Below are 144,179 nucleotides of genomic sequence, written 5' to 3' on the forward strand. Positions count from 1 at the left end.
TTAAAGCCTGTTCAGAGCAATTATTTCTGCTCTCTGGGCAGATGTGCCCCTCGACAAGGCTTGTGCCCAAATGACCTCCTTCAGGGCCTATGACCACTGGCTCCCATCCCAGAGCACACCTGGTTTCTTCTTGAATGAAGCTGCTGCCATCCATATAGAAATCTGCATCTCTGGTAGTGAGAGGAACATCTGTCAGGTCAAGTCACACACCTTGGATAATGTCCAGCATCTCCAGGCAGTCATGGATGGGCTCCTCGGGGTTGTCATCCAGCAGCAGGGTGGTGAGATTAATGGCCAAGGATTTATCCAAAGCCAGTCTGTTCTTATTGTGGAAGACACTTAAATCCTGGGTGAGTACTTCATCGAAGATGGTAGGCCACTTCATCATTTTTTACTACAACAATAGTTTATAGATGGGAAATGTTTCCAAATAATCTTTGAAAGTCATTAAGAGTCTGTAATCGATCTCTCCTAATTAGCACCTTTTGGGGTCTAGTTTTTTGTAGACCTACTTTATATCCTAAACAATCAATGGGATCTCCTCTTTGTATCTTTTCAGGAGCAAATTGTAATTCCCAACAAGACAAAATTTTCTTTACTTCTTCAAACATTCTTTCTAAGGTATATGCATTTGAATAAGCTAATAAAATATTGTCCATGTAATGATAAATTATAGATTTAGGAGATTGTTTTTGTATTGCTTCTAATGACTGCCGTGCAAAATGTTAACATTCCCTGTGGGAGAATCATCTGTTGACATCTCTTAGCCAGCTGAGAATTATTATAAGTAGGCACTGGAAAGGCAAATCTTTATCTGTCTTTTTCTTGTAAGAGTATTGAGAAGAAACAGCCTTTTAAATTGATAACAATAAGAGGCCATCCTTTAGGTAACAGTGTAGGCAAAGAAATTCCAGATTGTAGAGAGTCCATTGGCTGAATTACCTTGTTAATTGCTCTTAGGTCTGTTACCATTCTCCATTTACCAAATTTAGTTTTAGTACAAATATAGAATTCCAAGGGCTGATTGATTCTTCAATATGTTGAGCATTTAACTGCTCTTGCACCAATTCTTTTAAGACTGTAGTTTATCTATTGCTAAAGGCCATTGCTGAACCCATACAGGCCTTGTCTGTTAACCATTTTAAAGGTAGAGATGTTGGTGTCTTTGAAAGATCAGCAGCTATTGTGCCCTGTTCTTGTACAATCTGGATGGCTGGTGACTGTTCTTTATAATACCTTCTAATATTTCACTCAGAAACATGTGTTAGTTTATGGCTTGTTTCTGAGGTTGGAGGAATGTTAATCTGTGTATTCCATTGTTGTAATAAATCATGACCACATAAATTAATAGCTACATTAGCCACATATGGTTTTAATTTTTCTCTATGTCTTTCTAGCCCTATAGACTTGACCAATCGTGTGCTGTTTCACTTGGTATAATGTTCCAATCACTAACAGCTATATATTTACCTCCTGAAGAGACCAATTTGGATGCCTAGATTCTGGTACAATTATTGTAATGTCTACACATGTGTCTACAAGACACTCCAAGATAATGTCATTTATTTGTATTTTTAATTTTGGACTTTGTTCATTCATAGCAATTTGCCAAAAAAATTTGCTTTATGGTTTCTCCTGAATTTTCTGTTCTGTCTGCTATCGTTCTTCTGTCACCCAGAGCAGTATGTTTTTTTTATAGTAGGCATTTGGTTATTTAATTGCTCTGAGAATGGCTTTCTTCTTTAATGGCAGGAAAGGACTGATCTGGATTTGCCATGGGGGCCTGTGAGAGGCCCCTCAGTGACTTTCCTGACAGCAAAGGTAAAAGATTACCTTGTCTGTCCCTTGTTGATCTATGTTTGATAGTCCAGTGTTTACTTTTACCACACCTTCTGCATAATCCAGAAGGTAGAGGTGTTCTGTTGCCATTGTTCCTTGAAGAAACATTTTTTCCCTAGGAATCCCCTGTTTATAGTCCCTTTTATTAAGATTACCTTGTTTACCACAATTAAAGCATCTGACATTATTTTTTCTTCAAACTTCTTGAAATCACCTCACCTATCCACGTATCATCATGGTCATAATAATCAACCTTAGTTGTTTCCCTGATCCAATCCTCTAAGGGTGCTGATCTCTCCTTTAATGGCCTGATCCCCCTTTTTCATGCTGCATTGACATTCTTAAAAGCCAAGGATTCAGTTATTATCTGTCTAGCTTCTGAATTTGTTATCATTCTATTTACTGCTGAAAACAGCCTTTGTAAGAAATCTGTAAAGGTTTCTTTTGGGCCCTGTTCAATTTTTGTAAATGATTCTATTTTCTTCCTGGCTTCCTCAGTTCTGTCTCACACATTCACGGCTGCCATGCAGCATAGAATTAGGGTTTGGTTACCATATAAACATTGTCTTTATATATCAGTATAATCGCCTTCTCCAAGAACTTGAACTTGGGAAATTTCTATACCTCTAGTTCTACAATGTTGTTCCATAGTTTTAGTCTTCTTTTCTACCATGTGCTGCACTGTAACTGTGGACCAGCCTCTAGTACAGCTGTAACCAGTTCTTTCTAGTCCTGAGGGATAATTCTATTATAAGTTGACCACAAGTTTAAGATCTGCTTTACAAATGGAGGATGCATACCATACGATAATATAGCTTCTTTAAATCTCCTCAAATCTAACATTTCCACGGTGTCCAGTTAGCTTGTACACAGACTTGAACATTGGGCATTTCCAGTAAGGTTACCAGGTAGATTAATGTTTACTGTCTGGTAACCTCAGCCTTTTTTCCTGTTACTGTATATTTCGATGCTGAGATAGATTTACCTTTAAATTCTTCTCTCTGGGTCTGAATTTCTCTATACTTCATTTTAAATAGGTTTTTCTAAAGTTTTTGTCTTGACATTCAAGTTGACTGACTAGCTTTTTTAATGCTAAAATAAAAATGATCAAACAAATAATACACTTAATTGATGTTACATACATCTCACAACATTAATTGTCCTCTCATTTAATTTTTCCATTTTCAGACTGCCAACAGAGACCAAATTCCTTACATTGAAAAAATGTTTCCCATTTTTAATGTGAGGGGGAAAAACTCTTTTAACTAATTCCTCCCTTTAAGATTTTTTTCTTCCTTCCTTCCTTCCTTCCTTCCTTCCTTCCTTCCTTCCTTCCTTCCTTCCTTTCTTTCTTTCTTTCTTTCTTTCTTTTTTGTTTTTTTTTGAGGGCAGGGTTTCTCTGTGTGGTTTTGATGCCTACCCTCTCCTGGATGTGACTGTGTAGACCAGACTGGCCTCGAACTCACAGAGATCTGCCTGGCTCTGCCTCTTGAGTGCTGGGATTAAAGGCATGCACCACACAGTACAGCTCAAGATACCTTAATTGACTCACCAAATCTGTCAACTGTGTAGAATAGTAGAAGTCCAAGGGAATTTCAAAGCAGCTACCTAGTGTGGTAGCAGTCTGAGATGGGAATCCAGAGAGAGCCTACCACCCACCGGGAAAATAAAAAAGCCAAAGACATTCCTCTGGCCCACATGGGTGGAGATCCAGCCATATGCAGCTCTGGCCTGAGCAGGGGGCCTTTAAAGCCACAAGTGGCTTTTTTGTGAATTCATACCCCACAAGTTGGATGCCAAATGTTACATGAATCATTTTTTGTTTGTTTGTTTGTTTTTTGAGACAGGGTTTTTCTATGTAGCTATGTACCTTTCCTGGAACTCACTCTGTAGCCCAGGCTGGCCTCAAACTCACAGAAATCTACCTGGCTCTGCCTCCAGAGTGCTAGGATTAAAGGTGTGCGCCACCAACCCCCAGCTTACATGAATCTTAAAAGGTCTTATTAAACAAAAATCTCAGAGCCATATATTGGGGTTAAAACCTGAGAGAGATCAGAGGAATAGGAAAAGCCATGGCTAATCTCACCTCACCAAATCCGAAGCTTCCAAAGAGATCAACTTCCTGTATGCCCATACTTAAATACCTTTCCGCTCTGTCAACTCATTTCCTCTCTACCCAGCTACACCACTTCCTCTTCCAGCCCAGCTCTGTCACTTCCTATCTGTCCATACAGACCTACAAACCTTTATGGTTAACTAGTGTTGGAATTTAAGGCATGTGACATCATGCCTGACTCTGTGTTCAGTGTGGCCTTGAACTCACAGAGATCCACAGGGATCCCTGCCCCCTGGGTGATAGGATTAAAGGCATGTGCTAACATCGCCTGACTACTGTGTTTAATATAGTAGCTGGCTTTTTCCTCTGATACTCTGATAAACTTTATTGGGGGACACAAATAAAATATCACTACAAGGTGTGACAGCCTGAGTTTGATCTCGAATACTCACATGGTAAAAGAAGATAACTTGTTTTTGAAAGTGGTCCTCTGATCTCTATATATACATTGTGGTGCACATACACACACACACACACACACACACACACACACACACACGTAAAAAATTTAATTAAGATAGAACAAGTTATTTTTATAAAGTTGTTTTATTTCTTCAAAGAATAATATTTTAGAATGCTTATGAATGGTTAAGTCAGTCTTTAGGTTGAGTCTCAATTCAATCATTTTTTAAACTGTGGCTTTCAGTCATTTAGCTTGAAAGAGAAAGATTTTTATTGAAACTATTCTTTATTATTAGTCTTCAATAAATTTATTTAAACCAATTTACACCAAGTATAACCTATTATGAGTCCTTCAGTAGTGGGGAAGGGCTGTCTATTACACAAACATGAGTAGATGTAATAAAAACTAAGAATCATAATGGTGGGCTTTTTCATTCACCATGTGGGTTCCAGAGATTGAACTCACATCATCACACTTGGTGGTAAATGCTTTTCCCCCAGATTCATATAACAGGCCCACCAACAAATTTTTTGATAGGGATAACCTGTAGATATTCATTAGGAATAAAACATTTTGAATTATATTAATATTTATAGCTTTCACGTTTTTACACTTTAAATGTGAAACAACTTTAGATTCATTCCTGGTTAATTTATTTCACTTATTTTATATCATTTTCTACTGAGAGTAAATGAGATATACCATCTCTGTATATCATAATAAATTTATTAACACTTTTTTTTTTACCAGAGGCTTACTATCATAGGCAGATGGTAAATTATCTATATAGATCATAACTGTTTTAAGGTGATCTTAATATTTTTATCATTTCAGAAAAGAAGTACCTTTACATTGTACAGCCTAACTTACAAAATGTGGTCTTAGGTGAAACAGCAATTAGGCTAGAAGTCTAGAAAAGCATGAACTACAGAAACTAGAGGCTACATATAACTGGCATAGGTTAATATATTAGCTCTGTCAACAGAGGATTTATACTTATTCCCAAATGGTAATTTTGTATAGTAATTCATAATAAAATGTGAGATTTCTTGCAAAGAACATTTTAAATTTTGTCCTTACATATTTTCAGCATTGTGATTTTCTGAGTATTATATTCTTCAGTTTTAAAATTCCAAATATAATAAGAAATGATTTATCAGTTTTTTAATTATTTTCTCTTAACAGAATTATGTATAAAAACCAAGAGGTATTTAAATTCTAAAATTTTCTCAGAAAAAAAAACTAAAAATTCCTTGGTTTGCTTAAAATTATGTAAACATGAACTTTGAGATATTTGCAATGATTAGAAATTTTCAGTATAATATTTTTTTCACATAGCAATTACTTTAAAAATATTGGCACTAAATATGCTTATAATGCAAAATCTAAAATGTGGTAGACACTGGGTTTATTGTTAGAAGTTTATGAAATAAGATAAAAGAAATATAAGGTTACATCTACTTGTTTGGCCTTGGAAAATCTCCCTTAAAGAACTTCTAAGAAATTTTTGCCAAGAGTTTTTACAACACATATATGGATTGATAATCATGAACTGCATAGTAAATATTTGACTGGATGGTATTATTCTGTTAAAAATTAAACAGAAATTTTCTTTCATTCTATGAATTATATGCAAATTATGTGATACTATAGAATACTCTTTACATGTACCAGACTATAATTACTTAAGTTGTTTTTCAAAAATTACTTCTGCAGTATTTCATAAACAAAGTACATTTAAGAAGTGCGATAAGGCATATGAACCCATGCCACATATTACTGACATTATTACAAAACACTAGTGTACTATATACTATAATTTGCTATAATTTTGTTTTGTTTTGTTTTTAGAGACAGGGTTTCTCTGTGTAGCTTTGCGCCTTTCAAAAAAAAAAAAAGCCTTTTGGGTTGGAGAGATGGCTCAGCTGTTAAAGGCTAGGCTCACAACCAAAAATATAATTTGCTATAATTTTATAACAGTTGTTTACTCAATAAATCTAGTGTTATAATTTTTGTGAGCTGTACATTTGAGTGTCATAAGCAGACTAGCAAATATTTGAATATTTGAATGAGACTAAAACCTAATTGATAAGCACATTGAAGAGTTAACTCAGCATCCTTCATCTAAGAGTTTGATGTGTCTCATCACTAGAAAAAAAAAATGTTCCTATTAAGACAAATTTGTGTGATCATATTGAAGAATAAGCATTCTTTTAGTGGCTAAATTGTCACTCTTATAGTAATAGATGATTTCTGGAGTATTTTACTATTAAAATATCCTAGTACAATGTTTCAACACTTTTCAAACTTTTCCACTTTGACCTATTGCATGGAGATTTTTAATTCCAAAATATGAACCAAGTATAAATCAATCTCCATAGTTCATTATAACATTGAAATTCAGAAGTGTTCTATGAAAACTAACTGGTTGAGCCCTCAAACCTTAACTTTTTATGGTGCATATAAATTTTGTTCATTCACTGAAATTAATTAACATAATTTACTTATAATTTCTTTGACAGGTGATTAACACCACAGAATATTTTATAATATATGTTAATTTGCTTTTCATTGTTCATATATGTAGCAGGAATCTTAAAGAGTCTTATTAATAAAATCAAAGCTGAGGCCAGTTATTGGTGTGAATGCTGGAAGATCAGAGAAACAGAACAAGCCACAGCTTCCTCACCTTGCCAGTTCCTCAGCTGATCCTGTTTCCTCAGACTAGAAGCCTCTATGTCCTTATTCGAATGGGTATCAGCTGAATTGTGCTGCTCAAAGCCTAAAAGCTTAACCAGCCAAATGCTTCACTAGCTCTGGTTCCTCGTTTTCATGCCTTATATATCTTTCTATTTTCTGCCATCACTCCCTGGGATTAAAGGTGTGAGTCACCATGCCTGGCTGTTTCCAATGTGGCCTTGAACTCACAGAAATCCACCTGGCTCTGCCTCCTGAGTGCTGGGATTAGAGGTGTGTGCTACCACTGCCTATCCTCATGTTTAATATGTGGCTGTTCTGTCTCTGACCCCAGATAAGTTTATTAGGGTGCACAATATTTTGGGGAATACAATACTACCACACATGTACTTTTATTCTTGGAAACTTTCATACATTCAATCATTATCTTTGATCGTATCTACCACATTCCCTCCTGTGGTGGTTTGAAAGAAAATAGCCCCAAAGAAAGTGGTACTATTAGGAGGTGTGGCCTTGTAGGGGAATAGATGGCTTTGTTAGAAGATGTGTGTCACTTTGGGGGTGGGCACTGAGTTCTCCTATGCTCTAGCTACTCCCAGTGTCACATCCATTTCCTGTTGTCTTCTGATCAAGATGTAGCTGACACCATGTCTGCCTGAATGCTGCCATACTCTCTGCCATGAAGATAATGGACTGTGAAGCTGTAAGCAAGACACCCCAATTAATTGTTTTCCTTTTAAAAGTTGTTGTGGTCATAGTGTCTTTTCACAACAACAGAAACTCTAAGACATTCTTCATGAGGTCGACCCCTACTCCCGGTACCAACTTCTGTCTTAATCCATTTCTCTCCTTAAACACAGGATTTAGCTCTATTCTACTTCCTGGTGCCCCTTTACTTAATTTGTATGTTTTGTATTTTTATTTGCTCAGCTTTATCCTTTTCATTTATACATCTTCTTTAGAGTTACCACTAATAACCACAAAACAGAGCCTATATTAACACTCTTTTGAGATTTCCTCTGCCAATGGAATTAATCCAAAACTCTTCACTATAACATGAGGCAGACTCTTCAGATAAGGGAAAATGCAGCCACATTCTTATTCTTCACCAAAATATCACAAGAATGATCTCTAGGCAACATACTAGAGAATTCCTCTCATCTGAAACCTCTTGAGCCAGCCCTTAACAGTTCAAATAACTCTTAGCACCACTATTTTCCATCCTCCTTCTAGTATGTCCATTAGTGAATGCTTAAATCATTCCACTGCTTTCCTTATCCAAAGTACTAAATTCCTCCCCCCCCCAAAACATGGTAGAACCCAACACACCACCAATACCCCAGTCTCTAATACCAACTCCTATCTTAGTTTTTGTAGAATGACCCTTTTCATCAGTGTGTATGGTATGTCTTTTTTTCTTCTAGTGTTTTAATTTATTCAGTATCTTAAAATTTTTGTTGTTGAAGTCTTTCACTTCTTTATGTATGTTTATTCCCAAGTTTGTTAATTTTGTGTGTGTGCATATGTGTGTGTGTGTGTGTGTGTGTATTTAAAATCATTGATTGTGAGTGGAACTGTTCCCTGGTGTCTGGTCTATATGTTTGTCTTCTTATAGAAGGCTACTGGATTTTGTGTATGTTATTTTTCTATCTTGTGACTTTGGTAAATATATTTGTCAGCTCTAGTAGTTTTCAGGGGTTGTATTTCAGATTGAATCATGTACTAAAGGACATTCTTTTATTTCTTTCCTTATTCGTATCCCTTTATTTATGTCTTTTTTCTCTAGGACTTAAGTACTACATTGAATAGAAGTGGAAAAAGTGAATACCCTTGTCTTATTCCTCATCTTATTTGGAATGCTTTGTGTTTTTCTTTATTTAGTATTATTTAAGCTGTAGGTTTGTTGGATATAGCATTAATTATATTGTTGTATTCTCCTTCCATTTCCTCCCTCTCTATGACTTTTATCAAGAGGGGCTGTTGGATTTTATAAAGGCTCTTTCCATATTTGTTTAGGCAGTCATGTTGGAGCAATTAAATTCATAGTCTTACAAAAGTTGAACCATCTCTACATCATTAGAATATAGCAAATGTGGTCATGATAAAAAGTCCTTTTGATGTGAATTTAGTTTAGGAAAATTCTATTGATAATTTTTGCATGTGTCTTACTTAGGGTAATAATTGATATGATGAAACACTATGACACAAAGCAACCTGGGATGGGAAGAGTTTATTTCATTAACAGTTCCATTAACAGTTCATCATCAAAAGCAGTGAGGGCAGGAACTCAAGCAGGGAAGGAAAGTGGAGGCAGGAGCTGATTATGCAGAGGCATTGAGGGTTACTGCTTAGAAGCTTTCTCCTTCTGGCTTTCTCAGCCTGATTTCTTATGGAACCTAGCACCATGGATGGCCCCATCCACAATGGTCTGGAACATCTGAATTAGTTACTAATGAAGAAAATGCCTGTAGTTGATCTTATGGGGACATTTTCTCAATTGAGGTTCCGTCCTTTCAGATGATTCTAGATTGTTGTATCTAGATGTATCTAGTTGGCATAAAAACAGCCAGCACAAATGACCCCTTGTCAACTTGACACTAAAACATATCACTGGTAAGCCATAACCTGTCATTTCTTGTTCATCCCCAAGACCATTCACAAATCTCAGCATTATAATATAAACATATCAAATTCTAAAAGTCCCCCAGTTTTTAAAAAATCAAACACTGAAAATTCAGACATTTTAAAATACTGAGTCTCTTAAAATCCAGTGCCTCTAAAATTCCAAGATATCTTTAAAAGTTTAAAGTCTCTCAACTGTGGGCTCCTATAAAATAAAAAAATAAATACCTTCTCACTTCAAGAGGGAGGATCCAGAGCACAGTCACAACCCAAAGAAAGCAAAAGCAAAACAAAACTCCAACAGTATAAGTAACTCAATGTCCAGTATCTGGGTTTCACTCACAATCTTCCAGGCTCCTCCAAAGGGCTAGGGTCATTTCTCTATGTCTGTCCTCTACAGCACACAGCTTGTTTTCTTGGCTTTGGCTTTTGCTCAATTCCATTGCTGTTGTTGTTCTTGGTGATCATCCCATGCTATTAGCATCCTCAAAAATGCTGGTATCTTCTCCAACTGGGATGCACTTTCACCAATACCCTTTCTGACTCTCTTCAGAAACTCCAGCCCTGCTACACAGTGCCAAAGCTCAGCTGTTCTCTATGACCCTTTCATGTCTTCAAAACCAGTACTACCTGGGTGACTTTAACACTACCAATTTTGACTGCCAGCACAAGGTACAACCTTGGTTGCCTGTGAAACACATCTTCTGTGTACTGACCCTGAGGAAACACTTGCCAGATTTCACTTCATTGATGCTGATGCTCCTCTTTTTTACCCAGCATCCATTGTCCCAGTAACACAAAGCTTTTTCTTCAGTGGTTCTGGTCTCTTGTCTAATTGCTGCTGATTTTTCAGTTCCAAGTAACCAGATACCACAGATTCTTCACACAAAAGGTGCAGTAGAGTCTTTGTTCCCTTTGAAATTTCACAAGCCGGACTTCCATTGTCTGTACTACTCTCAACATTCTTATCTTCCAAGCCCCCACAACAACCCACCAAGCCTAACAACACCCTTGGCTTTTCTTGCCTAACATTCCAGAGTCCTTCCACAATACAAAGTAACGTGATAGGTCTGTGGCATCAATACCCTACTTCCAGTTCCAGCTTGTCTTAGTTAGGATTACTATTGCTGTGATGAAACACTGTGACCAAAAACAACCTGTCTAAAAATGGTACTCTCCAGAGTTCTGCATTAACAGAGAAATTAAGACAATGCCTGACAGACATGACCACAAGTCAGGCTGGTAGAGGCAATCTTAAATTGAGGTTCCCTTTTTCCAGGTATGTCACATTGATGACAAAGATTAGCCATTATAGTATGTCACAGCATGTAAAAATTCAACCTAGATGTTAAGACATGTCCTTGTGGTTCTCTGAATTTCATTGGTATCTGTTGTAATGACTCTCTTTTCATCTCTAATTTTATTAGTTTGGTCTTCTTCATCGTTTTAATTTGGCTAAGGGTTTGCCTTTTTTTTTCAAATAACTGGCTGTTCTTTAATTCTTTGTATTGTTATTTTTTCCTTTCATTATTTCATTAATTTTGATTAGGTCACCCTGTTTGCCCTTTGAGGGCTTGCTTGGTTCTAGTTTTCCCAGGGCCTTAATTTATATCATTTATTTATTTGAAACCATTCACATTTTTATGTTTCCGCTCAACACTATAAACTTTCATTTTAGAACTGCCTTACTGCCTTCACAGTATTACATAGATTTTGATATGTTGTGTCTTCACTTTCTTTCAGTTCAAGGAAATTGTTAATTTCCTACTTAGTTTATTCAATGTTCCATACACCATTCAGTAGTATGATGTTTTATTTCCATGTGTTTGTAAAATTTTTATAGCAATTGCTATTGATATCTAGCTTTATTCCATTATGGTCAGAATACTTGATGTTATTTCAATTTTTTAGGTATTTTTTTGAGACTTTCTTTTTATCTCAACATGTGATCAGTTATGGAGAAAGTCCCATGTTCTGCCAATAAGAATGTATGTTCTTAGAGAATCAAATGAGGTAATAGAAATGAAAATACTATGCATACTGTGCAATTTGCTATGTAGGGCACTACTACCTTGAAATATAAAATCAAACTTTCTAAACAAAAATTGTCCTATAAATATCAAAATTTTTAAAGGAGAAAATGAAAATATTCTCAAATTGGAATTGTTTGTTTTACTCATTACTCTTTGTTCTTTTCCTTTTTATTTATTTATTGTCTTAATTAAAGAATTTACATACAATATAAAAAAAGAATTCATGTTCTTCTGGTACTATAAAAGCTAGACAGCAGAGATGAATCTTCCAAGTCAGTACCAACTTGATTGATCTGTGTCCTTTGACCAAAGTGTGTGATATCTTAAGAAACAGGGCCTTAACATCAAGTTCTTGTGGCCAGTCAAGAGTATTGGCAATAGCCTTTATTCTTTTGAGGGTTTCCTGGACATCCATGACCAACAACTCAAGGGAAAATATTTCTTATCTAGAACTGGGCTTTTTGGATGGCAACCTATGGTTGGGAGGAACATTTTTTCCAGTGTAGGGCAGTGTCTTCTGAACAGGACAATATTACTGCACTCATGAACTCACCAAAGCTGAGGTTGCCCACACAAGATCAAGTCAGTCAACATTATAGCATGGAATGGAGAAGAACTTGTGAGTCCCCACCTCAAACCTAAGAGCTACTGACAGTTAATGACTTCTGAGTCATTCTATTAAAAGTCCTAAGGTTTAAACAGGGATTGAAGTAGAGACATAGTGAAAATGTGATGATGGCGAAGGGTTAATTAAAATTCAGGATATATGAAAATTACATAGAGAAACCTACTACTTTATAAGCTAACTAAAAAATATAATTTTAAAAAAGAGAGTTTGAATACAAGTAACCTGCATGGGTGGAAAATGCTATAGTCAGTCATTGGTTTTTCTATTTTATTACTTTTTGTTTTTGAGATTATAAAATAATTATATCTCCTACTTTCCTTTCCTCAAACTGTCTCACTTACACCACTCACTTTCTCTTTCAAATTCATGGCTTATTTTCAATTAATTGTTACATTATATGTAAATAGTATACATTACTATATACATTAATACAACCTGCTTAGTCTATATAATTTAAAAGCCCATGACACCTCAACTCTACACACACACACACACACACACACACACACAAAAAAAAAAAAAAAAAAAAAAAAAAAAAAAAAAAAACTCTACAGGCAACTAAGAAATGCTGAGTGGGAGAAACAGTCTTCCACAGGGAAGAACATAGTAATTGGTTTTCCAGTATCAAATGGTCACAGGTCATAGTTTTTCTCATGATATTTTTTTTAGTTCTTAGAGAATTTTATATATCCATACATTGTATTTTGTTTATATTCACTACCTTACTACCTTACTTCCTAACTCCTCTCAGATCTGTCCAATAACCCAACCCCTCCTAAGTATGAATCTTCTTTTTTTAAAAATCTAGCCATCATGTTCAATGTGTACTGATGATATACTTGTGGGTGTGGGGCCATACCTTGGAACCTGATCAATCTACCAGGGGCCATACACTGACTGAAAGCTGACTTTTTCAACTTTTTTTCATACTTTTTCCAATCCCACAACCCCTCTCAGGTCCTTCTCACCTCCTTACCTCACCTCCTTACCTTCCCAAATTCATGTTCTTTCTTCCTCAGAAAAAAAGAAGGAAGAAAAAAAGAAACAAAATAAGACAAAAAATTCACCAATTTAAAGCCCATAAAAATAGATATGGAGCCTATCTTCTGTTGGCCAACTACTTGTGGACAAGGGTCCTGCCCTGGAGTGTGGTTGATATATCCAGTGCACACTCCATTGGCTAAAACTGATTTTCCTTTCCCAGCAGATATCAGTTGCAAATAATTTTTTGGTTAGGTGAGGGACTTTGTGTCTAATTCTTCTCAGTGCTTAGAATTTGTCCTGTTTGAACCTATGCAAGTCTTTGTATGCTGTCGAAGTGTCTGATTGTATGTGTACCTAACCTGTTGTATCTGTAAGGTGCCACCACTTCTGGCCCACAATCTATTTGCCTCTTCTTATACATTGATCCTTCTTGAGCCTTGATGGGAAGGGTTTGATGAAGAAATCCCTAAGAATATATGGAGAGTTTTGACTATTGGGCTGTGAGTCCCTTGGCAATTAGGATGTCCACGAGATCTGTCTTTCAGATAAGCTGAGTTTATTCTCACAAACATTTCTTATAATACTGTGCTAATTTAAAAGTTAAAAAGGCATCTTACCAAAAAGGGAACAGTTGTTCAGGTAGAAAACACTACAGTGTTCCATTGGGGAATCTTATCTAGTGATGATGCTTCAGAAGCTTGCAGGCTTAACCCATGTCCACTGTAAAGTCCTTCAGCTGGAGTAGGCCAGAGAGATGTATGGCACTTATGGAGGTCCAGAAGGTCCTTGAGTACTTCAGTCAACAGCACTGACAGGTGGGCATATGTGAGCTTAGCAATGGTGCCAAAAGTTCAGTGGTACCCAAAGCTAAAACTACAAACAGAAGCTGGTTTTAAATTCCTCTTGCCAATGGTTATTGGTGCAGAAGCTTGGGAAGTGTAATTCTAGAGGCCACTTCCAAAGTTTAAGGTTTTTTTTGGTATCATTTCATTGGGTGAGAGCTTTGCATTATCAACCTCACAGTTTAGGGATGACTCATTAAGGTATCAGTGCCACCCTGGGGTTGCTTCATTAGCATATGAAGTCCTGTCTTGGGCTTGGCTTGTATCTGAGCTGCCTATTTCCTATCTGAGTTGTCTAGTTGCAGACTTCTATCTTATAGGTATTATATTATTGTAAGTCACACAAAATGGTTTTTAGGTTTCACAAAATGGTTTCATCTATATTCCTAACAGATTGAGTGTTTCAAAGACTCACTATCTTCAAATTGTCCAGTTATTAATTCATATCTAATGGAAAAATAAGCTTCTTTGATGAGGGCTGATCTATGGAAATAGTATTATGTCATTAGGAGTCATTTTACTGCTATATTCCTTTAGCAGAATAATAATAGTAGGTAGCCTGGGTACATGACCTATCCAATCTCAGGTATTTGAGCACATTAGCAATGTCAAGTAGGGAATCCATCTCATGCAATAAGCCTTAAGTCCAATAAAAAAAAAATGTGGCCAGTTACTCCCATAACATTTGTGCCAGTATTGTACCAGTGTATCCTGCAAGCAGGTCTCTATTGTACATCATAAGGATTGTAGCTGAGTGATATTGATGGTTACTTTTCTCCTCTGGCAATGGGCTTTGTGCCTTCAGGCATCATAAATGCTAGTCAGCAGGGGTGAAGCTTCTAGTTGGGTACTAGCTCAATTTCTCTGTATTTAATTATATATGTAAAAGTGTTATCAGCAATAGAGCCTTACCATCAAGTTGTGAAAAGTAACCAGTAGTCTTGGCAATTGTCTCTGATGCTTGAAAAGTGGGACAGAGTCTGTGGGACCCATTTGACTATCAGCTCAACAAGCTATAATTCATTCCTGGCACTAGAGGTTTTAATTGGTGGAATGAAATTTCTAGTTGGGGCATTGTCTCTCCCATTATATAGGACTCCACTTAAATTATCTTCACTCTTGGGTATAGAATAATAATGAATATAGATGAACAAGTATCTATGGCACATGATGTCTAGACCTTTGAACATATGCCAAAAAGTGGTATATCTAGATAAGACAGATTTTTAGCCTTTTGATAATTCTCTGCACTGATTTTCATAGTGCTGCAACAGTTTGCAACCCCACCTACAGTTAATGAGTGTTACCTTTCCCACATTCCCTCCAGCATTTGTTCTTAGTTCTTCTCTTGATCTTTGCCATTCTAACTGGGGTAAGATGAAATATCAAAGTTGTTTTGATTTACACTTCCCTATTTGTTCTATATGATGAACATGTTTTGAGATGTTTCTTAGCTATTTTTTTTCTTCTTTTGAGAACTCTCTATTCAGGTCCCAGATCACTGGGTCATTTTGGTTTGTTGACTCTTTGTCTTTGTTTCTTTGTTTATTTTAAGTTCTGTGTATAATCTGAATGTTAAATCTCTGTCTTATATATAGCTGGCAGAGATTCTTTCTGATTCTGTGGTCTTCTTTGCTGTGTTGATTGTTTTTATTGTTGTTGCTGTGCAGAAGATTTTTAGTTTCATGTAACCCCATTTGCCAATTGTTTGCCATAATTCTTGGGCAAATGGGGTCCTGTTCAGGACAACTGTACCAGTATCATGTGGTGTACTGCCTATATTATCTTCTGGAAATTTCAGTGTTTCAGATTTCAGAATTGGGTCTTTGATCTATTCCGAGTTAGTTTTGTGCAAGGCGATAGATATAGGTATAATTTTAATCTATATGGACATCTAGTTTTCCCAGAACAATTTGTTGAAGATGCTTTAATTTTCCAGTGTATGATTTTGGTATCTTAGTCAAGTATTAAGTTGTTAAAGTTACATGTGCTCATATTTGGGTCTTCAATTTTTTTTCTATTGGTCTACCTGTCCATTTTTTTAATGTGATAGCACCATATTATTTTTATTACTATGGTTCTGCAATAGATCTCAAGATCTGGAATTGTAAATCCTCCAGCATTGTTTTGGTTTTGTTTTCTTTTGCTCAGGACTGTATTGGCTAATGTGGGTCTTTTGTGGTTCCATATGGATTTTAGGATAGTTTTTTTCTTCTATTTCTGTGAAACATGAAATGGGGATTTTGACTGGGATTTTATTGAATCTGTTTTATAGCTTTTGGTAGATTGGTCATTTTCATAATATTAATATTATCAGTTGATAAGAATGAAATTGTCTTTCAATTTTCTAGTGTCTTTTTCTGTCTCTTTAGATGCTAGGAAAGACACAGAGATCACCCATTGACAACCTGGACGACAGTGGGAGTAATGAAGGGTAAGGTTTGAGGGAAAGAAAGCTTAGGGAAGCAGGAGATCCCAGCTGGATCAAGAACAGAAAGGGAGAACAATGAATAACAGACCATGATAAATGAAGACCACATGAGAACAGGAATAGACAGAGTGCTAGAGAGGTCCCCAGAAATCCACAATGATACATCCTCTGTAGACTGCTGGCAGTGGTCGAGAGAAAGCCTGATCTGACCTAGTCTGGTGATCAGATGTTTCAAGTTTTCATCTTAGAGGTCATTCACTTCCTTGGTTAGGTTTATTCCTACATATTATGTTTTCTTTGAGGCTAAATGGGAGTATGTCTTTGATCTCCTTCTATGTGTAATTGTTGTTGGTGTATAGTAAACCAACTGATTTGTGCAAGCTGATTCTCTATCCTGCCACATTGCTGAATTTATCATTTCTTGAAGTTTTCTGGATACAATTTTGGGATCTCTAATGTATCATATCATATCAACTGATGGTTTAACTTCTTCTTTCACTATTTGTATTCCTTTAATTTCCTTACCTTGCCTTGTGATTGTTCCAGGTAGTATCATCTTCTCCTCCTTCTCCCCCTCTTTTTCTTCATTCCCCTCCTCCCAACTTTTTATTGGTATTTCAGTCATCTCATTTATTATGAGTCTGTTTAGATTGTTGATTTCTTGATTTAAATTTTGTGGTTTGGATGTATCTAGAAAACCATACATTTATATTTATTAGGGTCATAGATTATAGATTTTAAAAATACTTCCTTATAATACTATGAATTTCTTTGATGTCTGTTATAATGTTTCCCTGTTCATTTTGGATTTTGTTAATTTAGGTTCACTTTCATTTCATTCATTAGATCAAAAATCTGTCAATATTATCTTCTCAAAGAACTAATACTTAGATTTGTTGATTTTTTTTGCATTATTTTTTGTTGTTTATTTCTGTTTAGTTGACCTCTGCTCTGGTTTTTATTATTTTTGTCATACACTCGGTTTGATTTGGCTTGTTCTTGTTTTTCCAACTTTTTTCATGTATCATTAAGTCATTTATTTGTGGTTTATGACTTTTTAATGTAGGCTTTTAGAGCTATACATTTTGCTTATAGAATATCTTTCATCATGTCCCAGGGGTTTTGTTTCATTGTGTTTTCATTTTCATTTAGCTCCAGGAATTTTTCTTTTATTTCCTGATTTCTTCTTTGATTAATTAATCAATCAGTAATGAGTTGTGTAATATCCATGGGTTTGTGGGTTTACTAGAGATTTGTGTGCTATCAATTTTTGGTTTTATTGCATTTTGGTCAGATAGGATACAAGGAGTGACTTCAGTCTTTTTTATTTTTTTTTTTTAACAATTTGTTCTGTATCCCAGTATATGGTCTATTTTAGAAAAGTTTACAAGTGCTTCTGAGTGGAATGTGTATACTTTGGTGTTTGGGTAGAATATTCTATGAATATTAACTTCATTCTTTTTGTTTTTGTCTGTCTATTTGAGAAAGTGTGATGTTGAAGTCGCCTACTATTAAGGAAGATGTTAAACTGTGTCTAATGCCAGTAGTAATTTTTTGTGAAATTGTGCACCCCTGAATTTGTTGCATATATGTTTAAGATAATCAAGTCTTCTTAATTATCTGTTTTCTTTATTATAATGAAATGTCTCTATATCTTCTGATAAGTTTTAGATTGAAGTGTTTTGTAAGACATTAATATAGTGGCACCTGCTCATGTCCTAGTCCCATTTAATTCTAGTATTTTCATCCACCCTTTTACTCTTAAGGTGGTAACTATCTATGAAACTATGGTGTGTTGTTTGTAGGCAGCAGATAGATGAATTTTGTGTTGTGATTAATTCAAAATTCAATCAAGTATCTTTTGAGCAGATAATTCAGGCCATTGATATTAAAAGATGCTGAAATGTTTGTGTTTGTTGTGGTCATCATTGTGTTGTTGATTTTTGGTGGTGGTGTTTGTGTTCTCAGTTGTATTTGTGTCTTAATAATTATGGCTTCATATTTCCTTTCACAGTCTCTGCTGTCTATGCTCATGTCTCTCTTCAGCCTGAAATAATGCTTCTTGTGTTTTCGTTAGGTCTGGTTTGTTGGATATAATTTGGGGGGGTTGTGTATGTCATAGACAATTTTTCTTTCTTTTTCAATCATGGCTAATAGTTTTGCTGGTTATATTATTTTAGGTTGACTGATATACTCTTTTAGGGCTTAGAATGCATTGCTCCAGGCGCTTTGAGCTTCAGTGTTTACACTGGGAAATCGGATTTTTTATGGGGTTTCTTTTATATGAGACTTGCATTTTTTTCCTTTTTAGCTTTCAGCACACTTTCATTGTTATGTATATTTAAAGTTTTAAATATGATATGCCATGGAGACTTTCTTTTCTAGTCTTGTTTTTTGGTGTTGTGTACCAAATAAGCGTGGGATTCTTTTCTTTCATATGTCTCTATAATTTATAGGTTTCATTTTTCATGGTGCCCCACATTTTTTGTTTGTTCCTTTCCTGTTTTGTTCTTGTTAATTTTCATATTCCTTGCTCATTTGATCTAGATCTCTATTTTATCTTCAAGACCTGATATTCTGACCTCCAATTAAGTCATACTTGTAATGCTTTCCTTTGAATTTTCTGGTTTGGCTGTTTGGTTTCTTAATTAGGTCAGCACTTCAACTTGAGTCTCCTTCACTGTTTCTATCTCCTGATTTCATTCCGTTCTCAAGTACTGGGTTGTAGAGAAAAGATAGAGAAGATGGTGATCCAAACCTACAGCTCTTCTTCATTGAAAGCAGGGAAGTCCTGACTAGACCGGTGTACAAGTTGTGGGGTCCCGGCTAAATCTTGTAGATTGTAGAAATGTCACAGATGAAGATATCAGGGGTATTCACCTGGGTAGATCCTGGAGGAGGAACTGGGAAGTATGCTTATGGAGTGAGGTGGTAGAGGCTATTCAGAGTCCTGTGTGTGAATGCAGGCAATAGGATGTGTCCTGTAGCTTAGATGTTGGCTGCAGTGCAGAAGGAAGTGGTAGACTGGTTTAGTTCTTTATATATGCTAGATACTAATCCTTTGTGTTAATCTTCTAGAACATATAATTGGTAAAAAAAAAAAATCTCCCAATTTGTAGGCTGTCATATTTTTCAAATGATGGTGTCCTTTACTATACAGAATCTTTCAGCATTATGAGGTCCTATTGATTAATTATTGGCCCTAATGCCTATGCTACCAGTATCATGTTCAGAAAGTCTTTTCATGTGCTAATTCAAGCCTGTTCTCTACTTTCTTCTCCATGAGATGGAGAGATTTGTTTTTACGTTGAGGTCATTGGTCCATTTGGAGTTCAGTTTTGTGCAGGATGGTAGTTACAGATCTACTTTCATTCTTCTACACACAGCTATCTAGTTTGAACAGCACCATTTCTTTTTTATTATTATTATATTTGTGTTTTAGTTTTACACATCAGCCATGGGTTCCCCTGTCCTCCCCCCTCCCACCCCCAACCCCACCTTCCCCCCATCCCCTCCCCTCCATTCCCATGTCCTCCAGGGCTAAGACTCCCCTGGGGATTCATTTAAACCTGGTGGATTCAGTACAGGCAGGTCCAGTCCCCTCCTTCCAGGCTGAGCAAAGTGTCCCTGTGTAAGCCCAAGGTTTCAAACAGCCAGCTCATGCAGTAAGGACAGGTCGTGATCCCACTGCCTGGGTGCCTCCCAAACAGATCAAGCTATTCAATTGTCTCACTTATCCAGAGGGCCTGATCCAGCTGGGGGCTCCACAGCCTTTGGTTCATCATACATGTGCTTCCATTCCTTTGGCTATGTGTCCCTGTGCCTCTCTAATCTTGGTCTCAACAATTCACACTCTTAAAGTCCCTCCTCTTTCTCGACAGTTGGACTCCTAGAGCTCCACTTGGGGCCTGGCTGAGGATCTCTGTATCCACTTCCATCAGTTGTTGTATGAGGGTTCTAGCATGACAGTTAGGGTGTTTGGTCATCCGATCACCAGACTAGGTCAGTTCGGGCTTTCTCTCGACCATTGCTAGTAGTCTACAGTGGAGGTATCTTTGTGGATTTCTGGGAACCTCTCTAGCAGTTTGCTTCTTCCTATTCCCATGGAGTCTTCATTAATCATGGTCTCTTTTTCCTTGTTCTCCCTTTCTGTTGTTGATCCAGCTGGGATCTCCCGCTCCCCTAAGCTCTCTTTCCCTCTAACCTTGCCCTTCATTACCCCTACTCATGTCCAGGTTGTTCATGTAGATCTCATCCATTTCTCTGTCATTGGGCGATCCTGTGTCTTTCCTAGGGTCCCGTTTTCTAGGTAGCCTCCCTGGAGTTGTGTAGCAATACATCTAGTATCCTCCTATGAGTGAGTACATACCATGTTTGTCTTTCTGAGTCTGGGTTACCTCACTCAGAATGATGCTGTGGATATCACTCTGTGTAAATAAAGTTCTGATTGGCCAGTGGCCAGGCAGGAAGTATAGGCGAGACAAGAGAGTAAAGAATTCTGGGAAGTAGAAGACTGGAGAGAGACACTGCCAGCCGCCGCTATGAGAAGCAACATGTAAAGACACTGGTAAGCCATGAGCCATGTGGCAAAGTATAGACTAACAGAAATGGGTTAATTTAAGATAGAAGAAGTAGATAACAAGAAGCCTACCACAGCCATACAGTTTGTAAACAATGTAAGTTTCTGTGTGCTTTCTTGGTTGGGTCTGAGTGACTGTGGGACTGGCGGGTAAGAGAGATTTGTCCTGACTGGGCCAGGCAGGAAAACTCTAGCTACAGAATGATTTTTTTCTAGATCCATCCATTTGCCTGCAAACCTCATGATGTCATTGTTTTTCTCTGCTGAGTAGTACTCCATTGTTTATATGTACCACATTTTCTTTATCCATTCTTCAGTTGAAGGGCATCTAGGTTGTTTCCAGGTTCTGTCTATTACAAATCAACAGCACCATTTCTTAAAGGTTCTGTCTTTTCTCCAGTATAATTTTAGCTATGCAAAAAAAAAATGTGTGTCTGTAGGGTTTTTTTTAATGTGTTTTTTATTTTAAATTTTATTTTATTTTTATACAGATATTTGTATTTCAATTTTACATATCAGCCATGGGTTCCCCTGTCCTCCTCCTCTCTCCCCCGTCCCTACATTCCCCCAGCCCCCCCCCCCCATTCCCATCTCCTCCAGGGAAAAGACTCCCCTGGGGATTCAGCTCATCCTGGTAGATTCAGTACAGGCAAGTCCAGTCCCCTCCTCCCAGGCTGAGCAAAGTGTCCCCACATAAACCCAAGGTTCCAAACAGCCAGCTCATGCACTAAGGACAGGTCCTGGTCCCACTGCCTGGGTGTCTCCCAAACAGATCAAGTTTGTTGATTGGGTTTTCCATTCTTTGGTTGCTATGGCTCACTTTGAATCCTAGACCTATTTATCGGCTGTAAGATTCCTGGTAGTGAGTGTTTCTGTGTGTTGACAGTATCAAAAAGAAATGGAGATGGGCTAGAAGAAAGGAGTAAATGGGGTGGTGGGAAAGATCTAGTGAGACTCTGGTTTTGCACCAAGATGGGGAATCCATAGGGGATTGTGGCAAGTTGGGAGGAGGGTTCCTGTGGGGAGGCAGCAGCAGGAGTAGGAATTAATGTGAAGATACTAGAATGGGGGACAGGAAAGTCAATAAATGTAGCCTACATATATCTTAGCCTAATGTGGCCAATGTGGATACCTTGGAGAGAATGGTTTTGTGGGTTGAGGCAGGGAGAGGAGATCACAAACAAATGTATATGGGATAGAAGGAAAGGCAAAAGATTGCAGCAGGAAAGAACTAGAAGGGTCCTGTGTCCACACCCCTTTACGGGAAGTATCCTCAAGATTGTTCTTATTTGACACAAATATTTTCTCTGCTTTTTCTTGTTTTTTTTCTTCTGCTTCTTAGACTACCTTGATTTGGTGTTTGATATTATTTCATAAGCTTTTGATGTTCTGATTACTTTTAATTTTTTTTCTTTTACTTGGACTTGTGGAGTTCAATTCATTTAGGCTCAAGGCCATTATCTTGTTCCTACCATTTCAACTAGTTTTCATTATCAAATAAAATTTTCCATATAACCAGTGAGTAGTTTTTATTTATTTATTTGTGTGTGTGTGTGTGTGTGTGTGTGTGTGTGTGTGTGTGTATGTTTGTTTGTTTGTTTTGGTTTTTGGAGACAGGGTTTCTCCATGTAGCTTTGGAGCCTATCCTGAAACTTGCTCTGTAGACCAGGCTGGCCTCGAACTTACAGAGATCCACCTAGCTCTGCCTCCTGAGTGCTAGGATTATAGGTGTGTGCCCTTTAAAATACTGCCTGGCAAGTAGTTTATTTTTGTCATTTCATTTTTTTCAATGCTAGAATTTATAGCTGGTGTTTTCTTGAGTTTATAAATTTTTACACTTTTATTTATTTAGTAATTGTCACTATCTTTTCTCTAGTATTTTATTTTAACTGACCAATAACTAACTTATTTAAAAGGTAAAATGTGTTAATGCAATATATACGTACATTAAGTAATGATAAAAGGCAGGCAGTTAGACTATTTACCATCTTTGTAGTGATGACCAAACTTAACTCAAGAGTCTTGATGGCAGAGAACTTTACCCCAAGAGCCATTTACCCAACCCCCTGCACTTCTTTTGAAAAGCATGTATTCATTTCATTTGGTCATTTGTTGGTTAGAGTATTTGTGAGACCTTTTTTAGTTCTTAATATATATTCTAGATATTAATCCCTGATAAACTGTTTAGCTGGCAAAGATTATCTTTTATCATGTCTTCTCTTTTCTAAAGGCTGTCTCTTTATTCTGTAATTTCCTTTGCTATGAATATGTTTTAAGTTCATAAACTAGTATTGGTCACTTGTTGCTACTATTTACTGAAATATTAGTGATATTTTCAGAAATTTCTTACCCATGCCTACCTATGAGTCAAAGTACTTCTACTATATTTTCTTCTAGCAGTTTCAAAGTTTCAAGCAAAACCCTAAACATGGAAGTGGTACATGTTCCAGACACATCATTCCTGCAAGTATATTTAGAGGAAAATAAATAAGCATATTACAAAATACCTGAACAGCCATGCTCAATTTTAGGATCAGCCTAGGTGTTCATCATCAAATAGATAAAGAGAATATATAGATGCACAATGGTGTTCCATTCATCCACAAAATAGAATGAAACTATGTCATTTGTAGTAAAATTGATGGACATGGAGATAATCATATTAAGTGAAATAATACAGACTCACACAAATGTCATGTTTTCTGCATGAAAAAAAATACACACACATATAACATGAAAGTAAAAGGGGATTAAGTGGTAAGAAAATTAATTGAAAATGGGACAGGAGAAGGCATGCAGTGAATATAGTCAAAGTACTTAAAGTGCCATTTAATATTTGTCACTTTGTTCAATTACTACCTATTAATAAAATATTTAAAAACAGAAAATGAACCAATAAAGCAAAACCAACAACACAAAAAGTAGCACCTGTAAAATCAGGGTTTAATGACTATATATATATATATATATATATATCTTGAGAATAGGAGTCAGAGATGTTCTGAGTTTTTGTACTTGTAGATAGATGTTTAGAGGAATATAAATTCCATTTGCTATCCACTTCTCCTGTCATGTGGGAATTTTAGTATTTTTCTTGTTTATTTACCTTGTCAATAAATGTTATTTTTAATTTTTTAATCATGTATATTTTATAATTATTTATTATGTTTCAAAAAATACTTCTAAGTATCTTGTTGAAACCTTCCAGTTATGTTCCAAGAAAGTAGATTTCAAGTCTTTCAGGTATTACCATCAATTTTGAAATATAAGAGATAATATGGAAATTCTCTTATATCATACCTAAATGACAGATTACAGTATATGAATATTATTATATCTTGTTAAAGTTATATTAAAGAAAGAAGTCTCTTCAAATTAATCAAATTAATTTTGATTATCCTTCAACTTTTTTTCTGTTCTTGTATTTTCCATGTGTCTAAAAGTCACATTTGTTACACATTTTTCTACTTTTGGATTTTCAATAAAATAATGGTTGCAATTCTGCTCTCTTTGCAAAAGTCATTGTGATTCGAAGGAACAAAAGTTTACTTATAATTGAGGAATGAAAGCAATGGATAAATGATGGGGGACTTAATTCAGTAATCTATTTTCACCTTAAAAATATTCAAGGACCAGAAATAGAGTTACTACTAAGGAGAAACTTGAATTAGGAACTGAAAAATATCAACAACTTGCTAGAAAATATTTCCATCTCTCTTTTTTGAGAAGCATATGGTCACTTATATGTATTTCATCTACTTATTGCTGTTCTATTCTCTGAAAGTTGTTTGTTTGTTGCGGTAGCGCCCGCTCTACCACCACCCGTTTACCAAATCCCAGCGAGGGGCTGTGGATCAAAAAACAGAGACAAAAGACAGCGGGTCATTCGTGCCAGGGGATGCTGAATGCCATTTATTGAAGAAGGGAGGGAACCTTAAATACAGGCTTACAGCACAATGGAGGAACCTGGGAGGGCAGAAGTTCGCTTACTGAATGTTCTACATTCTTGCATCTAAGCTGTTTACACCAAATGCAGGAAACACAAACAAGGAACTTCCCTTAAGCATTCAGGAGGGTGGAGACCAGCAGGGAATCAGCATAGGGAGGACATCAAGGTCAAGGTCAGCAGGGCGCAGTTATGCAACTTGGGAGTTCCAGGGCACTACATTTGTTATACTCCTCTAAACACATGGCAGAACTAGCTTTTACATGGAGACTAAGATTGCCTACCCTCAGTTTCACACAACAAGCAGGGAGAAAACTTTCTGAATACTAACTCTCAATCTCTAACAAAGAGAACAACAGTGTTATTCTAATTTTAATCAAATGCTAGTTACATGCAATTCAAAGACTAGGTTGCAAAGACTGTTCTGGTATTTAGGAGTAGAGATTAGTTTATAGGAACATAGATAATGAACAAACATCCCATAATGTGTCTACCATGTCTATATTTAGATATTAATTCTGAGGTTTTAAACTCAGGGAGATCATGCAAAGCCTGTCAATCACAAGTTTGTAACTAATCAAGTTGATATTCTCTCCAGTGTAAATGCTTTTGTGTATTGTATTTACCTAAAATGCTTTAACTTCCTGATTAATTTGTTTTTCAGCCAATAACTACAACAGTCTTATCACATGGACCTCCCATACAATATACATCCCTTCTAAATCAAAGAGTGTCTGAGAGTTATTCATCTTCACAAAGAGTTGACACTTCAAGGTAACTCTCACTAAATAATCAGATCCAGCTATACATAATTTTCACCTAGAGATGAATGTAAAAATATTCTATTTTTAATTTACAGTACACATTAAATGTGATACTTGATCCCAAATGTTGCTATATTAACTAGAGAGTGATAAGAAAATCATATATTAACAAGGAAGTGTCCTAACAGGAAATACTTTTAGGTCCATTGGAAAATAGTTAATATGAGGGAAGATGCAAATACTTAATGCCATGGAAGAGTATAAAATAAACACACTAATATTCTTTTATTTTTTGCAAAAAGCTTAATGTTGCTTTTTGCTTTATGCAGTTGACAGATAGGACTATGTGCTCCATAGTATTTTCTTACAGAAGAATTTCAATAGAGATAATATCTTAGTATCAACTTGTAAATATTTAAACATGTATTTATGCTTGTTTTTCTTAAAGTGATGAAGGAGCAGTTACACAGGAACATGATAAAGGAAACAAATATGAAGCAGGAATTCCTGATACAGATACATCTGAAATGTTGGGGGGTTCTTTTTACTATAAAACTCTCCAAGACCTAACAATTATTGAAAGTGATACTCCTCTTATGGACTCTGGTTCTGACTCTGACCGAGGTGTTGTCTCAGATTTTGAGTTAGAAGAACAATCTAGAGACTCTGGATCAGTGATATGGGGAGTAGATTCTGACTCCGAAAAGTCTCCTAGGGATTCAGACTCTATAAAACACCTGTTAAAATCAGAAAATTATCAAATGGCTTCAGTCTCTGTTGAAGACTTGACCAAGACAGGGCAACAGCTGGTGAGAATTGAACAGTGCCAGGGGGAATATGGATCTCTGAAACATTGGGTACCCTCAGGCTCAGAGAAGTCCCTGGAAGATTCTGACTCTGAAAGAGACTCTGACTCTGATAGTGAAACAAACATAGAAGAAAAAGGCCAAATGGCTTCAGATTCTATAAAACGTCTAATGGAATACGAAAAGATAATGATGGAGACCGAAAATTTCTGGATGATCCCTGATACTGAGAGTTATGCAGTATACTCAGACACAGAAAGAAGTAGAGCATCAGCTTCTAAGGTACATCTGATACAGGTGGAAAACACAGAAAAGCAAAAACCTAAGAGATATATGATGGACTCTGACTCTGAATCAAGTGAGATGGACTCAGATTCAGAAAGATGTGAGCTAGCCTCGGCAGCTGTGAAATGTTTCATGGGTATAGAAACATTTCATCTGAGCACTGCTGGTAACAAGTTCCCAAAGGATTTTTGGTCTGAACGAACTGTGGACTCAGACTCTGAAAGCCCTGTGATGTCCTCTGATTCTGGAAAGCACATGAAGAAGGCTGAAGCATGCAAAAGTACCTGTAATTTGGAAAGACTCAAGCTGGCTCACAAGTCTGAGTCTCTGCAGCACCAGTTAGATGCTAAAAGAAAACAGTTAGATTCTGATCATAGTGGACACTGGGATAGCTCTGCAAAATATCAGTTTAGGTCTATAGTACCTCAAGATAGCTTTGGAAAATGTCAGGGTGACCTTCAAACATTTCAAAGTATCGTTGAAAAAGATCAAGGAGACTCCAGTTCTGAAAAACATCAGAAAAAAACTGGAAATGAACGAGATCAAAATGAACCTGAAAGCAACAGACTCCCCATAAAGACAGAGAAGGTAGTTGAAAATGAGGGGTTTCAAATGGATAAGGAAAAAAAAGGACATCTCATGGAATCTGACCGTCACGATTCAGAAAATGAAGCACACCGGCTTGGTGCTCGTAGAAAGGATAATCGTCCTCCAGGTAAGCTAAAATGTATGTGGCCTTTGAAATTAACTTATAAACTGTATTAATAGCATCATAACATTTCCCAAAATGTCAGTAACTTTGATATATTTGGGGCTGAAACAACTTAAGAAAACTTAGAAGAAATTCAGAGACTAAACATTTTATTCCAGATTTTTACTTCACTTTCAAAATTAGGAATATCACCTTGCTTTAGGTAATTTTTGTCTGTTCTATTTTGAAAGGATGAAAGTTAAAAATATTTATAAAAACAATATCTATTATGGCTTAACACAATGCTAAATTTTGCTCTCATCATTCTAGAATAAGTAAAAGATTTTTTTGTTTAGTTATTATAAGAAGGTTTTAAGTATAGAAGCCTATGTATATCAATGTTTAAGTTACCTTTCTTTGCTCATAAAGATTTTCCTCATTTCCATAATTTGCAATGAATAGTTTGCATTTATCTGTTACTCATGTTTATCTTATCATAATGCATCATTATAATCCTCCAGTCCCTAGACCACTAGTTCTCAACTTGCGGGCCATGACCCCTTCACTGGGATCACATATCAGATATCCTGCATATCAAATATTTACATTATAATTCAGAACAATAACAAAATTATAGTTAAGAAGTAGTAACAGAAATAATTTTAAGGTTGGGATCACCACATGAGAAACTGTATTAAAGGATGGCATCATTAAGGTTGAGAACCACTGCCCTAAACAATTTAATTGATTCTTTAGAGCAAATATATTTGCTTTATATACAACTGCTATAAACAACTCTAAACATTTTACATGTACTAACTAGTATTGATTCAGTGGTACTAATTTATTAAAGCTCACAAATTTTACGTAAAGGAATGTATTAAGTCCTCCTAATACTAGAAGGTAGGATACAGTTATCATCTTTATTTTACAAATGGAGAAACTGAGGTCCAAATAAGTAACCAAAGTAGCACAATAAATAATAGGGTATGAACTCATGCTCTAGTGTTTATTTTGCTCACCATGAAGATGCACTGTCAGTCAACTCTAAGAGGTATTTCCCATTAAGAACAATGAAAATAATAAGTTCATGTAATTTGTCTGGTACTTTGAACTTAGTGTTATCTGAATATAGTGCCTTAGTTTACAAGCATAATTGTGGTACATGGATTTTAACTTTTTTATCCTCAAAAGATTTTCCAATTTAGAAATAAAATTGTAAAAAAAATCTGAATGTGGTAGCACATACTTTTAATCCTAGTACTGGGGTGGCAGAGATAGTAACATTACTAGGGCTCAGTGGCCAGCCATCCAGCCTATGCTAATCAGAAAGCTCCAGTTCCCACTGAGAGACTCTGTTTAAAAAAAAAATGAAAAACTCTGAGGCAAGACACTGATTGTTGATCTCTGACCTTCACCCACATGCATACACAAATGTTGTCTACCTGCACATACATGTGCACCTGTAGCTGTGTGCAAGTACACATGAGTGTGCACAAAATAAACAGTAATGACAATATAGAATATATGTACATGATATAGACATTGAGAACTAAGGCTCAATTAACCATCTTCCTTAAATGATCACATAGGTAATTATTGGCCAAGCTAGAGTACAAAAGCTCCTAGTCTAGTGTTTTCTCAAATATATCTGTTAATTTAGGACGTTTATAATTGTGTGCCTTAGTTATGACTACTATTGCTATGACAAAACAACATGACCAAGGCAACTTATAAAAGTAAGCACTTAATTGGGGCTTACTGACACTTTCAGAGGATAATCCATTATCATAGTGAGGAGCATGGCTTCAGGCAGGCAGAGATGGTGCTGGATCAGTAGCTGATAACTCACATCTGATCCAAAGTTTGCAGGTAGAGAGAGAGCATGAGACTGGCCTGGCATGAGCTTTTGAAACCTCAAATCCCACCCCCAGTAACATACATCTTCCAAAAAGGCCAAACCTACTCCAACAAAGACACACCTTATAATCCTTCTCAAACATTTCTTCCAGCTGGAGACCAAGCATTCAAACACATGAGTCTATGGGAGCCATTCTCATTAAAACTACCTCACTGAGAAAATATTATTTGCTCTGAAACTAAACAATTAAGTATAATTTTCTCTTAATATTTGAATTTGGATAGAATTATCAAAATTTTTTTCTTTATTAAGAAATTTTCTACTCACGCTACATACCACCCACAGATCCCACCTCCTCCTTCCTCCCATCTCCCAGCCCTCCCTCCCAAGCCACCCCACATCCCCACATCTCCCAAATCAAGATCTCCTATGGGCAGTCAGCAGAGCCTGGCACACTGAGTCTAGGCAGGTCCAAGCTTTGATTCATACATAAACAACTTAATCTACAAAGTCTTAAGTAAAACTGTCAACCTTTATGGTCTAGAAAACTATATAAATTTTAGAGTTTGAGAAAAGCTTTCTTTGATTTTACAAAAACCATACAGTGTCATTACTTCTTGTTGCCAGTTTAATGCTGAATCACAATTTCTTATCTCTCAGCTTATTCTTACAATAATAGACTTTTCAGTTTACTTGGTTAAGATACCATGCACTTAAAAGATAAAAAATAGCCAAAGATAGATTTGGGGGGAGTATCTTGGATTCCTCATTCGTGTGTACATATTATATATTAAAATATAAATTAATACTATGAATGCAATTTTAAACCTACAATTAAAATTGAAATTTCTAAGTGTAAGGAAAGTGTTCTTACTCAATTATGTCTTCTTTAACAATATGTCTGCTGATAATTTATTCAGTTTTGCTATATTGTATCTGATATTTACTTTTTATTAATAAATAAAATATGTTTATCATAAAGACAAAAAACTGTTCTTTGTGCTATATATCTCCTCTTCATTTCCAAATGAGCAATAATTCTTAAAGGCAGTCTTTACCACAAGTGTCTATTCACTTTATAATGGTAAACAGATGTAAGGAAACAAGTTAGCTGTATCTCCAACACCCAAAGTGAAGTCACTTTCATTCTGTGACTATGTATACTAAATAGATGGGTTTTTTAAGCCAACTAGTCACTCTATTATGAACTTGCTGCACAGTTTTTAAAACTGATTATGTTTTTATTTGTTACATAGAGTTATACATGCCATAACATTTTAAACTTAATTTTTTTTTCCTTTGAGGTAGCATGTGCTTTAATAAAAATAGACAATAAATAAAAGAAATATATATAATATATATAGTATATATATGACATTTAAATACATACTATATATGTGGCAAAAGAAAAGCATATTGAAAAAGTAAATGAAAATAGACCTGAAGGAAACTGGTAACATCTGAGGATGAGGATTCCTGAAAGAGAAACAGCCAATTCAAAAGCCATAGATAAGACAAATCCATAAAACTTATAAAACAGTGTTTTGCAGGTTATTTACAAACTTGTTTAACCATCACTACCATCCAATCACAGAACACCTTCTTTACTCAAGAGGAAACTTTGGAGCAGCATTATTCATTAGAGCTGAAATGTGGAGACTGCTCATATGCTCAACAAATAATGAGTGGATAAGTTAAATGATGCGTATCTACACAGAGGATGTTATTTAGCAATATAAAACAGTGTTTACATTTAGCAATATAAAACAAAAAGTGTTGACTTTTTGGTATGTAATAGGTAAACCTGGAAGACATTATTCTGCATACAAAGTAACTAAAAGAACCACATGTTGTACAATCCATGTATACAAAATGTCCTGAAGTATAAATCTATAGAGGCAGAAGCTATCTTAGTGGTTGCTTAGAACTGTAGTAGAAGAGGCTAGAAGTTTATGATTATAGGGTATTTGTTTAAACTTCGTTTTTAATATGGGTTTAGTAAGCTTCATGAAATTTGAGAATAGGCGCGCCATTACAAATAAGTATATTTAAAAATTATGTTACAACATCAAAAAAGATTTTTAGTGTGGAATTGTATAGTAAACATTCTTTTACATAGTATCATTTAATTAGTAATTGTAAAATAACTGAGTCTTTTTAATATGATTATAGGTTTTTGGAGGCCTGTTTCCATGCCTCCTAATCTTGGCCAGGAAAAGAAAACTGAAGAGCAAAAGTCTGTAAAGCAAAAAGATAGCAGAGGTGAGTATATAGTAGAAATAGTCTAAGAATTTAATCATGTTATGTGTTAATATTTGGGAAAATAAATTTAGAATCTGAAGTTTAATAGTGGTTACAAGGTAATATAATACATACTAATACTTAATTCTGTGATTTACTACAAAGAAAAAGTAGCAAAACAAAAAGGCACATGAAGTAAAGTCCAGCTACACTATAGTGTAATTTTCAACTCAGAACAATTCCTGGCAACATATGTAGTGTTTTTCTGAAATGCTGGTTAGATTCCTAATGCCCATAATGTCTTTTTAATGGTTTAGGATATAATTCAACCAAATAAAGTATGAAGCTCAGTGATTTTTAATATATTCACAGATATATGCAACTATCAACTCCATTAGAGTATTTTTTATCAGTATAATGACAACTCTGCAACTATTACCTATGTGTCTTCCCCTACCCTACCTTTCCCTCAGAAACAACTAATCAACTTTCTGTCAATTTCCCTATTTTACTTATTTTATATGAATTGAATTATATGATGAATGCTACTTTGTGACTACATTCATTTGATTAGTATAATTACTTCAAGCTTAGTCTATTGTAGTATCATACCATATTAGGCATTATCACATTTTATGTATAGACCTATAAATTGATGGGCATTTGCATTCATTCAAGCTCAGATACAATAAATAACACTACTCTAAATGTTTTTAAAAGAGTCTATGAGGGCATGTGTTTCATTTCTTGCCGGTAATATGCCTAGAAGTGAAATTGCATCAAAACCCATTATTTGGTGCTTAATGAACTGTCCCAAAGATATTTAGAAATTAATTTATATAAACAAATAATATTATACAGACTGAGCAGGTTGTATTTATCACACACATGCACCCGCACACACATGCACACACACACACACACACACACACACACACACACACACACACATCTGTATGTAACAACAGTTAAAGAATAAAGAGGCCATGAATTTGAAGGAGAGCAAGGAGGAATACATTGGAGGATTTGGAGGAAATTATGTAAATACAATCTCAAAAATATCTTTATTTTAACTTTCTTTTTTATTTATTCTTTGTCTCTTTCACATCACACATTCATTTCACTGTCCCTTCATATCTGCCGTCTGCTCTTGCAACCTTCCCTACAAAATAAAATAAAACAAAATAATCTAGTCATGGAAACTGTACTCTGATACAGTGAGTCACACAATAAACCCTTCTATCCATATATCTTTTCTTGCAAGTGTTCATTACAAAGAGTAATTGGTCTGGTTCTAAGCCTCACTGGGACTCCTCTTGGATATCCTGTTGCCCTATGTCATGGAGATCCTGCAGCTTTGGGTCTGCAGGACCAACCCATTCACATAATCCAGAAGATCATAGATGGGGTGGTGAGTAAGGAAGAGTTGACCCCCCTTACCTTTCACCCCTCTCTGCCTGCTATAGATGAGGCAGCTGACCTTTCCCCTTACCAGGTACAGCACTCAGGAAAGTAGGCCCTGCTCCTCACCTGGGCAGTATAGTAGAGCTGAGTCTTGTTAGCAGAGGCACAGGTGAGCTGACCCTGAGGATGTAATAGTAGAATAGTTGGCTACATATCCCTCATCTGCCAAAATGTGGTGGTGAGAGCAGGGGAAAGATGTCCTTCCTGCCTTGATCCTACCACCTGTGGTAGGCAAGGGAGCTGACCCTCCCCCTTACCAGCTGCATCACATGGGAAAGTGGGCCCTACATCTTACCTGAGCAGTAGAGCTGACCCTACTGACCAGGGGCGGGGCATGAACCAGCCATGAGAACATGAGTGTGTGGGAGATCTGGCTCCACCCTTCATCTGCCATATGGTGTTGTGGGCAGGGGAGAATTCCCCTGCCCCACCTCATACCTGTGGCAGGTGGAAGAGCTGGCCCTGAGGTCTTAAGAATGGGAGAGCTGTACCTGCCCATCACCAGCTGCAGCACTTGAGAGAGTGGCACCTGTACCTCACCTGGTAAACACAGTAGAGCTGGCTCTGAAGGTGTGGGTGTGGGAGAGCCAACCCTGTGGACATAAACAGGAGAACTGGCCCCACCCCTTGCCCATTGCTGCAAGATATGAACTATCCAGAGCAATGATGGAGAGAGCCTCCCCTCCCCCAGTGGTGAGGACAAGGGAGAGAGTTATGAGTTGGCCCACCCTCAAAAATTGCTTTTTAAAATGTACACGTATACATTAGGTATATGACTTCATAATACTTTTTACTTTTGTGTGGACTGTGTTTTTATGGAGTCAAAATCCAATTTAATTTGATAAAATATTATTATAGATATCTATTTTCATAATATCTATAATTAATATCAGTTATCCTTTTTGTTCCTTATATTTTGGGCCTCATATAATATTTTTCCAGTTTCAAGGTTGTAAAGTTTTCTACCTATTTTTTTCTAAGAGCTTCATAGGTCTGGGTCTTACATTTCACTGATTTATCTATTTTGGGAATTTTTTGTATAGTGTTATGTAAGAGATCCTTTCATTCTTTTTCAAGTGACTGCACCTTATTCCGTTATCATTTGTTAATAAGATTATTCTTTTCTACATGGAATGTTCTTGATACCTTTGTAAAAGAAATCAATTTAAATTGATCCATAATTTTATGTCCAGATTGTAATTTTGCCATTAATTTATCTGCTTATCATCAATACCATACATCATTTAAAAAAAAATTATGCTTTGTGGGCATTTCAGCACCCCAGAAAGACCCTTTGTGAACCACACTCAGAGTAACTGTCATGGTACTATATGATGAAATTTTGTCAGCAAAGTACTGATAAATTGGTAGGGTGTAAATTAGGACTACATATTACTAAGTAATGTGAAAACTTGCTGCGAACTATCATATTGGATCTAAGCAGTGTGCCAGATATTACAAAGAATTGTCTAGGGACAGAGACTGCATTTACAACTGAACTTCTAATGAAACATACAAAGGTATGACCACATTCTGGGATTCTGTCATTGGAGCAGAACCCACAGACTGGCCTAGCATCTGTAAACTAAACTGATCTTTTAAAGGAAGACACAAAAAAGAGAACAGGACTACTTGTGGCAATGGAATTCATAGGAGTGAAGTAAGCTTCTTTCTTTTTTTATTTTAATTTTTTTCTTTCTTTTTACATACCAACCCCTGTTCCCCTCACTCCCCTTCTCCTGCTCTTCCTCCCCTCCCCCCCCCCCCCCGTCCCCTCCTCATAGAGGGTAAGGCCTCCCTTGGGTAGTCAACACAGGCTGGCATACCAAATTGGGGCTGGACCTAGCACCCCGCCCCCACTCTTGTGAGCATCAAGGCTGAGTCAAGCATTGCACCTTAGGGTAAAAATCTCATTGTGTACTCAGGATAAGTCCTGATCCCATTGCCAGAGGACCCACAAACACATCAAGCCAGGCAATTTTCACCCACATTCAGAGGGCCTAGTTTGGTCCCAGGCAGCCTCCCCAACTGTCAGTCCAGTGTCCATGATCTCCCCACTAGCTTGGGTCAGCTGTCTCTGTGGTTTTTCTCATCATGATTCTGAGCCCCCCCCCCCCAAACCCTGCTCTGATAATCCTTCCTCTCTCTCTTCAACTGAACTTGGCCAAGTGCTTGGCTGTGGGTCTCTGCATCTGCAGCTAGGGAACCCCAGGAACTCACAAGATTGTCCCCTGCTGAGACTCATAGCAATGGTGGAGAGGGTGCTTGATCTAGCCTTCCCCTACACTGAGATTGGTGTTTACCCTAATTGTCTTCATAGAACCTACATCTAGTGACTGATGAAAGCAGATACAGAGATAAGCTTCTTGAAGATAAAAAAAGGAACATTGAGAATCTTGAATCAGAAACCAGCAAATATTCATATCCTATATCCTCATCCTGAGTTCTGTCCCTTTTACAACTGTTTCCCCATTCTTAATACATAGTGCCACTTTATCAGGCCTGCTTGGTTCTCCTGTAGCTTTGCACTGTATCATTTCCCTCTTTCCTTTTTTATATTTTTGCCTCCAAAAAAATGGACTTGAGTCATTAGTAGGGTCTCAACCTCCTGAGAAACGAGACCCTTTATGTTGTCAGGTCATATATCTATCTTCACACCAGTTTCTTTTCAAACTGTCCCAACTGTCTCCTCTTTATTTTTTCCATTTCATTCCCACTTATATTTATATTGGCCTTCTCAAAATTCATAGACTTTGTCTATTGATAGTGTTCCTAAGATTGCATAAATTCTGTTCATAGACATTTGTTAATTTGTCTTTGTCTTTTATTGAGTATTCTAAGTCCTATAACTTGTCTTCATGCCCTGATATTATGTCCTCCCCCTGATCCATTCTTTTTGTGAGGTTTTCACTAAGCTTTTTGTTTGATTTATTACAATTTCCATTTCCAGCATTTTACTTTGGTATTCTTCAGTAACTCTTTATTGAACACCATTTTCCTGTCCTGCTTATTTCATTCAGCTGTTTTGCTTGTGTTCTCTTAGAATTTTTTGGTGGATTTGTATCTTCTTTTCTTTGTATACTTTCTATATAAGTTGCTTTTATGATTTGCCTGTCCCACTAACAAGGGCAAAAATCAGTGGCTGGCTAGGTCAAAGGCCCTAATACTATTATTATGCTAAATTGATATATGTTAAACTGTCCCCTATGATCTTACCTTTATACCCATTGATTAGTGAATCTCTTAACCCTTGTCAGAGGAACTTCTTTTTTCAATAAGTGGTAATTAGTACAAAGACCCACCACCAATTACTGTGCAGAGAATAAGAGGCAGTGGAGTGCTCAGCTCTAAATGGCACTTTGTGTCACACTGCCTTTTCCAAAGGTTCAGGGATCATTACAGAAGAAGGGATTGAAAGAAATATAAAAGCCAGAGAGAATGGCTATCTGTAACAAAACCGTATATGCCTGTCATGAGAGCACAGCTGCATATGAACTCAGAGTGGCTAGGGCTACACATGAAAGGCTAGCCATGCTTCAGTAGATGGTCCCACAGACATACACATATAGGCAGTACTAAGTGGACTCAGAGGGTATTAAATTTAAAAAAGAGGTAAAGGACATGAAGTTGGGAGGGAAAGCTGGAGGGTATAGAAGATGGATTGGAAGGGAGGGAGCAAGTAGATTGGATCCAAAATTATATGCACGTATATAGTGATATTTTATTTGTACTGAAATGTGATTTTATTTGTATATTAATAAAGTTGCCTTGGGGTCAGAGCAAGCCAGAGCAGAAGCTGGGTGGTGGTAGTGCACGCCTTTAATCCCAGCACTTGGGAGGCAGAGCTAGGCAGGATCTCTGTGTGTTCAAGGATAAAGCCAGCAGGGTGACACACGCCTTTAATCTCAATATCAACCATAGAAGACCTGGAGGTCTGTAGAGACAGGCAGTGACAAGGAGGTCATGTGGCTGGGTTTACAACCAATGAGAAGGCAGAACAGAATGTCTATATAAAAGACAGGACACAGGAAGTAGGGTTCAGGTGGAGAGGAAAGACAGAGCAGCAGTGAAGGGTAAGGTTTTCAGCTCTCAGCTATTGCTCTGACCCCTTGGCTTTTAACTCTACAATTGGCTCTGTGTTTCTTATTTAACAAGATGGTTATATCTACACACGTATGAATATTAAATATAATACTTATTAATAAGAAGCATATATTAACAAATATCACTTTTTACAATTTAGGCAGAATATGTCAGTAATTCATTCTTGGAACATTGTTAAGTCCTTTCTAAATCCAATCTAGACACCAGTCAAGGGCAAAGGAAACTTTTCTAACATAGAAGTTTAAAGAATGGTTTTACTAAATCTGTGGGCAGTTTCCTCCATTAGACCCTTCTCCAAGATGGCTTTTCATGAAAATTTTTATTCATAGAATCCCCATGTGGCAAGGTATCAACTGCATAAATGATCTCAGTTTATACTTTTTAATCTTCTCTCATCTAGTTAGAACAAAAAGCCCCTTACTAGAAAGGTCTATCTTAAAAATATTTCAGGCACATCAATTCAGGCACAATGTAACTGCAGCTAATAAGTTTGAGCAGACCTTACAGCCTTGAAGGCTCAGATTTTATCATAATACTTAAGAGTACAGTCCCAGAAGGCACATTTGGTGCCCTTGGAAACACATCCTAAATAAAATATATATTAGTCAGACAATATATGTTAACCAGATTCCTGCTGTGGCTTCCCACTAAGGGATATACTTCCTTAGGGCTTTTAGTGTAGTCCAATTAAGTCAGTTCTGTGTTTTCATAACAGTTGCCTAAAGGCTGACAGTTCAAGGTAGTTTTGTTTGACCAACATACCAGTTGATACCTTGAAATGCTTTATTTTCCATGCATGTGTTGGAATTTAAGCTATCCACACCATTTCATATTCAGTGCTGCCTGGTGTGATTTTAGGCTTATCAGTCAAATAAATTCAAAGAAATTACAACACCTTGAACCATCAGCCAAGGAAGTTTTCCTTAAGAAAGGGGAGAAACTAACAGAAACAGTTGTAAAAAGCAATGATTATTAATTCTTGTTTAGAAACCCATGCCCAAATTTGTAAGGCTTAGAAAATATTGTTATAAAATTAATGTCATCAGCAATATCTTTTATTTTCAGTTATCTGATACTTTACCAAGATCTTTTGTCTTGATTAGGTTGTATGCAAAAGTAACAAAAACATTTTTGTAGAATATTTGTATACAACTTAATCAGAAATACAAGTTACAAAAATTTTAAAAGCCTTTACAAATAGCTTTATATGATATTTCACCATTCGTAGTATGATATGATGGTCAGCCTTTGAAAGATCAATTCTGCTCTAGGAATTGCTACATTTAGCAATCAAATTTCTATATTAAAATGTCATGCCAATGGATAAAGTAAATTAAGCTCTTAGTACATTGTTAAAACCACACTAATCTTGAAATTGAATACAAGGCAACAGCAGTGAGCTATGCCCCAGAGATGATCCAAAGTCCAATATATCAGGAGTGATTAAACTCCTTGTGGTATCCTCTCCCTTAATTTACAGTATGGAGAAGAATTTCAAGTTAGGAATGCAATCAGTCTCTGTGTTGCAAATATAAAGGTTATTAGCATCTTGTTTCCAGACTAATTAAAGGACAAATCCTTACCTGCAAGCATTTATGCATGATCCAGAAACAGTGAAGGACTCATCATGTTTTCTGAGTTGGGGGGTACATGTAGGAGTGTCCAAATTCTGACACACAATCTGAATTCTTTTCATTGAGTAGAGTGATTTCTGTTTGACACTGCTTAATATTAGGTCTGAAATAGCAGGTCTTTTAGAGTTTGAGTATAGATTCAGATCTAGGCTATAAGATTATATGAAATCAATAATAAAAAGCCAAAGCAAAATAAACCAGTAACTTTCCTTCTCAGCCTGTTTGTCTATTGTATGTACGAGGGCTGCTGATTTTTTCTTTAGTTGATCTTGTATCCTGCAATGTTGCTGAAGGTGTTTATAAGCTGTATCAGTTCCTTGGTTGAATTTTTGGGTCACTCATGTATACTATCATGTCATCCGCAAATAGGGAAAGCTTGACTTCTTCCTTTCCAATTTGTATCCCCTTAATCTCCTTATGTTGTCTTATAGCTCTGGCTAGAACTTCAAATACTATATTGAATAAGTATAGGGAGAGGGGACAGCCTTGCCTTGTTCCTGATTTTAGTGGTATTGCTTTGAGTTTCTCTCCATTTAATTTGATGTTGGCTGTGGCTTGCTGTAGATTGCCTTTATTATGTTTAGGTATGTTCCCTGTATTCCTGATCACTCCAAGACCTTTATCATGAAGGGGCATTGGATTTTGTCGAATGCCTTTTCTGCGTCTTGTGAGATGATCATGTGATTTTTTTCTGGAGGAAGCTTCTTGGATGACATCTGAGGAAGGCACTGATCTATAAGTATATCAGAATTTCATTAGGAGAAATTTTATTGCTATGTTACTTTAGCAGAATAGTAGCATTTGATTTTTCCCTAGATCACTGGTCTCAGGTTATTGGCCACCCAAGCAGTATTGGGTATGGGTTCCATCTCCTGTAGTGAGCCTTAAATCAGATACTGGTTGGTTGCTTCCACAAGATTTGTGACATTATTGCACCCAGTATATCTTACAGGAAGGTCACCATTGTAGATTAAACATTTCTAGCTGGGTTGGTGTTTACCTTTCTCCTATGGTAGCAAGCAGAGTACCTTCCAGTACCTCGAGCATTATTAAGTCTGTAGGGGTGAATGCACTAGGTAGGTAGCAGCTCAATTTCTCCTTGCACAATTGGGTCACTTAAGTGTTGTCTTCAGCAATAGAGCTTTGCCATCAGTTTGTAGGGAGCAATTTTAAAGCCTTGACAATAGTCTGGATTGTTTGAAGGTTCCCATTGGACTTCTTTGGCTAACAACTCAATTAGATATAACACATTACATTTCTGGTACTGGGAACTTAATTTGGTGATGAAATACCCAATTGTATCTCTGTCTCTTTCATTTTCAGCAATTCATTTAGATTGCCTTCATATATGTATATAGTATAGAAGTGTTACCATATTAGGTTTCCATATGACCCCTTAATTGGCCCTTAGTTTTAGCTGTTCCTCCCTGTATTCTCTCCCTTGCTCCCTTTCCCCTCCACCTCCTTGATTAATCCTCCTGTTCTAGCCAACCCACCACATCCTGCCTTGTCTATCTATAAATATCTATTCTATTTCACTTTCCTGGGGAGATGCATCCCTTCCACCAGTCACTTATGCTATACCTAACCTCTGTAACAGCTAGCACCCACTCCAAGTGAATACATACTATATTTGTCTTTCTGCGTCTGGGTTACCTCACTCAGGATAACTTTTTCTAGTACCATCAATGATAGATAGTATCATGTGCCATACAAAAACAGTTTAATGAGGTCCATTTATTGCTCATTGTTCTTAGTGCCTATGCTAATTGTGTTCTATTTGGAAAGTCTTTTCCTGTACCAATGAGATCAAGACTATTACCCACTTCCTCTTCTATCAGATTCAGTATATCGTATGGATGTACTTATGTTCTATATGCAGCAAATTCAATTTGTGCTGCTCATATATTCTTGGATGTGTGGCCTTCCACTGTAGTGTGGGATACACTCTTAAGAAAACTCATCTTTTCCAGCAGTTATCACCTGTCACTCTCTCCTTGGGTAGAAGTAGTACATTGTGCCAAACTCCCCTCTCCATGCTGGGATTTTATTTGGCTTGAGCTTGCAGGGGACTTGTGCATGCTGTTACTACCCCTGTGAGTTTGTATGTGCAGCTGTCTTGTTGTGTTCAGAGGATACTGTTTCCTTGTATTTATTCAGCACCTCTGATTTTTCCAGTACTTCTTCTCATCTACTGCAGTGATCTCTAAGCCTTCATGGAAGGGGTATAATATGGATGTTACGTTTAGGGTTGTGCACTTCATAGTCTTTTATTTTCATTTTGACCACTGGTGGGTCTCTGTGTTAATCTAATTAGGTTGTCTTATTTGCTGGGAGATGGCAGAGGATTTATTGGGATATTAAAACTACATAGAATGAAAGAACTTGTTAAATCTACTCTTTCTATTATGAATATTCCTGATATATTTTGGTTAGTATTTGAATGCATTTTCTTTTGTCATCCTTCAATTTCACTGTTTGTGAACACTAAAATAGGATTATTGTAAATGCAAGAATGGTGATACTGTCTTTAATTGAGTTTAAGTTTAAACTAATAAATAATAAGGAAGGAGTCGCCGGGCAGCAGTGGCGCACGCCTTTAATCCCAGCACTCAGGAGGCAGAGCCAGGTGGATCTCTGTGAGTTTGAGGCCAGCCTGGCCTACAAAGTGAGTTCCAGGAAAGGCGCAAAGCTACACAGAGAAACCCTGTCTCGAAAAACCAACAACAAAAATAAATAAATAAATAAGGAAGGAGTCAATATTGCTATTTTCTTTTGGGGTGAGAGTGTTATGGTTCATTCATTTCTTCTTTTTCTATGTTACTATCTTCCTTTGTGTCTCCCTGCCCCATTTGTGTGAATGTGTGAATGTACTTTAATACCTTTCTTCTATGTATCACATATATATCACACTTTATTTGAGGCTACCATGAGACTTAAGTAAAACAGCTCTTATAACAGCCATCTAAAGGTGAATGAGAACTTAACTTCAATTGCATATGACACACATACATTTCCTTGTATTTGCACAGTCTGATATCGATATCATAATTTACATATATTAATAATATATAACGATTATCATTTTTATAACACTTATTTAATTCTCTGAGTTTTGTCTTTTATAGTAGAGTTAAATATCATTTACTCAACACAGATACAGTATTAATACAGGCTGTATTAGTTCATATATTTACTCCTACTAGTATGTTTATAATTTTATGTTTTCATACTTAACATCCTTGTATTTCTATTTGAAGAACTTTCTTTAGCATTTCGTATAAAGCAATTCAGAATTAGATGGATTCTGTAAGCTTTTGTTTGCCAGATAAAGTATTTCTCTCTATTTAGTTTTTAAAACAAATTTGTATGGCATAATACCCTTGTTTAGCGGGTTTTATTATTTCCAATACATTGAATATATCAATTGATTCTTTTTTCCTTTGAATCTTTTTGTTTAGAATTCTGCAAACAATGATTCCTCTATGCATCATAAATAATTTTTTTACTGTTTTTAAATTTTTTATTTGCTTTTATGATATGTGTTTTTGTATGGATTTCTTTGGCTTTATATGCCTTCATAAATCACTTTATTTCTTAGATTTGGGGACTTTTGTCCATATTTCTTCAAATAAAATTTTTTTCCTAGTTTTTTCTTTATCCTTGAGTTTGCCATACTGATACATTTGTCACTGTTCTACAACTTCCTTATAATTTCATCACTCTTTTCTTTTTCTTTTTGCCCTCTCACTAATTTCCAATTATCTATCTTGTTATTTCATTCTCCTTTTCCATGATTAACTTGCTTTCGATCTACTTTAGTGGATATTTTTTCATTTAATTATTGTATTTAACTCTTTGTTTTCTATTTGATACATAGTAATTTACATGTTATCTTTGAAATTCTCATTTTGTTGATGGCTTTTTTGTATTATGCCGAGAATACTTATGATTATTATTTTGATTTATGTTTTAAGTAAATCATATATATCAATTTCACTAGAATCAATTTCTGGATATGTATCTGGTTACTTTGTTTTGAAAATTTTCCGTATTTCATTCTTCTCTTTGATTTTTTTATACTTATATCTGCACATTATAAACACAGTCACTACTCCCAGATATTCAAAAGATAACCTACACTAAGAAGCCTGCTATCTAAATCTCAGTGTCCCATAGACACCTAGAATATACTGACTGCCTCTAAGAGTCTACTTCTCATTCTTTAAGACTCATTTTCTTGGGGGCAGTGTATAAAGCACTTGTTACAAAGGCCTGATAACTGAGTTCAGTTCCAAAAACCTAAGAAAAGCTGGAAAGGGGAATGTTTAGCATAATACCACTACTCTCAGAAGAAAATGGGAGACAGAGAGTAAAGTCGGTGGAGACTTGAAGACAAGCTTGAGTGGCATGTGCAGCAGTGAATAATAAGAGAGACACTGTTTCAAATGCCCCATTCATACAAATAAACACACATAGGTAAGTATACACATGCATACTTCATTTACACATAAAATTAGATTTTAAAAAATGTTGAATTTATTTATGGAATGTTTCCTGAAATTCCTCGGTCAGTGATAGATTTATGTGTGAACATAGCATTGCTTATATCCATAGTATATTCTTCAGTTTCTCTGTATCTAAACTCTACTTGATGGCTAACTAGCAAATGGTTTTTGAAATGGTGGTAAATTTAGTTGTTTAGTCACAATTAGTAAATAATAAAAAAAATTGTATAAGTACAAACAATTTATGGGAACTAACTAAACAACAGTAAAAATATCATAATTAAGAGTCCTATCTAAAATAGTATAATACATGTTAATATCACTTATATGCTATGTCTTATTTAGGATTTTATTGCTGTGAAGAGACACCATGACCACAGCAACTCTTATAAAGGAAAACATTTAATTCAGGATGGCTTACAGTTTCAGAGGTTTAGTCTATTATTGACATGGTAGGAAGCATAGCAGTGTTTAGGAAGACATGGTGCTTGAGAAGAAGCTGAGTGTTCAACATCTTGATCCACAGGCAGCAGAAGGAGACTGCCACACTAGGCCTAGCTTGAGTGTATAAGGTCTCAAAGCCTGCCTCCACAGTGACACACTTCCTGCAACAAAACTACCCATATTCAAATAAGACCACACCTCCTATTACTGTCACTTTTTATGGGCCAAGCATTCGAACACATGAGTCTATGAGGACCATTCCTATTCAACCACCACACACTATTAGACTAATATTTAGGTAAAAACATGAATCACATGTAGATCTTTATGATAGTATGATTAGAAACAACTGTTATGAGAGGGAACAGTGAACACTAGTTTCAGTGAGAGACTCTGTCTTAAAATTTTAAGGTGAAAAATAGTGGAAAATGTCTAATAATGACTCTAGTCTCCACAGGGGTATGCAGAACTGAGCACACATACATACAACTATACATCGTAAAAATAAAATTAAAAAATTGATAGGCCTGAGTACAGTATCACATTTTCATGCCCTTTGTAGTTAGGTGTCTCTTTATCTCATGACAAATATTTAAATGCATTTGTCATCATAAGATCATATACTTAATATGCCCTTTTGCAAATATATAACTTTTCATGTCCTTCAATAGTGTAGTACATCTTTAACAACTGTATACTTATTACCTGTTCTTCAGACAGTTTGTCTATTACTACTCTAGACTATTCTCCTGTTACCTTAAATTTGGAATGTTATTAAAAACAGTCATACTGTCTTTTTTTTTTTTAGTGTTTTTGCCAGGCAGTTACTCTTCCTCACTAATTTATAGTAATAGCACTTTATAATTAAAATATACTGATACTTGTACTCAAAGACCATAGCCATTGAGGAAAATAATTACATTTTTAGTACTTTTAACATCTAGCTTGGTATAGAAAATTAGTAATTTTTCTTTTATATTTACTATAAAGCATATGAATTTAGAGTACTGATCCCTGTCCTCACCATTATGCAAATAATATTTAATACCATTATATTATCAGGGGCACCAAAATAACTTTATATACTTATCATAATTTACTCTCATTTTATTAGAAATAAAAGCATGAAGTCTTTCCAGGAAGAAATGTTTCATTATAAGTAAATCATATATGCCTTATTCTAGTGAATATCTTTCAAAGTATACCTACTTGATTGTGCAACTTTTATAAACACCAAAAAAGAGTAAAAAATTATAATGATCTTTTATGATTTGATGACATTTTATATGATCTTATGATGATAAGGGAAATTTTATGAGAAAGTCTATGTCTTTGTAAAATTTATTACCAATTTCTACATGGAAATTACCATTCTGTATTCCTAAACTCTTTCCAAAATATAATTTTATGTTTAAGCATAAAAAATACTTAAAACTTGGAGGGAATTGAAAAACAGATGTTTATATTTGTTTTTAAATTTCAGTCATGCACCTGCCTATGTACCTTGATGACAAGATTATGCATAATGAAAGTCAATAATTTTAGTTTAATTTTAAAGCTAAGATATCAGTAAATATCTACATTTCCTGGATGATATAACATTGAGTTCTTGATAGCTATACAAGATATCATTGCTATTAACTTTCATACCAGAATACATATCAAATAAAAGGGTATCTTTTTCTTCCTAAATATACAGATTTTATACATTATAAATGCTGTAGCCCAGGAACAAATAAAATTCTTAATATTTCTAGAAACATAATGAAACAATATAGATAGATTTTTCATAACAAGTTTGTAAAGCCATAGATTTGTATTGGTCACAGAATGTCTTATATAATGATTTCTTTTCTAAAGAATAAGCTCTGTCTACTTGAAGAAAATGACTATCTGATGTAAATGACCATGTTTCATTTATATCTTAAAAAGCTGAAAATGGCATTTAATTGAGAAGACAATTTAGGGTCATGGCTTCCCCTTAAAAAGACAAATGAAACTCACTATAATACTTTGAAGGAAATTGTATTTTGTTTGCAGAGATTTCTATTGTAATGTGAACTTTAAAGTTATGCTTGTTATATATTTGCCTAGTCTTGCTCATATTTTATTCTTCTTTCTTAGTTTGCAGAATTCAGTTAGCAAGATACAAGACTGAAGACAAAACTGTGCGATTCAAAGAGGCATCTTCAAGTCTCAGTGACATGCATCTCTCACAGGAAAAAATAAAGGAAAAGCACAGCTATATCTTTTCTCCAGACTCTCAGACACTCACAGATGAAAAGTATCACAGAAAAGCCAGCCGGAAAATATCTGTCTATAAGCGCCATTGCAGGGAGTACAGACATGCCCATGGTTATGAGAGTTTTCCATATCAAATTACTCCCATTCCTCTAAGTTCTGAGACTTGTACCTCTAATGTATCATCAGTTGTTGGCAGCCCAAATTCTAAGAGTCCTAAGTCTGTCACAAGACAGAAGACTCGAAGAAGTCTTACATATTCTTTGGATGTGGGAACTCAAAAATGTGCTAGATGTTTTATGGAAATCAGTAACTCTTCTTTTCATAAATGCCCCACAAATTCTGATGATTCAGACTCTGATTCTCCTTTATATGGCCAGATTTCCTCAGATTCTAAATATTCTCTGAGCTCTAAAACTGTTAGACACTTCAAGACTTCTCCAAATAGCCCTTCATCTCGATCCCTGGATCCTAAGCATCATGTAGGCATCTGCTGCTCTCTGCATGGGGAAGATTTTAAATATTCTGTGGATTCTACCTCTTACTTACATTGTGAAATTTGTTCAGCTCCCCAAAATCTTAAGCACTCTGCTGCTGCCCACACCATTCCTGTAAAATCTAAAAAAAACATGGGCAAACATAGTACCTGTGGCCACATATTGTCAACACCAGTAAGATTATCTGAAAGTGAAAGCAAGTTCAACCTTACTGCCCATCCTCCAAATAAGGATAATCGTGATGACAGCATTATTAAATTTATCAGTGCTAGAAATATTAAAGATGAGGCTGATGTTGAAAATAAACTTCTTTCCAAAGATGAGACAGACCATGAAGATGAGACAAATACTGAAGATGAAACAGATGCTGAAGATGAAATAGACACTGAAGATGAAGACAACAGCAAAGATAAAAAAGATCCTAATGACAAATCTGATCCTGATGGCAGTGATCCTAAAGATGGCAACTCTGGAAATAATACTGATAGCAATAGTAGATCTGATCCTAGTGGTGCTTCCGGGCCTACAAGTGGGCCTGATTCCAGCAATGACAGTGACTCTAAAAATGTAACCGATCGCAATAATGGATCTGACCCTGCCATTGATAATGCTTCCAACAGTGACATTAACTTGAAATATAGCACTGATTTAGACAGTGCTTCTGATCTGGTAGAAGATTTCAATCAACACAGTAATGCTACCAAGGGTAGCACAAATCCAAACGCTGCCTCTGGAAACAAAAATAGAACTGTGCTGGACTACATTTCTGGTTCCAACCATGATGCTGTCCCTAGAAATGACACTGGACAAGGAAATAATACTTGCTCTGAGAATATTAGACCAGTTGCCAACAGTTTTGACTTCATCAAAAATGAGACTGATTATAACAACAATCCCAGCTCCCCAAATAGTCATAGACTACCAAAAGATCTTGAGTCTAACTATAATACCAAACCCAGTAATGCTACTAGTTACAATGTTGTTAACCCTAACAATATTTCTGATCCTAACTATGACACAGAGTCTACTAGCACTGCTGTTCACAAACATTCACCTGCCATAAATCATTATTCAGACCTTAATGATGTCACAGTGTTTACATACAAAGTAAGGTCAAATTTTCTAGTCACCCCAAACTATTTTGGCAGAAAGAAATATGTTAGTAGACCCAGCTCTTTACTTAGCACTACCAGTGCCATTGATACTAGCAACATTATGAGCTGTACTAATGCTATTAGCTCTCAGTTTACTGCTGGAAAAAACTATGCCCCAGAAAATAAACATTTCCCTAGATTTAGTCATTTTAATGGTTTCAACATTATCATCAAAAATATTCAGAATACTCATAATTATACTAGTACCAGTAATACTAATATTTTCACTGATACTGAATTAAAAACCAGCTCCATATCATCTATTCTTAAAATTGTTTATGGAAATATCTCTAATTTTATTGCTGGCACCAACCATATTTCTTATACTGATTTTTTGATAACCTCTGAATTTTATGATCCACTTGAACTTGGTAGAGCTTATATAATTTTTGATAACCAAAATATTGGTGCTCAGTTCCAAAACTCTGCTGTGTACATGGACTCTGGTACTTCTAAGTATGCCACTGGGTCAGCAGACGCCCTTGATGCCAAAGAATCTGGCTTTGTAAAAGATTTTCCTAGGGTCCAGAATCCAATTGGCATCAAGGATTCTTCTCCTTTCAATATTCTTTCCAATCAAAATATTCCACTCCCTAGTTTTGATGTTATAGTGGAAGCTGAACTACCAGATGTTGTGAAGTTTGCTATATCATCAGGTGCTGTGAATCAATTATTTAAGGTAAGTTTACATAAATACACATCTCAAATTCATCTCTGTTTCCTGTAATTTTTAGTGTTAGGTTATTGAACATAGTTTAAAATTATTTTACTTAGTTGCATATATAAACTGTGGAATAGAAAAGACAAGTTATCTGGTATTACTTCTTTGACTCATTAAAGTCTGTTGTCTGATATTCAATAAGAAATATCCATCTTGTATACATTTGGTGAATGGAAAGATAGCTGAATAGGCTGTAATAGACTGTTCTACTTCTCTACTTTATTAACAATGTTTGAATAGTTCATAAATGGAAACCTAGTCACAAGCAAGCTAGTAAAATTTTTACAGGTGTATCACCCACATGTACCCTTGTTTGGGCTTTATTCCTCTTCAGTAATAGAGGAAAGGTAAAGGGAGCTATGGAGGGGAACAGACAGAAGGAAGAAGTAAGAAAGAGAAGAGCAATCAAATCAAAATTAATCTTAAGTATTGTGAATGAAACCATTTAACCAAAATCAACTTTGAAAACACTGATTTTTATTTAATATTTTTTCATTTTACATACCAAAACACTGATCTTTTTAAGAAGGGTATTTAAAGTAGCTTTGGCATTCTAAATTCTCATTTATTTTTAAATGAATAGCACTTGAGTTATTTTGGTGACATATCAGAAAGCAAAGCCCCCCAATTGCTTTTCTAACTTTAGTTTAAAATTTGTTTATCGTATTTTTCTTTATAATGAATAAACCTATTCTTTTTCATGCAATAGCCAACTTTATTCAGAGAATCAGACAATTTATACTCTGAGGGTTAAGAACAGTCACATAGTAAAGTGGGCAATCAAAGGGCAAGCCACACATGGCAAAAACATGTTGTTCCATAGAGGCATGTAAACAAATAGCAATAGCCAGTTGTAATGAATAATCGAAACAACTATCTGATACCAGGGAGCAGTATGAAAACACATTCCAAGAACAATGTGTTTTTGAAGAAACTGAGGTCATAAGACCCTTGTCTTGTTTTCTTGGAGTTTTCTCAGAAATACTCAGAATTCTCACAAAACTCCATTTTTGGACAGTGTTCCAACATGTGCCAGATCTGTGCATTGAAAACATTTTTTTTCTGAGAAACTAAAGTAACTAAATAAATTGAGAGATATACTCCCTTGATTTAGAAAAGTCAGTATCAATAAGGTGTCAGTTTTTCCAACTTTGTCTGCAGGTTAAAAATAATCACAATCAAAATCTTTTCAGACTATTATTAAAAGATGTGATATTTGCTGGGCATAGTGGTGAATACCTTTAATCACAGCACTGGGAAAGCAGGCCATTGAGGTGCATTTAGAGCATTTCAGGTGCTCCCAACATTCAGGAAACCATATTTTTACCAAATATTTCCTCTAGTAGTCTGAATTACATGCACAAGATTGCTAACGTATATGGAGGACTATTTTTGACAGTAACTAAGTACTGTCTTTTATGTAACTTTACAAATACATTATCAACAGCATAATTAAGTTGATATACATTAAATTTTATCTCTTTTATACATTAGACAAAATAAATAAATAAATTTTAGTGTCTTATGCAAAGATTCAACTTTATATAATTTTTTCATAAAATAAGTAATGAATATAACTATATATTTAGAGTGCAGCACAAATTAAAATAGCCAAAATAGAAGTACAGAATTATCTCCTTAATGCTTTTATTACTTTAGTAAAGAACAGTTTTATGGTTTTTCCCAAGAGACAGCATCTTCCTAGAAACAGCAAGTATGGTTTTTATGTTTTTCTTATATAAAGTTAATATTGGCTAATTATAAGTAATAAAAGTATTGCTCAGATAAAATCTTTAAAATTTAAAGTTTATTTTTCCACTTATTTCCCTCAAGTGAACGTTTGTTTGCATTAGTATGACAAAAATTGAAGTCTATTTTATTTTATTCTTTTGGTATTTATAACCAATGAAAGCATGGTTTTAAGTTTACAATTTTGAGGACTATAGTTACCATATTGTGGTTAAATTATGGCACTTAAGAACTATGTTTTCTAAAAACTAAGGGTGACAAGATAAAATATACCTACAAAATATATTTCATTTATATTAAAAACAAATTTTCCAAGTACAAGGCATTGATTTCTCTAAAATATAATAACACAATGAGCTTTTTATAGACTATCTGTCAAAATAAATATTGTACCTGGCAATATATTTTCTAATGTTTATATCAGGACTAGACAATTGAAATATTTGTAGCCAACTAAATTGTTTTCATTGGAGATGATCTGTTCACAGTAAATTGTGATAGCTTTGGAAATAATGTATTTGTTGTACCTTCCAAAACAGTATTTTCTGTAAGAGTGATTGCCTTCCCTTGGACATTTGATGTTCCATATTTCCCTGGTTTATTATATCCATGTTCATTGAAAACAAAAGTTGTTAATAGAACATGGATGCTTTTCATTCATACAATTAACAAAATGATAGAATCTCACATTTTAGAAATAACACTTTTCTTCCAATCACAAGTCAACTAAAACAACCAACCCAGGTCCAGCATACATAGTTAAACCACTCGCATCTTTTTTATTGAATTATTTAATAGACATTTAATAATTAAAGCATCCTTTATGCTAAAAATAAAGTCTAAGTGATAAACATAGCTGCTAGCATCTAAAAACTCAGTCTACTAACCTTCATATAAAATAAGTACACATTTGAGATAGCAGGTAAAAGAAAACAAATTTAACAGCTTCTCTCTGAGTTTCCAGAGTGGTTTGAAATGTTTAAGATATTTTTATCACAACACGTTGTCAATGTAATTAAGTTAGTTCAAAGTATGTGTGCAGGATATCATTTTGTGCTACAAGTTTTAGAAATAATGACATCTTAATTCCCAAAGTTATCTCTTTTATGGTAATGGCTAAGTTTGCCTTTAGTAGAATTAGAACTACATTACTAACTGACTAGTGTCACTGAATAAGTTATCTAAAAGATTATAAAAGCAGAAGTAATACAATTCCATATCTGATGACAAATGTCACTGACTTGCAAGAACTGCATTAAAACCATTCAGAGTCAGCCATTTTGTATTTATAGCATAATGTTTGAAGTACAAAATGATGAAATAATAACACTGAATAATAAAATACTTTCATGAACAATACAATACTTTAATATAGTCTATTAAAACTAGAAAGTTATAAGTATGGAGTATGCATTTCCATTAATAAATGTTTGCACATAACAACCAATTCGCTTTTTGTGCTGAAGTTCCCTTAATACATCTAAAAAGTGCTTCAAATATAAATCAATAAATATGTTCTTATTTATAAGTATGTTGAATATTTGAGAGATGCAACAGATAAGGCACTGTTTTGGAAAGACTGAAAGTTACAGTATAACATTGTCAAAAGTAAAATAGTCTTACGAGGACAGAAGTTGTTAGACTTGTACTTTAAAGTGCTATCCTTAGTATAACATGTCCTTTGTGATCTTATAACCATGGTGGATTTTTTTACTCTGCTCATTTGGGTCCCACCACCCAATTCCCAAATAAATACACACATGGAGATTTATTCTTTCTTAGGAATGCTTGGCCTTAGCTTGGCTTGTTTCTAGCCACCATTTTAAAAATTATCCCATCTACATTTTTGCCTCTGGGCTTTTATCCTTCTCCATTCTATATACCTTTCTTTACTTCTTATTCCATGGCTTCCTATGTAGCTGGGAATCTGGCCAACAGAATACCCCTCTCCTTCCCCCTTTTCTCAGTCCTCAATCCTCTTCCTAGATTTTTCCTCATATTTATTTTCTCTGCATTCCAGCCCCACCTATCCTTTCTCCTACCTAGCTATTGGCCACTTAGCTCTTTATTAGACCAGGCAGGTGTGTTAGTCAGGCAATGTAACACAGCTTCACAGAGTTAAACAAAGGCAACATAGAAGAATGCAACACATCTTTGCATCATTAAACAAATGTTTCACAGCATAAACAAAAGTAACACATCTTCAACTAATATACTACAGCAGAGGGACATTTATAAGTTTAATTAGTGTGGTTAACAGACCTTAAAACAAATGTTAAATGCTCACATAGTCCAGAGAATGCAGTGTCCTTCTAAAAAAAATGGCCCTCAATATATTTAATTAGAGATAATCAATTTGTTCACTCCTGGCTTTTTATGAGTATGCTATATTTTCTTACAGTGGAAGATGTGTTTCTTAGAAATTTTCAGTATGAAATGCCACGAAAGATCTCCTGTTCAAAGATAAAGGCAACTTGCTCAAGGTCTGTTAATTGTTCGACTTCTTTACTAAGAGCACCATCAGTATACAAAACATTACCATAAAGTAGCTATTTGATATAACAATTTAATATTTTTCCATGTTACTAAAGTACTTGATGGTCTCTTAGTGTTATATTACTTGTCAGATAAGGATTTTTATCTTTCATTCTTTTGTAGTGTTGAGTTATTGAACCAGGGCCACTTTTATGTTAGACAAGTGATCTACCATTTAACTACACCTGTAACTAAGATGGGGACTTGAAAATGTTCAGTTGAGATATAATAAACTGAATTGTATTTTCCTTTCGGTATAGTTAAAAGTCTCAAATTTAATGTAACCAAGTATTCTCTCCAAGAATTCTGAGAGAAAAAAAATTGTGCAATTAAAAACAGAGAGAGCAACTACTAATGTAAATCTTTCAGTTGTTCTCTGGATAATTTATGAGAGAAATCATTATTAATCTTATAAAAGATGAAGATGTTGCCAGGTAAGATTGTACATGCCTTTAATTCTAGCACTCCAGAGGCAGAAACAAGCATATCTCTGTGAGTTCGGCATATCCTCATGTACATAGCAAGTTCTAGATAGACTAACAAAGCCTAAATAAGACCATGTCTCAGAAAAGAAAAATAGCTTTAAACTTTGTTTTAAACTTTTATTTACATTTATGTGATGTGTTGTTTTCTAAGCCAAATACAAACCTACAGAGACATGGGTGAGGAATCTAAAGTGAACCAATTGTCCCAAGTTCCAAGAAAGAAACACCTTTGTTACTGTTCTGGTGTATAGAAATATAAATGTTCATGACCTTTCTGAAAGGAATTTCAGAATTATAATTTCCCTGATTCTTCAGGGTTTCTCATCCAGTTTTCTATTATAGTATCAGAGCTGCATTTTTCATCTAGTAAATTGTATACTACTAATATAAACTGGTAGCATCTAAATAAAATACATAGGGATAAACAATGAAGAAAGAAAAGTTTGTGATAGGCCCCGAAATGATAATTTATAGATAATTATATATTATTCTCAACCAGAAAAATTACTAAGATTGCTAATTATGAGAATTTTAAGCAGTTTGGAAAATATTTAACTCATTCAAAATATTCTTCAATACAAATTGTAAATAGTATGTGAAGTTACATAACAAAAGATTGAGAAATCGATGAAATTGTAGGATAGATAAAATTTGTGGTTATTCAAGCACTTAGTAATACAAAATACACTTTTAAGTAGTTACATTATCCCTATTTCCCAGATGAATAATTAGAAGTATAGAATATTCAAGTAATATTTCCATTATTGCATAGCTATAAGATAAAATAGCATATAATTAAACAGTTAATTTTTGTATTATAATTGACATTCTTTTGTAGCAATCAAATACGGTAAGCATAGCATTAACCTAATATATCGTGCATGTAGGTTACAAACTAACATCACTGTGGTCCCATCTTAGTATTTTAATGAACAGTATTACCCTGTTATTATAAGATAATCATAGCAGTTTCTTTGGTAAGGCTTTAACTTTTCAAGGGTCACAATATCTAACATTTTCTATTAAATAAACTATTTAAAGTACTCTATAAGAAGAAATATATTTTTCTTTTATTATCACTGATGACTCCCTAGTTTTTTGTTTTTTTTTTTTTTGTCCTGTTGTTGCAGCTCAGCCTCCAAACAGACAAAACCTTGGCCTTTGATTAATGAAAAGAACACCTTGAGATAGAAAAGACAAAAGCACAACCAAGAAGGTTCTGAGGATATGAGCAAATAACTTCAAAAAGAACTACAAAGATCCCTGAGCAATGTTGATGTTTATTCTTAGATATTCTCCCCATTATATGTCCATTCATTTATTGTCTGTTGTGGTCACAAGTATTTCAAAGTACCATGTGATATTTGCCCCATCCATATTACTTACATGTGATAGACTCTGGAATTAGGAAAAGGACACATTATAAACTCCTCTAGACATACAAAAGTAAATTTTATTGTTGAATATTCAAAATGCGGACATGTTTTCCAACTAGAAATTCTTCCCTGTATTTTTATATACAAGAAGGTAGCTTTACCTTTAAAAAATTTAAGACAAATTTTATTTAGTATTGTGGTGACCGATTTAAAAGAACCCATACTTAATCTATATTTTATTGTTAATCTTAATTGTTGTTGTTGTCACTGTCTTGTGAGTATGGAGCTCAAAATTAAAACAGTTAAGACTCATCAGTATGTGTAGTGTTTGTTTAACTTTCTATTTATCTCATTCAAGTGAAGCTATCTATGGTTCCTCCTGAAAGAAACAACAGATCATATAGGACTTAACAATATAGCTGAAAAATAATTGAAATAAAAGAAAACTTATTTCCTTTTCAGTTAGAAGACAGAGCTAGGTTTCTAGACATAATTAAGTAAACACCTTCTTTTGACTCTTGATTTCCAGGTACACTACACACTTAGGACAATCAAGCCATGCAAATTTGAGAAATCTTTATATAAGATACAGACAGAGAAGATACTCTGTGTGCTCTATTACTCATCACTTAAATTTAAGTGTCTTTTCCAGCTAGCCAAGTCTCCTAACTATTCTATGCCTTACTTTATTTATACACACACACACACACACACACACACACACACACACACACACACACACACACACACACTCACACACACACAGTGTTCTCTTTCATACCTTCCCTCAACATAAAAATTACCTCCTTCATAAGCATCATGGAATTAGTTCATGGTATAGATGGGGTGGTGATAGTAACTCACACTGGGAACAGATGAAAGACCCCTGTTTACCATAATAGAAAAGTCAGGCTTCTCTCAAAAAATTGGTAATTCTTAAGAACTTAAAGCAGGATAATATGATTTGATTGAGCTGTAAAGAAACCAGTTCATTGGTTGTATGGAGGGTGGATTTTAGAGGAAGTTGGGAGTTAAGGGCACTAGAAAGCCTGTCTCCTTGTATTATTCTAGACTTTTAACTCAAATGGTCTTGAAATAAGGCAGTAGGCAGTAAAAATGGAGATGAGAAAATATACTTGAGATATTGAAATAAAAACAACTTAAAATTGCTGAATAATTGGATGAATGAGGAAAGAAAGAAATACTTAAGAGAACTCAGTTTTCTGATGTGAATGATATTGGTGGTATGATTAATCTAAAAATAGAAAACAAGGAGTATTATGTATGCCTGAGGAGATAGTTACATTTGACTTAAGATTTAGATTCCTGAGTAACATCCAGAAATGATATCCTTGGCCCTGCAATATTTCTCAGTGGTTAAAGGTGCCTACTCTCACTCCTGATTATCTACATTTGATCCCTGAGACCTACATGGTGGAAGGAACAAACCAACTCCCAGAATTTATCCTTTGACCTCCACACATGTACCACTGCTCATGCACACACACACATACACACTCACAAATTATAAACATAATTTTAAAATGAAAGTAAAAAATTGTAAATGAAAATGATGTTCCAGATTTATCTAGCATGAGACCAGAATCTTAAGTGCCCTCAGTGAAGAAAGAAAGCTAAGCATAACAATGTTAAGAATGCCTTGTTTTTAATGTGTTTAATTTCCAGAACCTTACATCTTCTTTATTTATATCAATTAGGTGAATGAAGAATAACCTAAAATAAACACGAAAATAACAAACTACATGTTTACACTGAACATAAAATAAACATTCATTGATTTCTGAGTCTTTTCTACAAATCCTAACTTACACATGAATAAATTTTCTTTTTAATTCATTTCATTCAATAGAAAATTTCTATGAAAATATTTCCTCTAGATTTTACTGGCAAAGCCCACTCTAAATATACAGATTTTTTTAATTCAGTAAATTGTACAAAACAAGTTGTCATAGTTATTCAACTTGGCCTTCTTGAAGATGCTATTCATTCTGTAAAATAAACCAACAAAGTTGTCAATATATAGGAAGAATATGGCATAAGGCTCTACCATCTTCTCCAGAGCTCCCCTATGGACCTTTATAGTTTACTGGATTCTGAAGTTGTCCCAAGTTATATACTCACATCTGAAGATTTGGAGCTAAATGCACAGAAGAGAGAAAACATTTGGTATTTGTCTGAATCTCAGTTATTTCATTCAATATATTTTCTAATTCCACCCATTAATCTGAAAATTTCATCATTACTCAGTTTTCTGCTGTTAAATACCATTCCATAGTGTATCTGTACCATATTTTCATTATCAGTTTTTTTCCATATGAACAGCATCTAGGTTGATTAGATTCACTGTTGTGAATAGAGCAACAGTGGACATTTGCTAAATAAATATCTGGAATAGGTTGTCAATTCCTTTGGGCATTTTCCAAGAAGCAGTGTAGCTAGTTCATATGATAGAAACATTTTTAGCTTTTGAATAAGTACCACACAGATTTGCAGAGTGGCAGTATCAGGTTGCAATCCTACCAAAAGTAAACGATGGCTTTCCTTTCCTCATGTCTTATGCAGCGTTTATTTTGTTTCCTTTAGCCATTCTGACTGAGATAAGATACAATCTCAAAGCTGTCTGTATTTTCATTTCTCTAATTGCTAAGGATGATGAACATTATTGAGATATTTCTTAACCATTTTGTTTCCTTTGAGTACTCTCTGTTTAGATCCATAGCCTGTTTATTAAATAGGTCATTTGTTTTTATGAGTCTCTTTTTGAGTTCTTTATAAATCTTGTATATTAATCTATCAGATGTATAGCAGACAAAGATTCTGCTCTTCACTTTTTTTCCTTAGCAATTCAGAAACTTTTAGTTTTATGAGGTCCTACTTGTCAATTGTTGGCCTCGATCCCTGGGTAAATGGAGTCCTTTTCAGAAAGCTATTTCTTCACCTGTATCTTGTATGGTACTTGCTGACTTTTTTCTTGCAGTTACAAGTGAACATTGAGGTCTTTGATCCATTTTGAGTTAATTGTTGTTAAGGGTGATCATGGAGACATCCAGTTTTCATAAAATCACTTTTTGACGAAGCTATATTTTCTCCAGTGTATGTTTTTGTTAGCTTTGACAGATATTAGATGGCTGTAGTGATGATTGCTCAATTTTCTTCCATTGGTCTACATACTTGTTTTTGTGTCAGTACTATACTGTTTTTTATTACTATATAACACTGATATAGCTTAAAATATGGAATGATAATCCCTCCAGCATTGTTCATTTTATTCGTGATTGCTTTGGCTATCTGGAGTCTTTTGGTTATTAGAATAGTTTTTTCATCTATTTCTGTGAATCATTAGATAGGGATTTTTTTATTGGATTGCATTGAGTCTGAATAGCTTTTAATATAATCATCATTTTTATAATGATAATTCTACCATTTTGTGAGCATGGGGTGTCTTTCCAGTTACTGTCTTTCTCAATCTTTCTTCAGAGATGTAAAGTGTTCATTATAGATGTTTTTAATTCCTTTGTTAGGTTTGTTCCTAGAACAGTTGTTTTCTTGAGAATATTGTGGATGAGTGAGTGTTTGTTCAAGGTTTTTTCTCAGTGTATTTGTCATTGGTGTATCAAAAGTAGATGTTGGTTTTTTTAAACTTTATTCTCATCTTGACAGTTTGCTGAAAATGTTGCTTATTTCTAGGTGTTTCCTGGTAAGCATTTTAGGATCTCTTAATGTTATTATGTCACCTGAAAATGGAGATAGTTTGACACCTTACCTATTTATATACCTTTAATTTCCTTTTCTTTCCTGATTGTTCCATCTAGTGCGTTGACCTATTGAAAAAAAATAATGTAGATAGTTGACATCCTAGTTTCCTCACTGTTTTCAATGGGATTGCTTTGAGTTTTCTCCATTTAGGATGATGTTGGATGTGAGTTTCTCATATAAAAACTTTATTATGTTAAAGTGTGTTCCCTTTAGTCCTACATTGATCATGATGGAACAGTGGATTTTTGTCAAAAAGCTTTTTCTAAAACTATTGAGAGGACCATGAGATATTCTTTTTATCTTTAAGATGATTTTGTGATTTATTACATTTAATGACTTGTATATGCTGAATCATCCTGGAATGGTGAATATTTTTTTATATATGCCTGTATTTTTGCAAGTATTTTATTGATTTTAAAAATCTGTGTTCTTGTTTTTATCATGCTTCTGTTTGGTTATGGTATTAGAGCAATACTGGATTCATAGAAATTTGGAAATGCTGCTTCTGTTTCTGTAATTATTTTATTCTCATATATTACACCCCAACTGCATTTTTCCCTCCCTCCTCTTCCTGGCCCTCCCTCTCTACCTCCTCTCCCCCCTCCCTGATCATTGCTTTACTTTCCCTTCAGAAAAGGCCAGGCCTCCCAGGAATATCAACCAAACATGGAATATTAATTGCAGTAAGACTAGACACATCTCCTCATCTTAAGGCTGGATGAGGGAACTAACCAGTAGGAAGGAAAGGATCCCAAAGCAGTACAAAGGAGTCAGAGACAGCCCCCACTCCCACTGTTAGGAGTCCCACAGAAACACCAAGCTATACAACCTTAACATATATGCAGAGTACCTAGGTCAGAACCATGCAGGATCCCTGTTTGTCAGTTCAATCCTTTTTCCCATTTGTCCACAGGATTATCCAAGCTCCACCTAATGTTTTGCTGTAGGTCTCTGCATCTGCTCCCGTCAGCTGCTGGATAAAACCTCTCTGGTGATGATTATGCTAGGCTGCAGGCTACAAGTATAGTAGAGCATCATTAGGAATCATTTCATTGACAGTTTTCTTTTTTTGAAGTTGTGTTTGGTACTATCCTAGCTGTCTTGTCTATTCACACTCTGGATCTTGGCCATCTGGGCAGACAGGCATGGTCTCCCTCTTATGGCATGGGACTCAAGTTGGACCAGTCATTGATTGGCCACTTCTACAAGTTCTGTGTCATCTTTACCCAAGCACCTGTTGCAGGAAAGACAAATTGTAGGTTGGTTTGTGGTTAGGTTGGTGTTCCATCCCTCCACTGGAAGCCTTGCCTGGTTAGTGAAGGTGGCCTGTTCAGGCTCCATATACTCTGTTAGTGGGAGTCTTTGCTAGAGAGCCAATATCATTCATTTCTGGGAATTTCCATTGCTCTATGTTTCTACCTCACCCCTGAAGTGCCCCCCAGTTCCAGTTGTCTCTCCCAGTATTCTCTTCCTACAGGAACCCACCTGTTCCCTTCTGTTCCCATCCCCACCCTTTCCCAGGCCATCCATGAAATCTATTCTATTTGCCCTTCCCAGGGAGATTTGCACATCCCACCTTGGGCTCTCCTTATTACCTAGCCTCTCTGGATCTATGAATTGTAGCATAGTTATCATTTAATTCACAACTAATATCCACGTAAAAGTGAGTACATACTCTGTTTCTTTTCTGGTTCTGGGTTACTTCATTCATTATTTTTTTCTAATTCCATCCATTGTCCTGCAAATTTCATGATGTTATTTTTTTATTTATTGAAAGACTTTTTCATTTTACATACCAACCACAGTTCCCACCCCATCCCTCTCCTGCTCCTCCTCCCACCTCCCCCCAACCCACCTCACATCCACTCCTCCAAAATGGTAGGGCCTCCCATGGGGAGTCAACAAAGCCTGGTACATTCAGTTGAGGTACTTACAAAGACCCTCCCCCCTGGATCAAAGGTGAGCAAGGCATACAACCATTTGGGCTCCAAAAAGCCAACTCATGCACCAAGGATAGACACTGATTTCACTGCCAGGGGCCTCTCAATGAGACCAAGCTATATAACTATGTCCCATAGGCAGAGGGCCTAGTTTCATCCCATGCAGGTTCCACAGCTGATGGTCTAGAGTTCATGAGTCCCAGGAGCTTGAATCAGTTGTCTCAGTAGATTTCCCCCATCACAATCTTAACCCCCTTGCTCATATGAAGCCTCTTCCCCCTCTTTGACTGAACTCTCAGAGCTCAGCCTGCTACTTGGTGCCATTCCATGAGACTGCTCTACAGTTTACAAAGGCCATAGGGTCAAATAGCTAAGGACACAAGGCCAAGGACACTGGATTTAAATTCTAGTCTAACTCCAAAGCATAAGATTCTAATTACCATGTTGCACAACAGATGTGTAGCACATGCATAATTTGTAATAAAGACAGTTAATTTAAAAAAAGATATATTTCATTGCTATCCCACTCCATCCCTCCCCCAGCACAACTATCCCATTCCCTCATGTTCTCATTCCCTATCCCCTCCCCTCTATTGTCTCCCTGCCTCCCCTCATCACCAGTTTACTTATGGAGATCTCATCTGTTTCCCTCTTGGGGTCCTCCTTGTTTCTTTGCTTCTCTGGAGCTGTAGGTTGTAGTCTGATTATCTTTTGCTTTACATCTAGTATCCACTTATCAATGAATATATACCATGTTTGTCTTTCTGAGTCTGGGTTACCTCACTCAGGATGATTTTTTCTAGTTCCATCAATTTGCCTGCAAATTGCATGATGTCATTGATTTTTACCACTGGGTAGTACTCCATTATGTATATGTACCATATTTTCTTTATCCATTCTTTGGTTGAGGAGCTTCTAGGTTGTTTCTAGGTTCTGACTATCATGAATAATACTGCTATGAACATAGTTGAACATGTGTCCTTGTGATATGATTGATCATCTCTTGGGTATATGCCTAAGAATAATATCATTGGGTCTTGAGGTAGGTTGATTCCCAATTTTCTGAGAAAACGCCACACTGATTTCCAGAGTGGCAGTATAAATATTCACTCCCACCAACAGTGAAGGAATGTTCCCCTTGCTCCGCATTCTCTCCAACATAAACTGTCATCAGTGTTTTTGATCATAACGATTCTGACAGGTGTAAGATGGTATATCAGAGTCATTTTGATTAGCATTTCTCTGACGATTAAGGATGTTGAATAATTTCTCAAATGTCTTTTGGCCCTTTGAGATTCTGCTGTTGAGAATTCCCTGATTAGATCTGTAGTCCCTTTTTTAATTGGATTATTTGATATTTTGATGTCTAGTTTCTTGAGTTCTTTATGTATTTTGGAGATCAGCCCTCTATCAGATGTGGGGTTGGTGAAGATCTTCTCCCATTCTGTAGGCTGCCATTTTTGTCTTATTGAGTGTGTCCTTTGCCGTACATAAGTTCTTCGGTTTCAGGAGGTCATATTTATTGATTGTTGCTCTCAGTGTCTGTGCTACTGGTTTTATATTTAGGAAGTGGTCTCATGTGCCAGTGCATTCAAGACTATCAGGTCAGTGTAATAGGATTTACATTGAGGTCTTTGATCCACTTGGACTTGAATTTTGTTCATGGCAATAGATATGTATCTATTTGCATTTTTCCTCATGTTGACATCCAATTTTGCCAGCACCATTTGTTGAAGATGCTTTTATTTTTTCCACTGTGCAATTTTGGCTTCTTTGTCAAAAATCAGGTATTCATAAGTGTGTAGATTAATGTCAGGATTTTCAATTCAATTCCATTGTTCCACATATCTGTTTTTATGCCTATCCAAAGCAGTTTTTATTACTATATCTCTGTAGTTGAACTTGAAATCAGGAATGGTGATGCCTCCAGAAGTTGCTTTATTAGACAGGATTGCTTTGGCTATCCTGGGTTTTTTATCTTCTTCAATTTCTTTCTTCAAAGATGCAAACTTCTTGTCATATAGGTCTTTTACTTGTTTGGTTAGAGTTACCCCCAAGATATTTTATATTATTTTTGGCTATTATGAAGGGTGATGTTTCTCTGAATTCTTTCTCATCTCATTATCATTTGTATATAAGAGAGCTGCTGATTTTTTTTTTGGTTAATCTTGTATTAAGCCACATCACTGAAGGTGTTTATCAGCTGTAGGAGTTCCCTGGTGGTATTTTGGGGGCCACATATGTATGCTATCATCCAATGTAAAAATGGCAAAAGTTCAACTTCTTCCTACCCAATTTATATCCCCTTGATCTCCTTTTATTATCTTATTACTTGCTCTAGCTATAACTTTCAGTACTATATTGAATAGATATGGAGATAGTGGGCAGCCTTGTCTTGTTCGTGATTTTAATGGAATCACTTTGAGATTCTCCTCATTTAATTTGATGTTGGCTGTCAGTTTGTTGTATATTGCTTTTTTATGTTTTGGTATGTTCCTTGTATCCCTGATCTCTCCAAGACTTATTATACAGGGGTGCTTGATTTTGTCAAAAGCTTTTTCAGCATCTAATGAGATGACCATGTGTATTTTTTTTCAGTTTATATGGTGGAATAAATTGACAGATTTTCATATGTTGAACCTTCCCTGCATCTCTGGGATGAAGCTTACTTGGTCATGCTGGATGATTTTTTTTTATGTGTTCATGGATTTTGTTCCCAAGTATGTTATTAAGTATTTTTGCATCAGTGTTCATGAGGGAGACTGGTCTGTATGTAATTCTCTCTCTCTCTCTCTCTCTCTCTCTCTCTCTCTCTCTCTCTCTCTCTTTCTCTCTCTTTTTTTTGCATCTTTGTGGGCTTGGGTATCAGGGTGACTGTGGCTTCATAAAAAGAATTTGACAATGTTCTTTCTGTTTCTATTGTGTGTAACAATTTGAGGAGTAATGGTATTAACTCTTCTTTGAAATTTTGGTAGAATTCTTTACTAAAACCACCTCGCCTGAGCTTTTTTGGTTGAGGGGCTTTTAATGACTTCTATTTATATAGGTGTTATAGGTCTACTTAAATTGTTTATCTGATTTTGATTTAACTTAGATGTGTGGTACCTATCTAAAAAATTTTGCATTTCTTTTAGATTTTCTAATTTTGTGGAGAACAGGTTTTTGAAGTATGGCCTGATGATTCTCTAGATTTCCTCATTGTCTCTTGTTACATCTCCCTTTTTGTTTCAGATTTTGTTCATTTTGATAGTCTCTCCCTGCCATTTGGTTAGTTTGGATACAGGTTTCTCTATCTAGTTGGTTTTCTCAAAGAACCAACTCTATGTTTTATTGATTCTTTGTATTGTTCTCTTTATTTCTGTTTCATTGATTTCAGCCCTCAATTTGATTATTTCCTAGTGTCTTAGTGTCTGTTCCTCCTGGGTGAGCTTGCTTCTTTTTAATCTAGAAATTTTATGTGTGCTGTTAAGTCAATAGTGTGAGATTTCTCCAACTTCTTTATTTAGTGAGCCCTTTAGCACTATGGATTTTTCTCTTACTATTGCTTTCATAGTGTTCCATAAGTTTGGCTGATGGACACTCATATTCATTTATTCTAGGAAGTCCTTAATTTCTTTCTTTATTTCTTCCTTGACTCAGTGGTGATTCAGTTGAGCATTATTCAGGTCCATGAGTTCTTAGGCTTTCTGTAATTTGTGTTGTTGAATTCTAACTTTAAGCCATGGTGGTCCAATAAAATACAGAAGGTTAATCTGATATTTTTTTTTTTATCTGTTGAGATTTGCTTTGTGTTCAAGTGTGTGGTCAGTTTTAGAGAAAGTTCTCTAGCATGCTGAGAAGAAAGTATATTCTTTTGTGTTTGGGTGGAATGTTCAACAGATGACTGTTAAGCCCACTTGAGTCAAAATATCTGTTAGTTCCCTTATTGCTCTGTTATTTTTCTGTCTGGCAGACCTATCCATTGATTACAGTGGGGTGTTGAAGTCTCCCACTATTAGTGTGTTGGGTTTGATGTGCAATTTAAGCTTTAGTAATGTTACTTTTACAAATGTAGGTGCTCTTGTATTTGGGACATAAATGTTCAGAATTGAGACTACATCTTGATGTATTTTTCCTGTGATGAATATGTAATATTCTTCTGGATCTCTTTTGATTACTTTTAGTTTGAAGTCTATTTTGTTAGATATTAGGCTAGCTACACCAGCTTGATTTTGATTTTTAAGTCAATTTGCTTGGATGAGAGTTCCAGCACAAATGTTAGGGTGTTTAGTCATCTGGTCACCAGACTAGGTCAGATCAGGCTTTCGACCATTGCCAGCAGTCTACAGAGGATATATCATTATGGATTTCTGGGGACCTCTAGAGCACTCTGCCTATTCCTGTTCTGATGTGCTCTTCATTTATCATGGTCTGTTATTCCTCATTCTCCCTTTCTGCTCTTGATCCAGCTGGGATCTCCTGCTCCCCTAAGCTTTCTTTCCCTCAAATCTTGCCCTTTGCTGCTCTTAATATTCTTTCTCTATTCTGTATGTTTAGTTGTTTAATTATTATGTGGCGAGGGGACTTTTTGGGGGGGTTCTGTTCTGTTTGGTATTCTCTAGGCTTCTTGTATCTTCATAGGCATTTCCTTCTTTAAGTTGAGAAAGTTTTATTCTATGATTTTGTTAAATATATTTTCTGCGCCTATGATTTGGTATTCTTCTCCTTCCTCTATCCCTATTATTCATAGGTTTGGTCTTTTCATGGTGTCCCAAATTTCTTGGACAATTTGGGTCATGTCTTTGTTGGATTTAGTGTTTTCTTTGACTGATGAATCTATTTCTTCTAACGTATCTTCAACACCAAAGATCCTCTCTTCCATCTCTTGCATTCTGTTGGTTATACTTGCATCTGAAGTTCCTGTTCGTTTACTCAGATTTTCCATTTCCAGCATTCCTTCTGCTAGTGTCTTCTTCATTTTTTCTATTTCCCTCTTCAGGTCTTGGACTGTTTCCCTCATCTGTTTCATTGCTTTTTCATGATTTTCTTCCAGGGACTTATTGTTTTCTTCTGCTTTATTTGTCCTTTCCTCTAGATTTTTTTAGCATTCTTCCCATTTTTTGTTTGTCTGTTCCTCCACTTTATTTTTGTTTTCTTGTATGTAAGGCTCTAGCCTCTTCATGATGTTACTTATAAGGTTGTTTTCTTCTGCTTCTTCCATTCTGTGATGTTCAAGTCTAGCTGTTGGAGAAGGGCTAGGTTCTGTTTATGCTGTATCGCTCTTTATTTTGTTGTATGTACTTCTACCTTGACATCTGCCCATCTCCTGGTGGATTCGTTCTTGGTCTTATCAGTGTACTTGGTCCAGACAGAGCTGACAGATTTAGGGAGCCTCTCCCTGGTCCAGATGGAAGCTCTGGGCCGGATGGGAGCTTGGTCCAGATGGGAGTTCTGGCCGGCTGGGAGCTGGGGGCTGGTCTCTGAGTCTCAGGAAGTCGCTGGGTGTGGGGGCAGTGTGTGGAGATTGCAGGGTCTGCCTGCAGTCTTGGAAAAGGGGGACCTTCCCAAGGGTCCAGCCAAATGGCCAGAAACTGGGGCCAAGTTGGGCAGGTCTTTCCAGGATGGCTGGTGCCCAGGGTTGGGTGCCTAGGGCTGGGACCTAGGGCCGGCCTCTCTGGTTGTGACCCCAGGCACTCACCTATGGTCTAGATGTGAGTTCCGGGGCAGATGGGGGTCTGCATTTATCTGTAACTTGGCCTCTTTCATTTGCAATTGTTAATATTCTTTCTTTACTCTGTATGTGAAATGATTTGATTATTATATGTTGAGGGGACCCTTTTTATTTTTTGGTTCAATCTATTTGTCATTCTCTAAGATTCTTGTATCTTTATAGGCATTTCCTCTTTTAGGTTAGGCAGGTTTTCTTCTATTATTTTGTTAAATATGTTTTCTATGCCTTTGAACTGGTATTCTCCTATCTCTATTATTTGTAGGTTTGGTCTTTTCATAGTATCCCAGATTTCCTGGACAATTTGTGTTATGACATTGTTGGCTTTAATGTTTTCTTTGACCAATGAATCTATTTCCTCTATCATATCTTCAATGCCTGAGATTCTCTCTTCCATTTCTTAAATTCTGTTGGTTATGCTTGCATCTACACTTCCTGTTTGCTTACTCAGATTTTCCATTTCTAATATTCCCTCAATTTATGTTTTCTTTATTGCCTCTGCTTTAATTTTCAAGTCTCAACTTACTTCCTTCACCTTTTGATTGCATTTTCTTGATTTTGTTTAAGGGATTTATTGATTTCTTCCTTTTTCTCCCCCTCAATTTCTTTAAGGGAATTTTTCATTTCCTCTTTAAAGGCCTGTATCATCTTCATGAAATCATTTTTAATGTTATTTTCTTATGCTTCTATGTTGGGATGTTCAGATCTTGCTGTTGTAGAACTACTAGGTTCTGGTGGTGCCACATTGCTCTTTGTGCTGTTGAGTGTATTCCTACACTGCTATCTATCCATCTCTTCCTCCAGTTAGTGTAAGTGGTGTCTATCTCAGGGAGCTGCTCTTTATCTAGTCAGCACTGGTGGTGTTTGTGTCTCAGGGAGCACCTGGGGTCTCGGGGTTGAGTGAGTTTGGGGGACAGAGTGGATCTTTTAGATTACAGGGTCCAATAAGGGTGGTTGGAAGGCCTGCTCACAAGAGTCTTGCCTCCTGGCCTGCAACTGTGGCTGCAATGTGTGGGGTTAGGGGTGTATGGGTTGTGACTCTGGGCATAGGGACTAGAGCGTGGGTTGACCAGCTGGGAGAACAATGACTCACTTCTTGGTCCAATCAGAGCTGGCAGAGTCTGTCTTTCTTTTATTTCTTTAAGGGAATTTTTTACTTTTAAGGTCATTTTTTTTCTTCTACATTGGGATGTTCAGGTTTTGCTATTGTAGAACCACTAGGATTTCATGGTGCCATATTGCTCTTTGTATTGTTGAATTTACTCTTGTACTGATGTCTTCCTATCTCTTCCTCCTTTTAGCAGTGCCTGTGCCTCTGGGGGTCACTCTTTTTCCAATTGGTGCAGGTGGTGTCATTGCCTTTGAGGACCCTTTTTGTGCGATTGGTGAAGGTGGTGTCTATGTCTCAGAGATCCAGTCTTGATACAATTGTTTCAGGCAGTGTCTGTGTCTCAGAGAGTCTCTGAGGTCATGGGGAAAGGGTGGGATATGGGGCAGAGTGGAACTTGTAGAATACAAAGTCTGATGGGGGTGGTGGTGGGGAGGCCTGCCCACAGGAGGCTTGCCTCTGGCTGTTTATTGGGGCTGCAATGGGTGGGGTATGGGGCATCTGCTGTGCCCCAGGGCCTAGGGCCTAGAGACTGGGTTGTCCAGCTGGGAGAACAGTCACTCACTTCTTGGTCCAATAGGGACTGGCAGTGTTTGTATTTTTTTAGCGGTTGAGTAACACTCCATTGTATAAATGTACCATAATTTGAGGAACATCTAGGTTGTTTCCAGTTAGTGGCTATTATGAATAAAGCAGCTGTGAAAAAGTTGAAGAAGTGTCCTTGTGGTATGGGAGAACATCCTAATATACACCAAAGATTAGTATAGCTGGGTCTTGAGGTAAATTGAATCCCAATTTTCTGGAAACTGCCATGTAACTTGAATTGCTAAACAGTCTTATTAATAAAAAACCAGAAGCCTGATATTGGGGTAAATACTGAAAGATCAGAGGAATAGGACAAGCCATAGACATCCTTATCTCACTAACACCTCAGTCTCAGAAAGAGACCTACTCCGAGTATACCCTCACCTATATGCCTTTCTGTTGTGCCAACTCACTTCTCTCCACCAAGCTACATCACTTCCTGTCTGTACAGATCTCGAGACCTCTGTGATTAGTGCTGAGATTAAAGGTGTGTGTCACCATCCCTGGCTCTGTTCCTCATTGTGGCCTTGAATTCACAGAGATCTAAATGGATCTATGCCTCCTGAATGCTAAGATTAAAGGTGTGTCCTACCATAGCCTGACATCTATGTTATATATAGAAGCTGGCTTTTTCCTCTGATCCTCAGATAAAGTTTATTAGGGTGCACAATATTTTGGACATAATATATCATCACATTTCCCCTTTGTCTAAAATAAATTATAACAAATGCAGTAAAAACTATATACAATAATTACAATAACTATACACTATATATACAAACAATACATCAAAAATGTCTAGTCCATTTGCATTTGACAAATTCAGAGAAAATATTCCATTATCTATCCTATTTTTGTGAATCCAAAGGATTGTATCTAATTTACCTTCTATCCTAATTTGCATATCCAAAACTGTAATGGGTAGTCATTCCAGCTTTGACCTGGAAGTTCCTCACCAATACAAAACTATCTTTTGATGTCTTTCAAACTTGCACATTTTACACCTCTTTAGTGAATTTATTTCCTTGAAATTGTTAACAAGGAAAACTGGAACTACAAGTATCTAATCTTCAACTCCCTCAGAGACCTGAGAAGGAGATAATATTACGTAGTAAAACAGAAAATGCAAACAAGCGACTTCCAAATAATGTGAGTTATGACAGAAACAGCTCCCTGGACAATCACCCAAGATTTCTCTACAATGTTGGGGCATCATCTTTGGTCTACAGGCTTAGCATGTCTGACAGACTCATCTGTGAAGCAGGATTTTCTAAAGAGCCTTCCTACCTTGCCTTGACAAGGATCAGCAGTCCTGCCTGTCCATTTTGGACAGCATACTGTCAATACTCAATGCTAGGGCTTTTTTTTTTTTTTTGCCCAGTAGCTGACTTTTGCCACAATGAAAGTAAACTCAATGTGGAGTTTCTTCAATGCCCATCATTTTCTTTGGAGTATATTGGTGCTAACAGGAACAGACATGTCTCATAGTCATAAAAAAACTACATTATTAAGACATCTTAAGTGGTGTATTCTGCAGATCTCAGAAGTGTTTGAAGATGACCAGTCTATCTTCAAGTTGACCTTGAAAACATACCTAATATGACTACAAACTTGATTGTTATGACTATTAACTTTCATTTCTTTATATCCTGTTTAGTTGGTAATAATAACTTAAGGATTAGTAAATTGTGTTACATTGTTAAATGAACTGTATAGGTACAAAACCTTGAACAAAATTAGAAATATATGTACAATATTTTCTAACAAAATCAATCCCAATTTTGTAGCAATATGCATAATTTGTATACAAGAAACAAAATTCCAATCCAAGGTAAAACATTAAAAACTAGTAGTTGCCTTCTAAAAGTATATTCAATACTTTTATATCTATATGTCTTTTTTCTTTTTATTATTTAAAACAGTATCTTAAATCTAATCTCCTTTGTTTAGGTTTTTCCTGACCATTAGCAATAACAACTTGTAACCAGCCATCCTCAAGAATGACAATTATCCAAAACCCATCGAAAAAACAAAAGACACCTACCCACCTCTTGGAAATGTGGGCACCATGTTCTTAAAATTACTTCTTGCTGTCTGGGGGCAAAGGCATCTTTAGGGGTTCCTGAAAAGAAAAATTTTGAGTTAATTGTTAAGTTCTGGGAGAGGGAGCTGTATCATTTGTTTCCAATCTCTGCATAATGCAAAAATGCAGGGCTTATCTCAAGTCCTTGCTCCATTACTCTTTGAGGCTGGATCATCTCAGCTAGCCAACTTGAAATTGTTCTAAACAGTTTGTAGTCCAAAGTCAATCTTTGGGTGTTGTTTGCCAGATTAATGGTATTAACATCATCCTTATAGAATCGTCATTGTGGGGCCCCATCATCTTTTCGAGACTTCAAATTTGCTGTTAGGTGTGATCATGATTTTTTTGCATAAAACTGATACTCAAACATGAAAACATGTACAGGCAGCTAAATGAGGCCTTTTTTTCTAGAATTAGTTAGTACTTTATATGACCATTAATGTCATAATGAAAGTTTAATATATATCATAAATTTTGATATAAAATTCATATCTTAAGGAAATTTTTAAAGAGTCAAAGTAGAGCCAAGGAATTGTGAGTTTAGTGACAATAGAATAGTCCCTTAATTTTTTAGTTTTCTTCTGTCCCTGATCAGATGGCTATTCTAACATGATACAGAGATTTTGCATTCTCCTTTTAACAAACAAACTTGGGTTTAGAGAACAAGAGAGCCATTCTCCAACTCTAAAGCCAGCTTTAAGTTTTAATTGAACTGGGACTACATAAAGACCATTTGTGTTAACTGTCTGTAAAGAAGAGAAGAAACAAACATTTAGAAAGACAAAAATTTTTATGTGATATATACTAGACAAATTTACCGTTTTTATTGGGACATTTTTTTTTTTCTGGATGATGTGTCCTTTTTCTTCAGATGTCTCATTTATTCAGTGTTCTTCAAATTTCATAGCCTTTATTCTTCTGAAAGACAAAAACAGAAACCCTTTTCCAACCCTAACTTTGGGGAGGTTATATCTGACCAAATGAAAAGTATTTGTTAGTGGTATAAGTTAGTTTAAATTGCATGGTCATACTGGTTGATGAACTATCACCTCTTCTTCTAATTAAGAGGTCTCTCATTCTTATCGAGCCTTTATCAATTTTGATGGTATCCATAGCTTTTCTTCTGTAGAAGCAAAAATAAAACCTCATCCCCAATGCAATATATATCCTTGTTTTCATTCTGAGATCAGCACATATTTAATGTATATAGGCTGAGTTAATTCAGTAGTTTTTTTCTATTATCCAACATCTCTCTGCAGCTGTTGTTCCTTTCTCATTAGCATTGACAAAATTCAAAGTTAATAGAGAATTATGTAATCTATTTCTGGGAGTTTTTGTTGCCCCTTTCTGTTTATATATACTTTGATATAGTTTGATTTGATCTTTCTATGACTGCTTGGCCTGCAGGATTGTGTGGTATACCTGTAATATGCTTTATATTTTAATAAGCAAAAAACTTTCATTTTACCAGAGACATATGTTGTAGCATTGTCAGTTTTAATTTGTGCAGGTATACCCATGATGGCCATAACTTCTAGCAAATGAGTGATTACAGAATCAGCCTTTTCAGAACTCAGAGCAGTTGCCCACTGAAATCCTGAATAGGTATAAATGGTGTATGGTTTACATATTTTAATTTTCCAAATTCTGCAAAGTGAAACACACTCATCTGCCATATTTCATTCCTCTGAATACACTTTGGGTTACATTCTGCTGGTAGTGGAGTCTGACTATAAAAAGAACAAGTAGAACATTTCCTTATAATTTCCTTGGCTTGTTGCTGGGATATAGAAAAATCCTTCTTTAAATCCTTACAATTAATATTATGTTTTTAATGAAATTCTAAGGCCTCCAGCACGTTTCCTATCAATAGTTTATTGATCTCATCATTACCTTGTGGTATAGGTCCTAGCAGACCCATATGGATCAAATGTGAGTTGTATATAAGGGATGCTTTCTATTTCTCATTATATCTTGTAACTGAATATAACAAAGGTATTTCTGACTCATTGAGTATAAATTTTGCAGTCTCAATACGCAAGACCACTCTCTCAGCATAATGAGAGTCAGTAACTATGTTGAGAAGTTCCGAAAAATCCATTAATACCATCAGAATAGCATATAATTCTGATTTTTGAACCAAATTGTAACTACTTTATTTAAATTTTCTGGTATTTAATCTGCCGTTCCTTGGTGTTTTTTTTTCTCTATAAAAAATGTAGGAGCTCCAGATATTGGTGTTTACCATAAAATTCGAGACAGGATCCGATCAGCTCTCTTTATAAGTTGAATTCTATGGCTTTGGGGATAGTTGTTGTTAATCTCTCCCAAAAAAAACTACTGCAAGCTCTTTGCCAAGGTTCACTTTCTACCCATAATTTGTCAATGTCATCCTTGGTTAAAGGTACAATTTCTGCTGGGTCTATTCCTGGTAATTGATAAAGTACCAATTTTCTTTTTGAAATCAACTCAGGGATATTTTCCATGTAAGTTTTTAACTTGTTTTTTGTTTTTTGGGTTTTTTTTTTCGAGATAGAGTTTCTCTGTGTAGCTTTGTGCCTTTCCTGGAACTCACTTGGTAGACCAGGCTGGCCTTGAACTCACAGAGATCTGCCTGGCTCAGTCTTCTGAGTGCTGGGATTAAAGGTGTGTGCCACCACCGCCCAGCTAAGTTTATTTAGAAGAAAAAACCATTCCAATATAATATCTTCCCTCTGCATTAAAATTCCTATAGGATAATGCTTAGAGAATAAAATAGGCAAAATGCAATCAAGCTTTGGATCCAAATGATCGCGTGTGCATCCTGTATTTACTTTTCCACCAAGGACAGTTCTCTCTCAGCTTCAACTGATAATTCTCCTGGACTATTTAAGTCCTTATCACCCTCTAAAGTTTTGAACAAATTACTCAGTTTATAAACAGTTCATAGATGGGAAATGTCTCCGAAAAATCTTTGGAAGTTATTAAGAGTCTGTAATTGATCTCTCCTAATTTGCACCGTTTGGAGTCTAATTTTTTGTAGACCTATTTTGTATCCTGAATAATTAATAGAATCTCCTCTTTGTATCTTTTCAGGAGTAATTTGTAATCCTAAACAAGGCAAAATTTACTTCTTCAAACATTCTGTCTAAGGTATCTGCATTTGAATCAGCTATTAAATATCATCCATGTAATGATACATTACAGATTCAGGAAATTGTTTATGTATTATTTCCAATGGATATCATACAATATATTGGCACAGGATTGGGCTATTCGACATTCCCTGTGGGACAACTCTCCATTGATATCTCTTAACCAGTTGAGAGTTATTATAAGTAGGAACTGGGAAGGCAACTCTTTCTCTGTCCTTTTCTTGTAAAGGTATTGAGAAGAAACAGTCTTTTAAATTGATAACTATGAGAGGCTTTAGGTAACAGAGTATGCAAAAGAATTTCAGATTGTAGAGAGCCCATGGCTGAATTACCTTGTTAATTGCTCTTAGGTCTATTGCCATTCTCCACTTACCAGATTTCTTTTTAATAACAAATACAGGAGAATTCCAAGGGCTGGTTGATTCATCAATATGCTGAGCATTTGCCTGCTCTTGTATCAGCTCTTCCAGGACCTGCATTTTCGCTGTTGTTAAAGGCCATTGCTGAACCCATACAGGCTTGTCTGTTAACTGTTTTAAAGGTAGAGCTGTTAGTGTCTTTGAAAGATCAGCAGTTGTTGTGCTTTGTTCTCATACAATCTGGATGACTGGTGACAATTCTTTATATCTTCTAATACTTTGCTCATAGTTTATGGATTTTTTCTGAAATTGGGAGTATGTTAATCTGGGTATTCCATTGTTATAATAGATCATGGTCCCATAAATTCATAGCTGTATTAGCCACATATGGCTTTAATTTTCCTCTCTGTCCTTCTGGCCCTATATATTTGAGCCATCTTGTTTTCAGTTTCACATGAGCAGAACATTTATCTTCTAAAGAGGCCAATTTGGTTGCCAAGATTCTGCTGAAATTATTGTTAATATCCACACCTGTGTCTACAAGACCCTCCATGAGAATATCATTTCTTCATATACTTAGTTTTGGTCTTTGTTCATTTATAGAAGTTTGCCAAAAAATTCACTTTGTGGTTTCTCCTGAATTTCCTGTTCTCTCTTCTATAACTGTTCTATCACCCCAAGTAGTATGATTTTTTTACAATAGGCATTTGGTTATTTAATTGTTCTGAGAAGGGGTTTCTTCTTTGATGGCAGGAAAGGTCTGAACTGAATTTACCATGGATCCCTGCAAGAGGCCCCTCAGGGAGTTTCCCGATGGCAAAGGCAAAGGGATTACCTTATCTGTTCCTTGTTGATTTATATTTGTTAGTCCAATGTTTGTCTTTACCATAACTTCCACATAATCCAGAAGGGAGTGGTGTTCTATTGCCATTGTTCCTTGTAGAAACATTGTTTCTAGGAACATCCTGTTTTTAGAGTCCCTTTTCAGGTGGCCTTGTTTACTACAGCTAAAACTTCTGACACTATTACTTTTTTTTCAAGGTTTTTGAAATCACTTTTATCCATGTATCATCATGGTGATGGGATTCAATATTAATTATATCCCATATCCAATCATCCAAGGGTGCTGATTTTTGCCTTTAACAGCCTAGTTACCCTTTTGCATGCTGCATTAGCATTCTCAAAAGCCAGAAATTCAATTATTATCTGTTTAGCTTCTGAATTTGGTATCATTCTATTTGTTGTTGAAGAAAGCCTTTATGAGAAATCCATGGTTTCTTTGGGCCCTATATAACTTTTGTAAATGACTCAATTTTCTTCCCTGCTTCTTCTGTCACACACATTCATAGCTGCCATGTGGCATAGAATTAAGGTATGGTCATCATATAAAGATTGTCTTTGTATATCAGTATAATTGTCTTCTCCAAGAAGTTGATTTGGGGTAATTTCAATACTTCTAGCCCTAGGTCATTGTTCTATAGTCTTTTTTATCTTTCCAATAGGTTATCCATTGTAACTGTGGCCCAGCCTCTAGGACTGCTATAACCAAATCTTTCCAGACCTGAGGGATAATTCTTTTACAAGTTGAATACAAGTTTAACTTCTGCTTTACAAATGGAGAATGCATACCATATGATACTTTAGCTTCTTTAAATCTGCTCAAATCTAACATTTCTAGTTGAATCCAATTAACTTTTACACAGCCTTGAGCATTTGTCTGTTCCTGTGTGGTTACCAGGTAGATTAATGTTTGCTCTCTGGTAACCTTAGTCTGTTTTTCTGTAACCATGTAATTCAATGCTGAGATAGGTTCACCTTTAAATTCTTCTGTCTAGGTCTAAATTTCTCTAGAATTCATTTTAACAAATTTTTCTAATACTTTTATCTTGGCACTCAAATTGACCAACTTTTTTAATGCTAAGATAAAAATGATCCAACATAATATTTATAATTGGCATTATGTAAATCCCATCAACATTACTTATCCTCATTTAATTGTTCCATTTTCAGACTGCCTAATACGTTATCAAAAAGAGACCATATTCCTTTCATTATAAAAATGTTACCCATTTTTTAATATGGGAAAAATTCTCTTTTAACTAATTTCTCCCTTTAAGATATCTTAATTGACTCACCAAATCTGCTGATTGTGTGGAACAGTAGACGTCTTAGGGATTTTGAGGCAGTGGTAGCAGTCTGACATGGGAATCAAGAGAGAGCCCACCATGCAGCAGGAAAGAGAAAGTCAGAGACTCTAGCCTACATGGGGTAGAGACTCTAGCCGACTGTATCTTGGGCCTGAAATGTGTCCTGTAAGGTCACACGCGGCTTTTTAGTGAATTCTTGCCACAAACATTGGGCCACCAGATGCAAGACAAATTACTAAATGGTCTTAATAAAAACCCAGAGCCAGATATTGGAGTAAATGTTGAAAGATCAGAGGAATAGAACAAGTCACAGCCATCCTTATCTCACTGATAACTCAGTATCGAAAAGAGACCTACTTCCTGTATACCCACGCCTATGTGCCTTTCTGTTGTGCCAACTCACTTCCTCTCTTCGCCAGCTACATCACTTCCTGTCTGTCTGTACAGAACTCCAGACCTCTATGGTTAGTACTGAGATTAAAGGCATTTGTCACCATGCCTGATTCTGTTCCCCAGTGTGGCCTTGAACTCACAGAGATCTGGATGAATCTCTGCCTGCTGAATACTAGAATTAAAGGCATGTGCTACTATTGCCTGACTTCTATGTTATATAATAGTGGCCGGCTTTTTCCTCTGATCTTCAGGTAAACTTTATTAGGGTACACAATATTTGGTGGGATACAATGTATCACCACAATGCCATATTAATTTCTAAAGTGGCTGTAAAAGTTTACACTTCTACCATCAATGAAAGTGTTCTTGCTCCACATCCTTGACAGAATAAGCTATTGCTTGTTTTTTATCTTAGCCATCTTGACAGGTGTAAGATAGAATCACAGACTCGTTTTGATTTGCAGTTTCCTGATGGCTAATGATCTTGGACATTTCTTTAAGTGTTTCTAGGTCATTTGGGATTCCTCTGTTGAGACCTATACCCCACATTTTAATTGTATTATTTGCTTTGTTGATGTCTAGTTTCTTTAATTCTTTATATATTTTGGAGATCAGCTCTCTATAATATGTGGAGATATTGAAGATATTTTCCCGTTATGTTGGCTATCATTTTGTCCTATTGACAGTGTCCTTTGCCTTACAGAAGCTTTTCTGTTTCAGGAGATGCCATTTATTAATTGTCAGTCTTAGTGTCTATGTTACTAGTGTTCTCTTTAGGAAGTTGGCTCCTGTGTCAATGCATTCAAGGCTATTTCCCACTTTCTCTTCTATCAGGTTCACTGAATCTGGATTTATGTTGAAGTCTTTGATCCACTAGGACTTGAGTTTTGTGCAGGGTGATAAATATGAATTTATTTGTATTCTTGTATATGCCAACATCCAATTAGACCAGCACCATTTTTTGAAGATGCTTTCTTTTTTCCAGTGTATGTTTGTGGCTTCGTTTTCAAGAATCAGGTGTCCACAGCTGTGTGGATTTCTGTCTGATTGAGTCCATTGATCAACTGGTCTGTTTCAATGTCACTACCATGCAGTTTTTTTTTATTATAGCTCTGTAGTAGAGCTCTACTTTAATTACCCCCAGAAGTTTTTTAATTGTACAAAATGGTTTTGGCTCTCCTGTTTTTTTTTTTTTTCCTTTCTGCATCTGAGGACCTAACCCAGGGCCTTATGTGCTCTACCACTGAGCTAAATCCCCACCCCCTATCCTGGATTTTTTGTTTTTCCATATGAAGTTGAGTATTGATCTTTCAGAATATGTAAATAAATGTGTTGGAAATTTTTTGTTGTTGTTTTTTGAGACAGGGTTTCTCTGTGTAGCTTTGTGCCCTTCCTGGATCTCACTCTGTAGACCAGGCTGGCCTCAAACTCACAAAGATCCACCTGCCTTTACCTCTCAAGTGCTAGGATTAAAGGTGTGTGCCATCATCGCCCAGCTATTTTATGGAGATTGAGTTGAATCTGTAGATTACTTTTGGTAAGATGGCCTTTTTCACTGTTAATTCTGCCTATCCATGAGCATGGAAGATCTTTACATCTTCTGTTATCTTCTTCAATTTCCTTTGTAGACTTGAAGTTCTTGTTGTATAGGTCTTTCACTTGCTTGGTTTGAATTACACCAAGATATTTTATATTATTTGTCGCTATTGTGAAGCGTGTTGTTTCTCTGATTTCTTTCTCAGCCCATTTATCATTTGTATATAGGAGGGCTACTTTTTTTTTTTTAGTTAATTTTGTATCCAGCCTCTTCTCTAAAGGTGTTTATCAGCTATAGGAGTTCCCTGGTTGAATTTTTGGGGTCATTTATGTATACTATCATATTATCTGCAAATAACAATACATTGACTACTTCCTATCCAATTTTTATCCCCTTGATCTCCTTTAATTGTCTTATAACTCTAGCTATAACTTCAAGTCCTGTATTGAAAATATATGGATATGGAGTGAGTGGACAGCCTTGTCTTCCTGATTGTAGTGTAATTGCTTTGAGTTTCTCTCCCTTTAATTTTATGTTGTCTATTGGCTTGCTATATATTGCAGTTGCTTGTTTTCACTCTTTGACACTTTGGGGTCTGCCACTCAGCTCCCAAATAATCACATGGAAACTTATTCCTTCTTATAAGTGCCCAGCCATAGCTTGATTTCTTTCTTTTTTTTTTCCTTTTTTATTTATTATATTTGTGTTTTAATTTTACACATCAGCCATTGGTAACCCTGTCCTCCCCCCTCCTTCCCCCACCCCCACCTTCCCCCCAGCCCCTCCCCTCCATTCCCATCTCTTCCAGGGCCAAGACTCCCCTGGGGTTTCATTTAAACCTGGTGGATTCAGTACAGGCAGGTCTAGTCCCCTCCTTCCAGGCTGAGCATGTGTCCCTGTGTAAGCCTAAGGTTCCAAACAGCCAACTCATGCACTAAGGACAGGTCCTGGTCCCACAGCCTGGGTGCCTCCCAAACAGTTCAAGCTATTCAATTGTCTCACTTTTCCAGAGGGCCTTATCCAGCTGGGGGCTCCACAGCCTTTGGTTCATAATTCATGTGCTTCCATTCGTTTGGCTATTTGTCCCTGTGCTTTTCCAAGCAAGATTGGAAAAGCCTGATTTATTTCTAGCCAGCTTCTCTTAAGTTATCCTATCTACCTTTGTCTCTTTCTGTATATCTTTTTTCTTCTTCTTATCTGTGTGTGATTGTGAGGCTGGCCCCCACCTCTCCTTTTCTCCTTTTTTTTTTTTTTTTGCTCCTTTTTTATCTTATTTATTCTTTCTACCTGGCTGCCCTGCCTATCCCTCTCCTGCCTAGCTATTGGCTGTTTAGCTCCTTATTAGACCAATCAGGAAGTGTGTTGGGCAAGCAAAGTTGTGCCCCTTCACAGAGTTAAACAAATGTAGCATAATAGAATGTAACACATCTTTGCACCATTAAACAAATATTATTCCACAATATCAGTGAATGTAAAACATCTTATATTAATATTCCACAGCAGCATAGTACCTTTATTTTAGTGGTGGTCTGATAAGAGATAGATGTTTATTTCAATTTTCTTGTATCTGTTGAGATTTGCTTTGTGACCAAGTATGTGGTCAATTTCGTAGAAGGTGTTGTGTGGTGGTGAGAAGATGTGTATTCTTTTGTGTTTGGGTGAAAAGTTCTGTAGGTATCTGATAGGTCCATTTGAGTCATAATATCTGTTAGTTCCATTATTTCTCCATTTAGTTTCTATCTGATTGATCTGTCCATTGATGAGAGTGGGGTGTTGAAGTTTCTCGCTACTAATGTATGGGATTCAGTGTGTATTTTAAGCTTTAGTAATGTTTCTTTTACAGATATGAGTCCCTTGCATTTGGGGCATAGATGTTTAGAATTTCACTGTTGTCTTGGCAGAATTTTCCTTTGATGAGTACAAAGTGTTTCTTCCATCTCTTTTAATTTTGATTGGAAGTCTATTTTGTTAAATATTAGAATCATTATACCACTTTGCTTCTTGGGTTCATTTGCTTGCAATATCTTTTTCTAACCCCCTACCATGAGGTAACATCTATTTTTGATGCTTCAGTGTGTTTCTTTTTTAATTATGGAATTTATTTATTTTACATGCCAACCACAGATCCCCCCTCCCTTCCTACCCCTCCAGCCTTACCCCCCACAACCCACTGTTCATTCCCTTCTCCAACAAGGTATAGCCTCCCATGGGGAGTCAGCAGAACCTGATACATTCAGTAGAGGCAGGTCCAAGCACGTTCTTCTGCATCAAGGTTGTGTAACGTGTCCCACCATAGATATCAGGCTCCAAAAAGCCAGCTCATGCACCAGGGGTGGGTCTTACTTCCTGGGGACCCCTTAGTCAGATCAAGCTACACAGCTAACTATATCACTTATGCAGAGGGCCTAGTCCAGTCCCATGGAGGCTCCACACAGCTTTTGGTCTAAAGTTCATGAGTTCCCACTAGCTTGGTTTAGTTGGCTCTGTGATTTTCCCATCATGATCTTGATGCCCCTTACTCATAGAATCCCTCTTATCTTTCTTTGACTGAACTCCTGGGGCTCAGCCTAGTGTTTCACTGTGGATCTCTGCATCTGCTTCATCAGTTACTGGATGATACTTCTATGATAACAGTTAGGCTATTCACCTATATGATTACTGGGATAAGCCAGTTTAGGAACCCTCTTCACTATAGCTAGTAGTCTAAGCTTGGGTCATCCTTGTGGATTCTTGGGAACTTCCCTAGTACCCGGTTTCTCCTTATCCTCATGATGTCTCCCTCTATCATGGTGTCTCTTTCATTGCTCTTCCATTCTGTCCCTGTTCTAGCTTAACCATTCCATTCCCTTGTGTTCTCATCCCCCACCCCCTACCCTCCAATACTCCCTCATCCCCAGTTCACTCATGGAGATCTCATCTATTTCCCCTTCGCAGGACAATCCATGGGTCCCTTTTAGGGTCCTCCTTGTGAGCTAGCTTCTCTGGAGCTGTGGGTTGTAGTCTGGTTATCCTTTGCTTTACATCTAGTATTCACTTATGAGTGAGTACATACCATGTTTGTCCTTCTGACTCTGGGTTACCTTGCTTGGGATGATTTTTTTTCTAGTTATGTCCATTTGCATGCAAATTTCATGATATCATTGCTTTTTACTGCTAAGTAGTACTCCATTGTGTATATGGACCACATTTTCTTTATCCATTCTTCAGTTGAGGGGCATCTAGGTTTTCTCCAGGTTCTGGCTATTAGGAATAATGCTGCTATGAACATAGTTGAGTATATGTCCTTGTGGTATGATTGAACATTCCTTGGGTATATACTAAAGAGTGGTATAGCTGGGTCTTTCTTGAAGATTGATTCCCAATTATCTGAGAAACTGCCATACTGATTTCCAAAATAGCTGTACAAGTTTGCATTCCCACCAACAGTGGAGGAGTATTCTCCTTGCTCTGCATCCTCTCCAACACAAGCTGTTATAAGTGTTTTTGATCTTAGCCATTCTGACAGTTGTAAGATTATATCTCAGAGTCATTTTGATTTGCATTTCCCTGATGACTAAGATGTTGAGCAATTCCTTAGATGCCATTTTAACCATTTGAGATTATTCTTTTGAGAATTCTCTGTAGCCCATTTTTTAATTGGATTGTTCAGTGTTTTGATGTCTAGCTTCTTGAATTCTTTATATATTTTGGAGATCAGCCCTCTGTCAGATGTTGGATTGGTGAAGATCTTTTTCCCATTCTGTAGGCTGTTGTTTTGTCTTATTTACTTGTGTCCTTTGCCTTATAGAAGCTTCTCAGTTTCAGGACGTCCCTTTTATTAATTATTGCTCTCAGTGTCTGTGCTACTGGTGTTATATTTAGGAAGTGATCTCCTGTGCCATTGCCTTCAAGAGGTGCATTTTTTTTGTTTTTGTTTTTCGAGATAGGGTTTCTGTGTGTAGCTTTCTGCCTTTCCTAGAACTTGGTAGCCCAGGCTGGCCTTGAACTCACAGAGATCCGCCTGGCTCTGCCTCCTGAGTGCTGGTATTAAAGGTGTGCTCTACCACCACCTGGCTTGTGCATTTCTTATATACAGCAGAAGGAAGGATTCTGTTTTTCAAGTCCATTTTGTTAACCTGTGTCTTTTTATTGGAATATTGAGTCCATTGATATTGAGAGATATCAATGACTAATGACTGTTGATTCCTGTTACTTTGTTTTTATGTTGGTGGTGGTTGTCTCTCTCTGTCTCTGTCTCTCTGTCTCTCTCTCTCTGTGTTCGTACACGCGCGGGCGTGTGTGTGTGTGTGTGTGTGTGTGTGTGTGTGTGTGTGTGTTTCCTCTTGATTTTGCTGGTATGAAGTTATTTTCTTTTTTTCATGAGTGTAGTTAGCCTCCTTCAGTTGGAGTTTTTTTTTTTTTTTCTAGGACCTTCTTTAGGTTTTCCTTCTAGTACCTTCTTAATGGCTGGGTTTGTGGATAGATATTTAAACTTGACTCTGCCATGGAATATCTTGTTTTCTCCATCTAAGATGACTGAAATTTTTTCTGGGTATAGTAGTCTAGACTGGCATATGTGCTCTCTTAGAGTCTGCAAGACATATTTCCAGACCCTTCTGGTTTTTAGAGTCTCCCTTGAGAAGTCGGGTGTAATTTTAATAGAACTGTATTTATTTGTTAATTGCCTTTTTCTCATTGCAGATTTTGATATTATTTCTTTGTTCTATATATTTAGTGTTTTGATTATTATGTGGATTAGGGACTTTCTTTTTTGGTCCAATCTATTTGGTGTTGTGTAAACTTCTTGTAACTTTGTAGACATCTTCTTCTTAGTTTAGTAAATTTTTCTTCTATGATTTTGTTGATATTTTCTGGGCCTTTAAACTGTGAATTTTTTTTTCTATTTCTATTATTCTTAGGTTAGGTCTTTTCATAGTGTCCCAGATTTCCTAGATGTTTTGTGTCAGGAAGTTTTTTAACATTTCCTTTGATCACTGTATCAAGTTTCTTCTACTATATGTTCTACACCTGAGATTCTTTTTTTTTTTTTTTCTTGCCAGAGCTGAGGACCGAACCCAGGGCCTTACGCTTGCTAGGCAAGTGCACTACCACTGAGCTAAATCCCCACCCCAACACCTGAGATTCTTGCTTCTAGTTCTTGCGTTCTGTTGATGATGCTTGTATATGTGGTTCCTGTTCTGATATCTAGATTTTTAAGTTCTAGAATTCCCTCAGTTTGTGTTGTTTTTATTGCTTCGATTTCCATTTTCATGTCTTGAACAGTTCTTTTCTTAAACTGCTTTTGTTTTTGTTTTTGCTTTTGGCTTTAATAGATTCATTTCCGAGCTGGGTGGTGTTGGAGCATGCCTTTAATCCCAGCACTCAGGAGGCAGAGGCAGGCAGATCTCTGTGAGTTTGAGGCCAGACCGGTCTGCAAAGTGAGTTCCAGGAAAGGCGCAAAGCTACACAGAGAAACCCTGTCTTGAATAGAGAGAGAGAGAGAAGGGGGGGGGGTTCATTTCCTCCAATTGTTTGTTTGTATTTTTCCGGAATTTCCTTAAGGTATGTATTCATTTCTTCCTTCATGACTTTAATCATCTTCATAAAGTCAGGAAGTTGTCTTATGTGCCAGTGTGTTCAAAGCTACTTTCTACTTTCTCTTCTATCAGGTCCAGTGTAACTGGATTTATGTGGAGGTCCTTAATCGACTAGGACTTGAGTTTTATGCAGGGTGATAGATATGGATCTAATTGCATTCTTCTATTTGCCAACATCCAGTCATGCCAGTAACATTTGTTGAAGATGCTTTCTTTTTTCCATTTTATAATTATGGTTTCTTTGTCAAAAATCAGGTATCCATAGGTTTGTAGATTTATGTCAGGGTCTTCTATTCAATTCCACTGATCTACCTCTCTGTTTTTATGCCAATACCATGCTGTTTTTATTACTATGGCTCTGTAGTAAATCTCGAAGGCAGAGATGGTGATACCTCCAGATGTTGCTTTATTGTACAGGAATGTTTTAGCTATCCAGAGATTTTTGTTTTTCCCTATGAAGTAGATTATTATTCTTTAAAGGTCTCTGAAGAATTCTGTTGGAATTTAGATGAGAATTGCATTGAATATGTATATTGCTTTTGGTAAGATTGCCATTTTTACTGTGTTAATCTTACCAATCCATGAGCATGGGAGATCTTTCCATTTTCTGGTTGCTTCTCCAATTTCTTTCTTCAAAGACATAAAGTTCTTGTTATACAGGTCTTTCATTTTTGTTAGATTTACTCCAACATATTTTATCTTATTTGTGGTTATTGTAAAGGGTGTTGTTTCCTTGATTTCTTTTTGACCTGTTTATCATTTCTGTATGGGAAGGCTACTGATTTTTTAAAAAATTAATCTTGTATACAGCCATCTCACTAAAGGTAGGAGTTCCCTGGTAGGATTTTTGGGGTCACTTATGTATACTGTCATATATGTGAAAATAGCAAATGTTTAACTTTTTCCTACCCAATTTGTATCTCCTTGATCTCCTTTTGTTGTCTTATTGCTTTAGCTAGAACTTCCATTTCTAAATTTCATAGGTATGGAGAGAATGGACAGCCTTGTAGCTGTAAGTTTCTCTGGTCCCACCTCTCCCCATGGTCCTGTGTTTATCTGCTCCCAGCTGGCCCTGAGGTTTCACAGTTGTTTATAAAATAATCATTCAGAGGCTTAATAATAATTGCAAATTACATGGCTTATGACTCAGGCTTCTTACTAGATAGCTCTTATAACTTAACTCAACCCATAACCAATAATCTATGTATCACGTGTTCCATAGCTTTACCTACGTCCCATTACATGTTGTTCCTTGGACAGTGATTTGGCATCTCCCCTTACTCTCCTTTCTCCTTTCACTGTCTATCTTAGATTTTCCTGCCTGGCTCCATTCTGCCCTGCCATAGGCCAATGCAACTTTATTTAGTAGCCAGTGGGAACAACCCATATTCATAGCATAGAGAAAGGTATCCCACAGCACAGCTTTGTCTTCTTCCTGATTTTAGTGGAATCGCTTTGAGAGTATCTCCATTTAATTTGATGTTGGCTGTCAGCGTGCTGTATATTGCTTTTATTATGTTTGTATATGATCCTTGTCTCTCCACAACCTTTATCATGAAGGGTTGCTGGATTTTGTAAAAAGCTTTTTCAACATCTAATGAGATAATCATGCTTTTTTTTCATTCAATTTTATTTATATGGTGGATTACATTGACGTATTTTTGTATATTGAACCATCCCTGCATCTCTGGGATGAAGCCTACTTTATCATGGTGGATGATTTTTTATATGTTCTTGTATTTGGTATTGCCAATATTTTATTGAGTATTTTTTGCATCAGTGTTCATGAGGGAGATTGGTCTGTAATTCTCTTTCTTTGTTGAGTCTTTGTGTGGTTTGCATATCATGGTAACTGTAGCCTCATAGAATTTGGCAATGTTCCTTCTGTTTCTATTGTGTGGAACAATTTGAAGAGTATTGGTATTAGCTCTCCTTTGAAATTCTGGCAGAAATCTGCACTGTAACCATCTGGTCCTGAGTTTTTTTTGTTTGTTTGTTTTTTTGTTTTTTTTGTTTTTTTGTTTTTTTTGTTTTTTTTTTTTTTTTTGGTTGTGAGACCTTTAACAGCTGCTTCTCTTTCCTTAGAGGTTATAGGTCGATCGATCTAAATTGTTTATCTGGTCTTGATTTCTTTTGGGTATGTGGTAACTATCAAGAAAATTGTCCATTTCTTTTAGATTTTCCAATTTTTTGAAGTACAGATTTTTGAAGTATGACCTAATGCTTCTCTGGATTTCCTCAGTGTGTATTGTTATATCCTCATTTTTACTTCTGGTTTTGTTAATCTGGATATTTTCTCTCTGTCTTTTTGTTAATTTATATGGTTTGTCTGTCTTGTTGATTTTCTCAAAGAACCAACTCTATTTCATTGATTATTTGCATTGTTCTCCTTTTTTCTATTTCATTGATTTTGGCCCTGAGTTTTATTATTTCTTGCCATCTACTCCTTCTGGGTGAGTTTGCTTATTTTTGCCCTAAAGCTTTTATGTGTATAATTAAGTTGCTAGTGTGAGACTTCATTTGTATTGAATTCTAGGAAGTCTTTAATTTCTTTCTATTTTTTCCTTGACCCAGTAGTAATTCAGTTGAGAGTTGTTCAATTTTCATGCATTTGGAGGTCTTCTGTAATTTGTGTTGTTGTTGAACCCTATCTTTATCACATGGTGATCTGATAAGATACAGGGGGTTATTCCAATTTTTTTGTATCTGTTAAGATTTGCTTTGTGACCAAGCTTGTGGTCAATTTTAGAGAAGGTTCCAGGAATGCTGAGAAGGTATATTCTTTTGTGTTTGGGTGAAATGTTCTGTTGATATCTGTTAAGTCCATTTGAGTCATAACATCTGTTAGCTTCAGCAGTTCTCCAATTACTCCCTGTTTCTATGTCCTGTCTATTGGTAAAAGTTGGGTATTGAAGTCTCCCACTATCATCGTTCAATGGTCAATGTGTTATTTAAATTTTAGTAGTGTTTCTTGTACAAATATGAGTGCCCTTGTATTTGAAACACAGATATTCAGAATTGAGAATTCATCTTCATGGATTTTTCCCTTTATGCATATAAATCCTTCTTCACCTTCTCCATCTCTTTTGTTAACTTTGAAGTCTATTTTGTTAGAGATTGAGATAGTTACACTGGCTTGTATTTTCCCAACCCTTTACTCTGAGGTAGTGTCTGTCTTTGAAGTTAAGGTGTGTTTCTTGTATGCAGCAGAAGGAAAGATCCTGTGTTCATATCCATTCTGTTAGCCTGTGTCTTTTTATTGGCAACATGAGTTTGTTGATTTTAAGAGATATTAGTGACCAGTAATTGTTAATTCCTGTTATTTTTTTTTATTTTGTTGGTAGTAGTGATAGTGTGTGTGTGTGTGTGTGTGTGTGTGTGTGTGTGTGTGTGTTTCCATTCTTTGGATTTTGCTGGTGTGCTTTGAATTTTACTTGTGTTTGTTTTTTTGGGGGGTCAGGGGTGCAGCTAACTTCTTTTGAGTTGGAGTTTTCCTTCTAGAATTTCTGTAGGGCTGAGTTTGTGGATAGGTTTTGTTTAAATCATGTTTTGTCATGAAATACCTGAATCTATGGTGACTGAAAGTTTTGCTGGTTATAGTAGTCTGGACTGGCATATGTGGTTTCTTAGTGTCTACAAATAGTCTATGCAGGACTTTCTGCCTTTTAGTGTCTACAATGAGAAGACAGGGTAAATCTGATTGGTCTGCTTTATATGTTCCTTGGCCTTTTTCCTTTGCAGCTCTTAATATTCTTTATTCTGTATGCTAAATGTTTTGATTATTATGTGGCAAGGGAACTTTTATTTTGGTCCAGTTTATTTGGTGTTCTATAAACTTCTTGTACCTTTATAGGCATTTCCTTCTTTAGATTGGGAAAGTCTTCTTCTATGATTTTGTTGAATATATTTTCTGTGCCATTGAGCTGGGATTCTTTTTGTTCTTCTATCACTATTATTCTTAGGTTTGGCTTTTTCATGGTGTCCCAGATTTCTTGGATGTTTTGTGTTAGTAATGTTTTGGAATTAACATTTTTTGACTGAAGAATTTATTTCCACTATTGTATCTTTGGTGGCAGAGATTCTCTCATCCATCTCTTGTATTCTGTTGGTTCCTGTTCATTTATCCGGATTTTTCAATTCCAGAATTCCCTTAGTTTGTGTTTTATTTATTGCTTCTATTTCAGTTTTCAAGTCTTTCACCAGTTCCTTCACCTGTGTAATTATTTTTTATTTGCTTTCTTGGATTTCTTTAAGGGATTTATTCATTTCTTCTAATTTGTCTTTTCCTCAGTTTCATCAAGGGGATTTTTCATTTCCTCTTAAGGGCCTCTATCATCTTCATAAAGTTGTTTTCAAGGTCATCTTTTTATGCGTCAGCTGCGTTCAAATGGTCAGGTCTTGCTGTTGTAGGGTGACTGGGTTCTGGTTGTACTGTATTGCCCATTATATTGTTGAGTGTATTGTTTGTTTGTTTGTAGACAGGCTCTCTCTGTGTAGTTTTGGTGTCTGTCCTGGATCTTGCTCTGTAGACTAGGCTGGCCTTGAACTCACTGAGATCTGCCTGGCTCTGCCTCCCCGAGTGTGCACCACGACTGCTTGGCATTGAGTGTATTCTTAACTGGCATTTATGAACCTAGGTTTGGGATAATTATAGGTCTGAGTGTTGATTCTTGTGTTGTCTTTGTTGCATGGGTGTTTTATTCCTCTCTTGTCTGCTTCCTTTAGTGTCTTCTGGCCTGAAATGGCCAAGAGTTCTGATGATTGGCAGACCTTCAGGTTCAGTAGGATTGTCTTACCTGAAGTTTGTGGGGATTTGGGTGCCTATATTTAGCATATACTCTTGTTCTTCTGACTAGTATGGGCTGTAACTGTGCCTATTGAGTCTGTTCTTCCACCTGGCTGTGCCTGTGCTTATGAAGTCTGCTGGAGTTGTAGGGGAGGGCTGGCCATGGGGAGGATGATCAGTTAGGTGTAGGTAACAGAGCGGGTCTTAGGAAACAGAATCCAGTGGTTGACAGCAGTGGTGGTGTAGCCTGCAGGCAAGTCTGTCACCTGCTGGCCAAATCCTGGGGACTGCACCAGAGGAGTGGATTCCCACCAGCCTAATTCTGCTATTTTATCTTCAAGTCACCATTGTTTCTTCTGTTTGATCCATTCTACATATAAGGCTTTTTCTGGTTTTATGGGTGGATTATTGAGTATTTTAAATATCATCATTTCAGTAATTCTATTTACTGAATTTAGATTTCAAATCATGTATTGTCTTCATCATTTCATTCAGCCTTAGTTTTTTTTTTATCTTCTTCAACCACAATCATGCATTTATTGTTAACTTCTTAAAGTTCATGAGGTATTTCTCTTCTTTGAACTTCTTGAATTCTTTGATAAAAAAACTGTAGACAAATTTATAAACAGTCTTATTAAATAAGAAACAGAGCCAAATACAGAGGTAATAGCCAAAGAGATCAGAGAACTAGTGAAGAGCCATGACTACCTTATCTTACCACATTGCTGTCCTCGCTTCCCCAGAGAGAGTTTCTTCCTGACTAACTTGTGTTTTTCATTGCCTTCCTGTTCTGCCTTCTCATTGGCTCTAAGCCAAGCCACATGACTTCCTCGTTACTGCCTGTCTATACAGACCTCCAGGTTTCTGTGGTTGGTACTAGGATTAAAGGCTCATGTCACCACACTTGACTGTGTCCTTGACCACACAGAAACTCTGCCTGCCATGTGATCAGATTAAGGGCATGTGCTACCACTGCCTGGATATGTGACCTTGCTTTGTGACCTCTGATCTCCAGGCAAACTTTATTTATTAGCAAACAAATACAATCATATTTCAGCACAATTAAAATATCACCACAAAAAATTTAAATTTTCATGATTTTTTTTTAAATTCTGTGTCCTGGGGTTCATTTAGGTAACTCTTAGAGAACATATCTACAGGACTAGTATGTTTGATTGGAGACATGCTGTCGTGGCCTTTTATAATTTTTTTTTTTTTTAGTTATGCCATGTGACCTAGGAATGTGGACTTCTTCCTTTGATTGTGTATCCAATGAGAGATTATGCCCTGCCTTAGATGGGCAGGGGATATGTAATCAAAGATAGGCCAGGTAAGCCTGGTATATGAGCAACTTCATTGGACATATGCCAGGCAAAGCCAGTTCAAGAGCATTGGTCTGAAGTCAGGCCTATGGGTGTGGAGATGGTAATAGGGGCATATTGAAGATTGGAGGGATGAGTTACCAAGCAAGGATGATTCATGAAAAAGCCATTTCATGAGTCATGATTCTAGGGTTAGGTCTGTGGGTATTGAGATGTTGGCAAGAGTGGGTGGGAAAGGTTAATATGAGTTTCAATGAAATAAAATGGCAGGCAGTGAAAGATTTTGAGCTTGGGCATCTGTCAACTTAGACTCCAGATTATAACCAGAATTAAATACAAAACTTTTGACCAAGTGAATTCACTTCTCTGGGTTGCCTTCTCCTATAGTGAGGGGGCTAGAATAATTAAATTAAAAGGGTATTTGCAGCAGATTTTTGCTTTGGTGCATACAGGAATTGGTTTAATTGTAACTATGCAGGGAGGTTTTCCTTTCCATAGTATGGCCAACAAACTTAGCAAAGGTACAAATAAATAATTATGAGCAACTGTGAGAATGGAATAGTGAGGTGGAAAATCTAACACCAGAAAAGGAACTCATAAGAAAGTAATATCATTACAACAAACTGAAATTGTATTTGAACACCAGGTTCAGAAATTTGGACTTAATCTAATAAATAGCAAAGGATAAATTAAAGTGCAGAGAGCATATAAAGTCATAAAAATAGTTGAGAGGTTATTGTAATTTCAAAATTATTTTTTTCATTCAAACGGATAATGTAGTAGTAATCAACTATTTAGTTTACATTGTCGTATTGAAATTGGAGAGTACAATAATGTTTTGTCATGTGAAAAGTTTAGTTCAGTTTGTAAGGAGCTTTGTTTACATTGCTAAGGAATGCATAGGACTTTGCAGTCATCATGTATATCCATTTAAAAGTTTTAGGCAACTTTAAGATGTGAATAATATTTTCTTCATAATGACTCTCCATAAATACCAACAATGCAGAATAATATTTATTACTTTTAAAAAAAGACCATAAAATATTTTTGAAATTTGCTAGTATAAAGCTAACATTTTATGTCATAAATTCAAATATGGGGAAATATTAAGTTCTTTAAAGCAATATGTTGGAAAAGATATTATTTATTATGAGAACTTTTTTGAAAATCTCAGGTGCAAGGAATTTCATTGCCATTATCAAAATATGCTTGTACTGAAATTCATTTTCTGGATAGTATCAAAAGGCACCCATTCTCGTGCCTAAACTGGCCTACTCTAGTAATCAAAATAGTGAATACACTAACTGTCATCATAGAGCCTTCATCCAGTAACTGATGGAAACCGATGCAGAGCTCCATGGTGGGGCACCAGGCCAAGCTCCAGGATTCCAGTTTATGAGAGAGAGGAGAGATTCTATGAGCAAGGGATATTGAGATCATGATAGGAAAACATACAGAGACGGCTAATCAAACTAGTGGAAACTTGTGAACTGTGGACTAGTAGCTGTGGAGCCCCCATGGGACTGGACTAAGTGCTCTAGATAGGTGACACAGTTGTTTAGCTTGTATTGGTTGGGAAGCCCCCAGGCAGGGGGATAGGGATCCATCCCTGGTGCACGACCAGGCTTTGTGGAGCCCAGTACCTATGGTGGGACAACTTGTGAAGCCTTAGTTTAGGGGGAAAGGCCTTAGACCTGCCTCAACTGAATGTAACAGGCTCTTCTGACTTCCCATGGGAGACCTTGCCTTGGAGGAGGTGGGAATAGGAAGTGGGTTGAGGGGGAAGGCTGAGGGGCAGGAGGAGGGAGTAGAGGGGGATCTGTGGTTGGTATGTAAAATGAACAGAAAATTTATAAATAATAATTTATTTTAAAAGCACCCAGTCTCTCTGTTTAGTAAATAGGTAAATAAGTAATTTCTGAGTTTGAGTAATTGAACTTTTATTATCTTTAGTTTTGATATTTAGAAAACTAAGGTTCTATAAATTCTTGTCCAATTCTTATTGTTCATGGTTTAGAAATTCTTTAACTTAGCAAAATAAGAATCAATCATCAAATTCTAATGTATGCAAAAGTTTTATAATGTATTTCTTCTTGTTTAAATGTCAATTATGCAGTATTTTACTATGTTATAGAATTATGTGGGAACTTAGGCAGATGTATCAAAGAGATAACTGATCTTTCAAAGAAAAAACTCTCATAATGAAATTAAGAACTAAAAACTGTTGAAGAGACTATGATATTAGTGATAGTTGAGAGAAATTCCTTTAATGAAGAATACATAATTTACAAAATGGATCATGCTCAACGAAGAAATCAAACTAAGCATGACTTAGTACCAAAATCTGTACTGACTTAAAGGTAAGGCTGTGTGTGTGTGTGTGTGTGTGTGTGTGTGTGTGTGTGTGTGTGTGTGTTCATGTGTGGGTAAATGTGTTTGCAGGGATGTGTGGATGTGTATAAACATGCATGTTGGGCCAGAAGTTGATATTATTTGTCTTCTTCAGTCTCCACCTTAATTTAGAGACATGGCTTCTTAAATACAAGGTTTTATCACAGCTAAACAATAGTTTATTTGTATTCATTGCTGACCATTTCATAAAACAAACACTACATACTTCAAAAGACAAATGGGTAAGATTTTTTACTCCTTGTAAAGATTACTGGTTCACATGGTCAGAGGTTACATCTTGTTAGAGTTCTAGAAAATCTTTTGTTTACCCATGAGCTTCTTCAAACCAATGTTACCTTACCTTTTCATTTAGATTTAATTAAAGATGAACTGTGATACATACACACACACACAAATACAGGTTCTAGTAGTTAGGGAGAAAATAACTAGGTTCTTTGTGTGGTCAATTTCTAATGTCTTAACTTAATTCAAGGATAAATACACAAAAGAATAACTTCATGTTGCCCTTTCCTTCATTAAAATTTTCAATGTGTATCTTTACTTATTACCAAGAGAGTTGTCAGGGAAATAAAAAAGAAATACAGAAATAATATTCTGGAGCTCTCAGGGAAAAATAGGTGTTATTTCAAAATAATTGTCAATTATTGTCATCTGTATTCTTTACTTATTGATACAGTGTCACTATTATCTTCCAAGAGGGTAGTTTTACATGACAGCTGGGCACACAGGAACCCCTCAAATCATATATACTAATTCCAAAGAAGACTTTCTGTGTAGAGAGCATCAGAAATTCTTAGGAAAGATCTGAAACCTAACAACAATTTTGTGCACACATTTCCTATCCCTTGGAAAAAATGTCAAATAAGTGAAAACATTGGATCAAATCCTAATTAAGCACAACAATATAATACATGTTCATTATTTGGGGGATATGTAACAAGAGACATCTCAGATATAGGTAATATCAGTATAGAAAGCATGGTAGCTGCCATCTATACCAGGCTTTTTCTTTTAGTCCACCAATCAGCTTCAAAATCATGACACAGAGACTTATTATTCATTTTGAATGCTCAGCCTAGCTTAGGCTCATTTCTGGCTAGCTCTTTTAACTTATATTAACCTGTTTCTCTTTATCTAACTTTTGCCCTGGGGCTTTTTTTTTTCTTTTTTCTGTTTATCTTACTTTCACTACTTCTCAAGTCTGCTGCCTGGGGACTGCCTGGCTGGCCCCAGGCATCTCCCTCATTCTCTCCTCTTTTCTTCTTTTCTCCTTCTTCCTTCTCTCAAACCTAGATATCTCGAATTTGTTCTCTCTGCCTGCCACCTCACCTACCTATTCCTCTTCTCCCTAGATATTGGCTGTTCAGATTTTTATTAGCCAATGAGATGCCATAGGCAGTTGAGGTGAAAGAGATGCAATACATATTTACATAATTAAACACAACAACATTCATACATCATTAAATGCAGCATAAACAAATGTAGCACGTGTTTACATAGTTAAAGTAATAGTCTGCAGCATAAACAAATGTAACCTGTAGTGGATAGCCATCCCAGCATTGGCCTGGAAGTTCCAACCCCTATTGAGGCTTCAGTAATGATCACGCCCACAAGGCGGGGCAGAGGAGGAAGCGGAAGACCGACGAGCAAGAGGAGGTGGCTCTCTTGGTTCCGGGACACTGGACACTGGAGGTAGACCGAGCAGAGTTCTCCAGAGAACACCGCCGGACTGCCCTATACATTTGCCAGACCCTGCAACCTACCCCTTCATTTGTAAGTTACCCCACAAAATAAACCTCCCTTTTAACTACGTGGAGTGGCCTTAATAATTTCACCAATAGTAACCCATCTTTGCCTAGATAAAATAGTATTCCACAGCAACCATCCAATCCAAAAAAAAAAAAAACTCTTAAAATATATCTACAGGTGTGAAATCATCATTCACAAACCTCTGTTGCTGTTATCTTCAAAGATATTACTTAATACTATCTCCATGAAATAATAGGAACATTTACCTTATTGAGGGAATTTTTATTGGTATGGGAAGAGATGTTAAGTGCATTTTGCAAGTTATTAAGGTATAGAAGCACTTTTATACCCAAGAATTCTGTCATTCAATCACTCTGTCTTATACTTTGCTGCTATATCCTCGCTAAAAAACTTCTGTGTATTAGCATCAGCTTTGTTTATAAGGGTAGTTCCTTTTTAGTGGATGCCTCCTTTGTGTTTTAGAAATAAATTCTAACAAGTCAAATGAAATACTCAAGTTTCTTCACAAAATGTAACTCAGATCATTAGGTAAGAGTGACCTACCTTGTCCCATTCTTCCCCCAAGTATCTTGTCTTCTACCAACAAGCCCTTGTCTCAGCTAATTATGATTATCACAGGCAAGACTTGTTCTTCAATTCAGAGTGTTTCATCAGTTATGGAATAACAGTGAACATGAGTGAATGAATACACTTCAATTTTAATAATGGTGTTAATAACTTCAAGATAAATATAAAGATGAGAATAGATGCCATCTATAATTTTGTGTTGACTGTGTTATATGTGAATTTAAAGTTAAGTAAATGGAACAATTCTTAATTCAGTTATTTTTATTTTATACTCATGATTACTGGAATCCCACATTAAACATTTTGAAGCATCCTTACACGATTTTAGTTCCTAGTATGTTGAAATGGATCACATTTTTTCTCTTCTACAAAGAAAGAATATAAAGATATTATAATGAGATTCCAGAATGCCCAATACTATATTTATGTGGTTTGTTATAACGACTAATAATATGCATTGATTTTTAAAAATTGTTTACTATTCAGAACAAATTATAAATTTCATTGAAAAATTATTTTGTTTCCACAATTCTGGAAGTTAGCTTATGTTTTTATGTTAACATTTAAGGGAATTGAAACTCAGACAAATTTTACTACTCACACAATTTTCAAGCTGTTTATTATTGAGATAGTATAACATGAATCTTAAAAGGTCTTATAATAAAAAACACAAAGCCAGATATTGGGGTGAAAGCTGAAAGATCAGAGAAACAGAACAGACAACCACTAGGATACCTCTATTAAATATTTAGCTTCAAGAAAGCAAGTTTCTGTTTTTTCACACGTTATATACCTTTCTGTGTCCTACCATATTACTTCCTGGGATTAAAGGCTTGTGTCACCACTCTCTGATTCTGTTTCTCTCGTATAGCCCAGTGTAGCCTTGAACTCACAGAGATCCAGATGGATCATTGCCTCCTGAGTCATAGGATTAAATGTGTGTGCCACCACTGTCTGACCTCTGTGTCTAATTTAGTGGCTAGCTCTGTCCTCTGATTCCCAGGTAAGTTTTATTGGAGTATGCAATATATCACCACATTTCCCCATTTTTTTTGTCTAAAAAAATAAAAGGTTATAATTAATATAAGAAAAATATATACAATAAGTATATACAATATATACAGGCAATAAATGCATCAGCAATGTCTAGTCCATTAGCATTTGACAAATTCAGAAAAAAAATACCCTATTATCTAGTCTATATTTGTGAATCCGAAGGATTATAGCTCATTCGCCTTCTGTCCTAATTTGCATTACCAACCTAAAACTATCTTTTGGTGTCTTTCAAACTTATACACTTTACACCTCTTTAATTTCTTTTAAGAATTTGTTAACAAGGAAAACCATAACTATTACAATCTAATCTTCAACTCCCTCAGAGATGTGAGAAGGAAATGATATTAACTGCATAAGCAGGAACTGCAAACAAGTGAATTCCAAAAAATGTGATAAATGACAGAAACAGCTGGCTACCTGGACAGTCACCCAAGATTCCTCTGCAATGTTGGTCCACCATCTTCAGCCTACAGACCTAGCATACCTGACATACTTTTCTGTGAAACAGGATTTTCTGAAGGGCTATCCTACTTTGTCTTGGCAAAGTGCAGCAATCTTTTCTTTCGAGTCTTGCTTGTCCATTTTGGACAGCATAGTGTCAGCAGTCAATGTAAGGGTACTTTCTTGCCCGGTGGCTAACATTTGCCACAAAGAAAGTAAACTCCATATGGAGTTTCTTCAATGCCCAGCATTTTCTCTGAAGTAGATTGGTGCTGCTAGGAGCAGATATGTCTCATTTCTAAAAGAAAAAGAAAAAATGTGTTATTAAATCATCTTAAATGCCATATTCTATACATCTCTGAAGTGTTTGAACATGATCTGTCTAAAATATATTTCTGTTTAACCTTGAAAACATATCTAATATGATTACAAGTTTGATTATGACTATTAACTTGCATTTCTTATATCCTAATTAGTTGGTAATAATAACTTTCAAGGACTAGTGATGTACATTACATTGTTAAGTGAATTGTATTGGTACACTACCTTGAACAAGATTAGAAATATATACAGTATTTTCTAACAAAATCAATCTCAAATTTCTATCAGTATATATAACTTTTATATAATATACAAAAATTCAATGTAAAATAATTAAAACTAGTAATTGGTTTCTAAATGTATGTTCAATAATCTACCTTTTTTACTTATGTCTATATCCATTTTTTTCCTTTTAGCATAGATTCAATAATCTACCATTTATCCTATCATTTCTATATCTTTTTTTCAGAGTAGATTCAGTAATCTGCCTCTTACCTATATCTCCTTTTTTCTTTGCTTTTCATTCAAGAACCCTGATTCTAATTTCCTTTGTTTAGCTTTTTTCCATATCCATTAACAATTAACTTGTAACAAACCATCCCAAACAATGACAATTATCCATAACCCATTGAATGACCCAAAACCACCCACCCCACCCCTTGGGCTTTGTGTTCTTAAAATTATTTCCTGCTGTCTGGGGGCAAGAGCATTTTTAGGGGGTCTTGAAAAGAAAAAATTTGATGTTAATTGTCAAGTCCTGGGAGGGGTATCTGTACCATATGTTGTCCAGTCTCTGCATAATGGGAAAAAGCAGGGCTTCTCTCAAGTCCTTGCTTGAGTAGTCTGTGCAGCTGGATCATCTCAGCTAGCCATCTCAAAATTGTCCTGAGCAGTTTAGAGTCCAAAAGTTTTTTCAGCTTGGTACTATCATCGTCCTGATGGAATCATCATTATGAGGGCCCCATCATCATTTTGGAGTCTTCAAAGTCACTGCTAGACATGGTCATGGTTCCCTGCAGAAAACTGATAGAGACTCAAACCCAAAATCATCTACAGGAAGCTAAATAAAGCCTTTTTCTAGAATTAGTTAGCTCTACAGGACTGTTAACATAATGACAAAAGCTTAAATATATATAAATCTGATAAATTTTGATATAAAATTAATACCTTAAGAAAAGTTTTAGAGTCAAAATAAAACCAAAGAATTATAAGATTAATAGCAAATATTATAGTCTCTTAATTTTGGTTTTTCTTCTGTCCCATATCAGGTGACTCTTCTGACATGATACAGAGATTTTGAATTTTCTCTTAACAAGCATGCTGAGTTTAGATAAGGAGAGAGCCACATTCCAACTCCAAAGCCAGCTTAAATTGTAATTGAACTTGGACTACATAAAGACCATTTGCTATATATATTAGGAAGGCTTATAAAATTTTATCCTGTTAGGTATTTGATATATCAATAGGGCAATTTACTCTTTTTATTGGGACATTTTTCCTGGATGATGTGTCCTTTTTCTTCAGATGTTTCATTAATCCAACATTCTTCAGATTACTTAGCCTTCATTCTCCTGAAAGACAAAAACAAAAATCTTTCCCCAAGACTAACTTTGGGGAGGTTCCCTGTAGGCAAGTTATATCTGACTAAATGAAAAGCATTTGTTAGTGGTATAAGTTACTTTAAATTGGATGGTGATTATGGTTGATGAACTATCACCTCTTCTAAGAGGTCTCTCTTGTTCAAATAGTACCTTTATCAATTTTGATGGTATCCACAGCTTATCTTCTCCTGTAGAGACAAAATCAAAACCTCTTCCCCAATGTAACACATATCTTGGTTTCCATTCTGAGGTCAGTGCATCTTTAAAGTATACAGGCTCATTTATTTCTGTAGTTTTTTTCTATTATCCAATGTCTCTTTGCAGCTGTTATACCTTTCTCATTAGTATTGACAAATTTCAAAGTTAATAGAGAATTATGTAACCAGTTCTTGGGGTTTTGTTACCTCTTTCTGTTTATTTACATATCCTTTAGAGTTTAATTTGATCTTTCTATGACTGCTTGACCTGCAGGATTGTGTGGTATACCTGTAATATGCTTTATATTGTAATAAGCAAAAAACTTTCATTTTACTAGAGAGATATGTTGGAGCATTGTCAGTTTTAATTTGTGCAGATATACCCAGGATGGCCATAACTTCTAGCAAATGGGTGATTACAGAATCAGCCTTTTCAGAACTCAGAGCAGTTGCCCACTAAAATTCTGAATAGGTATCCAATGATGTGGTGTACATTTCCAAATTCTGCAAAGTGAAACTCATTCATCTGCCAGATTTCATTCTTCCAAGTAGCCTTTGGGTTATATCCTGCTTGTAGTAGAGATTTATTGTATAAAAAACAAGTAGGGCATTTCCTTATAATTTCCTTGACTTGTTGCCAGGTTATGGAAAAATCCTTTTTTAAACCCTTACTATTGACATGATGATATTTTTTTTTACAAAACTCTGAGGCCTCCAGTGTATTTCCTATCAATAGTTGATGCATATCATCATTTCCTTGTGCTAGAGGGCCTGGCAGTCCCATATAGGATTGGATGTGAGTTATATATAAGGGATACTTCCTATTCATGATTATTTCTTGTAACTGAATAAATAACAAAGATAATTCTGAGTCATGAGGAATAAATTCTCTTTCAATGTGTAAGTATTCTCTTAGTATACTGAGAGTCAATAACTATGTTGACAGGTTCAAAAAATCTGTTAATACCACCAGAATGACGTATAATTACAATTTTGGTAAAGAATTATAAGGACTTTAAAACACTTTATTTAAATTTTCTGATTTGTAATCTGCCTTTCCTTGTTTGTTTGCATCTATATAAAATGTAGGGGCTCTAGATATTAGTGTTTCCTTTGCAATGCAATGCAGGTTCCAATTAGCTCTCTTTATAAGTTTAATTCTATCACTTTGGGGATATTTGTTGTTAATCTCTCCCAAAAAATTATGGCGAGCTCTTTGCTAAAGTTCACTTTCTGCCCATAATTTGTTGATTTCATCATTAGTTAAAAGTCCTACATTCCTGCTAATTTTTTATCTTAATTATCCCTTTAAAATCAAGTCAGAGATCTTATCCACATAATTTTTAAATTTCTTATTCTGTTTATTTGGTAGAAATATCCATTCCATTATAATATCTTCCCTCTGTATTAAAATTCCTGTAGGATAATGCTTCCAGGGTAAAATAACCAAAATGAATCAAGCATTGGATCCACATGTTCATCCTGAATTTTATTTCCCATCAAAGGCAATTCTTTCTAAGCTTCAGCTGGTTAATTCTCTTGGACTATTTAAGTCCTTGTCACCCTCTAAGGTTTTGAACAAATCACTCAGTTCATTATTTTTTATCCCAATAATGGTCTATAGATTTGAAATGTCTCCAAGTAATCTTTGAAGTCATTAACAGTCTGTAATTGATCTCTCCTAATTTGCACCTTTTGGTGTCTAATTTTTTTGTAGACCTATTTTATATCCTAAATAACAGAATCTGCTGTTTGTATCTTTTCAGGAGCAATATGTAATCCCCAACAAGGCCAAATTTTCTTTATTTCTTCGAACATTGTTTCTAAAGTATCCACATTTGAATTAGCGAATAAAATATCTCCATTTTATGATAAATTATAGATTTATGAAATAGTTTACATATTATTTCCAACAGGTGTCATAAAAAATATTGGCACATTGTGGGGCTATTCAACATTCCTTGTGGGAGAAGCCTCCATTAATATCTCTTAACTGGCTGAGAATTATAAGTAGGCACCAGGAAGGCAAATTTTTCTCTGTCTTTTTCTCGTAAGGGTATTGAGAAGAAACAGGTTTTTAAATCAGTAACTATAAGAGGCCATCTTTTAGGTAACCAAGTAGGCAAAGAAATTCCAGATTGTATAGAGCCCATTGGCTGAATTACTTACCTTGTAAATAGCTCTCAAATCTGGTTACCATTCTCCACTTACCAGATTTATTTTTAATAACAAATACAGATTTCCAAGGGCTGATTGATTTTTCAATATGCTGAGCATTTAACTGCTCTTCTACCAGCTCTTCTAAAGCCTGGAGTTTCTCTGTTGTTAAAGGCCATTGCTAAACCCATACAAGCTTGTCTGTTAACCATTTTAAAGTTAGGGCTGTTAGTGTCTTTGAAAGATAAGCAGATGTTGTGCCCTGTTCTTGTACAATCTGAATGGTTGGTGACTGTTTTTCATAATACCTTTTAATATTTTTCCTAGAAATACATGTTAATTTATGGTTTGTTTCTGAGATGCAAGGAATGTTAATATGAGTATTACATTATTGTAATAAATTATGTCCTCATGCATTCATGACTATATTAGCCACATATGGTTTTAATTTTCCTCTCTGTCCTTACAGTTGTATACATTTGAGCCATCTTGCACTCTGTCTCACTTAAGATAATGTTCCAATACCTAAAAGTTGATCATTTACCTCCTAAAGAGGCAAATTTGGATGCCAGTATTCTGGTGCGATTATTGTTATGTCCGCACCTGTGTCTGTAAGACCCTCCATGAGAACATAATTCATTCATATTTTTAATTTGGGGCTTTGTTCATTTATATAAGTTTGCCAAAAAAATCACTTTATGGTTTCTCCTGAATTTTTGTTCTATTATAGCTGTTGTATCACCCTGCGCAGTATAGCTTTTTACAATAGGCATTAGGTTCTTAAATTGCTCTTTCTAAGGGGTTTCTTCTATGATGGCATGAAAGGACTCAAACGAATTTGTCATGGAGGCCTGCAAGAGGCTCCTCAGAGAGTTTCCCAATGGCAAAGGCAAAGGATAACTTTGTCTGTATCTTGTTGATCTACATTCTTTAGTCCAATATTTGCCTTTACCACACCTTCTACATAATCCAGAAGTAGGGGCATTCTGTTGCCTTTATTCCTTGAAGAAAACATTGTTTCTAGGAATGTGATGTTTACAGTCCTTTTTTAGGTGACCTTGTTTACTGCAATTAAAACATCTGACATTACTATTTTTCTTCAAACATCTTGAAATCACCTCTCCTATCCAAGGATCATCATGGTCATGAGATTCAATATTAATTGTATCTTGGATCCATTCTTCTCAGGGTGTTGATCTTGCCTTTAATGGCCTAATTATCCTTTTGCATTGTGCATTTGGAAAATGTCCAAAGCCAGACATTCAATTATTATCTGTCTAGCTTATGAATTTGGTATCATTTTATATACTGCTGAAGATAGCCTTTGTAAGAAATCAGTGAGGTTTTTTGGGGCCCTGTATAACTTTTGTAAATAACTCAATTTGCTTTCCTACTTCTTCAATTCTGTCCTGAACTTTCAAGGCTGCCATCTGGCATAAAATTAGGGTGTGGTCATCATATAAAGATTGTCTTTCTATATCAGCATAATTGCCTTCTCAAATAAGTTGCTCTTGGGAAATTTCCATACCTCTAGCCCTACATTGTTGTTCATTAATCTTAGCCTCATCTTTCTACCAGGTCCTTCATTGTAACTGGCGACCAGCCTCTAAGATAACTGTAACCAAATCTTTTTTCCCCTTTCTCTTTTTAATTAATTTTCTATTCATTTTACATACCAACCAAAGATTCCCCTGTCTTCCCTCCTCCTGCTTCCCAGCCTTTCCCGCCAACCCACCCACCATTTCTACCTCCTCCAAGACAAGTCTCCCATGGGGAGTTAGCAGAGCCTGGTACATTCAGTTGGGGCAGTTCCAAGCCCATCCTCCTTGCACGAAGGCTGTGCAAACTGTCTCACCATAGGCACTAGGCTCTAAAAATCCATCTCATGCACTAGTGCTGGGTCCTGATCCCACTGCCTGTGGGGCTCCTATACAGTTCAAACTAAACAACTGTCTCACTTATCCAGAGGGCCTAGCATACCCAAACTTATGGGACACTATGAAAGCAGTGCTAAGAGGAAAATTCATAGCACTAAATACCCACATAAAGAAGTTGGAGAAATCTCACACTAGTGACTCAACAGCACATCTGAAAGCTCCAGAACATAAAGGGATAGACAAGCCCTTATCCAAATTAACTGAAAGGCAGAGAGAGCATCCAAATCAACAAAATCAAAAATGAAAAGGGATACATAACAACAGACAATGAAGAAATCCAGAGAATTGTCAGGTCATACTTCAAAAACCTATATTTCACAAAATTGCAAAATCTGAAAGAAATGGACAATTTTCTGGATAAGTATGACATACCAAAGTTAAATCAAGACCAGATGAACTATTTAAATAGGCCAATAACCCCTAAGGAAATAAAAACAGTCATTAAAGGTCTCCCAACCAAAAAAAGTCAAGGACTAGATGGTTTCAGTGCAGAATTCTACTACCAGAATTTCAAAGAAGAGCTAATTCCAGTACTCTTCAAATTGTTCCACACAATAGAAACAGAAAGAATATTACCAAACACTTTATGAGGCTACAGTTACCCTGATACCCAAACCACACAAAGATGCAACAAAGAAAGTGAATTACAGACCAATCTCCCTCATGAACATTGATGCAAAAATACTCAATAAAATATTGGCAAACTGAATCCAAGAACACATCAAAAAATTATCCACCATGATCAAGTAGGCTTCATCCCAGAGATGCAAGTATGGTTCAACATACAAAAAATTGTCAAAATAATATACACCATATAAACAAACTGAAAGAAAAGATCACATGATCATCACATTAGATGCTGAAAAAGTCTTTGACAAAATCCGATGCCCCTTCATGATAAAGGTCCTAGAGAGATCAGGAATACACGGAATGTAACCAAAACTTTCTAGTTTTGCGGGATAATTCTATTACAAGTTGAACACGAGTTTAACATTTGCTTCGCAAACAGGAAATGCATACCATATGACTCTATAGCTTCTTTGAATCTCCTCAAATCTAACATTTGCACAGGAGTCCAGTCAGCTCATACACAGCCTTGAGCATTTGACAATTCCTGATGGTTACTGAATAGATTAAGGTTGGCTGTGTGAAAGCCTTAGGCTGTTTCTCTTTAACTGTATAATGCAGAACTAAGGTTGGTTCACTTCTAAATTCCACTGTCTGGGTTTGAATTTCTCCACGATCTGTTTTAACAAAGTTTTTCTAAAACTTTTAGCACTCATATTAACCAGCTTTTTAAATGATAAAACAAAATGATCAAACAAATAATATTTATAATTAACTTTACATCTATCCCATCAACATTAATTGCCCTCTCATTTAGTTGTTCCATTTTCAGACTGCCTAATGTGTTATGAAACACAGACAAAACACCCTCTGTTGTAAAATTGTTTCCCATTTTTAAATGTGGGAATAAAATTATCTTTTAACTAATTTCTCCCTTTAAGAAACCTTAATTGACTCACCAACTCTGATGACTATGTAGTGCAAAAGAAACTCAATTGGGTTTCAAGACACCTACCTAGTGTGGTAGAAGCTTGTGATAGGGATCCAGGGAAAGCCTACAACCAACCAGGAGAGAAGAAGTTAAAGATCCAGCTATCTGGATCCAGCTGGTTAGGGATTTTGGCCCACATGGGATGGAGACTCCAGCCACATGCAACTTAGAACTAACCTGGGGTCTACAAGGCCACAGGCAACCAGCTTTTTCATGAATTTGTGCCACAAACTATGGGTACCAGATGTAACATGAATCCAGAGCCAGATATTGGGGTGAAAACTGAAAGATCAGAGAAGCCGAACAGCCAGCTACTAGGTTACCTCTATGAAATCTTTAGCCTCAAGGAAGCAAGTTCCTGTTTCCTCATGCCTTATATACATTTCTGTGTACTACCACATTACTTCCTGAGATTAAAGGCATATGTCACTACTGTCTGGTTCTGTTTCTGTCACATAGCCCAGTGTAGCCTTGAACTCACAGAGATCCAGACAGATCCCTGCCTCTTGTATGATAGGATTAAATGTGTGTGCCACCACTGTCTGACCTCTGTGTCTAATTTAGTGTCTGGTTCTATCCTCTGATCCCCAGGTAAGCTTTATTTGGGTACACAAAGTATTACCACAAGAAAGACCACATTACTCTGTATGAGTACTTTCATTCAAGAATACTGTTGGTCCACTTATTAGCCTTCTGCATGTTGTGAAACTCACAAACCAACAGACATTACCTAATATTTTCTCTAAGCCTTAGTGTATTCAACATTCCCTAAGGAGATCTTTAAATCTAATTTGGAGCTCCATTCTACTCCTCAAATATACTTATTCAGTTAGTCTTTTAGGGTCAAAATATATTCATGTTAACAAGAACCAGGTGACTCTCATGTAGGTGGCGCACTGTAAAAATACTCTCACATAGAGACTATTTCTGATGAACCCTGGTCTAGTTCAAGTATTCTTCTGTTTTATCATATTCTCTCCTACTAGGAAACACACTATAATTTTGGGAAAACTAGAATAAAACATGTTAACTTTTGATTTGATGTTTTTTTTTCCAAAAATGTTTTCATTTTTGGCTAAATTTAAATAATGTGAAAATTTCACTACCTAAAACCATGTGTGCATGTGTAGTATTCTGCTTTTGGTCAACCACAAAGTGAACCAAAAACGTTTCACAGACATTGCACACTGCATATGTTTTTCAAATTCATAATGAAAAATAAATTTGTTGATAATTTAACAAAGTAAATGAGAACTTCTCTGTTGGTTATGTTCTCCAAAATACCTGGAAAATACAATGCCTCATAAATTTTTCATACATACCAAATTCTCACATATAATGCAGTTTATCTTTTTGGTAAGCTTCTAAATTTCCCAGTGTTTGTCACCAATATTTTGGAACTAACTGAACCTTGACAAATCTCTTTAGACTAGATGTTCTTTTGCTTCTAATTTTATTTTACTTCACATTAGAAACGGCACTTTTATAGAGTTAAGAAAATCACTTTAACTTAGTGATTATTTAGACTTCAGGTATACACATATTTCAGCAACTGTTATGTCCTCACTGATGTATCAGTTCATAACACATAAATTCCCACTCAGAGTTAGAAGTGTGAAGCTTTCCACTGATAATAGTTTAAAGACAGTGTTCATAAGGTTTTCATGGTGATGTACAAGCACAAACTTCATCTCTTAGATAAGAATACAGTAGTCTGTTCAGTAAAAGTCATTAAATAAAGAGATGAGAAGACTAGACTTTAATCTCATCATGGATTTATTTTTTTTTATTTTGTCATTGTTCTTGTTTCTAATAATGAGAGTTACTTTAGATAAAAAGTCACTTTAATTCTGTGGGCTTAGTTTCTTCCAAACAGGGATAATTTTTAAAGTTCCTTATAGGTTCCACAAGTATTCATTCAAAGGTAAAATAATGGAAGATAAATTGATGTTAGGATGGCCAGGGAAGTTCTGTTAGATACTGTGACAGTTGAGCAGAGGCCTGAGGGAAGAGATGGAGAATATTATGGAAATATGTAATGACAAAAATCAGTTTGATGACTCAAAAGTGAATAATTCTGAAATGAAAGACATATTGAGCATATTATCAATATTATTTAATCAATAGCCTAAATCAAAAGATAAAGGAGACAAAGCTTGTGTTAGTGTTACATACAAGTCAATGAATGCCATGCATAAAGTAGTCTTATATTCATCAAATTAATGTCTCCCAATTTTTCATTTTTATTGCCTACTTTTCTGTGTACACTAAACAAAGGGGATAATAAATTTCAGCCTATGATTCTATTTCTGTTTATATGGAAGTTCTGTTTGAAATCACTAAACATCTCTTTCTGTGAATAAACCCTTGTTAAAAGTTAACAAAAGTGCTAAAACAAAACTAACACTCACATACTAGAGAATTGGTAGCTACACTAAATTACTTTATAATCTATGAAAAATTCATTTTAATACCACAATTTTATTAGGTTTAGAGATTATCTTCTACTAATTAAATACTTCTAAAAATTTCCTTCAAAACAGGAGTGGCAAACAGGAAAAGGTCAGCATGATCACATTTAAATTTGCATTGCTGGCTATTTCAGTGTTGATACTGTGATTATCACTGCTGAAAAACATTATCACAGCATTGTGCTCATGTTTTCTTTTTAGAAGATAGAAAGCTGGTTATTTCTCTGTTAGAAACTGTAACTGTCACAACAGCAGAAATAATTAAGAATGGTTATTTTTTTATGTAGTAAAAAATGCTATTTTTTAAGTGATAAATGCTCATATGACACCCAGATAGACTAACAGGAAAGAGATGGAAAGAGATTAAGTTGGTGACAGATTTTATAAGTTTAGTTTGTGTGTGTGTGTGTGTGTGTGTGTGTGTGTGTGTGTGTATTTCCCAGTCAAAAAGTAAGCTACTTTACTAGGTATTATATTTTCCATACATGTTGTATCTTTATTTTATAATGATTTATGATAGATACATGTATCGCTAAACATTATATGGTTTCTCATTTAAAACAAATGAAATATGGGACCACTGAAAGTATTCTATCATTTGATTTGAAATGTCACATATTTATGGCAATTTTTAATAATATATTGTTTTAAATAATCAAGCTCAGACTAGAAATTTTTAAAAACAAATATAATTTAACTACTTTGCAGCAAACTCAATTACAAAGAACAATTCTTAATCATCAAAAAATATGCAAAATATAATAGATGCCAATTTATTTTTGTCAGTGATTATTTAATTAAACCCCAGTATGATTAGTCTTCATTATTTCAAACTCAAATAATTAGTAATTTATGATAATTCAAAATTGATTGACCTAAATTTTATCTTGATATTATTTAAAAGGGGTTAGTTCTTATAGATAAATTCATAGTAAGAAACCTGTTTCAAAGCAACTCTCTAATTTGAAAATGTCAACTATGAACCCCACAAAAATACATTTAAAAATTATTTTTGAAAATCTAATTTAGGATGGCTAGAGAAACGGCTTGGTGGTTAAGAATACTTACTACTTTTGCAAAGGACCCAGATTCACTCCCCAGAACTCATATGGTGGCTCATAACAATCAGCAATTCTAATTCCAAAGAACCACACACTTCTTCTGACCACCGTGGGCACCAGGAATGCACTGGTGTTTATACATATAGGCAGGCAAAACACTAATATACATAAAATAAAGACGAACAGATCTTTCAGAAATCTGTTCAGTTGGTAGAATATTTGCCTTCTATGTACAATGCCTTGAGTTCAATCGTCAGCAGTATAAAACTTGATGTAGTAGCATGTGTAGGCAATCCTAACATTTAGGAGGCAGAAACAGGAAGATCAGAAAAAATTAAGATCTCCCTTAGCTATATAGCCACTCCAGAGTCAGCTTGGATTCTATGAGGCCATTTCTCAGAATCTCTAATTTAAATTCTGTCTTATACTGTCAGTAAAGTAATTCACAAGTGTCTTCTACATGACGTTGGTTTATATATGTGAATACTAGATGCAGAGAGGTATAGTAGGAGGAGAATTTAGCTGACTTTATTAATTTTTTTGTTTTGGCATTGTCCTCACTTAGCTTTGACAGTTATTTACTACAATGTTTCTTATTTTCTCCACCTATAAAATGAAGCATTTATAAAATTTCAAGACCCCTTGTAGCACCTTCTATGGCCTAAAACATCTAAGAAAAAATTGTTAGCCAAAATAAACAATTTTTACTATTAATTTAAATTATTTCCTATAATTATTCTGAAGTAATAAAAATATAATAGTATCAATACTAGCATTTAACTACTCAGCACAAATATTGCCCTTGCCTCTACTTTTATCACACATCAGGAATGCTTCTCTTGTGTTCCACATTTTGTAGACAGCCTTTATTCTTAACACTAAACTATGAATTTTCAACATAATTCTGTGAGATCATCCATAGGGTCTTATGCAACTGCCATGGTTTTATACAACTCTTCCAGTTAGTCTGTAGGAAAACTGCTTTTATTACTGAAACAGCCAAATATAGGTCATCAAAATAAAAAAAAATCCTATGAATGTCAGTGAATGAATAATGATAGAGAACAGGGTCATAGATACTTTGTCAGCTAACTTTGGTGTAGGAGGTAATAGGAAACAGTGAGATCACAGAAAATTTGGTGAAGCATTATAACATTGCCTTCACTTGTTTTTATTTTAACATTTCCCAGATTCAATACTGTAATTATAGCTCAACTGGGATTAATAGACTATATTATTAACTGTGTCCATATGCCTGAGAATTTCCATTTAAATAGATGTTTGGCCATTAGGAGGATTTGTACAGACTTCCTTAATAATACCTATTGTTCATTCTTTAGTCAATCATTGATAACATTTTCTGTATTTTTACTTTATATTCTGAAAACATATTTTATTTATTCAATTTAAAAAATGATGTGTTGTATTTTATTATTTAAATTCTAGTAATATATGACAAGAATGATAGTATTTGTTGAGATACAATGATGCATGCTTCTTGACAAAGCAACTTAAAAATGGTGTATGTTTGTAAGTTGTATACACTGGACATTCTGACTACAACTTTGATATCTCCACTGAATGATTGCCATCCAGGAGCATTTTAATTTAAGTGTTTATGTCTGGTGATGGTAGAGAAGGATCTTAAGTATTTAATTATTTCTGACAACAGTAGGTAAGATAGCTAAATATCCATAGAGCTATAAAAATACATTTATAGCACTTATTTTACAGTGATTTATAGGAATTTAGTTCATTGGAATCCATAGCAATGTTTAATGTGGAGGTGTATATAAACTCACTTCCAGAGAAATTAGTGCTAAAATGATCTTGTACATAATCTATTCCTATATAATTCAGCTCAGAGTGGAATATGCACCACAACTTAGAATAACTAATTTTCACTTCATTTTTTAAAGGCACTTTATAGTACTGAGAATGCAGACTTTCAGACTCAGAATGGTAGGGTTTCCATTTTGATCACTTAACACTTGCTACCATGAACAAGTTAGTTCATCACTCTGTCTCTATTTTACTTACCTATAGCATGAAGATAACGGTATCTACTTCATGGAGAATCTATGAGTGTTAAATGAATCACCAGGTGCAAAGCACTTGAATAGCAGCCACTTGATTCCGGTTATATATTAACCAGTCTCTATTCTACATCTTTCTCTGTGTTGGGATATTGGTTGGCTTAATTTTGTGCAAGTCATATACTTGCAGTCTCAATTACTCTTGAGTTCCTGTGTGTAGTTGCGCTCTCATGTCATGCAAATACTTCTTTGATTACAGGCACGCACTCCCTCCGGGTCTTACAGTCTTTTCATCCCCTCTTCTTTGATGATTCCTTAGCATTCGAGGAAGAGGGTATATCTCCCATGTAGGCCTGAGCAGTCCAGAGTCTCTCATCCTTTGTATGTTACCTACCTGTAGATCTCTGTTAATTATCATCTACTGCTAAAGAAGCTTCTCTCAAGAAAGATGAAAGATACACTAACATATGAGTATAAAGATAAGAACTTAGAAGAGAGCTTATTATTATGTCCATTTATAAAAATAATAGGAGGACAAGGTTCTTTCTTAGGGCCTATGACCTAGCTAGCCATGGACTTTTGACCCAGTTAATGGTATCAGACATGTACTCTATCATGTGGAGCGGACTTTAAAATCCAATCAGAAAGTGGCTGTTACTCCTATTACATTTGCACTACTATTGCACCAGTGGGTGTATCTCAACAGAGATCATAGCTTGATAAGACTGATTGTGACTTTTCTTACCCAGTAGCATGCATAGAAACTTCAAGGACTGTGAAAGATAGCTAATAGATATGAAAATCTGGGACAGATGTTTCCAAGTCCCATGACTCAGGTGTGTGGAGTCTTTAGCAACAAGGTCTTATTGAGGAGTTCTGGAGGGTAACCAAGAGAAATGTAGTAGTATGTCATTTGGTAGAGGAGGTTGATGGGCCACACTGACAAACAATTTGAAAAGAGATTACCTGGCACTGGACTTTAGTTTTTGATAAAAACTATGCCCCTCCTGTTATAGGGTAATTCCATTAAACTATATATAAACCCACAGTAGTAGGTTTCTATATGGCATTTTCAAAGATTTTTAGTGTTAGTTGTCCTTCTCCATACTTCTCCTCTACCCTGTGTTCCTACCCCCCATGCCATATCCCTTCTTGTTACATTATTTTCCTTTCTCCCTTCAATCCACCTGGAGTTCCAATAGAAAGACAGAACTCAATATATATTATAATCCTTCTCTTTCTTCATAGAGTATAGTCACCAAAATTATATATTATGTCAGCATGGTTATGTTATGAATTAGATAAACTAATACATTGCTTGTTTTTACTTGAAATCAGTTTCATACCATTTGTTTTTAAAATACATTTACTTAATTTTACTTTTAAAGTATAAACTATATACATAATTTTAAAAAAACAAAAACTATGTAAGTTTTACTCAAAAAGCATCAATTTCCTCTTAATTACCTGTGGTTCATTATTACTTTTCTTTTTTTTTTTTTTTTTTTTTTTTTTTTTTTGGTTTTTCAAGACAGGGTTTCTCTGTGTAGCTTTGCACCTTTCCTGGATCTCGCCTCGAACTCACAGAGATCCACCTGCCTCTGCCTCCCGAGTACTGAGATTAAAGGCGTGCGCCACCACCACCAGGCCATTATTACTTTTCTGTTTCAAGTATGTATCCTGATTTTTGTTTTCTTCTGTTTCTCTTTTCAAAATAAAGTTGTAAACAAGAAAATGATTGTTTGAAATGCTTGAAAAATAAGTTGTGAAATAACTGCTTTTATATTTAAAAAATTATTTTTACTTAGACACTCTTAGGAATCTTAACTCTGAATTTTAATAGCTGAACAGTTAACCCTTTTTTCTTCTCTTTGTTTTCTTCAGTTACTTGACAACTACAGAAGTGCTTCAAGAGGTGAAGGGGGATCTTTGGCAGTACCTATGAGAGAAATTACTAGAAGATCTTCTGAGGTACCAGTTTGGAGATCAGCAGAGCGACCTGCTTGGGGACCTGAAGGAGGACGACCTGTCAGATTTGAAAGGGGTTATGCTGTAAATCCTGCTAGAGATCTTTCTATGATGCCTGCTCAAGGACATGCAATGATTCCTGCAAGGGGCCGTTCCATGAGTCCTGCAAGAAGATACTCAGAGAGATGTGGTAGAGAACGTGCTGAGAGTCTTACAAGAGGATACACTAAGAGACAGGCAAGGTCAAGAACCATGAGTCTTTTCAGAATGCAACCAGCACAAAGACGTCCCATGAGACGTGAAGAAGAATTTCTTGTGGGAGCTGCTGTGGGACTTACTGTGAAACCAGCAGAAAGATATGATGAAGAAACTTCTAAACTTACCAGACAATCTACCCAGTAAGTTTCTTTCAATTGGCTTTACAATAACATGAGATATATATATATATCATCTCTAAAGTAAGGTTGGATTTTTCACATGAATACATTTATTTATGACTGTAAGTATAAAGGTACATTATGTAGGGATTACTTTAAGATTTTAAAGGAATTCAGTAAGGAAATAGTTCAAACTGTGTTGTTTACTTTCACCATTCTTTCATTTGAGGATAGTGTAGGAAATGAAAAGGAACAATATAGTCAACATTTCCAGAAAAATGACAAAACATTTAAAAACAGATAATTTGATTTCCAGAAATATAGTCATTTTATTTTTTATATCTCCACAAACAATAAGCAATAAAATCATTTCATCATCTCCTTATATTCAAAAGGCAACAGTGGCCATACATAAAATGGTAAGATAATAGTTGAAAAATGCTTATAGAATTATTTGCAGTGATGTTTATTATCTCTTGAACAATATTATAAAGCTTCAGAATTCACCAAAAACATCAAGTGTCTCTAAGGGTTTTATTTTTCCTCCATATTGTAATATCCTATATATAAGGTACTAAATTGTGTAACATAAATCAGTGTGTTTTATTACTTTAAAACCAATGTTTTATTCATAGTTTTGTTATATGAAGGAATATTTGGCATCAAATACCACACCCCAAGGCAGATTTCTAAACCAGACTCTAGCTCTAAAATTCTGTTGGATCAAGTATTTTTTTCCTCAGGCTTTCTGCCATTTTTAGTATGTGCTTTATTGAACAGTTACCAATTTAGAGAGAAAAAATACTCTTTGAAATATCAGTTCTACCTACTGAAGAGCTGCAAAATATATCTGATTTAAAGCCATTTGTTATTCATTAGTGTAGTAATAGGAGAGCCTTTCAGTTTTCAATTGTAACTTTTGTTCATGTTACATTGACTTTAAAAATTATTAATTATTAATTATTTAAGGCTGCAAAGGCAGAGAGCAGATACTAGGAGATAGGGAGATAAGTAGGATCAGAATACATGATGTGAAATCCATAAAGAATTAAAGTTTAAAAATTATATTTGGTTGTGAGCCTAGCCTTTAACGGCTGAGCCATCTCTCAGTCTCATAAAAATTATTAAAAGTTTTTAAAATTATCCTTAGCAAAGTGAAACTTTATGTTCTTATTTTTCACATCTTTAATTAAAATCTAGTTAAATTAAATTTTCTTTTCTCTTTCCTTCCTCCAGCTCCTCCTGAGTCTCCTTCTTGTAATCTATCCATGTGTTTCATATTGATAGCCTCTTCTATATGTATATATGTATATGCATAAATATATATGAATAATGCATATATGTATACATATACGTGTGTGTGTACATATATATATGTAAATGTTTAAGAGATACATACATATAGGAGTGGGAGGCTATATACGTATACATGTGTATATGTGTACATGTATGTGTATATATGTATGTGTATTATACATATGTTGTATATATGTGTATATATGTGTGTATATACATATATATGCCAAATATAGAAACAAACCTGTGCCTTGTGTGTATATGATTTGAGGGATGATTATTTTGGTTTGGACAGACAATTAGAAAGCTCATCCCTGAGAGAGGCTACCTCTGCATCTCTCAGCAATCATCACTTGCCTGTAGTTTATTGTCTAATGGAGTGATTTCTAGATTTTTAACCCCTTCCTTGTTAACATGTCTATTGATGCAATGTGAATATTTAACTGTTGGTGAAATTTCAAATGTAAAACTGATAGTTGGAAGACATGCCAAAACCAGCTTTTTCCAATAGAGTCAATCCAGAAATGTTGACTTACCCTTCAGAACTTCATGGACATTAATTAAAACTTCACAAACTTTGACATTTTAGGCTAAATAGTAGGTACTCATTCAGGGATGACCATTTGTTATTGGATAAGCAACTGGTATGCTCTCCTAGAGAAAAATATTTCTTTCTCCCACTCTCAGCATTCCTAAGTTGTCCATAGCCCCCATCAACTTTGTCTGTTGTTGTCTTTGTTCAACTCATGTTTAGGCAGAATGATGGTGGGGCTGTATGGGTGTAGCTTCTGACATTTCTAGGAGACACAGTCTCACAGAAAAATCACTGACCCTCTCTGGATATTAGAATATTTTCACTCCCTCTTCTACAATGTCCCTTGTACCTTAGGTGTAGGACTGTTTTATAGATGTGTTCATTCAGATTGGACTTGACAACTCTGCATTCTGATTGGTTATGGTTTTCTGTAATGGTTTCTGTTTCTTGCAAAGAGACATTTGTTTGATGAGGTGTGAGGACCACAGTTACCTGTGAGCATAAAGACAAATATTTAGAATGTAGTAAGAGATGGTGTTCTTTTAGTAAAGTGGTGGTTGTAGGTTCTCCTCTAAGACCCATATCTTCACCAGCCACAGATAGTTGACCAGCTTTCTACTACCAGACATAATTTCACTCTTGTTGAGTTGGCCTTACATCTAAATCACTGTCTTAAAGCAAAAGGTATATCTAATTAAACTGTTATTCTTATTAAAGTGAGATGTAGTCAGTTCTGCCCACATTATTAGTAACATTGCAGGAACTAGGCTGATGAAGTTATCCTCTCTTTAGGATATAACATTCTCTCTTTTTCTTTTTACAGCATAACAGAAACCAAATAGAAAACAAAATCTTTATTAGATACTGTATACAAGAAGTTCCTTTCTTATATTTGTAATTTTATTTTAAAAATTTGACAATTCCATATATGTATATAATATATTTCAGCCATTCTCACTCCTTCCCACCTTAATGTTTTCCCTTCCAACCCCTTCAAATGCCCCTCTTTACAAGTCCCTTTCACACATTCATATCTTTGCATTTTGTCTTGTGACCCAAAGAGTTTTACCAGAGCTGTCTGTGCGACCCTGGGTTTTGGAATATCCTCTGGAGTCTAGCTGGCTACATGTGAAATCAATGACTGCCTCTCTCCCATAATCTACCAGTAGCAATAGTTCAGCAGAATGGAGTATGGTGCTGTTGAGTCCCTCTCTGACTCTTGCTGTGCTGATGAGGATCCCAGTCTTGTGAAGGCAGCTGTAGATGTTGTGAGACAGACCAAGGTGGCAAGGGCTGTGTGTGTCCTGCCTACAATATAGCATTTCCAACCTTTCTTCTCATCTTCTGGCTCCTGTTCTCTTTCCACCCCCTTCCACACTGTCCTAAGCTTTAGAGGAGATGATATAAATGTCCTGTTTAGGGTTAAACACTCAAGTGTCACTCACTCTGGTACCTTGAGCAGCCAGAGGGAATCTTTTCTGGGTAATGCTGGCTGTAACATTGCAGATGCTAGGAACATAAGAAGCCAGGTTACACTATGCGTTCATAGCTTCTGCTCAGACTTCTACTCACTTTTCCCTAACTGAAGAAAGTAACATGACCTAACAGACCAGAAAAAGATAGACTTGGCCTACATGGAAGGAGGAGAGGAATACTTGCTAAATCGTAAATCATAAATTCTGCCACACTGCCCAACCCTACTTCAATAATATCTACATATTAGCTATAAATATGACTTGATTTTCTCATTTCTTTATGAGAATTTTCTGTGTTGTATTAGTTGGGGTTTCTATTGATGTGAAGAGACACCACGACCATGACAACTCTTATAAAGGAAAAAACAGTTAATTGGAGATGACTTACATTTTCAGAGATTTAATACATTATAATCATGGTATGACATGGTACCATGAAGGCAAACCTGGTGCTGGAGCTGAGAGTCTTACATCTTGATAGGCAGGCAACAGGAAGTGATCTAACACATGTCCTCCAATAAAACCACAACTACTCCAACAAGGTCACACCTCCTAATGGTACCATTCCATTTGGGGACCATTTTCTTTCAAACCACCACATATGTCGTGCCTGAATATAAGTATCACTGCAACAAATATTCTTAAAACCCACATCATAATATACTATTAGATGCAAGTGACAATGTTGTTACTTTTTCTAATAACAGGAAGTTCTTAGTAAATACTATTGTCTAATTGCAGGCTGAATATTAAATATTTTTGTGAAATAATATCAAATATCTACAACAATTAATATGGAGTTCAGTGATCATTTCTAATTTCTTTGACATTGCTCCATTTTTAGTAAGTTCATTACTTGATTAATTTTACTCATATATAATATATAAGTCATCTTAGACACAAGTTCAAATGCATATGTTCCTAGTAATTTCACTATAGATTCCCATATATTACTTTGTTATTTATTTGTTTTGTGTAAAATCAATTTTTTGTTTGTTTTTTGAGACAGGGTTTCTCTATGTAGCTTTGTGCCTTTTCTGGAACTCACTTGGTAGCACAGGCTGGCCTCAAACTCACAGAGATCTGCCTGGCTCTACCTCCCAAGTGCTGGGATTAAAGGCATGCACCACCACCACCCAGCTTGTAAAATCAATTTTAATAAATACTTCTATGACTAGAGAACTATAAGATATTCCAATATCATATGAACAATAAAATGTTTTAGTGTGTGTGTGTATACATACATGCATATACATACATGTATAAAATATGTACTAACTTATCAAGACACTGGGATTTTCTATATTTTTTTCTAATTTTGTAATTAGAAATTGACCATGAGTGTATTTCCAGTATTGTTTCCAAGGGTTGGTCTTATAAATACTTCATAACATTTTTCTATTGCCATTTGAAAATTTTGTAGGAAACAAATGGTTAGCTGTTTCCAACTTTGAAACCATGAGAATATTCCATTTTAAACTTCTATTTAATATTTTACTGCTTATTTCTGGATTACTTTTAGTGTGATTTTAAAACTTGTCTTTTTCTTGCCTTTAGGTCTCCTTCTGATGATGATCCAAATGAAAGTGGATCCTCAATCATAATGGTAAAAATACACAAATATCTGTGCTGTTTGAAAGTAACATTTTTAGTAACATTGAAATCATCCTTTCATGTCAAGTCATATAGATTAATTGTTATCCTTTCTGTTTTAGTAACATTGAAATCATCCTTTCATGTCAAGTCATATAGATTAATTGTTATCCTTTCTGTTTGATGGATACTATTTATATAAATGCATAAAATATAATTGCATGCATATATTGAATAATTTTGGAAGGATACACACAAAATTATTGTCAATGGTCAAGAGGAAAAGAAACACAGTTTCACTATTTACAGTTCATACTTCTATTTTGTTTAACTAGTTTGTATATTTAACTTTGTCCTTTTAATACATTTATAATCTAAAAATAAACATTTCCTATGAAAATGAATATTCAGAAACATATAAGACCTTGACCTAAACCTCACCCCTTTGAAATAATTCAAAATGCACCAAAGTTCTAAATGTGAAACACAAAACTTTTAGAAAGTGGTTCTTCAGAGAAAATAATTGGTTTGTAGAACTAGGAAAACATTTCTTGAATTGACATGTATAGGACAATCCACACATTTGATAAACTTGATTTGTTACCATTATAGACTGTTGTTTCATGAGGAAGATAGATTAAGACATATCGGGAAGAAAATAATCACAATCCACAGATGTGACATTGGACAATGATATAGAATATGTAAAGCGTTATTAAAATTAGATGAGTATAAACTATCCCATGAGAAATTTAGTAATATGGAAAAGATTTTGGTAAACATAAAAATTAAATATCCAATCGCCATAAGACCCAGCAGTTATACATTTGGGCCTTTTCCCAAAAGAAATGAAATATATATATTAAAACTACAAATATTAACAGATGCTTTATTCAGGATTAACAAAGCCTGAAAGAATCCAGACCTTTTGGTGCTCATAACTTTTCAGATAAACATTAAGAGAATTGGACAAATGTTCAAAGTTTAAATAGCTAACAATACATTTATGTAATATTCTCAACCAGATGAAATTACAAAAATGGAAAATACACTAGCCTGGAGTATGGAGAAAACAGGACAGAAATCAGATTGACTGTATTTGACTATGGAAGAGCAGTTAGGGCAGAACCTTGTATTGACCACTCTCTTCTGTATCTTGATTATGTTGGTCCAGTGGTCTTCAACCTTCCTAATGCTGTGACACTTTAATATAGCCCCTCATGTTGTGGTGACCCACATCCATAAAATACTTTTGTTGCTACTTCACAAATGTAGTTTTTCTACTGTTTTGAATCATAAAGTAAATAATGATATTTAAGATATCTGCTATGTAACCTCTGTTGGGTTCATGACCCACAGGTTGAGAATTGTTGATATGAATACACTGATTTTGATCTGATACTATAGTTTCACAAGATGGAGAGAAATTGATACACTCTCTGAATTGTAAAGTGAAAAAATAACAGGATTTGATGATTTGTAATAAAAGAAAGAATGTCAAGAATGACTTAATTGAGATTTCTCATTTGTACAGAAAATGCAAGAAGAGAACAATGCAGTTACTAGAACTAAGGAAGGAACTAGAGATATTTTTAATAGGAAATATTCTAGTGTATTTTAAATCATCTAGGAAGATATATTCAAAATCAAGGTAGTACAGGAATAATGATGAAAAAGAAAAGCAGGAAGAGAGAGGAGAAGAAGAGGAGAAGGATCAGGAGTGAAAGAAATAGAGGCAGGAACAGGAACAGAAGGGGAAAGGGAGAATGATGAGAGTAGAGAGTGTAGAAGAAGGGGAAGGGAGAAGAAAGCAATAGAGTAAATGAGTGATAAAATTTCCTAAACTTTGAAAGATGGATTCCTCATTTATGTAAATGAATAATCTACATTCAGATAATGACCAGTCAACATAGAGCAAATAAATGACTAGTTGAAATTTCTATATTTTTTACTTTGTTAATTATATGAGTATATTGTAAATTACTCTTTAAGAAAAGCTAAAATCCATTAGTTTGGCTATTTGTCCTTGTGCTTTTTCCAATCTTGGTCTCAATCATTCTCGCTGAAACAATCCCTCCTCTTTCTTACTAATTGGACTCCTGGAGATCCACCTGGGGCCTGGCCACGGCTCTTTGCATCTACTTCTGTCAGTCATTAGATGAGATTTCTAGCATGATAGTTAGGGTGTTTGGCCATCCGATCACCAGACTAGGTCAATTCGGGCCCAGGGACACTTTGCTCATCCTGGGAGGAGGGGACTGGACCTGCCTGTACTGAATCTACCAGGTTGAGCTGAATCCCCAGGGGAGTCTTTGCCCTGGAGGAGATGGGAATGGGAGGTGGGCTGGGGTGAAGGTAGGTGTGGGCGCGGGAGCGGGAAGGACAGGGGAACCCATGGCTGATATGTAAAATTAAATTAAATTATAAAATAATAATAATAAAAGAAAAATTGGTAAACTTAGGGAAACTTTGTATTCACATGGGTATACCAGTTAAGAGATAATTATTTTATACTAAAAATTATCTTTTATACCTATGAAAAAGCAGACACTCAAGAATCACAGTTTCTCATATTTTGTCGTCTTTTTAATTCTTTGAAACTCAGTGTGAACAAACTAAACAGAGTTGTGTTAGAGAAATGACTTGATGAACTATGAAAACACTACACTGAATTGCCATTCTGTTAACAGGAATAAACACACTGGCTTGTTCACACTATTTTATTTTGTGTGTTTGTTTTTTTTGTAACCACAATAATTTCATCATTTTTATTTCTATCCTTTCCTTGAATTGACCAGGTTTTATTTTTTCTCTGCTTCATTACACAGATACATGCTCACAAACTGTATTTCTAGCAATTAATTTGACATTTTAAACAAACATAGCTAATCTTTTAACTTGTATAATTATTTATATCAGTATTCTTCACCATTAAATGTGCTTTTACCTTTCTCTTCAATTTCTAATATCTCATTTGAAGAACCAATGGAATTATATTTCTAAATGATACCTGTGAATTATGGTATTGTCTCTTAGTATAGTATTTAATTTTCTTTTGCTTTGATAAAATACTCTGAAAAGCAAGTTAGATAAGAAAGGGTTTATTTTGGTTACATTTTCAGGGAGGATATTATGGTGAGGAAAGCATGACATAAGGCTAGGATCACATTTTATCCACACATAGGAAGCAGACAGACAGAGGGAGAGGAAGAACAGGGAGAGAAAGGGAGTGGGAAATGTGGTGATATATTGTGTACCCTAATAAACTTGCATGAGGATCAAAGAACAGAGACAGCCACTAGATTAGACATAGAGGCCAGACAGTGGTGGCACACACCCTTAATCCTGTTACTTGGGAGTCAGAGAATCATTTGGATCTCTATGAGTTCAAGGCCACACAGGAAACAGAGCCAGGCAGTGTACTTAACCCCAGTACTGGGACGCACACATGCCTTTAATGTCAGGAAGTGATGACAGGGCAGAGAAAGGTATATAAGGTGTGAAGAAACAGAAACTAAACCATTTCAGCTGAGACACATTCAGGTGAGACTCAGAGGATTTCAGTCAGAGGATTTGTGGAGTTGGTGAGGTTATAGGTGGTTGCTGTGGCTTTCTCTGCTTCTCTGATTTTTCAGCTTTTACCCCAATATCCAGTACTGGGTTGTTTTGTTGTTGTTGTTTTTTATTAAAGACCATCTAAGATTCAAACAACAGGGGGAGAATAAGAACTAGAGCCAAGTTATAAAAAAAAAAAAACAAAACGACAAAGTCCACTCCCAGTAATGTATGTCCTCCTATAAATATCTACCTCTTAAAGTTCCCCTAAATAGCCCGACCAGCCAGAGGCCAAGTGCTCAAATACATGCGCATATGGAGGACATTTTTCACTCAAATCACCACATTTTGCCTGGCTCTTATAGGTCATCTCATGATGCAAAAAGCATTTTGTCAAATTTCATAGATCCCACAGTCCCAACACTATTCAGAAATCCAAAGGCCAAAGTCCTCTCTAAAAATCAAGGAAATCTCTTAACTGACCCCTGTTTTATAAAGTTACAAACTTCCAATATACAGTTGCACAGAGTATATATTACCATTAAAAAAAGAGAGTAGCAGTGACAAATGTGAGGAAAACTGGACCAAACCTAAACAAAATCCCAGTAGTAGAAAGAGCAAACTCTGTAGATACATACCAAATAACTGGGACCTTAGTTTCAAAGACCTTGGATATGCTGCTCACAACTTACATCTCATTCTTGGGCTGCTTCCAGTCCCTGTATTCAGCCTTCCTTGAAAATATCTTGGGTTCACCACCACAACATAGCCCTCACATTTTATAGCTTCATAAGATCAACTTTCAAGGCCTCCTTGCCCAGGCTGTATCCCTGCCACACATGTGTGGGGCCTTAACAGCTCTCTGAAACTATAGAGGAATAACCCACGATGCTCTCTATATATTATCTGTTATTCCTCTAAAAATAGTGCCATGGTACTGCAAAGTTCTGCTACTAACTCTGGATGAAACTTGTCCCACTTGGACCACAGTCACTGTACACAGAAGGTGGTGGTAAGGCTTCCTGAGGCAGTTGCTTGCCATAAACAGCAAACCCATTTGGCTCTCCTTTCCCATTGCTGGAGCCTTAGCTGGCTGGTGTCTTGCCCTGAGACAATTACAGCCTCTTTTTTATTTTTATTTATTTATTTTTTTAAGCACAAGACTTAGCTGCAGTCTGAAACTTCCTGATGCACTTTTTCTGTTCATACTGCACAATTTTTATATCTTTCTGCCCTACCTGTTGCTCTTTTTTCATTACGGACATGCATAATAGTTATTGGCAATAACCATACCACAGACTCAATTTTATGCTGAATTGAAAATTCTTCCCAGGCGGTGGGGGTGCATGCCTTTAGTCCCAGCACTCTTGGAAGGCAGAGGCAGGCAGATCTCTATGAATTTGAAGCCAGCCTAGTCTGCAGAGTGAGATCCAGGACAGATTCCAAAGCTACACACAGAAACTCTGTGAAAATTCTTCTACTAAATATATCAGTCCATTACTTTTTAATTAAACCTGATGTAATTTTTCATGACACTGGCAGAATTCAGCCAGATTATTTCATAAAATATCATACAAATGTCCTGTAGCCCACATCTGAATAGAATCCTTGTTTCCTTCTGAAACCATATAAGCTTGGTGGGCTTCTACCATCTACATCTCTCACAGCATCTACATTTCTCACAGTCACATTACTGACTTCCAGACTCCCAAAAGAATGGATCATTAAGCTCTTCCCAAAGCACTAAACATTTTTTCAAAGTCAAAGTTTCAAATTCTTCACAAAGTATTCTAAAGGCTTAAATGCTACATGGTGATTTTTATCACAGCAATGATGCCACTTATTCATGCCAATTCTGAACTAGGTATATTTCTGTGTCTGTGATAGAATGCCCTGACAGAAGATGAGTTAGTATAGATGTAATTCTAATCAGTCTTATTAAATAAGAAACACAGAGCCAAATAAAGAGTTAAAAGCCCAAAAGGTCAGAGCACTAACAAATAGCCTTTAGTTTACAAGTCAATGCCATCCTTCCCCTGAGAGAGAGACCTTCTCCTGTGAGACCTGTCTTTTTATTGCCTTTCTGTTCTGCCTTCTCATTGGTTCTAAACCCAACCACATGACTTCCTCATCACTGCCTGTCTATACAGAACTCCAAGTCTCTATGGTTGGTACTGGGATTAAAGGTGTGTGCCACCACTGCCAGACTTCTGCTAAATGGCTTGCTATTAGCTCTGACCCCCAGGCAACTTTATTAACATACAAATAAAATCATATTTCAGCACAAATAAAATATCACCATAAGTTAGTGTTTGCTTTATGGCCCCATAAGAAATACAATACATCATGGCAGGAAAGACATGGCAGCAAGAGTTTAAGGCCAACTTATCACATTTTATGTAAAAGAAGCAGAGAGAGCAAAGCAAAGGTGGGGATGGTCTATGAAACCTCAAAGCATGTTTCAAGTGATGTACTTTCTTCATTAAGACTCCAAGTCCTTAAGAGTCCATAACCTGCTAACACAGTGCAAACAAATGGAGACCAAGCATTCAAGTACATGAGTCTATGTGGGACATTTGTCATTCAAACAACTACATGTAGGTAACAAGTTTTCTCTATTTTTGAAATAATGTTTGTTTAAAAATAATATTTTTAAGTCTGTCATAAAATTTATAACCCAGTACCTATACCTTCAGCAAGTTTTTTTCTTGCTCTATTATTTAGCCATTTTTGATAAAACACCATGAACATTGTTGGCATTAGTCTGATTATTATGGTATAATCTAGATATCAAGAGAGTCAACCCAAAATACTTGTGTATTCATAACAAGAATTGTGAAATTCAATGTTATTGTAAGGTAGGCACAAATTTGAATATGTCACAGGGTTTCTCAGAACCTTTAGTTTATTATATTTTAAAATCTTAAATATCATTATCCACATAGTAATAAAATTAGACCCAGTGGATTTTTTTTTACTCTTTTTCTGTCTAAAATGTTATTTGTTTTGCCCTCCAGTGTTTGCATTTAAAGGAGAGGTACACTCAAAATAAAATTCCTTTTAGAATATTTAATATTTTAAAAAGTCTTTTCTTCATTTAAAAATTGGATATTTTATCCAAATTTTCTTGAATAACAAGAAAGTTATTTTATGAAGGTAGTAAAATTTTTAAGTCTTTTTAAACACATAGATGGCATAAAGAAAGTAGGTCAGGGCAAGCAAATAATCATTACCAAAAAATAGTTACTATGAAGACATAGTATAATCATCTTCATTTGTACTTTTACTAAAATCAAGCTCAGTATTATTTTTATCATTTAGGAAAATATAACAAGGAAAAGTCTAAATTATATCAGTATCTTCATAAAAACAGATTTTTAGATTATGTTGTAAAAGAATTAGAGTTAGTAAAATGTTCTCAGAGGGGTTTTGAGTTCATCAGCAGCAGAGCTGGAAGGAAGTATCACTATCTTTCCTAAAGTATATGTCAATGTTCCCTTAAAAGAATCGGCATAAGTGTGAAGTGATAAATGTGAATCCAGCTGTTTATTTCTTAAAGTATGGTATCATAGGAGGTATGAGAAGTACAGAGAGAGGTTTGTTGTTTTGTTTTGTTTTGTTTTTTCAACCAGGCTGATGGGAATCCTTTCTGTAGTATCTTTTTTGATTAGTAAAATGATTTGGTTTTAGTTCTCGCCTATAAGCAAACTATCTGTGGGTAGTTTAAATTATTTATTATTGTTTTTACAGTACCTTAAATAGTGTTTAATGTTTCCTTTTAGTGGAGGTGACTCATACAGTTAATATTCTTGCACGTCTCTTTGCTTTTAATCATAGCATTTCATTTTTGCATCTTTTGTATCTTGAGTGGATTTTAATTGTTGGAGAATTTTATACATTTGTATATTTATTGGATGTCCAGTAATTGTTTTTATAAGGAAATAATTGATGTCACAAAAAGGTACTTGATCTTTTCTTTATTTCCTTTTCACAAAAAGGAAGCTTAGCTGGGTGGGGTCTTGCCCTGAGGTCACCAATCCCTTTTTTCCACATAGCATCAGAATTTTCTTTAACCTTTTAGCTCCATTACACTTCCTGGTGTTCCTTTTCTCCTCAAACTGTACATTTTGTATTTTTTCCTTCCTCAGCTTGCTTCTTTTCATTATAGATTTGCGTAAGAGTGACCACTAATACCACATGACCGAGTCAATATTAGGCTGTCTTGAAATCTCCTCTATCAACGCCACTGATCCAAAACTCATCAATTTAGCCTTAAGAAGATATCTTGGACAAGAGCAAAAAGCAGCCACGTTGTTTGGCAAAATATCACAAGAATAATCTCTAAGCCACTTACTGATATTTTTCTTTTCTAAAACCTTTTGAGCCAGGCTGTCAAAATCTGCATTGCTCTTAGCACCACTATCTCCCATGCTCTGATTACTATATCCAATTAAAACTCAAATCATTCAACTGCTTTCCAAATACAAAGTCCCATGAGCAGAATGGTCAGACCTATCACATCAATATCCCATTACTCCTTGTAGCAACTTGTGTTAGTTAGGGTTTCTAGTGCTGTCATGAATTACTTTGACCAAAAAGAAAGTTGGGGAGGAAAGGGTTTATTTAGCTTACACTTCCACATTGCTGTTCATCACTGAAGGAAGTTAGGACACAAACTCAAAGTGGGCAGGAACCTGGAGGCAGGAGCTGACACAGAGGCCATGGAAGAGTGCTATGTACTGGCTTGCTTCTCCTGGCTTGTTCAACCTGCTTTCTTATAGAACCCAAAACCACCAGTCCAAGGATGATACCATTCACAGTGAGCTGGGCCTTTGCCCATTGATCACGAATTGAGAAAAGGTTTATAGATAGATCTTGTGGCAGCATTTTCTCAATTGAGGCTCCTTCCTCTCTGATGACTGTAGCTTATGTCAAGTTGATATAAAACTAGCCAGGCCAGTAAGGTGGCATCATAAAGAAAGAGTCCTGACCAGATTTCTTCGAGTAATAAATTATTGGAAAAAAAGGAACACAAACAATTAAAGTTTTCTGGGTGGTGGGGGTGCATGCCTTTATTTCCAGTACTCAGGAGCAGAGAGAGGTGGATCTCTGTGAGTTGGAGGCCAGTCTGGTTACAGAGTGAGTTCTAGGACAGCCAGGACTACACAGAGAAACCCTGTCTTGAAAGAAAACAAACAAACAAACAAACAAAAGAATTAAAAGTTCAAAAGGAATCCCATGTTATGGGAGGGCAAGGGTAGAGCCCCTGTACCAGCAAGAGGAAGTGCTTGTCTTTAGGAAGAAATTTCACAGAGTTGTAGCAAGTTATTTCAGAGAAATTAACCTGTGCTTATTTCCTAGAATTTGCTTCATTTTTTTCTGTAAAAATATAGCACCAATATAGAAAAAAGCGTGGAGAAACTAAATTTCTTCCCACATTGTAGTCTGGCCAAATTGTAATGAATTCAATTTTTCTAGGTAGCCTCCCTGGAGTTGTGTAGCAGTCTAGTCATCTTTGTTTTAAATCTAGTATCCTCCTATGAGTGAGCACATACCGTGTTTGTCCTTCTGAGTCTGGGTTACCTCACTCAGCATGATTTTTTTCTAGATCCATCCATTTGCCTGCAAACCTCATGATGTCATTGTTTTTCTCTGCTGAGTAGTACTCCATTGTGCATATGTACCATATTTTCTTTATCCAATTTTTATTTACAAACTTTAGTTTCCTAATTTCTTTTAAAATATAGGGGAAATGGGCAGAAGATTTGTGATTCCAAGTGCCTTGTAACAAATGGACTATTAAAATTAATTAAAACAAATAAAGTTCCTTTAATGTAAATTATGCTGTATTGGGCTGTCTATAAACCACTTAATGTTAGTTTATTCATTTTTGGATCTCAACAAAAATTAGGCCCATAATTTTAGGTCCAAAGGTCCAGGGAAGAATTAACTCAGGAATTAGTTAATTAATTATAATATAAAAATTTAAAGGAATGGTGAAAATAGAGAAAGGAGATTAATTCAGTATGGTCTCATTGGAAATGGGATATATAGTAGTTCCCATAATCCTAAATCTGATTTGACATTAGCTTTGGGTTTAAGTAGAGAAAGAATTGGCTCAGAGGATCAGAGTTATGCATAATTAAGCAGTTCTAGTCTAGGTGTGATCTGGTTAATCATTGACTAAGTTCTAGTATTGAAAGGTGGTCTTAAGAAGCCCTTGACATCACTTGAGGGATCAATGTGGTTCTAAGTGATGATTCTTTCTAGGATGTACCCTTATACTCACTGATAATTTTCCTCATGGCGAGATCAGGGATGGTGGACAGGCTCTGTCTTGTTAGGGTCTACTGATTCTGGAATCCAAGTAGACTGCAGATTTAAACAAAGGCTTGTCTTTGTTTTCAACATTGAAATGGGATAAGATAGGTTAAATGGACACTTCTTGAATGATTAATATGCATACCTTCCTAAGTAAGCAAGTGACCCAAAGTAAAGGAGACAACCACAGTATAAAGCTAGAGATTCCAAGCTTTCATAATGCTCCCTGTTATCTTGTGGACACAAATGAATAATCCATGCGGTTAGCAAAACCAGACCTTAAGTATCCATTTCAATTAGCATTGTTTCTAATAGAGAAAAAGGGCAATGCACAAAAAAGTTATGACTTATCACTACTTAGGATCACATCATTTGTCCATTCCTTTTTTAAAAATTTCTTCCACTTTAAAAATTTAAAGTTTATTGGTCAAGAGAAAGCCTGAACTGGCTGGCCTACTCTAATGATCCGGATGGCCAAACACCCTAACTGTCATGATAGAACTCTCATCCAATTATTGATGGAAGCAGATGCAGAGTTCCATGACCAGGCTCCAGGTGGAGGTTCAGGAGTCCAATCAGCAAGAGAGAGGAGGGATTGTATGAATGAGAGATGTTGAGACCATGATTGGAAACAGCACAGGGACAAATAGCCAAACTAGTGGAAACACATGAACTATGAACCAATAGCTGAGGAGCCCCCATGGAACTGGATCAGGCCCTCTGGATAAGTGAGAAAGTTGATTAGCTTGAACTGTTTGGGAGGCACCCAGGCAGTGGGACCAGGACCTGTCCTTAGTGCATGAGCTGGCTGTTTGGAGCCTGGGGCTTATGCTGAGACATTTTACTCAGCCTGGGTGAAGGGAGGAGGGGACTGGACCTACCTCGACTGAATCTACCAGGCTGAGCTGAATCCCCAGGGGAGTCCTTGCCCTGGAGGAAGTAGGAATGGGGGGTGGATTCAGGGGAGGGCAGGGGGCAGCAGGAGGAGGGAGGACAGGGGAATCCGTGGCTGATATGTAAAATTAAATTAATTATAAAATTTTAAAAAATAAAGTTAAAAGCATAAATGGAGGGATTTATTTTATTAGCTATGGTGTCTCAAATACCTAGAAGAATGTTTGGCGTAAACAAGCAAAACATATTGAGTAAATGAATTAAGTTCAATTTTCATTAGGGTTTCTGTTGCTGCAATGAAATACCATAACCAAAACACAAGTTGAGGAGAAAAGGGTTTATTCTGCTCAAGCTTCCACATCACAGTTCATAATCACAGGAAGTCAGGACAGAACTCAAAAAAGGCAGGAATCTGAAGGCAGGAGTTGATTCAGAAGCCTTGGCTGGTGTAATATGCTTTCTTCTGGGCCACCAACCAGCTCCCAAATCATAACACAGAGAGTTTGTATTAGTTATGAATGCTCAACCTTAGCTTATGCTTATTTCTGGCTAGCTTTTTTTTTCAATTTAAATTAACCTATTTCTCCTCACCTACATTTGCCTTGGGGCTTTTTAACTTTCATCCTGTATGTCTGGGGGTGGCTGCCTGGCTGGCCATGGGCATCTCGCTTTCTTTCTCCCTCATTCTCTTCTCTCCTCTTTTCTCTCCTCTTACTTATTCTTTCTGCCCACCAGGCTGCCTATCCTTATACTGCCTATCTATTGTCTGTTCATCTTTTTATTAGACCAATAAGTGTAGTTAGAGTTTTCCTGCCTGGCCCAGTCAGGATAAATCTCTCTTACCCGCCAGTCCCACAGTCGCTCAGAACCAACCAAGAAAGCACATAGAAACTTACATTGTTTACAAACTGTATGGCCGTGGCAGGCTGCTTGTTATCTACCTTTTCTATCTTAAATTAACCCATTTCTGTTAGTCTATACTTTGCCACATGGCTCATGGCTTACCAGTGTCTTTACATGTTGCTTCTCATGGCGGTGGCTGGCGGTCTCCCTCCAGCCTTCTACTTCCCAGAATTCTCTTCTCTCTTGTCCCACCTATAATTCCTGCCTGGCCACTGGCCAATCAGAACGTTATTTACACAGAGCGATATCCACAGCACTTCATCTTTTTTTTTTTTAAGGACGGTTTTAACTTTTACATAGTAAAATTACATATAACAAAACAATTGTCAAGCGAGAATTACAGTTACAATATTAAAGAAGATATCCTATCTATCTTATATTTGTGAGTCTAAGGTTTTATATTTAACTTATCTTTTATCATAACTGAGGAAATTATAACTATCTAGTCTTTAACCACATCAAAGACCTCAGAAGGATATAATATTACCTGAGAACTGGGAGAAGGATGTAAACATTTTTTAGGAGTCTTGCAAGAGTAGACAGAGACAGCTGGCAGCCTGGACAGTCACCTAATGTTCCTTTGTAAAGTTGGGGCATCTGTTTTTAGCTCACAGGGCTAGAGTCTCTTGGTCACTTCTCTCAGTGTCCTGTAGAATGTCTGGCAGTTTCCTCTGTGAAGCAGGAACCTGAAGGACCATTTTGTCAAGCAAAGTTTAGTGGTCACCTTTCTATGGGTCCTGCATGTCCAGTCAATCAAGCAGTCCAGGCAAGAACAGTTTCTTGCCCAAATGGCTATTTTTGCCAAGGTGAAGATAAACTCCATATGAAGTGTCTTCAATGCCCATCCTCCTCTCTGAAGTAAATTGGTGCTGCCAGGAGCAGACATGTCTCACTGTCCAGAAAGTCTAAATTTTAAAAATATTTTAAATGCCATATTTTGTAGACCTTTGAAGTGTTTGAAGTTTACCTGTCTATCTGAAATATCTCTGTGTATATCTAGAAGACTTAACTAACATGGCTACGAGTATGATTATCATAGATGACTAATTATTAATCTATTTTTAATTATCCATTTCAATTTAAAATGAGCTGTACAAACATAATACCTTAAACAAGAGTAGAAATATACACATATTATAACAAAATTAACTTTAAGTTTGTACCACGACTAAAATCTATACCAATGTAAAACATTTTAAATGAGTTGTTGCTCTTTAGAAGTAAGTTCATTAATCTACCCTTTCATCCTATCATATCTATATCAAATAAGATGCCTTAAGCAGGCAAGGTGAAACAGCAACACATTTTTACATAATTAAATGAGCACAACATAAACAAATGTAACACACCTTTATATAGTTAAACAAATATTCCACAACAGGCTTGCTTCAGACTGCTTTCTTATAGAACCCAGGACCACCAGCCAAGGGGTAACACAACCAACAATGGGCTGGGCCTTTCCCCATAAATAACTAATTAAGAAAATGTCCTAAAGCTGTGGAGTCCCCTTTTTCTCACACTTCATTGGCTATCAGTCCATGAGGAAAATGGGGCAGAAGCCTGTGAACATGACAGAAATAGCCTTCCAGGAGACTGTTTCAGTAAGACAGCTCAACTTAGCTGGGCGGTGGTGGCACACGCCTTTAATCCCAGCACTCCGGAGGCAGAGGCAGATGGATTTCTGTGAGTTCAAGGCCAGCCTGGTCTCCAAAGCAAGTTCCAGGAAAGGCACAAAGCTACACAGAGAAACCCTGTCTCGAAACAAAAAACAAAAAACAACAACAAAAACAACAACAATGACAAAAAGACAGCTCAACTTTATTCCAGAGTATTGGGGATATATAATATTGGAGATGGTACCTGAGGAATCACCTAACTTGCATTAAACAGCACACTCCTATCAGAAAGCTTCTAGTTATCATATGTGGAAGCATGGTCCTACTCTAGAACTCCTAGCACAATGTCTAAGTACCATAGGGGCAGCAGGTGGAAAGCTCCTGCAGGGAATTGTGTCAATGGTTATACTAGAGATAAGGCAGACATCTGGGCCTAAAGGCAGTCTCCAGATGTGGTAAGGTAGCGAACAGGTTGCCTTATGGCTGGTGGATGGAGGGATTCCTCCATGATATTGAGCTTGGAGAGAGCTGCCAGGCCATGGCATGGTAGACTGCAACCTCTGACCAGCAAGGCCTCCCAGCATATAGCCTGATGTTATGGAGGCATTCTCTCAATTGAGGTTCCCTTCTTTCAGGTAACTCTAGCTTGTGTCATGTTGACATAAAACTGTCTCACATAAGTTCAATTGAACCCGATATTCTTTGTATCCAGTGTAACTTCTGACATATGACTTGTAATACATTTATTATGTCTTTAATTTTTGGATATTCTATCTATCTTAACTTCTATGTCTTGGTCTTCATTTTAGTAATATCATGGTCTTTTTCTCAGTATCTTCACCTGCAGGTAGAGTTTTCATTGTAGATTAATTGGGTAGAGGAAATTATTAGATCTTCATAATAATTCAGCTACTAGAAAATAGTTGTAAGTCTAACTGTATGAAATAATGAGATACTGTGTTTATAAAACAAAATCAAACAAATGATTTTCCTGAGTATAAAATACAAAATTATGTTTAATAAAGATAAATTTATTTATATGTAATAAAAACTAAGAATATAAGATATTAGATGTAAAATAAAGTACTAAAATGAACATTTTGAGCCCAAATGACATTTAAATGATCTAAAACTTCTTTATTTGATCCTATTTAGTAAAACTTACTCATTAAAGGTGCATTGTAATTTATTAACTGCTGGTCCATCGCTCCAGCCCCTATTCTAAAATTATTTTTTCCTAAAGGGGTATGAAAGAATGAAAGAATCGGTGAAAGAATTCAACCTCTTTGAACTTTAGTTTCCACATGCAAGAAAAGCAAGATAGATAGAATTTAAGTTTCTCAATTTCTATATATCTCAAATTGGTGACTATTAGTATTGATGAGGTCTTTATAGGGACAGTAACTTATTTGACCTTTATAATCATTCCCGTACTTGGCTACAGGCATTGAATGAACATTGGTTGCCATTAGCTGAAGTGAGCCCTTCTCCCAGTCTGACAAACTGGCTATATCAACTTTCTAAAACTCAGAAGGATGGAATTGTTTGTTTTATGACTCTATGAATCTCTGAATAATTAAATTAAATGCAAGAAACTTTGGGCACCTGGTATATAGAGATGGCTCAGCAGTTAACAACACTTGCTATTCTTGCAGAGGACTTGGGTTCAGTTCCCAGCACCTACATAGTAGCTCAAAACCATCTGTAACTCCTGCTCCAGGGAATCTGATGCCTTCTTCTGACCTCCATGGGCACCAGGCAAGCATATAGTGCACATACACATATGCAGGCCAAACATACACACAAAATCAAATAAAGCTAAGAAAAAAAATTAAAAAGAAACTTTGGGTGCCTGTTAAAAGCTATGATTATCCAGGTCATGTTGGTACACTTCTTTAATCCTAGCATGTAGGAGACAGAGGCAGGTAGATCTCTGTGAGTTCAAGGCCATCCTGATGTACAGAGTGAGTTCCAGGGCATCCAGGACTGTTACACAGATAAACCATGTCTTGAAAAACAAAAAAAAATAAATAAAATAAAATAAACAAATGCTAAGGGTTGAAGAAAATAATTTGTTAGTACATTATCCATGGTACAGCCATTAATGGAAGACAAAAATAGAAATAGCAAAAAAAAGTACTTTGACAGCATGTTAACCTGTATGTATAAGGCATACCACTTAGTATCTACCTATTTAGGACAGAGCCATAGCCCAGTTACTACCATCCACTTATTGGCATGTTGTAAAGAACCTTCTTCAAATGTTCTGTGCTTAAAAATCCAATACCACAGTGAAAGAAAGTAATGTTTCTTGGTCTTTTGGATATCAAGTGAGAAATTGGACAGTGGAGGGGGGAAATGGCCAAATTTTCTGTAGAGGTAAGGAGGGATTAAGACACAAGACAAACACCACTCCAATTGAGAGTAGAATTGTAACTATCTTAATAGTATGGCAAATAATGTCAATAGTGTCTATTTTAATTGTTAAGTTACAAATTAGATGTATCTGGCTGCCTTCTGGGGAAATTATTTTTAAATTAATATTTTGCCAAAATATACTATTTAAATCTCCAAGGGAAACCTTTTTCTAATAACTTTAATATTTTGAAAGGAATTCCTGCACTTAAAAGTAGTAACTAAGCTTTTGAGTATTTCACCATAGTCTCAATTCATCTCCTTCTCAATAAACTGCCAAGAGAGTACATACAAATAGTCAAAACAATCCATAGCTGTGGCATTTATTGCACGGAGTCTGAATTATTGTGAAAGAAATATGCAGATAATTTTTTTTCTTGTACAATCTGCAACACTAAAATATAATTTAATAAATTAGTAAATAAATGACTCCTTACAAAATAAGAGAATTAGTGGTCTGTATTTTAATCTAATTATAAAATGGTAAATGCCATTATTCAGTGTTTTAGCATAGTTTGGCAATTCTATCTCTGATCCTTCCAACAACAATCCTTGACTAAAGCAGAGTATCTCATCCTGAGCATGTTCTTAGGCCAAAATTTGTCATAAGATATGTTCTGCCTACAGACGAGTATATTAGCAGGATCCTGGACTCTTTGTAGATGACAATACTGCATCTGAAAGCTATGACCCAAAATATGTCTTAGGATGTTGCCAGATATTTATTCCAGTGGGGGAACAAGCCTCCAATTGAGAATCACTGAGCTAAAGAAATCTATGAATAGAAAACTAAAACTCAAGATGGAAAAAACAATGCTATATTAGTAATGAGCAAGTACATCATTTACTTTAAATCTGCACAATTAGTAATATGTAGTCTCATGACTCTCTTCAACTTAGAAAGCTCCTCCAATAGCTTAGCTATCAATTTATATTCCTCAAAATTATTTTCTTTTTGCCTGTTGGTACTTGTTCTTTTTTTAATATGGCAGACTTTTTGTTCCATTTTTAATATTGTCTTTCTTGTAGATGTACTTTGTTGAATAATTATGTAGATTTAATATTTCTCTTCTCTAGAATCAGTTTTCTTATTTGCCTTTGTCTTTCTCTGCATTTACATTTCTTTTTTTCAAGAATCGTTTTTTTCTAATAGGGTAGAGACCCTCAAATGTTCTATCAAAATATTCTTGGCCATTTAAAAAATACATCATATTCATTAATGTCTACATTTAATTTAGCAGTGCATTTGAGTGAAAATTAATGAAGTAAGAAATCATAATAGTATTAACAGTAATTGGGACTTTTTCACCAGTTAAAATTACTGATATCTTCAAATCACATTCTAGCCAAGCCAAATATTTAAAAATATAATTTGGACTGATAACTTATAATGGCAATTATTATACATTCAGCTAGATTTTCTTATTTAATTGCAAAACACATTTCAGTATTTTTAGAATTTCATTTAAAGGAAGCTGATTTTCACAGTAATCATACATACTTTATATTAGGCATTTAAAGTATTATTCTAAATATTAGGGTTTTTATGTCATAAAACTTGAGATTTGAGGCATTTGTGGAGGCTTAAATGAGCTTAAACTTACTCTTGGAACTGTCCAAATATTTTTGAAAATATCATTAAATACATTTAGGTTTGTTGTTTAAATTTTTGGTAACTCTGCTGGGAACAAGAGAAATAGTCTTGCTCAGAGAACAGCACACCAAATGGTTATCCAATACCAAATGGTCAGCTACGAAAACATACATACAAGTAACTTATACAAACTGAGTAGGTTAGCTCAGCATATATATGTGTATGTATTATAGGATGTATAATATATAATATGTGTAACAGTTAATGAAAAAAGAGGCAATGAATTTGAGGGAAAGAGAGAGAGAGAGAGAGAGAGAGAGAGAGAGAGAGAGAGAGAGAGAGAGAGAGAGAGAAGAGCTATTTGGGAAGATTTTGAGGAAGGAAAGGAAAGAAATTAGTTATGTAATTATATTATAATCTCAAAAAATAATGTTAAATTGATAATTTGACATAATTGATTACTTGTTTAAGCTATCTTGAATTATGTCTGTTTTAGCTTCTGATTATCTTTTTGATAACTATGATTTCAAGTATTATGTATCTGTTCTATGCTAGGCATATAATTATGTGTATTTGAATGTTGGTTTCCAATATATGTTAATGCAAAAAGATTACTAGTCTAGTTATCAAGAAATGTTGAGCTACATGGACATGATTATTCATCTGGGCCACTAACTGTGTTCTTACACTGTTTCATTTTGAAATTATTTTTTAATGTTATCATAGGGAAAAAAATACATATGTTAAATCCACTTTATGGGACTTTAGGTGATTAGACCAGATGACACAAACTATTTATACACACTTTATAGTTGTGTACTTCGGAGTTGTATGTAATTCAATCTCCTTTTAAAAATAAAATGGAATTTATACTCCAAGCATAGACATGCAGAATTTTTCAGAAAATTTGGAAGCTGTCTTATTTACTTAAGAAAATTACATTTCCTTGCAATTCATTAAGAATAATAAAAACTTAGTTTCAATTATAAACTTGCCAGCAACTATTTATGTAATATAAAAGGCAGTACAGATAAGTATCTTAGTTTTTTAATACAAGCCAATCTAATTTCATATACACAATTATTTAAACTTAATTCAGTAAACTCAAAGAATAGCTTTGAGTCAATTTAGCTTATGAATTTTACTGGTAAAATATCAAAAATTATATCTACTGTCTTGATAATCTTGATACATTAGTGATAATTAGTAGTACAGGGATTTTAAGCTATAAGTTTAATTTTTATTTTTATAGTAAGTCTTATCTACTTTAAATTGTTTGCTTCATGTATGCACCAAAACAGTAGGAAGTAATAGTGATTATCAAAAATCAATGTATTTGGGGGGAAAAGTTACCTGTTGAGGAGCCAAAAGTACTAATGTAGCTAAGAAAAAGTGGGAGGAATCAAGAGAGATGTCTTAATATAAATTGGCTATTTTCTTTGTCCCATAACATTAAAAAATCATCAGCTATCAATCAGAGCAAAGTGAAACTAAACTAGAAACTGCTAGTATTTCACTGATTTGTAGGAAGGCAACTGGCCATAAGTATATGTCACAGCTTTAGGTTTTAAATTGGCATTAAAATGATCTGTCAGGCATGATGATACATGCATGTGATCCCAGCACTCAGGAAGTAAAAGCATAGGATCTTGATTTAAGACCAGCCTGGGCTTCGGAGTGAAAAATTGTCTTTAAAGTCAAAAGTCAAAAACATTTAGAATGGTGTATTTAGGTATATGTATTTATTATATACATATAAATACATAAATAATCATCAAAAAGAGGCCATCAGTTTAAGAACTGGAGAGGGAGTCCTCAGGAGACAGATAAGGGAGGGGATGAAGGGAGAGACAGGGAGGGCCGGGAGGACATGGAAGTGAGAAAGTAGTGTAATTATATTTTAATTGAATTTTAAAAAATTAAAAAAGGAAAACTTCAGATATGTATCTGAAATTTTTTTTTGGTATTTCGAGACAAGGTTTCTCTGTGTAGCCCTGGCTGTCCTGGACCTCACTCTATATATCAGGCTGGCTTTGAACTCACAGAGATCTGCCTGCCTCTGCCTTCTGAGTGCTGGGATTAAAGGCATGCACCACCACTGCCTGGCTATCTGGAAATTATTTTTTCTAGTAAAAATGTAAAAGAAGATTTGATACAAGAAAACTCAGAAATGAACAAACAATAGCTACCAAGTGAGTTCCAGGAAAAAGGCACAAAGCTCCACAGAGAAACCCCATCGGGAAAAAAAAAACAAAAACAAAAAAACAAAACAAAAAAAAACAATAGAATAAATTGGAAAATTACAAATTGCCTACTACAAAGGGGGCTAGCACAAAAAGTGTTATAAAACATATTTTCTCATATTTCGTTGATCATTTTAATTCCATATAAGTTTTTTGAACTATCATACCTTATTGACAAAACAAAATAATAAACTATCAGAATACCTAATAATAATTTTACCCAACCATGCATTAAAAAACAACAAACAGCTGAAACAAAGGTTCATTCTAGAAATTGTAGGAGAAATTAATAGAATGGAGGATAATAATCTAATCATTTAAATACTTCTTAAATTTGTATGCATCTATGCAATGTTTCTTGGTCATATCCATCCCCTACTACCTCCCTCTATTTCTCCCTGTATCCTCTTCATAATGTCTCCCTATTTTCTCCTTCTAGTTACCCCTTCCCAAACGCCCTATCATATTCCCAACTCCCTCCCAAGTTAATGACTTTATTCACTTATTTGTTTAGTAATGTTGTTGCATTATAACCCACTAAATCCATTTCATGATTCCCACATGTACACATGTGTAGGGTCATCCACTGGTTCTTGGGCTGTGTACCAATGACTACCCCCACCTTCTCACACACAATGAAAAATGCCACACCCTTCCTTAGCAGCCATTAACTGCCATTAGCTCCATAGTTCAGAGTAGGACATCAAAAGCCCCTCTTTCCTCCATGCTGGACTATTAAATTCACTTGATCTTCTGTAAGTATTATGTAATAAAGGCAGCTGCTGGGGGTTCACATGTACACTAGCCATTTAATGTCCAGAGGCCAGCCTTTCACAGCAGTCTTGCTTATCCTGTGGTTGGTAGATTCTAATTTATCTTTCTTCTATAGTAAAATGACTAGCAACTCCTAATGATAGTAAAATATTTTTGTACTTTCCTACATTCTAATTAATCTCCCTTCTATAATAAAATGACTAGCAATTCTTGATTATAGTAAAATATTTTGGTGCTTTAAAGTTTTGAAAGTATTTGCATATTACTTCTGTATGTTTAATTGAAGTTAAAGCATTATCATTGCCTGATCAAATGAATATGGAAAATTATTATAAGTGTTTAATTTGATGGGTTAGTTAATTTGCATATTCTTTTCTTTATAGGATTTTATAAATTGCTTCATGAAGGCAAAGGCCCAAAACTGGATCGATTGTAAGTTTCTATTTGTTGGCTTTGTTCACTTCTGTTCTTGTAAATGCATTTCTCTCAACTACTGATTGTATTGAAAAGCTGAAGCATAATATCAGCCCTAAAATCTCAGAGATGTTATAGAACATTTTTGTTATAGTTCCTGCATGAGCAGATTGTTGACTATATACATTTTCCTTTTGTCGGTCATTCTTCAAAAATACCCCAGTTTCATAATCGGTAATTTTCCTGGCAATAATTTAAGTTAAACATTCAAAAATGATGGAAAAGATTGTGTGTGTGTGTGTGTGTGTGTGTGTGTGTGTGTGTGTGTGTGTGTAAAATACAGCAAACCCTGTATGTTATATACACAGATGGGTTTCTTTTTGTCTCACAGAAAATTCATAAAATAGACAAACTACTTTGTTTTATTTGTTTTCTCTTTGTTAAAGAGGGATGTCTTTTTCAGACAGATATGTTTGTTGAATTTTGTGGTGGGTTCCTTGTAAAAAGATGCCTGCCTTATGATTACTCCAAGTATTTAGAAAAATATTGCTGACATAACTTTATTCAACCTCTTCTCAGTGCACACATTTACTTTAACAATATTTTAGCAAGCTATCAAGTACATTTCCTTAATATGGATCCAGTAAAAGGCTTTAAAGTAAATGTATCTTTTAAAAATCTTAGCAAGAGTTATGGGCAAATATAGGAAACAGGTATAATTGAAGACTTAGATTCTTGATCGAGATCTGTCACCAACTAGCAATAACATTGCAAATATCACTTGAATTTTATTGGTCTTAATTCTCCCTCAGTGAAGCAAAAGATTAAAATACATGATCTCTAACACATTTGTAGCTTTGAAAATATTTGGTACTAAGGTCTTGAAGAAGAATTTATCTTTATCACCAACACTTCCACAGAAGAAGTGGAAAGGAGAGACCAAAATTTAAAGTATCAATATTGAAAAATCATTACAATCCTAGTCTTCATCTTTCTTACATATTTATACCTGTATGAACGAACACAACAAAAGTGAACTCCTGTGCTAGAAATACCATTACTTCATAATTTTGTGTTAAACTGTTCTCTTCGGTAATGTGCTCCTGAGAAATAGCTGACCATAAGAAAAATGTGCAACTTTGAATAGCTTTGTGAAGAGATCTGTAGAGTATTTTTTGTTTTGTTTTGTTTTTTACATAAACTCTTCACGTTAAGTAATCTAATATGAGCAGCTATTCAACTTAAACCAGCTAGAAAATTTGATTATATTGGTAGGATACCAAGAGACCAGTAAATTGGTAGTTAGAGTAATTTTTACAGGATGGGCTCTGGAGTGATACATTTTTAGAAGGCAACTATAAACTTATAGTGACAATTATGACAGTTATAATTAATATAATACGAACTTTTTTAAAAGTTAAATAGTAGGAGTAGGTTTGTCTTGACCTTTTACAAAGCAAGGACTGATAAGCTCAATACATCGAAGTATTCCCAGGCCAAACTTCCATGTTTATTATGCTGAGATACTTTAAATGTATTTTTCAAATGAGCCAAATTTTGTCTCGGTGACATTCATAATCTCATTTGCACTGATATAAGTGTTTGATTTATATCCATTAACTTACTTTAATTAAAACTAATTTATTTACATTTCAGATTTTTCTTTACAGATTTAGGCTATTTACTAACAAGTAGAATAAGAGACATTGAACTTCTGAGGTTAAAACCACTTATATCATCTATTGCATAACAGCAATAAAATACTAACAAGTAGATGGAGTTTTGCTCTAATATAGCAACAAAACAATAAAATACAAAATACCAAAGAAAATAAAATATATAAAACATATATGAGAAAAATAGAAACTTTTCAGAAAAGTCTTGATAAATTGTGTTACATGGCTATGGGTTTTTTGTCTTTTTTTTTAAGGCCATGGCTATGTTTAAAGCTCAGAATATCCACTGTAGTAAATATGTGTTTTAAGTTCACTTTAAATTTTTCAATCACAATTTTAACAAAATATTTTTTGAAGATAAACCTAGTTCTAAAAGTTCATCTAGGAGAAAATAGTATGAGAAAAAAATCCAAAAATAATTATAAGATTAACTGGAAATAAATATTCCTTAATAAATACAAAAATTAATTTGAGCATATGATACTATCCAGAAAAGATAAAATGTTTCGATATTTTAATGAAAGAAATTAGAAATATTGAAATAGACTAAATATACAAAATGATTCAAAGTGTAATAATGATAATATTTGAAATCAGTAGAGAAAAGAGTATTCAATAGATGGTTCAGAGCAACTGTCAGACCATTTGGAAATAGAAATATCCCAAGATCCCTATTTTATATGATATATAAAAAACAGGATGTCTTAGTGATTTGAATGTAAAAATGAGTAAAACATCTAACAATAAAAGGCAAAAACATATACTTTTCATATCGATGGCTAAATAGTGGAAACTGTATACATACACAGTGTCATAAACAAAAAAAAGGCAGATAAACTGGGGGAAAGAGTTGGAATATATATGACAGACAGAAGGTTAATATCCTTAATATATCAACTTAAAAATTAGTGGAACAATAGGAAGAAAAGCAAAAGGAATGCTTAAGTAACTACTGACAAAATAAGAAATATAAATGACTGTAAGTAAAGAAAAATAAAAAATATTACCATTTGTAGTGAGGAGAGCAACTGTCTAAAATTGATTTGGTAGATTATTGTAAACTTGTGAAAATGTTATAATTCAGTCTGTATTGCTATGATATCCAAACTAACATTTTATTCCTGTTTGTTTTTGCAGTGTCTTGGTTTAAAAGTCTCTTGCCCACATTTTTCTCTGAGGAAGACCGTCGTTCTTGTTCTAAACCTCGATTTTGTGCAATAGCCTGTACTGAACTGGGCCACGGGAAATGTGAGGGATGGCTTTGGCATAAGAGAGAATCTAGAGGAATCTCCTTTTTCAGTTGGAAAAAATACTGGTTTATTTTGAAACACTCAACTCTCTACTGGTTCTCGCATCTGAATGTAAGTACACCAGGAAGCAAAGAAAGCCTATTGCTGAAAATAGTCCTTTGTGTTAGGAGTAAGGTATACACTTCTGGCAAATAAAAAGATGCTCATAATACCGAATGTCAGCAATAAGCTATTGATGCTACTTCTTGCTTTTAAAAAGGCTGTCCAAGTTGTCTAGTATGTCTAGTAAAGGTATTTTAATCAATGTTTTAATAGTTTTGAAACCAAAAATATCTGGTTTTACTCCAAGCCCTTTCACTTATTAACTGCAAAAGACCAAGAAAGTTCTTTATCTTCCTTGAAGCCCACTTTCTTCAAAAATGAGTCATAATACTTGCCAAAATTTTCATCTCTTCCTATTTTGTATTGATCCTCTCACTCTCAACCAGATCCATCTCACAAACTTTATTTTTTAGTTCTATAATCCTTTCATTTGGATAAAAGTGAAATCAATGAGGTGTCTTTTACTGGTTATAAAGCCAAACAAATACCATTTTACAGGAAGGAATAGGCAAGGTCATGAGTTTTATTTTGGACATACCAACTATAAGATGCTCTGAAAGTTATCTCACTGAGGAGAGGTGTCTAGAGCTTTGATTAAAGCTTCAGTATTTACATTAACACATGTCATGTACAGCCAAACTTCTTGATACTATTTTTATGCTTTGTGTTTTCATTAAATCACTTCAAGTATTCTCTAATCTCTCTTTCCCCCTACTCTTTTGGGACAATTTTCAGAAAATAACCATGAAACTTTGATGTTGCTAAGTCCAAAAGACACTTTCAGACTTCATTTTACTGGACCTTCCCTCGTTTTCTTCATGTCACTCCTAAACGATTTTTTTTTTCAAAATTGTCATATTTTCTAAGACACTAAAGTTTCAGTTCTTCAGGAACCAGCTTTAGGTTTTGTTATTGTTGTACACATCTTTCAATAATTATTTTCCAATGTATACAGCCTCAATTACTATATGCATATAAGTCGCATATATTTATTGCTATACCCTAAATTTCTCATCATATATTTAGGACTCATGAGTTCAATTATCTCTCCATTGGGCTATCAAGATTTCCCGTATTCAACATGTGCAAAGCAAAATTCATTATACTGCTATCCTTAAAATGACCTCTTCCCTCTGGTTTTCTGCTAAGGAGTTATCCTCAAATCCTACTCTTTTGCTTCATACAGTGTATCCATCTCTAGTCTCTCCAAAATTATCCCCTAAGTATCTATCAAATTTATCATTTTCTCCCCATTTCCACTGTCTAGTCCAAGCCATTGTTAGCTTTCAAACAATTTCAGTAGCCACCACTCTCTGTCTTGTTATATTCACTTTGGCCTCCCTCTAGTTTACCACTATAATTAGGGGATCTTATTAAATATAAATTTTGCCATATCCCTACTACCTCATTTCACCCCATTTTCTTATTTGTCTCCCTATTGAAAGCCATTACTAACTTTCCATTACACAAAAATGTCCTTATCATGGACTATCAAGCCTTATATAAATCCTGTACCTCTTCTGTTATATCTTATACTATCCACCCTGTGATTTTTACATTCCAGCTACACTGGCCACTTCTATTTTCTTGAATGTGCTGTGCTCCATCCAATTATGGAATATTTACATGTGTCTTCCTTCTTCTTGTAATATTCCATGATCCCTGAATGTTAATTTCATTAACAACTCAATTTCCCTTCAGATATTACTTCAATACATCACTTCTTTAGGGAAGCCTTTCTTGATCCTACTCCACCAGTTAAATACTCATTATCTCTTGGTGTCATATAACTTTAATCACAGCATTTGACCCCTTGTAATTCTAATTTATTAATCTTATATTAAAACTATCTCCTCCTAGATCATAAGCTTTCAAAAGTACTATATTTATCTCCCCTGGTGTCACCTAACTAATTCAGCAATATATCTCTCATATGTGGATATATATATATATATATATATATATATATATACATATATATATACACACACATATATATATATATATATATATATATATATATATATATATATATATATATATATTCCAATATGATAGTTTAATCAATGACTATTTGTGACAATGTAGTTAACATATGTAAAAAAAAACCATGGTACAATGTCTGTCACGTAAGTTTTTTAATGAATATTATTTCCCATCATATTCTCCTATTCCCTTTTTCTCAAACAATGTGGAATTTTTCTTCTTCAAGTTTTGAAGAGCAAATGTGAAATACTAAATCATTTCATATTCCAGCCAGACATGATAAATATCATGAATGTTACCCCTGTTGAAATTAAGCAGAAAAACACATTGGGCGTCAGATGTAAGAAGAATTACTAAACAGTATTATTAATAAAAATCTGGAGCTTGATATTGGGGTTAAAACTGAGAGATCAAAGGAATAGGACAAGCCACAGACAACCTTACCAACATCTCAGTCTCGAAAGAGACATGTTTCCTGTATACCCACACCTACATGCCGTTCTGTTCTGCCAACTCACTTCCTCTCTCCACCCAGCTACACCGTTTCCTGTCTGTCTGTACAGACCTCCAGACTTCTATGGCTAGTGCTAGAATTAAAGGCATGTGTCACCATGCCTGGCTCTGTTCCCCAGTGTGATCTTGAACTCACAGAGGTCCAGATGGATCTCTGGCTCCCAAATGCTAGGATTAAAGGCATGTGCTACCATTGCCTGACTTCTATGTTTGCTATTGTGGCTGACTTTTTCCTCTGATCCTCAGATAAGCTTTATTGGGGTGCACCAAGAAAATATCACCACAACAGTAAATTCTATTCACCATAGTGTTTTTTCACATAAAGAATTTTCTTACAATTAATTTACTTAATATAAGATGAATCAATGTTCTGGCACCTTTTTAAATGATGCTATTTTTGTGAGTATTTTTCTAAATGATCTTTATCAGATTGTTACTAAAATATAGAGGTTCTGATTTGTTTTTAATTTCAAGATTACTAGAGTTACATTTCTCATAACTTTAATATTATAAAGTATCTTTTCCCTTGTGAGTTACAAATGTTACAACCTAGAAATAACATAAATCCCCTTTTTATCCTTGAAGAAATTGCGACTCAGAAAAAAGTGGTCTGGTAAACATGGGCAGATTTATTATGACTAGGATTGAATAAGTTCTATAGACATGTCAGAAGGTATTTGACCTTGTGTCAATTCATGACACTGTCTTACAAATTTGATGGGTTGCTTTTATATATATATATATATATATATATATATATATATATATATATATATATAATGATATAAAGGACACAGAAATAAAAGATTAAATTTCAAAATCTGCTCTGTGTGATGCTCTTATGCTAAACAATTTCATCCTTAGATATTTCAGTTAGATATTTTAGCTTTGAAGTTGAAAATGATTGATACCTATAATCATTATTCTATGTGACACAACTGAAGGTTTATTAATGTTCTAAATGCTGCTATAGCTCTTCTCTTGGCTGAGCTTCATTGATATATTTTTGTCTGCTTCAAATGCCTTAATGATGGTGAGAGCTATTTGCATATTTTGAAATAATTCTGTATAATCACTAATGTAAAATCTGTTGTTACCATTGATGGTTTAATAAATGCATGGTCCATTTGCTTTGCAGAAAGCTATTTCAAGTGCATGCTAAGCAAACTGCATTCCTTAATAAGCAGTCTAGAAAAATGTTGTTTGTTACAACACTGGTGACATAGCTCTTGGTTTTCTATTTCAACTTGTACTCTCTCTCTTAAATCTTCCACTTATATTTTTTTCATTCTTTCCTAGGACACCAAGGCTGATGGTTTCATATACCTACCAGAATTCCGAATTGACTTAGCTCCACACTGCAGAAGAGAACAGTAAGTAATAAGTGACTTTTAAATTCAGAGTTCAAATTAATACCCTAAAATAGAGCTATAACCGGAGTCCAGTTTATAATTTTAAATTCTTCATGTAGTTTCTTTCATGATTTTTCAGACAAGTAGTGTTTCAGGATTATACTGTGAGTAGAACGTATAGTTAATAGATCCCATAGGATTAACATAATAGCTAATATATTTTCAAATTATGATACCACTCTACTTCATTATCTTTAAGTATAAACTATTTTAAAATATGAGTATATTATGGAATAATCATAATATTGCTTTATTTTTCACAATCTTCACAAATCTAAATTTGCCATGATTATAATTGTACAAGTCAAAGCTGTTCACTCTGGGTATTATATAAGTATTGTAAAATTAACAATGTTAGAGGGAGGTCAGTGTATAATTAGGAAATGCTGATTGGATAGCTAGAAATACTGGATGGTTTGCTTTTTGTTATGCAAGTCAGATTCTTATTATAGAGTGTCTGGATTTACCAGACATCAAAAGAGATGAACAGACTTCAGAAAGCCCAAGGAAGAGAAATAAATCCAATTAAAGAGATATTAAAAGAGATA

General features: G+C 35.4%; 1 protein-coding gene across 1 annotated transcript; it reads left to right on the plus strand.

Annotated features, from left to right (window-relative positions):
• The first annotated feature begins 26,861 nt into the window (after positions 1 to 26,861).
• On the plus strand, positions 26,862 to 111,089 carry LOC118574754. Its single transcript, XM_036175650.1, has 4 exons — positions 26,862 to 27,690; positions 31,700 to 31,789; positions 46,047 to 48,493; positions 110,604 to 111,089. Exons 1-4 carry the CDS (start codon positions 26,862 to 26,864, stop codon positions 111,087 to 111,089), a joined length of 3,852 nt encoding a protein of 1,283 aa, XP_036031543.1.
• The last annotated feature ends 33,090 nt before the right edge of the window (positions 111,090 to 144,179 follow it).

This window comes from Onychomys torridus, chromosome X (assembly GCF_903995425.1).
Source record: "Onychomys torridus chromosome X, mOncTor1.1, whole genome shotgun sequence".
Taxonomy (NCBI): domain Eukaryota; kingdom Metazoa; phylum Chordata; class Mammalia; order Rodentia; family Cricetidae; genus Onychomys; species Onychomys torridus.

Coding starts and splice junctions, on each gene's coding strand:
- LOC118574754 (XM_036175650.1), top strand. CDS start 26,862: ATGGAATACGAAAAGATAATGATGGAGACCGAAAATTTCTGGATGATC. Junction 27,691..31,699: donor AAAGGATAATCGTCCTCCAG/GTAAGCTAAAAT, acceptor ATATGATTATAG/GTTTTTGGAGGCCTGTTTCC. Junction 48,494..110,603: donor CTGTGAATCAATTATTTAAG/GTAAGTTTACAT, acceptor TGTTTTCTTCAG/TTACTTGACAACTACAGAAG.